We start from the raw sequence: 131,786 nt of genomic DNA on the forward strand, positions 1-131,786 counted from the left end.
GAAGCATACTTTTTTCTTTATTTTTCTTGGGGGTTTTTTGGGGGGAGGAGGTCTGGTTTTTTCACCACATGACTAATATGAAAATATGTTTTGCATGACTACACACATATAACCTATGGCAAATTGCTTACCTTTTCAATGAGGTAGGGGAGGAAGGAGGGAGAAAATCTGTAATTCAAATTTTTTTAGAAAACAAATGTTAAAAATTGTTTTTACATGTAATTGGGGGGAATAAAATATTAAATCACAGAAAGAAAAAAGGAAAGAGTGCTGTATTTGAAGTAGGAAGGCATGGGTTTGAATCCTGCTTTGCTATTTAGTACTTGTTGACCTTGAGCAAGCTGGATTTTAATTTGAGTAAAATGAAAAGACAATAGTAGATGATCTCTAATGTCTCTTGCAGTCTGGAGTCTATAATCCTTTGATATCTCTTTACTTTAGCAAACACCCTAAAAGCTAGGGTGCTGCCCTGACTACCTTCCCAACCTCAACACCATTAACCTCTCCCAACCCAAGCAAAATAAAGAGAATAATTGCTGTGACCAAGAAATTTTTCTATTTCACCATTTCTTTTCATGTAAAAACTGATACTTAAAATTCCCATTCTTGTTAGAATTCAGGCAGTTGCGGTCAGAGAAGGGACCCTCATAATCAGTCTGAATTATTTACATTTCTGTTTGCAATGTACAGAAATTGCTCAAAATTTTCCTGGTTAATTTGAAATATTTGCTTATTTTGTTCAGCCCAAACATAATCCTTTGGCTTCTATAACCCAGGGATACTTAAAGGTTACAGAGTAATCACCATCGGGGAGTGTTTTAATGGAAAGTCTCTTTCTGGGCAGTCCAAATTTACATCTTAAAAGGAAAACAAGTGAAACGCACCTGAACAAATAATCACCAAACTACCAAATGCATAAAATTTCTGCGCTGTGCCAAAGAGAGAAATGGGCTAAGATTATAAAACCATCTAGTACTTAACTCATCTAAACACAGGGAATGGCTAAGTTCTGAAGTTTCTTCCCATTTCTTTTTGCCTCAGTACCAAGTGGGTGGAAATGTTTTTCTTTCATTTACTGAAAACAAAAGTGATGCTGCATCAGCAAGTGCAAACTATAACATTAAAAATAAGGAGGCTACTTACATGCCAATGAGAACAAGATAAGAAGAGGCATCATTTGATCATGACTTTTACCAAGGAAAAGTTAAACACAAAAAAAATAAGAACAAGAGAAAAATAGAATAGAACAAAATCTAAGACCTCGACTAAGACCAAATGGATCCATAGCATGTAGGGAGGACATTAAGGGTTAGAAGACAAGAAAGGAGGAAATGAAGCAAAGGAATTTTAATCCAAATACTGAAGAAAAGAGAAGAGAGTACAGATAAGCAAATAATGCCAACAATGGAAAAGATAATTTTGGAAAGGGCAGATGAAAAAAATAAAAGAAAGATGATGGGGTAAATTAGAAACAAATTATGCAAAATTTGCTACATCATCCACCCACACTTTGTTATAAATGTGATAGGTACATTTAAAAGATTGTCACAATTAAATTGTGGCTAGCATGAAAAAAGATTTCATTCACACCCAGGTGACTACCAAACAGGGTGGGTAGTTAATGAAGGAAATTGCACTCAGATTCCCTGACTGTGGAAAATAACAGTTGAATTTTCCATTGAAAATCCCAAATTCAACATCACTATTCAATTAGGAAGCCCACACTGCTGGAATTCCATGGCTAGAAAGGTCAGCGGAAGGGCAGTCTTTTGTGAGATGGCTCTGTGACATACCTGAGCAAGCCAACCAGCCCACCAGACAGAGCTTGCATTTTAGATGAACTCTGTAGTTCACATGCCTATGATCCAGTCAAAGGCATGGAAATTGAAGAGCAAAGCCATGCTGTCCCCAAAATAAAGCAAGGAGGAAAGAAAAAGAAGCAAGAAGTCTTAGGCTAAGGACTGAAAAGGACTTTGTAAAGAGACGGACTGGGAGGTTTCGTACTGTCTCTCCTGACTCCAGTCTATCCATTCAGCCCCCAAAATGATCTTCCTAAGATACAGATCTGACCATGTCACCTCCCACTTAACTCCAGTGACTCCCTATTATCTCCAGATCAAATGTAAAATTTTCTATTTAGCCTTTAAAGCCCTTCATAAGTTGGTTACACACACACACACACACACACACACACACACACACAGAGTTTCCTTATTTCTCTTAATTTCCCCTTTGATTATTTCTAATTTATAAAGTCATTGGACTGCAGAGAACATGGATGGTAAGAAGCAAAGTAAAAGACTAGAAAGGGATGTGTGTGTGTGTGTGCGTGTGTGTGTGTGTGTGTGCGTGCGCATGCTGCAGAATGAAGCAGACTATTTTCTCCTATGTTTTGTTTTGGTTTGGTTTGGTATGGTTTTTCTCATGATTTCTCCCATTCATTTTAATTCTTCCATGCAACATGACTAAGGTGAAAATGTATTTAGTAAGAATATATGCATAGAACCTATATAAGATTGCATGCCATCTCAGGGAGGGAGGGGGGAAGAAGGAGAGGAATGAGGGGGGAGGAAAGGGGAGAAAATCTAAGATCTATGGAAGTGATTGTAGAAAACTGAAAACAAATGAAGTAATTAATAAAAAAAAGAAAACCTGAGTTTGAATCCTGATTTTATATCTTAATAACTGTGACTTTGGGCTAATTACTAAATCTCTCTGGTCCTCAGTTTCTTCATCCATATGTAGTAAGGTTGAATTGTTCTATTGGGGCCACTCCATAAATTATGTTGAGATTTGCCATTCCCGGTTCCAGTTGACTGCGTAAGCTTTTTTGGGACTGCTTCAAGGTTAAAGGGCTTATACTTTAAGATAATAAAGAGGGATTTTATTGGCTACAGAGAAAGAAGAAGAGATGACTCAGTGGATGTATAAAAGGAAACAAGCACCACCTCAGCTTCCCTCTTCTGTTACGTGGAAATTGTCAGGACTGTTTCAAGCTTCTTTGTCTTCCCTACAACTATGAACACATGGCTTCTGAAGAACATGTCCTACCTAGGCAAGCTTGAACCTCTGTTTGGACTGCTTCTTTTGTGTCCTTTTTTCCCTCTGATCTTGAGCAAACAAAGTGTGTACTGAAATGGACATGTCCAAGTTTAGAGGTAATATTGGGAGGTCGAGGTCTGAAGGTGTTAGATCCCATCACATCTAAGCTAAATGGAGGCAGGAGAAAGATCTCCTCCTCACACTATTAGAAAATCCTGTCACCAACCAGAAGTTTAATCTAATATTGGTTGTGAAGGAACTGTCTCAAAGAATTCGGAGTCAGAACACCTCTAATCCAAGTACAGGTTTTTATTGAAGATTGACACCCCTCAGAAGCAGGCTAGGTTCCAAGAGGAAGAAGCAACTTAATAAGACAACAAGCAAATTTATGCTATGATGATGCTGATTACATAACAGAAATTTGAATACTAAAAAGGCAGGAAGAATTTGTTAGGAGATTAGGTAATAGGGGAGGGTCCCTTCTGTGGTTCATTGGTCAAACATCCTGGTCATGCTATTTTCTTATTGGCTAGTTATTGTGGTCCTGTCTGGTCAAGACATATAGGTAAGTAGTGTGGTCCTGTCTTGGCTAAATGAATGATGTGATTGTGGTTGAGTAAAAGAACGCACCTGTTCAAATATGTGAATTAGATCTGGAGGCAGTGGCTCACTGTGGCAGTGGCTATATTGAGTCTGGGGGTAGTTTTATTAGGATTCTATCACTAAGACTGACTATCTTACCAGCCAACATGTGCCAAAAGTTGTTTGGACAGTACAGAGATGAAGTGAAATGTAAAATGCCTAATTTGTAGTCCTGCAAACTACTTTATGTTCTGATAATGTTCAAGTATCAACCTCCAAGAAGACTGTAAATACCTGGTCACTGGATCCAGATGGCTCTGGAGAAGTGAGGCTGGTGACCTGCACAGCCTTCCCTCACTCAAAACAAAGGCAAGTGCAAGTCATGTCATCATTTCTCTGATGGCATGGTCTTCTTCAGCAACAAAGGACAAATACAACAACAACAGTTATTATAAGTTAAATTACTGAATCATGATTTGGAGCTCGGTTTTTGTCAAGTACGCACTTATAAATGTCCTGTGTTTAGTTCCTTTCATATGTAAAAATAAAATATACCTGATTCATATTGTACATTGAGTACCTTTTTACTCTCCCCTCTTTGAGAAAACTCTAGACATGATTCATAACCTCAGTCATCAGTTTAATAAGCTGAAGCATGTGAGAATAAGAAGCCTGGCTCCCATCTCATTAGAGCCTGGGTTTCCCAGAACTGTACCTGATCTGAACCACCCACCTGGGTACAGAGCAGGGAATAGGTGCAAAACTGCAGCTTCTGAGGCCCTTTAATGATTTTTAAAGGTCAGGTATCAAATATAGGAAATTGTACTAGTCTCTCAGGTCCCTTCTGGTCTCACTACTGTGATCCCATAGTTCCAGTTAACCTATTTGCTGGTCTATTTACTAGTTCTCATATGAACTATGGAAAGCTCAGAGGAGAAAGGTTATGGCTTCTGACTTGGCTGCCGATTTTGGGACTGGGTTTACCTACCATGGACAGTTTCAATCTATCATTGAGGCTAAGGGAAAACAAAAAGGGGAGAGAGGGGAAGGAGGGGAAACAGAAACTAATCCTGAAGAGAAACAGTGGAGTGGGAAGAGTTACAAGGAAGGTGATGATCAATGAGGTGAGTTGCACTAGCATATATCAATTCAATTCAAAAACATGAATTGAGTGCCTGCTATAGACAAGACCTTGCTCTGTGTCAAATGCAAAGAAGAATAAGAGAGGGTATCAACACTCTTAGACTTTACAGTTTCATAGGGGAGATGACATGTACTCAGGTAACTATTTTACAATATAGGGCTCCTATTCCTCCACTGATCTTAGAAGAGTAAAGCACCCAGAAGAAATGCATACTGGAGACCCAGAAGGGTACACAACTGCTCTCACCTACTCCCACCAACCTAGGGGGAGAGGCAGCCAATGATAGTGCAGGATGATTTAAATCTCAGACTTGTCTCAGTGATATTCTTTGAGATCTGAGATACTTTGAGAGAAACTGGGATGCTTCATCAGCCCCTAAATATGTGAAAGGTATTCATATCTGTGAGGCATCTGAAGGAGAAAAATTATCAAGATTTAAAGTCCCTTTCTCTGAAGCTGATGTTGGTGACTAGGACTCCCTTAGAGACCAAGTTGTTCATTCTCCCTCAAAGAGTAGCAAGCTAAGGGAAAAGAAACAATTTCAGTGCAGTCTGTAGTCTAATACTGTATCATAGCAGCCGTGACACAGGGAAAAAATGTATCCCTTCCTAGACAAGGAACTCCATACGTTTTCCCCTCTGCCCCAGGCAAGGTCTTTGCCCGTTGACAAGATTGGATTTGACAGAAGGTTTGACTGTACCTGAGAGCAACAGCAGATGCCACATGCTGAGAATCACAATGGAGGAACCATGATAGGGGCAGGACCTAAAGCTGCCTGAAGAGAAAAATTTGGCCTTCCAGGAGGGGCCTCAGTGGGAACCTGCCACCACCAGGACCACCGATAAACTTTGGAAGGTGAAACCTGCTGGGTCAACTATCTAATTATGGGTCAATCAAATAGCAAATGTTTATCAAGTAGGTGCCAGGCATCACGCTCAGCACAGCAGAAACACCTATAAAGGTGGAACAATTTCTGTGGCTTTAGCAGCTGAGATTCCAGAGATATCTGAAAAAAGGTGGGTCTCTGGAGCCCTTTTAAAAGGGCTCTTAAAAGAGACTTGCTTGGTTGTGAATTTTCCTTTCTTGCTTGCTTCAACCTTTCAGATAACAACCCCTGTTTAATTCTGTAAAGTGTATACTTCTAAGGGGAGCTGGTGTCATCATCACGCTGAGATTGTCTGAAATTTTCTGTATGGAGTTTATGAGCCAGAGAGGTAAGGAATTCCTCAAAGTAAATCTAGACATTTTATATTGTGAGAACCTCTGATAGAAGTTATACTATAATACACCAGTTAACAATCACTGACATTTATATAAATACATTCTTTTAAGGTTGTTGATATACTTTACAAACATCCGGTCCTTACTTAGCACAATGCCTGGAACACAGTAGGTGCTTAATAAATGTTTATTCATTAATTATCTAGTTTGATCTTCATAAAAACCATGTGAGGTAGGTACTGCCATCATCATTATCCTCATTTCATAGATAAAGAAATTGAAGCTCTGAGAGGGTTAGTGACTTACTGGTGGTCACACTGTTAGCAAGTGTCCGAGCTGAGATTCAAACCAAGATTTCTCCTGACCCCAAGTCCAGGTGCTTTCTACAACACCATACTCCCTCCTAAAAATAGGATAGAATGTGAAAGCACAATGAGAGAGGTACAAAGCCCTATAGCGTTCAGAAAGAGACTTCATCTGTGTCCCATTTTTTTCAGGTGTATTTCCTTACATGACACATGATATGTGTGTGGCATGACACCATATGAATATATGGAAACTGTTACATGTTATGTGTTTTGTGTTACACATGTTACATGTGTTTCATATTTCTAACATGTTGTGTGTGACTCATGGCATGTGTGAGATATTACATGTGCCACATGACATGTTGTGATGTGACATCATATAACTATATGGAAGTGTGTTTTGTATTACATGTTTCATATTTCCTGTTACCTGATACATGTTTCCTAGTTTTGTGTTATATGTTTTGTGGTATATGTGATATATATTACACATGTGGCATGTGTGCTGTGGCACATGGCATATTGTTACATGACATCATATGAATATGTGGAGGTTTGTTTCATGTTTTGTGACGTGTGTGATGTATATAACATGTAAGGCATGTGTGCCATGTATGCATACATTTTTTTTCCAGAGTTTTAATTCCTAAATAAATATACAGAATCTTTAAAGGCCATTATGAATTAGTCCCACATCATTACCAAATTCACCTCTTCAACACTTTTTTAAATTGTAGTAATCCTTCATATTAAAAGATAAAGTTAACACATCAATAAAGCATCTATTTTTAAATATTTTTTTCCAGTATTGGCAGTGAGTTTGTACTCATTGACCCATACTCTTTTACTGAATCTGCTTGCAACCAAATGCAATGGTTTAGGGATGTAGTCTGTGGTAGGACTTGAAGCGAGGTGAAATGTAAGAGGATGACATATCTTGTTTTCTCATGAAGTTGTTATCTTCTATTTGGCACATCCCTAATTTTCACAGAATTTGTTGCTTGGGTAAAGTTTTGTGCTTCTTGTGCCAAGTTGTTGATTCTGTTTCCAATTCTTTCTTACATAAACTCATATTTCTTTTCCAACTTTTTCCTCTAGTTCCATCATTTAAAAAAAAATTTAAATCTAAGAAAAACAACTGCTTCATCTCCTCAAGGAATTCTAGTTAAGCATGTACCCATGCCATTTTACTTTGAGGCTTTACTTATAGATGCTCTTCCCTTTTATGGTGGAATTGTTTTTGTTTGCTCATGCTTCCAGTCTCCTCTCTGATTATGGACTTTTTGTTAGGGTCAAGCCCTGCACACTTCCAGAGAGCATGTTTGGGTTGAGTTTCTGTCCTCTTTAACCCTTCTGAAGATTTCTTGGGGTGTTGAGTTGTGTTATTCTAGAACAGGAGTGGGGAATCTGTTCTAGGATCTCAAAGATAGCTCAGGCTGGAGCCATTGAGAGGTAAAATGACCTGCCAGGTCTTCCTGAAGCCAAATCTTTCTGACCAAGGCCAACTCCCTATCCACCATATCATGTTGCCAATCAGCAGCACCAGCATTATCTTGCTAAAGTTCAAATCAATCAAATAAAATCCTATATCTCATAAAAACTCTATTAGATCATAATAATGGTTATTGTGATGATAAAAATGCATTATTGCCTTTGTATAGGATTTCTTTGAGGTAGGGGAACTAATTTGATTGATTTAGACTCTAACAAATCAATAGAAGTTCTACTCAATTGCTTCATCCTACTGACTATATATTTCTACCTTTATAGAAAAGGTTTTGTAGAGAAGCTTGATTTCAACTTATCTATCCTTGGATAATAACCAGGGACCAATAAGCTATTTATCAATCTTTGTTATATAATTTTCAAATTCTAATTTCAGACTAGAAATATAGATGATTTTGTCTCCCCTATGTATAAGCCATATACTATGTAACTTTGAGTGATGAAGATAATGTTTTTGTTATTGATTAAACTGCAAGAGCCTATTGAGTCACAACTGCACTGATTCCAATAAAATTGCTATGTGTAATTGTACAGTGACACTTCATTACCCAGTATCTTCAGGGAGTGTGATGTTTCACATAAGTGAATTTCTAGCTAACTGAAGTTCATTCTTTTGAAATATACAAATTTAAGTTATATTGACAGAAATCTTTCTAAAACATATTTCTAACTCCTTTTTAAGACAGAGCACACTGAATACAATTTAAAATCTTTAATGACTCAGTTCATATTGAATTATGTAGATAAAGTCATTTGTCCCAATGATCCCAAGTTGCCATTGTTCCTTTCCATTCCCTATTTTCCCTTTATTCCCCATTGAAATTATACAAACATATGCTGGGAAAATTGGCTAATATTGTCATTAAACCTGCCACTTAAAAAAATAGTAGGCTAACATGAAGAAAGAAGGAATGAGGCAAGAGAGAATTCAGGATATCAAATATGAGACTTTTAGAAAAAGAAAAAAGTTAAACTGAGCCTCATAAATATGTCCAGGAAGTCATTCAAATTATAAGTTTGCTTGTTTTCAGAAAATTCCATTATGTGATTCTGCTTAAATCTGCTAACCTTAGGTAAAATCTAAAATGCATGTGATGGCATTATTTCTCATCAGGCAACATATCTACTGTAACCGGCAATCTATCCTTGAACACTCAAACTCCCTCCCTACCTGTGCTGTAGGGCATTGATATTGATTGGGGGGAAATTACTGCATCTTGCAATTGGCACCAGAATTCCCTATATAACTGCAGTACCCCTATTTTCAGACTTATTGCTAGCATTAAAAGGGCCACTATGTAAGAACAGATAATTGTATTCCAGAAAAGGCTAATGGGGGAGACAGGAAAACAAACTACAATTCAACCGCTTGGCCAATCCAATTTACCTCCCTGTGCCTTAAAAAACTAAAAAAAAAAAACAAAAAAACACGACAAACTGTAAGCCAGGGAAAACTTTCCGTATTATACAAAATAAATTCCAAAATAAAGAACTTAGGTATCTGGGCAATAGAATATTGTACACTTATTTTTAATATATACTAACATATACTAATTTATTTTTCAGTTAGAATCTATCACTGCCCTCTCCCCTACTCATAAGGAATACATGGTGAGAACAAATACAGTTAACAATCCCTTTATCCTCCCCACTTGTGGCCCCATCCTCACCCTCCACCTCCATACATTTGCCATGTCTGGATGGCTATGCCTTATCCCATTCCCATAGTCTACTATCTTTCTATGGAGATGAGAAGTATATTTTATCTTCAATCTTTTTTTTTACATAAAACTGCAATCCTCTCTTATGTACAGTTTGCTTTTAAGTATATTATAAATTCAACATGTTACTTTCAAAGCTGTCCTACTTGTATGTGGTTCCACCCAAAATTTTCAGTCTACAAGAAGTTAATACTATCAAGGACAAATATACACTTTTATAACATATCCCTTTGTTCTATGGTCAGAGACCAAAAATGGATATATGTGGATGATGAGTCTCACTCACCACGTCTTATGAGATGGTCAGGGGGCAACGGTGAGCCTCATTCTCATCTGAACTGGTCCAAAGAAGGAAGTGTACAGAATACACACAAATACACATAGAGTTGAGTACAGGATAAATGTGTATATTCTAAAATGGGAACATGATGTGTGTGACTCCTCAGAACCCTATAATCATCAAGGGGCTTGCATGGAAAGATTCTAATATGGCAGCAGGCCTTGGAGTAACTTTATTATACTGAGGTGAGTTTAAAAGAATAATATAAAGGGAGGGAGAAATTAAATAAGGGAAAGGGAAAGGAAAGCTGAGAAAATTTATCTCCATAGTTGAAGTATGCAAGTGGAAGATACAAAAGGAGGAAGGAGTGGGGGGTGTAGGGGACACAAGAACTCCACCCTTATGTGAACTGGTCATAAGAGAGAAAAATATGCACACAGAGCTGGGTACAGAAATACCTTTCCCTCAATAAATGAGAAAAAGGAGAGAGGACACTGAGAGGAAGGGTAGACTAAGAGAAAGATTAATCCTAAATAAAATAAACTGACTACAGAAGAGTGGCTCTCACAGAGGAGTTTAAATGAGTTGAAAAAAGGATAAGTACTCGTGACTTGGTTTTGGGTGACAGAAAGAAAAGAGCGGCAATATAGCAGAAGAAGTCATACCAAGCCCAGAGTGCTGGTTCTGAGAACACTCTTTCTCAAGCCCCTCTTCTTTATAAAGAGAGGGTGGGAAACAAAGAGAAGGGGAAGTATAATAGGACAGGATGTAGAGAAATAGACAAGGATCATAACTATGAATGTGAATGGACTGAACTCACATATAAAGTAGAATGGAATCGTCAACTAGCATTTATTAAGTGCCTTAAGTGACAGACACTGTGTTAAGGTGGGAGAGAGGGTACAAAGAACAGTCAAAGACAATCTTTATTTGCCAGCAGCTCACAATCTAATGGAGAGAAAAAATGCAAGCATCTCTGTACAAACAACTATATATAAGATTAACAGGAAATAATCAACAGAGGGAAGGCACTAGAATTAAGAAAAATTTGGAAAGGCTTTCTTGAAAGAAGTCAAGGTGGCCATAAGTCAGACATAAGGAAGAAGAGTTTCAGGCATTGGAACAGCAAGGGAAAATGCCCAAAATTGGGACATGGAATGTCTTTTTTGAGCAATAACAAGGAAGCCAATGTCACTTGATGAAAAGTACATGAATGGGTGTAAAGTATAAGAAGACTGGAAAGGTAGGAGGGTGGAGGTAGACAGTTAGGTAATGAAGAACTTTGAACACTAAACTGAAGGTATTTTATGTGATCCTAGAGAATATAGGGAGTCACTGGAATTTATTGAGTTGGAGGGAAATGTGTGACATGGTCTGATCTGTACTTTAGGAAAATCAATTTGGTGGCTTAGTAGAACTACAGTGGACTAGAGTTGGGAGAGATCTGTGACAGGCAGGCCATCCAACAAATATTGTAATAGTCCTGGAGTGAGGAGATGAAGGACTATACCAGGATGGTGGCAGTATCAAAGAACACTTTCAAGAGATGTTGCAAAGGTGAAACTGACAGTCATTGGCAACAGACTGGATATGGGGAACTGAGAGATAGTGACTAGAGGATGATGCCTAAGTTGCAAGCCTGAAAGACTGGGAAGATGGTGGTGCCCTCCACAGTAATAGGGAAGTTTGGAAAGCGGGGAGGGTTTAGGAGGAAAGATAATGGGTTCAGTGTTGGACATGTTGGATTTAAGATGTCTCCAAGACCATCCAGGTCAACAAAAGAGGTTAGCGATGGATACATAGATTTGAGAATCATCAGTATAGAAATGATAACTGAATCCATGAGAGTTGATGTGATGACCAAATGGAACAGTATAGAGGGAGAACATAAGAAGACCCAGGACAGAGGCCTGTAGAACATCCATGGTTAGTGGGAATGGATCTAGCAAAGAAGACTGAAGAGTAGTCAGCTGGGGTAGGAGAAGAACCAGGAGAGAGAAAAAACGGATTAGGAAGCAGACTGCAAAAATATATTGTTTACAAGAAAGACATTTGAAACATAAGGATTTACACCAATTTAAAAATAAAGGTCTGGAGCAAAATCTACAGTGCTTCAGTTGAAGTTTATAAAGTCTAAAAATCTGTGATCAATCTAAACCATTTCAGAGGTGCAACGAAGAAGCAAGCTACCAATCTCCTGACAGAGAGGTAATGGGCACAGGGTATAGAATGAGATGTACATTTTTTTTCAAAGTGAGAATTCATTTTTCTTGATCATGCACATGTTACAAGAGTTTTGGCTTTCTATCTTTTTTCATTGGAGAGTGGGATGAAGAAAAAATTGATAAATTGACAAAAATAAAAGTTACATTAAAAAAGCAAAAAGTTAGGGAGAATTTTTTAAAGTTTTGTCCTTGAAACACGAGGGAGTCACTAGAATTTATCAAGTAAGAGAGTAAGACACGGTATGATCTATGTTTGAGGAAAATCACTGCTTGGCAACTATGTGGAGGAGAAATCAGAATGGAGAAAGACATCAAGCAAGACAATCTATTAGGAGATTACTGCAATAACTTTGGAATCAAGGAATCCTTTGGAATCAGGGAATCTAAGTTGTGGGCATATGAGTAGAAAGGAGACATCAGATCCAAGAGATGTTGAGAAGGTAAAAATGGCAAGATTAGAGGAATAGATGTGTGGGGTGAGTGAGAATGAGCAAAGAATCTGAGACACTGGAAGAATAGCAATGCCTTCAACAGAAATAAGGGAATGTGTTGAAGGTAAAATAAGTTTGATTTTGAGACGTGTCTGTGGTATTCAGTTTGAGATGTCCAATGGACAGTTGGTGGTACAGGGCAGAAATTCAGGAGAGGTCTTGAAGCTGAATGTATGCAGATTTGTGAGTCACTTGTTAGTCTCCCAACATCAAGTCTCTCCTCTATTTTAGTCCACCCTCTAGTCAATTGTCAAATTTATCTTCCTAAAGCTGGCTCCCTATTGCCTCATATATAAACTGGCTTGGCTTTTAAAGCCCCTCATAACCAGGCCTTTTCCCATCTTTCTCATCTTCTTCCACATATTCTGCAATCCAGTGACAATGGCCTCTCTTAATACTGGTCCTCACACAAGACAATCCTCTTGACTAGATGCATTTCCACTGGCTCTCTCCCGTGCCTGGAATTCTCTGCCTCCTAATCCCCAATTCTTGGCCTCCCTGGTTTCCTTCAAGTCCCAACTAAAATTCCACTTTCTACAAGAAGGCTTTTTCCTGATCCCTGTTATTGCTACTGCCCTTCCTCTATGATTACCTCTAAATGATCTTGTGCATACCTTGTTTTTACCTAGTTTGGTGTCCCTCATTAGATTGAGCTCCTTGACAGTAAGGACTCCTTTTTGCCTTTCTTTGTATCCCTAGTGCTTAGTACAGTTCCTGGCACATAGTGAATGCTTAATAAACACTGATTGACTTGACAACCTCCACAAAGATGAAAATTAAACTCATGGAAATTGAGGGGGTCACCAAGAAAGTATAAAAAGAGAGAAGAGGGTTAAGGAGAGAGCCTTAGAGGACATTCATATTTTAAAAGTATGACATAGTTAATAAGCCATTAAAAACAAAAACAAAACAGAAAAGAATCAATCAGACAGATAAGAAAAAGGCCAAGAGAATAGTGTCACAAAAACCCAGAAAGGAGAAAGTACCCAGGAGGAAAAGGGTGCTCAACAGCTTCAAATGTAGCAAAGACATCAGGAAAGATGAGAATTAAGAAAAGACTATCAGATTTATGGATTAAGAAATCACTGGTAACTTTAGAGAGCAGTTTCAATTGAATTGTAAAGTCAGAGACATGGCAAAGGGTTGTGGAGAAAGTGAGAGAAGTGGAGGTAATAGGTATACATGGTCTTTTCCAGGAATATAGGACAATAACAACTTTTTAAGATGGCACAGTCCAAAGGAGGTTGTTTTCTGAGATGGGGTTATTTAAGCATTTTACTTCCTCTTCTGTTTATCTGGGCAATTTGTATTTTTGTAAATACTCATCCATTTCACTAAGATTGTCAAATTTATTGACATACAGTTGGGCAAAATAGTTCCTAATTATTGTTTTAATTTCCTCTTCATTGGTGGTGAATTCACCCTTTTCATTTTTGATACCGGTAATTTGATTTTCTTCTTTTAATCAAATTAACCAAAAGTTTATCTATCTTATTGGTTTTCTCATAAAACCAGCTCTTAGTTTTGTTAGTTCAATAGTTTTATTAATTTGTTTTATTAATCTCTCCTTTGGTTTTCAGAATTTGTAATTTGGTATTTAGTTGAGGATTTTTAATTTGTTCTTTTTCTAGCTTTTTTAGTTGTACACCCAATTCATTGATTTCCTCTTTCTCTAGTTCATTCATGTAAGCATTTAGAGATTTAAAACTTCCCTTAAGAACTGTTTTCACTGCATCTCATAAGCTTTGATCATTTTTGTCATTATTGTCGTTCTCTTGGATGAAGTTATCATTTCTATGATTTGTTGTTTGACCAACTCATTCTTTAGGATTAGTTTATTTAGTTTCCAATTAATTTTTAATCTAGCTTTCCATGGCCCTATATTACATATAATTTTATTGCATCATGATCATAATTTAATATTTCTGCCTTTCTGCATTGGATTATGAGGTTTTTGTGCCCCAAGTACATGGTCAATTTTTGAGTATGTGCCACATACTGCTGAGAAAAAAGGTGTATTCCTTTCTATCCCCATTCAGTTTTCTCCAGAGGTCTACTATATCTAACTTTTCTAAAATTCTATTCACCTCCTTAATTTGTCTTGTTTATTTTGTGGTTAGACTTACCTAGTTCAGGGCGGGGGGGGGTGGGGTTGAGGTCCCCCACCAGAATAATTTTGTTATCTATTTCTTCTGTAACTCCCTTAACTTCTCCTCCAAGAATTTGGATGCCATACCACTTGGTGCATGTGTTTAGTAATGATATTACTTCATTGTCTATGATGCCTTTTAGCAGTACATAGTTTTCTTACTTTTAAATTAGATCTATTTTTGCTTTTGCTTTTTCTGAGATCAGGACTGCTACCCTTGATTCTTTTTTTACTTCAGCTGAAGCATAATATATTCTACTCCAGCCTTTTACCTTTACCCTGTGTGTACAGCAGAGATTTTTTTAAAGGATAGAAGAGACTTGGGAGGAATAAACATTAAGCACCTACTCTGTGCCAGGCACTATGCTAAGAACTTTAGAAATATTCTCATTTGACCCCACCTGGTCATGTTCGAAGGTAGTAGAAAAGGACCTAGTAACTAGAAAGAAGATGAAGATTAAAAAGAGATAAGTAATGAAACGGTCTACTGGAGAAGACAGGAGGAGAAAAATCTATCTTATTTTCTTTAATCTTTTGGAGACTCAAAATTCATTAGCAGGTAAAAAAAAAAAATACTTTCCATGCCTTAATCTCCTTTTGTATTCTCCACAGCACCTGTACAGTGCTTTGCACATAAGAGCCACTCAATAAAAATCTGTTAAATGAAAGAATCATTTTCAATAAAGTCCTGCCACTATTCCTCCCTGTGGCGTGGCAATGACCCTGAACAGGTCTTATCAAGCTGGCAAGTCTACCAAACTATTAGTAACCAATCTAAATAAATTTAGAGAGAGCTTGTCCATTGGATGATGAATTACTTTTGGCCATAGAAACTCCTGAAACCATTGACTAAGATACAAAAGGAGTTCAAATAGCAACACTAGAGGAAGAACCACATCAATCCAATCATGAACCTTTTGGAGGAAAAGAAAGAATAATTCTTTGATGTACTTCTTTCAAACTTCAAGAAGTTTTCCCCAGACACAAACTATTAATAATTACTTGAAAAACTACCCAAACTCACTAACAAAGAATTGCAGTTAGGTAGGACTAGGAAGTATCACCTCATTTGTATCAAATAGGCAAAAATAATGAAAAGTATCAAAATTCAATGCTGATGGATTGCAAGGAAACTGGTACACTTATTCATTACTGGCAGAATTGAAAACTTGTAGAATGTTATCTGGAGAGGGGTATGGCACTACAGAATAGAAGCTAAATCAGCTGCCAGTTAAAATAATAATCTCATGCTTGGGAGTATATACTCTGAAAGTATTAACAAAAGACAAAAAATATTTTCAGAAACATTTTCATAAACTGAAAAATGCCTCTGATTGCTCAGTGTGAGAATTCCCTCCAGTGATCAGTCATAACTCATCCACAATTTAGTGCCTCATTCTTAATCTCCCTGAAACTTAAGGAGATAAAATTAATTTCTTCTACCAATCAACTAGCTAATATCTGTGGCAGAACTTGAACCCAGGTCTTCCTGATGTCATGTATAGTACTTTGTTATGCTATACTGCCTCTCAGAATAGCCCTTCATAACAGCATTATTGTTAACTACAAAAATATACAATCTAAATGTCCAACAATGGGGGAGTATTAAGTAAACTGTAATACATTCATGTGACAGAATATGATAATACAATTAAGACTAACAAGTATAAAGGATGCAAAGCAGTCTGTGAAGACAATAATGAAATAATGCAAAGTAAAGAGAGCAGAACCAGAATGACAGCAACTCTAACAGGAAAAGTAATGATGAAGAGACAAAGACTCCTAAGCAGGCTCCAATGGAGATTTGGAAGTGGTGACTAAAAAGTTATAATATCTTACGTGTTAAAGTTAACTTACACACAAAAAAATCACAAAGAAAGTTTAATTGGTTGCATTAGAGTTTAATATTAAGGCTAAAAATGTATAATTTAAAATATTATCCTTTCAATTCTAGGCATCGAGTGCTTAGTGAACAAATAAATACACATTTATGGTTTTTTAGATTAAAATTATATCTCCCTCAACTTTCACCTTTCCTGATGACAGTCCAAATGTATTTAGTCTGTTTTCAGACATTAGCCTTCTTATCCTCTTGATTATTTTTGATCGATTGTCCTTCATTCAATTGCCTCATGCTCCACTATTATTTTGACCTTTTTGATTGTTCCCCTCTAGGTTGGATCCAAAGCAGGGTTGGAAGAAAGACAGGAAGTTGGAACACAAAGTATTCATGTGTCTTAGAGAAGATTTGAAAACAGAATCCCCTTGTGTGTTAACTGCTTGAAGCAAAGCAGCTGGGGACCAGATGGTTCATTTGGATTGGGTGTCCAGTGTTGACAAGGAGATGAGTCCAAGTCACAGGTTGCAGCATGCTAAATTAAAGTCTTTAATTTAGCCTATTCGATTCCCTACCTTTTGGCATAAAGGTTTGGGACTTTCACACTGAATCATACCACTGCAGAGTCTTAAAGTTAAAACTGACCTCCTGGGTTATCTAGTTCACATGATACCTAAGCAGCAATACTTCCAAAAAATAACCACCAAGGGGTCACATAGACTGTGCTTCAAGACTTTCAATGCACCATCTCCCAAGGCAACTCATTCAATTTTTGAACAAGTCTAATTGTTAGAACTCTTTCCTTATTTTAGATCAAAATCTGCCTCTCTGAAATTTCTATCCATTGACCTTTGGGCAAGCAAAGCAAATGCTTAAACGTATATACCCTCATGTGATGCTGAAGACAGAGAAAAGACTAAGTGAATTATATACAGGATTATTGTATATATATTATAGAATATATAGAGAATTATTTTAACCAAATATGAGCAGGATCCTGCAAGGTGAGTAGGCTTTGACGCAGAACACAGACTGGGAGAGAGGGGCACACTTCCTATCCTTTATGACCACCATATTTTCACCTTGCACTGCAGTCTATTATTGGTCTATAGAAGACAGTGGGACTATATCTGGGGTACTATGCTCAAGGTACTACAATATCATAGTAAAAAAGTGAGGGATGCCATACATACATTATCTCATCAAAGCCCCATGACAACCTTCTGAGGCACATACTATAGGGTTTTTGTTTTACAGATTATAAAACTGAGGTTAAGTTAACTTGCCCATGGTCACTCAGCTCCTGTTAAGAGGCAGAATTCAAACCTGATTCTAAGACCACTATTCTACTCACTGCCTCTCACCTTGACTATACTATATTTTCTTCTCTACTTGACATATCTTCTGTACTTATTTACCCCACTAATTTACAATATTCATTTATATTCATTTTCATTTGTTAGGGGGCCTCTCCCCTAAAGCTTGACTGAGGTGCATTTGATTCAATCTCCATAACTGGATTGTAAATTTAAAATTTCTTAGCATTTTAGTATCACTTTCCCACCACTATCACCATCATGCCTACTAAAGCATCACATAAACCTTACTAAGAACCATATACACCCAGATTCAGGAGACTTAGGTCATACTTTCCAACTCAGACATGAAGTAATGTGATCTTGGTAAAGTTCAGATCTTGACTTAGCCACTTCATACCTCTGACCTTAAATGTGACCTTAATGAAAAGAACCTTAAGGAACTTTCCAACTCTAAAGCCATGATACTAAGAAGTAACACCTTCCTGAGTTTTATAATCTATGAAATTAAGGATTTAAATCACATAATCCATAAAGTACCTTTGAATTCTAGTATATTTCTGATTATCCCTTTCTCTTAAAAAATATAACCTAAGAATATAAATTTTGAAGGCTATTTACCAAGCTACAGAACTATTGATCTGCTTGATGGCTGTGTATACAATAGCATACTACAACCATACTACAACCTGACATCAATATCACTTGAAGAAAAGCACAGATTACATGGATAGCACAAAATAGGGGCTTAATAATTATAGAGTATGCTGATGGCAAGAAATTTCTAGTCATTTTTCCACAACAACTTCCTATTTTATCTTAGTATTATGAACACCAAACAATACAAACTATACTTCTCCCCAAAACTGGCTTATGTTTTTAAAACCTAAGGGCAGCCTAAAATCATCTTGGGGAAAATTATTACAAATTTAGCGATGCTTTTAAGTGAATGTTTTTTATTCATTTTAACAACATCTGAATACATTTGAAAACTAACAATACATTTTTCTGTGATATTATTTATCCAGTGTACAAGTTAAATTTACTTACTGATAGTTTCACAATAACTGTGTTCTCCTCTCCCAAGGGTCCAGGCTCACATACTGCAAAGCACTAAATTAGAGAAGAGGTCTGTAACCTCCGCAAATGAGCTTTTCCTAACATTGGGGGGGAGGAAATTTTTTTCAAATTTCCATTAGCCTGGGAAAGAATTACACCAAATGTATTCTTAAAAGCTTTATGAAATCCTTTGGGTTACTAATTTTGAGAAAAGAAGGAGAGATAAAATTGAAATGTTAATTAAGTCATAGGAAATTACATTTATAGTAACAAAAAACATCTTTAAAAAGGATCACTTGTTCTTATAGTCTTGTTCTATCTGAAAATCATCACCACCAATTCATATTTATTCAGAGTTCAAATGCATGACATTACAGTAAACCCATTTTAGGTACTCTTTCATTACATATCCACTTGTGTTCCTTAATTTCTTTCCCCTTTGCCCCCCCAAAAGAAAATTTCTTAATCCGTTCCACAGGGCATTTTCCTAATTTTAAAAAATGTGAACTTTATTAAGGTACAGTTCTGTAAGTAAATTACAAAAGCACTAGATGTAAATGTGATTTATACTAAAAATAATCAAGAATTATGCTTTCAACAAAGACTTCACTTACATGACTTAATACAAATGCACAACAGGTTTGGGGTAGCTCTTTTCATTTCCTTTAAAAGTCTTAGAATCATATGCCCACACAGTATCTATCCCCTCTCCAGTAATATGATCTGGGATCCAGTGTGGAAAAGGAAATCTGCAAGCAATGACTCTGGCATCATCTTCCAGTTCTAGCTGAAGTTTCTTCTCCAACTGTGGCATCTGTAGAGAATAAGACAACCACTGACAGAGTGAGCAAGTTAGATTATATATCTGTTTAGAAATTCCTTCTGCATTTTATAATTCTACAAAACTACTGTAATTTTTCTTCATTAGTCAGAAAGTCATATTGTTTTGTGAAAGAGATCACTTCAGGTCACATATACAAAGTGTAAAATAATTCATTAAAATACGTAAAACAAAGTACTTGCAGTTACCAACCTGTCTTAAAATATCAATTATAAAATATGCCAGTTTAATAAGACATTAATTATACTGGGCTCTAATTTTATGACTACACTTATAATGCAAATAGCTTTAAATTATTTATCTATTTTAATATTTACAAATGCTCTTAATTACAAAATATTTTATTCAAGATGCTCATTTATTGGGAAATAATTAAACTATAGTACATTAATGTAACAGAATATTACTATACCAAAAGTAATGATGAATACAAAAAAATCAGAAGGGAAAACTTACTGAAGCAGAGTGAAATAACAGGAAAACAATATACATGATAACTACAACAATGTAAATGGAAAGAATAAAAAAACACAAATTGAAAGATATATGATTATAATAACCAAACTTTGATTAGAAGAGATAAGAAAAAGCATGTCCCTCCCTTTTTCCTAGAGGTACAAGCCTGTGAGCATAAAATATTCCATATGCCATGGAATTTTGATGATAGATTGAACTGTTTTTTCCCCTGTTTACTTTTCCTTGTTACAGAGATGGCTCTCTGAAAATGGAAAGGAAAGGTATATTCAGAAATGAAAGCGATATAAACATAAAGCATGTCAATGAAAATTAAGAAGTCCTTAAAATTCCATATAGACTAATAGTATATCAATTCAGCTATCCTGTCTTTAATAGTGGCATAAGTCTTAGTCTTCACAAGTATGCTCATTTTTAAAAAAAAAAATCTATAATATACCCAGGAAATCAGACTTCTAGTCAGGTGTCAACTGATCTATTAAAAGAATTATCCTGTGTAACTTATCATTATTAATATAAACAAGGAATCATTACCAGAACTGTAGCCACTAGATAATGAATTTTGTTTGGCATAAAAACTCATGAAAACTATTTATCTAGGTGTAGATGGCCTGTGGTCTTCATCAGTGGAATGAATATCCATAGTAATGAAATTTAAAGACTTTTTAAAAATATTCAAAGAATGCAAAAAGTGCTGTTTTTCTCATTCTTCCATGAATCACAAGTTTTGTGTTTAAAAAAATATTTATTGTAAGAGTTGACAAAATTATTCTCATGTATTAATAATATGCTGAACAAATTTTTTTGTCCCTAAAATATTTGTTTCTATAATTTGACTTCTTATAACTATCATTACCATCTTAAAAGTATATCCCTATAAGAGTATATAAATATAAGCAAAATCTACAATTCACCTCTAAAGATTTTCCACAGAACCCAAAGTTACCTACCTACAATCCATTCTAAATCAGTTTGGCAAAGACTGCATTAGCCATATCTGTAATGGGCTCAAATGCTAATTACTCATTAGGATCAAGAATGCAATAAACAAAGATATTAGGTTAAATGATAGGAACTTGTAAAAAAAAAAAACTGTACTAGCCACAGAGTATGTTTCAAGCTTTTTTTTTAACCAATGAAATAAATCAACCCACAAAAAAGACTGCCTGGCCCACCCTTCAAATAAATTAGGCCTGCACAACATACTGCCCACAGGCTACTTCCAGCTCACCAAAGGATTCTGGGGCAGCCTACAAAAAATGTAGCGTTGTCTTATTTTATATAATACATATATGTATCTATAGATATAGATATAGATATGTCTATGGATATAAATATTAAAATAGATAATGTCGCACACTCTCCTATTTGTCACATAACCTGTGGCAATCTGCCATTGTCAGTCTTTCTCTAGTATAACTTATCTGCAGCCTTCAGGCTATTTTAGCCTATTTTAAACTTGGCTCCTACCTACTGCCAAGTTGTGCAGGTCTGAAATAACTGAAATTCAAAGAAGGATGCAAAACCTCAAGGATTTCATATATTAATTTTGTTCATAAAAAGGATAATTATAAAGTTATTGATCTTACTATTCTTTTTAATTTTTATACTTTCTTTATTTCAAATGACTTTGTGACTTGTGCTGAGTCAAGATAAACCTGAAAATGAAAGGAGCTATTTCAATCATAAGAAATTAACTGACTAAATTATACATAAATATGCAACGAATCTAATTCTTGATATAATACACAAAGAGAAGCAGTGATGCGTCATATCTGCTTAATGGAATTCAAAAATTATTCACCCAGTTACAGATTTGAAAGCGACACAAAGTCATCATGGTCCAATTATACCTTTAAAATTTCAAATAACATAAATAGCTCAAAGAAATCTCAAGATTAACTGGCCTCACCAGGAAGCTGTTAATAAGAATAAATACGGAATGTTTAGATATGTTTTTATATCAAAACATGCTGATAGCAGTATATTTTCTTCAATCATTTCATGCCAGTGCTTATTTTTATGGAGTTTAATGTTAAACAGAAACATTTGTTATATTATTCAGCTAAAATTTGGTCAATGTTTTAACTGGCCATTCTCTTAAATAATGAAAGTTAATAACCTAAAAAAAGGAGAAAAAGTCATCTACTTACTCTAAGACACTGTGACTCTGGGTGCTAGTTTGTTTTCCATAACCTGAATCTTTTATGAGATTATTTATTTTCCCTGTTAATGCAATAATTACAGCATGTTGTAACGCACTCAGACGTTGACTCTTTACAGTCTATTATGTTTGGGTTGTTTCTATTTAAAAGTTAGGCTACCTCTAAAACAGAGTACTGTCTAGAAATAAGTTACTAAACATAGAGTAGTGTAGTCAGAGAGAATATACATCCTGGAATTTCTAGAAAAGTTTCTTGTTTCAAAAAAAGGGTATTTCTCCTTAAGTTTTGTATAAAGAAATATCCATAGACAGGCCATGTTCTTGATTTGAGTACAGAAAATAATCTTTTTTTTTTTTATTAATTTTTAACATTTATTTTCACACAATTTTGGGTTACAAATTTTCTCCCCTTTTATCCCCTCCCCCCCCAAACCCGAGCTTTCTAATTGCCCCTGTCACCTATCTGCTCTCTCCTCTATCCTCCCTCCCTGCCCTTGTCTCCGTCTTCTCTTTTGTCCTGTAGGACCAGATAGCTTTCTTGACCCCTTAACCTGTATTTCTTGTTACCCAGTGGTAAGAACATTACATTTGGTCCTAACACTTTGAGTTCCAACCTCCTTAGCTCCCTCCCTCTCCACCCCTTCCCCTTGAAAGACAGGCAATTCAATATAGGCCATATCTGTTTAGTTTTGCAAATGATTTCCATACTAGTTGTGTTGTATAGGACTAACTATATTTCCCTCCATCTTATCCTGTCCCCCTTTACTTCTATTTTCTTATGGTCCTTTCCCTCCCCATGAGTATCGACCTCGGATTGCATTCTCCTCCCCATGCCCTCCCCTCCATTCTCCCCCCCACCCTGCTTGTGCCCCTGTCCCCCACTCTCCTGTATTATGAGATAGGTTTTCCTATCAAAATGAGTGTGCATTATATTCTTTCCTTTAGTGGAATATGATGAGAGTAGACCTCATGTTTTTCTCTTGCCTCCCCTCTTTTTCCCCAAACTAAAAAAAATCTTTTGCTTGCCTCTTTTATGAGAGATAATTTGCCCCATATAACTTCTCCCTTTCTCCTCCCAATATTTCTCTCACTGCTTGATTTCATTTTTTTTTTAAGATATGATCCCATCCTCTTCAATTCACTCTGTGCACTCTGTCTCTATGTATGTGTGCGTGTGTGCATGTGTGTGTGTGTGTACTCCCACCCAGTGCCCAGATACTGAAATGTTTCAAGAGTTATAAATATTGTCTTTCCATGTAGGAATGTAAACAGTTCAACTTTAGTAAGTCCCTTACGATTTCTCTTTGCTGTTCGCCTTTTCATGGTTCTCTTCATTCTTATGTTAGAAAGTCAAATTTTCTTTCCAGCTCTGGTCTTTTCATCAGGAAAATTTGAAAGTCTTCTATTTCATTGAAAGACCATTTTTTCTCCTGAAGTATTATACTCAGTTTTGCTGGGTAGGTGATTCTTGGCTTCAGTCCTAGTTCCTTTGACTTCTGGAATATCCTATTCCATTCCCTTCTATCCCTCAATGTAGAGGGTGCCAGATCTTGTGCTATCCTGATTGTATTTCCACAATACTTGAATTGTTTCTTTCTAGCTGCTTGCAATATTTTCTCTTTCACCTGGGAATTCTGGAATTTGGCCACAATGCTCATAGGAGTTTCTCTTTTTGGATCTCTTTCATGCGGTGTTCTGCGGATTCCTTGAATATTTATTTTGCCTTCTGGTTCTAGAATCTCAGGGCAGTTTTCCTTGATAATTTCATGGAAGATGATGTCTAGGCTCTTCTTTTGATCATGGTTTTCAGGTAGTCCCAGAATTTTTACATTGTCTCTCCTGATTCTATTTTCCAGGTCAGTTGTTTTTCCAATAAGATATTTCACATTATCTTCCATTTTTCGAATCTGCGCGGTATGTTCTGAGATATCTGTCTTTCTCGAAAAGTCCTTAGCGTCCATCCGTACCATTCCAGTTTTGAAAGATCTATTTTCTTCAGTGAGCTTTTGAATGTCCTTTTCCATTTGGTTAATTCTGCTTTTGAAAGCATTCTTCTCCTCATTGGCCCCTTGCACCTCCCTTGCCAGCTGAGTTAGGCTAGTTCTCAAGGTGCCAATTTCTTCAAGATTTTTTTGGTTCTCCTTTAGCAGGGAGCTGATCTGCTTTTCATGCTTCTCCCTCATCCCTCTCATTTCCCTTCCCAGTCTTTCCTCCACCTCTCTAACTTGATTTTCAAAATTCCTCTTGAGCTCTTCCATGGCCCGAGCCCATTGGGTGGGCTGGGACACAGAATCCTCGATTTCTGTGTCTTTGCCTGATGGCAAGCATTGTTCCTCCCCATCAGAAAGGAAGGGAGGAAGTGTCTTTTCTCCGATAAAGTACCCTTCAATAGTTTTATTTCTTTTCCCTTTTCTTGGCATTTTCTCCAACCAGTGGCCTGACCTCTGAATGTTCTCCTCACACCCACCTCACCTCCTGGTCCTCCCAGCCAGCGTTTGGGGACTGAGATTCAAATGCTGCTTCCCGCCTTAGGATTTTTGGCGGGGGCAGGGCTGCTATTCAGTGTGAGAATTAAGTTCAGGTGGTCAGGGGCAGGGCCGCCTCTCAGGCACAGTTCCCTCTGGGGGTTTATGCACAGACCTTCCACAATGGATCCAGGCTCCTGCCCGTTTGGGGAGCCCCTGTCCGCAGCCGCCTCTCAGCCCCCACCTCCCGGGGGGGCCCGAGCCATGGGGGCACCCCGCTCCCCTCTTAACCCGCCAAAGAGACTCTCTCACCCACCCCCGTCAGTCACCTGTTGGTGGGGGGGCCGTGCCACCGCTGAAGATCCCGCTTCCGGAGCCCTCTCAGATCTGTGCCTCTCGGAGCCACGGCCGCCGCCGCCGCATGTCCGGGCTGGGCTCCGCGTCTGCAGCGCAATGGACCTTTTGAGAGAGGTTTGCAGGTCCCTCTGTGGGTGGGGGGACCCGCGTGGCCGCTGGAGATCCCGTCCCCGTAGCCCTCTCGGATCTCCTCCCCTCAGTGTCGCGGCCGCGGCAGGGCCGCACTCAGCTCCCCGTCCCGGGCCCAGTCCGTGGCGCGAAGGACCCCCCGCGAGAGGTCCGCAGGTCTCTCAGGAGCAGAAATCTCCCTCGCTCCAATACTCCGTGGTCTCTGGGTGCAGAATTCGCCCTGGCTTGGTCCCGTCTAGCCGTTCTGTGGTTTGTGGGTTCGGAGCTATGTGTATGTGCGTCTTTCTACTTCGCCATCTTGGCTCCGCCCCAGAAAATAATCTTCACAGAAACAATAGAAGAGATTTGGAAGCTCTGGGCTGCAGTCCTAGTTCTTTACTAACTAGTTGTTTGACTTTGGGCAGGTCATTTTACCCTGCTGGCGCTGTTTCCTCATTTTGATGCTTTCTAAGGTCCTTTACAGCTGTTCATGAAAAATTATGAAGTATCAACAAGTGTTAATCATCTATGTGTAAACACCCCACAAGAAAATGTTAATATCTGATTTTCCTTTGCCACCTAGCACACAGTTAGGTCAACCTCCCCGGCAGTCAGAAAGAGTGTGTACAAAACTTTTCATATTAGAGTCATGGAAAATTAAAATCTTAAAAATCTTATACTACTAGTGCTTTCCCCTCCAAGGTTACCTTAAGTCTACTTTTCATGGGTTTTTTATATACTAATATTTGTGTTTTAAATATAACTAAACATGTACGTGTTATCTCCCTAGTTAGTACTTAAGCCTACTGGACATTTTAGACAGGATATCCTGAAGGCATCTTGAACTTAACATATCCAAGTCATCTTCTTCCCTCCCAAACCCACCTCTCTTTCAAAATATTCTGTTACAATCAAGGGCACCACAATCCTTTTTGTCACTCAGGTTCACAACCACACATATCCTCAATTTCTCTCTTACCCCTCCTGTCCAACCATTTGCCAGATCTCTCAAATGTATCTACTTCTCTCCACTCATAGAGCAAACATCCTACTTCAGGCCCTCATCACCTCTCCCCTGCATTATCTTCAGTAACCTTCTAACTGGACTCCCTGCCTCAAGTTTCTCCCACCTAATTCATTCTCTACATAGCTCCCAAAACACTTTCCTAAAGCATTAGTCTGACGAAACCATCCTCTTACTTAATAAGCTCCAGTGACACCCTGTTACCTTTAAGATAAAATGTAAAGCCTTGGTATTTAAAGTTCTTCCAAGCTGGTCCCCTTCCTATCTTTCCATATTATAATTATCCTCCACTCACTTTATCAAATAGCCATGCTGACCTAATTACTATTTCTCATATAGGACATCCACTTCCAGTCTCCTCAGTACCTCTGCAGGGATTGTCCCCCATGCCAAGAAGGCTCTCCATCTGAACCTTGGAGAATCACTGGCTTTCTTTAAGAATCAGCCTAAGCCACCACCTTCTGTGGAAGGTCTTTCCCAGTCTCTCCAGCTGCTAGTGTCTTTTCCTCTAAGACACCTTCCATCCATTATTTTGTATGTATCACCTAGACACACGTTGTCTCCCCAACTAGAATATAAAGTCCTTGAGGACAGGGACTATTTTTTTCTTTTGATTACTAGCACTAAGCACAGTGACTAGCACATAGTAAAAGTTTGTTGAGTGAGGACAGAGACTGTTTAACCTTTGTCTTTGTATGCTATACCTACCACAAAGACTGGCACATCTATTTAGTTGTTTTTCAGTCATATCTGACTCTTTGTGACTCCTTTTGAAATTTCCTTGGCAAAGATACTGAAGTGGTTTGCCATTTTCTTTACCAGTTCATTTTACAAATAGACCACACTAGGCCCCTGCCTAAGGGCTCTTCTGGACCCTCCTGACTTAAGAGTGATTATCAATAATAACTGTTGCCGTTTCCCTCCCAGCCTAATGTCTTTCTTTTTCTTTGCCTCATTAAAGGAGCCATCCCCTAACTCTTCTTAAACAGGCCTATTCACTGAATGGGCACTACCTCACCTTAAGTGAGTACCTGAGAAGACCTTGGCCTAAAAGGGCGAGGGTCTCCCATTGCATCCTGAGCCATCTCCAGTCATCCTAATGAATATCTGGTCACTGGACTCAGATGGCTCCAGAGGAGAACCTGAGGTTGGTGACCTTGCACGGCCCTCCCTCATTCAAAACAAAGTCAACGGCAAGTCATGTCATCATTTCTCTGATGGCATGGTTGGACCTTCTTCAGCAACAAAGGACAAACACAACAACAACAATCATTTTACAGATGAGGAAACCGAGGCAAAGAGGACTGAGTGACTTGTCCAAGATCACACAGGCAGTAGGTGTCTGAGGCTAGAATTGAACTTAGGAAGACAAGTCTTCCTGACTTCAGGCCTGGCACTCTATCCACTCAGCCACCTATCTGCCCCAACTGACACAAAGTAAATACTTAGGAAGTTCATGATTAATTAAAGAAAATAAGGTACAGAAAAAGCTAAGTGACTTGCTCAAAGTTAGACAGCTAAATAGTGGCAGCCTAAAACCTGGATCTTCAAGTTTTTTGTGCTATACCACACTGCCTCCACCTCAGCAAAGTATAATTATGAATATGAATCTGGTACTTCTCAGAAACATCATTTAAAATATTCTCCAAAATCAAAAAGAAACAATGTTTTCTACTATTTATGTTTGGGGATTATTTGTATCGCTTTAATTCACTAGTATATATAGTCAAAAGTTAACTGAATATCTATTCTTAAATGTCATTTGGCCTTTCAATTATTTATGCCTTTGTACTTTTTATAAATGATAAAATAACACAAAATTTTCAGCTACAGATGTGTGTACAGATGAATGAAGCCAATGACTGTTAGAATACCAAGCAAATCAAAGGTGCTCTAATTTCCTCTGAGTGACTAGTTCCCCAAAACCCACCACTTACAGTTCTCATCAAAAATCCAATAACTGTGCACTCTCGACTCGAAGTGAGGAGAGACTATAGCAAAGATCTCTACTGCCCTCTCCTGGAAAGTGGCTGATGATTGTAATAAATCTATCATTACAAATCATCATTCCACCATTCTAGACAATACGTAGCAATTCTTAATTAATACAGATTTTAAAAAATAAATTTAAAACTCAACTACAAAAATATAAATATGTTTTTGGATGTCTTCAAAGTACTATTCACAAAACTAAAACTGTTTATCTCACTAAAATAATCAGTCCTCTTCAGAATGATCAAAAGTCGCAACTAATAGTAAACACACAAAGATAACTGTTATGAGACTGCCTACCTACACAATGCTGCTGCACTTTAATTTTTGATAGTACATAATCAAAGTTCAATACTCTGTTCTTTGGCAAATCAGTCTACAAAAGCAAATCGCAACTAGTCAATGCTTATTTGCCCCAAAAACTATTCATTGAAAAATCTGAAGAATGATCAATTACAAGTGAACATTTCATTAACTTTTCCAAGTAATTTAAGTGGTACAAAAGTGGTCATACCATGGCAAATGGGAACTATATTAAAGTCTGGTATTTCATGAAGCAATACTCCAAACTGGAAACTCAGAGGTTTAAATAATGAAAATTTTTATTTTGTAGTAAGTTTTTAAGTATAACATCATCTTTTACTTTTAAATATTAGAGTTCTTGAGGCAAAATTTAATGTTTTTTCAAACCAGTGAATTGTTGAACATCAAGGGATACTAAAAATCTGTGGTAGAACATTTCATAGATCAACAACTTTAGTAGGTACAGGAATTAACTAGGCCAGGTCATCTTTTCAAAGCTGTCAGAGAGAAAAAACAAAACAAAACAAAATAATTGTACTTACCATCTGAGGCACTCCAAAAATAACTACATTTGTATACTGTGAAAAACTAACCTAAGAAAGTGAGAAGAAAAAAGTTTTACAGATTAATCTGAGAAATTTTAAGGTACTCAATAAATGTTTATTTCAGAGTCAATAACAGTTTACATATATTAATTTATGGTTACAAAATGTTTTCATATATTAACATCTCATTTGATCTTCACAACAACTCTATAAGGTAGATAGTATAAGTGTTATTTCATATGCAAAGAATGTAATATTAGGAAACCAAGACTCAAAGAGGTTGCCAAAAGTCACATGGCTAGTAAGGAGCAGAGAACTAAATCTCCTGGTTCCTACTGCAGTGCTCTGTCCACACCGCCATAGTGTCTGCTCACATTTTTGGTTAGCCAAGAGGAAAGAATGGGCATATGCAGTTTATGAAGACAGTTTTCTTTAAAATTAAACAAGGAAAGAGAGAATATAATTCTCTCTCCTCAATCCTCTCCAACCCTTATTCAACTGAATAAAAAAGGTCCCTATTCTCCTGTATATTTTCCTGAATGCATAGCCCTGTCTGAGGATGGCCTAGAGCCAGGTAGGGCAACTATGCACTCAACATTTTTTTTAATACATCTTAGCAAGTTCTAACATTGCTAAATAACATTGAGAAGGGCAATGAAACACCCTCCACCCTCTTCCAGCAGCCCCTTTGCAGCTTCTTTCTATGTACTATCTTCCCCCGTTGGAATGGAAGCCCCTAGAAGACAGATACTGTCTTCATGCTTCTATTTGTATTCCTAACGCTTAACACTATGCTAGAAACAGAACAGGAAGCATGCTATGGTGGAAGAAGTCATGAATTTTAAGTCAAAAGATGTGAATCCTCACTTTGACTTTAATTCAAAGGAAATGAATTCTGACTTTGACACTACAATCTTAGGCAAGTCACTTAATCTCTATAGGCCTCAATTTCCTCATCTTTAAAATGAAATGGGGGAAGAAGGAAGAATCTTGATTTTTCAGATATAATGTATTAATCTGTTTTGCTTGACTAGATATGTGTGTTACAGTGTAAGTATATAGGGGAAGGAGAGAGTCTATGGAAAGTAATGGTCATTTTTAAAAGAAAACAACAAATAAACTTATAAATGCAGGATTTGGGCCAGATAACCTCCAATGTCCCTTCTACATCTAAATCTATGATTCTCTAAGACAACAGCTAGAAAAGCCATTAATTGAAGAGAACATATAGAGAAATGGCAGAAAAACTTTCCTCTCCATTCACTACTAGAAATGATAATGATGCTTGTGGTGGTGGTAGTGATGATGACGATGATGACAATAAAGCTCTTCCCTATTCCAAGCTCAAGTACTGACTCATCTCTACAAGACTTTCTCTATGATGCCTTCTTCACCATGGACGTTCACTCTACCCCTGGACTACTTCTCACGCTGGAAATACTCTCTGCCCTATGCTTCACTCTCTGATTGGTTCTTCTTAGAAACTCAGAGACTCCACAGGCCTTTTTCTACCATGCACAAGGTACCTTCTTTCCTCCTCCCACCCTCTTCCAGCAGCCCCTTTGCAGCTTCTTTTTATGTACTATCTTCCCCCAGTGGAATGGAAGCCCCTAAAAGGCAGGTACTGTCTTCATGCTTCTATTTGTATTCCCAGCACTTAACACTATGCCAGAAACTTAGTAAGCAATCAATAAATGCTTGTTAACTAACTAAATAGGAAATAAAGAAGAATGAAAACTGTAGCAAATTCATTTTATTATTTCACCAAAATGATCTACGCAAATAAGCTAACAGAAAATTCAAGGTCTATATTTTTTCAAACTACTGAACTCTTCTTAAATTTCTAGCATCTTCTTTCTTACAATATTAGATTTTTATATAATACTGAAATGATCTTCAAATAGAAAAACAAAAAATAGTTTAACAGAGAAGTAGTTCAGAAAAATCTTAACTAAATTCTATAAAAGACTGGTACACAGTTATACAACAGAACTAAAATATAAGCAAAATTGTATTGTTTCACTGACAGTACTAATGTACCCAGTGAATCTTCAGAGGTTATGATTGGAAAACTTTAAGGAAAATATTTTCTGTAGCACATATATACTCAAGAAAATTCATTTGTATAATGTTTGCCTCAGGTAAGTAAACTGCTTTTTGAAGTGCAATAGCAACTCACTGATCATTTTTTAAAATAAAATATAGACAGGGTTTTTTTTTTTTTAAGTCAAATGTTCACCAGAAATGTCTGACAAAGTTAAAACCTTAGTTGTAATCTTTAAGAATCCTATATGAGATCAGACTCTACTGCCATTATGGAGTAGAGATTAATAAGTAATTAATTTATGATTTAGTAAATTAATACTTCTTACAAGGTCAAATTTCAGTTCATACTTTAAGCAGACTTAATTTAACAACTAACATCTAAATATTAGTTAAATTCCATTCACTAAAAGATTCAGAAGACAAAATGAACTATGACTGTAATACTATTTTAATTTTGTGTTATTTTAAAAAATAATTTGTTACTTTTCACAGATTTTCCCTTTGCCTTCATACCAACTATACTACAATATTTTACAAGTTTAAATTATTAAATTAAATTATTATATCAATTAAAATATTGGTTAGCTTCTCCATGAACTACGTCTTCTATACACCTACCTTCCACAAATCTGAAACATAAAATTTTGCAGCATCGTGGACACCTTCTCTCCAAGCACGATACCTGGAATACCAAACGAGCCAAGGATTTAACTCATAACCAACAGCTCTGAATCCTTCTTTTGCAGCAGCAATGACCTACAGAAAAAACAGTGAGCATTTATTCAAACATAGGAAGAAAACCAATAAATTATTTTAAGCCTAAGAACCAAAGTATTTCCTAATTCAACTCATGGAATAATGATCATAAATCAATCAATTACTATCCACTAAGTACAAGGCACTGCTAAAAGATATATTTTGAAAGGTATGCTGCTAATCATAAATAAAATCATAACTAGGCTCCTTAGGACCCTTTATCTTCCATGTATTATATCTATCTCATGTCAATTATCAATAAGGTTGAAGTGCATGTGTTTTCCACCTTTATATGCTTGATTTTTGATTATCCAAAACCATAGAGGAACTGCAGTCTCAAAATTCTGCAACACAGGGAAATAACTTCTAGAATTTACCACCTTTGACAACATGAATATCTTTGGATAATTAGCTGCTGATACTACATAATTTTCTTGCTTTTGACAATAATATTCAAACTTATGTAGAAGAAAGTTAAGGCAACTGCTCACTTCTAACACAAGAACAGATACAGAAAAGTTGAAAATAAAAATGGGGAGGTAATGAATTGAAAATAAAGAGGTAATGAAAAAAGCTCTAAAATGGCTTCTCACAAAAGAAAAAGGAACAAAGAATTAATCAAAGAAAGAAAAATACCTTCCAATACAATGAATAAATATTATGCATTAAAAGAATCAAAATATAGATTCCAAAAGGGAAAAACAACAAACAAAAGTCATGATCACTAAACAAACAGTAAGAGCACTGGAAACAAATGTGGACCTTTACATGCTAAAGAGAGTCATAAACACTCTTAGAGAAATAAAAGAGGATCTGGTGACCGAAAAAAAATGGATTTTATGTCAGTAAATTATGCCATTAGTTAAAGAGGAACATGGCAAAATAATACAAATTAACAAAGTGGAGAGATCTGTGGGAAATTTAAATGAGAATATAGAACCAATGGTAAACAAAAATGTTTTACAAAAAGACAAACTAGCAGCAGGACAAGAAGTAAAACAAAATCAATGGTCAACTCAGCTAGAAGAACACTTTAAAAGGAAAGATAACAGAACTAGAGCAAAGAGCAGAGAGATAATTTGAACCCATTGGGCCATTCAAAAAAAAGTGAAGAAAAAATTTCCAATGAAAAGACAATTTTCACCAAATGCCATTAGGATCTAGAGACTCTCTGGTCTAGCTCCTCATTGTACATATGAGGAAATATGAAGATCCAGGAAAGGTAAATGACTTTCCCATGATATATAGGTCCTAAGCACCAGGGACTGGATTTAAATTGATTCCAGAGTTACAATACTCTCTTCCACTCAACCAAGTACATGGTCATCATACTCCAGAAATATGCCACACAAAGCGATGATTTATAAGCAAAAAAAATAAAACTTCATTTATAAATGCAGCAATAATGGCCCCTGGCCTTGTATGTCATGTGTGACTCTAAGGGAGGGACAAAAGACACCTCTAGTCTCTTCTTCTACTTTTTTCCAAGGGATATTTTCATTCCTTCCAGGAGGGAGAACCAAAGGCCATTCTACTCTCCACAGAAAGAGGATGTACTGGGCTAGAATTATACCTGTCTGCTCCCTTAAATACTGTTAGTCATCACTCTAAGGGGATATAAATGGGTTTAAGCTAACTTTGATGCCCCACTTTTGGTGGGGAGCAGGATCCCAAGCTCTATATATCCAAGGCATAATTTCTTCCCCACCTAATACCACTGCTATGAGCACACATAGAGAGCAGCAAAGAAACTCATTTATCAAAATCATAGCAAAACAGAAATCAGAGAAGGTATATGTACGAGAATATATATATATATATATATATATGTATGTGTGTATACATACATATACTTATATACATGTGGATAGACAGACAGATAGACAGATAGATAGATAGCCACAGATATCAGACAATGCAAAGTAAAGGAGCACTCCCACTTGGGAGTAAGATAACTCAGTTCAACCAAAAGCGAGGATCCTGGATTTCACCCAAGAGTTAATTCCCCAAAATTTCTAGAGTAATGAGATGGGAACAGGCACCTGAAGGACAATGCCCACTCCTCTCCTTCCCAGTGTCTTTTCCTTCAACCTCTTCCATCATCCCTCTCAAAGGTAAAAACCAGAAACATAAAAAGATTCGCCACTTAAAAAAGACTCACAATCTAGGAGTCCAAAAGGGGACAGACTCTGAGGAGTCCCAAACAGGGACTCAAAATGGATGGCTCCATCCCTGTCCCACACACAAGCCAGGGCAATCATTTCCCGCAATAAGGAGATACATAACGGAACACCAAGTTAAACATCCAAGATCATTCATTCAAGATGAGAAACAAGAAGAACTGAAATATGATATACAGAAAATAAGACAAAATAAAGTTTTATCCTAAGATGAAGTGGCTATTACCCAACTACAAACCATACTTGAAGGAAAAGCATTATATTAGAAACAACAGAGCTCTCAACAATTTCTACAGGATGAAGACCATTCTATGGCCTTTCATAAGCAAATAAATAAGGAAATAAAACCTCTAAAAGGTTAAGGAAAAATGGACTGACCAGTATACTCAAATCAATTATTAGCTTCAATGCAATTTGATACAATTTAATATACATTAATACTAGAATCAGGGACCACAGGATCATAGATTTAGAATTGGAAGGAACTTCAAAGGCCATCCAGCCCAACCTCCTTATTTTACAGTCATGTTATGAAAAGCACTGAGCTTGAATGATGAGAATACAGACAAAAATGAAACCAAAGGAAGGAGCTTAATTCTACTTCATCAAAGATAAAGTTTGCATAAGCTTTAAAACTTCCTGTGTTAAATGGGGGTTCAAAATAAATGTTACAGACGGTTAGCAAAACAAAAGGTAGTTTTCATCTATCAACAACTATCTCAAAGCTAGAAAGATAGATTTAAGAAGAGAGTATCAGAAGAACAAAAGGTTTGGTTTGTAAGAGAAAACTCCACTGGAATTGCCATAGGGACACCTATCCAACATAGCTTTGATTTTATTAACAAAAACTTAAACAATAGTAAGTTTGTCGTGATTAGCAACTAGAAGTCATACATTGAATCTTCAAGAGGAAAGAAAATAAATAGATTATATATTTTAACAGTTCAAGGATTTGAGATTTCATCAGTTGAGTACTCCCCTCCTCCACTGCAGATTCCAAACCCCCTACAAAATAGAAGCTAAGAGCTGGAGTGGCATAATAACATTAAAAGCCAATATAATGCCTACCATATGCCAGGCACTGTGCTAAGTACTTCACAATTATTCTCATCTGATCTCAACCCTGTGAGGTAGTTGCTGTTATTACTCTCATTTTACAGATGGGGAAAAAACTGGAACAAACAGAGGTTAAGTAACTTGCCCAGTCACATAGCTAGTACCATGCCCTATCCACTGTGCCAAATAGCTGCCTCGTTAAAGTGCAGCAGACCTGATGATTAACTTCCTTGAACTTAGTTAAGGCCATTCATCTGACAAAAGATGGTTTTTCGAGGATATCCTGGCCTAGAACATACTAGGCTAGCCTAGAATAAACTAGGATCACTCCAACACTACAATGAGGCACTCCAGGGTAAAGTGCAGGTGCAGGACCTACTAATATCTAATAAAATGCAAGTTCAGAAGCAAGAAGTAGTAGTATGGCTTGGACTCTAAGAGCAAGTTTCAGTTTCCAATATCATCTAAAACTTACAGGGATTTAAGCTTAAGTCTTCCTTACTCCAGGACCAGTCCTACATCCTCTGAAATTCTAGAAGACTGATGATGAAACATGCTACCCATCACTTGGTGGGGCATATAGGTAACACAGTGGATAGAATCAGGCCTAGAGCCTGGAAGACTCAACTCCCTAAATTTAAGTCTGGCCTCCAACACTTACTTGTTGTGTGACCCTGGGCAAGTCATTTAATGCATTTGCTTTAGTTTCCTCATCTCTAAAATGAGTTAAAGAAGGAAATTGCAAACTACTCCAGCATGTTTGGCAAGAAAATGGGGCAAGACCCCCAAATGGGGTCACGAAGAGTCAGACCTAACTGAAAATGACTGAACAACAACAATACATTGTAGAGAGGTAGGTTTAGGTTTCACATAAAGAAATCTTCCTAAAAATTAAGAATTTCTTCACACAGAATGGGCTACCTCAAGAAGTAATGAAAGAGAGGCTAGATGAAATTTGTCAAGGATGTCGAGTAGACTAGATTAGGGTTTCTTAAACTGGATCCATGGATCCCTTAAGTAAATAGATTTCAGGGGATCCATGAAATTGGTTGGGAAAATATTTATATCTTTATTTCAATATTTTTTTCCATTTAATCTTATATATTTTATGGAATGAAAAAGTTTTGAGAAGTGTTTGTGGACTTCACCAGACTATCAAAGGGATCCATAGGCACAAAAAAATTACTCTGAACTAGGGTAATTTTAAGGTCATTCCATAATTCTAAGATGTCTTTGAAGTTATAAAACTAATTACAGACAAGGTAGCATTCTGTCAACATGGAACTGGTGCACCTTGCTGAACCTCACACAACAATACTGGGAAGTAATTGCTATTATTATCTTCATTTTACAGATGTGAAAAAAAAAGGTAGACTGAGGATAAATGACTTGACCAGGGTTACACAGCTAGTAGAAGTGTCTGAGGCCAGATATGAATTCAGATCTCGGGGCCCTACATGCTATATAGCAAAAAAAATAAATAACAATTTGCTCTAGATAGCAAAAGATAGGATTTCACAAATTGGGAGGAAAAAAATCCTTGTCTTGCCAATTCTTTGATGACAATGAATGATATGGTTTCTATGCAGAAATAATAACACTTCTTAATTAAGAGATCAAAGACAAAGCGATCAAAATAAAGAGACCAAAATAAATTGTGGTTAAGATAAGTTTTAAAATATTCTTAAGTGCAAGAAACAGGAAAAGAAATTTAGCATAAATGGCTTCTGGTCTAGGTACTGGCTATGATTTAATCCTGAAAAAATTACTTCACTTTTGGACTTATTTACCTATTTTGACAAAAAAGAATAATTTTCTAGTATTATAAATAATTAATAATTTTGAAACCCTTTATAAAATTAAAGTGCTACATAAGAATTATCATATAATTTTCAAATACCAACAGATAATTAGTTTTTTTCATGTTTAACTAAATTTGCTCATGATTGTTAGGGCACGAGATGCTCAACATATAAGAATTTCCCAGGGCGAAATTTTTTTGAAGCTTTAAACTTGTACAGGTCTAAAACATTTAAACTTTTAATCATTTTATGAAAATCTACTTCTTATGGAATTATATAAAATATATGAGAATATTTTGAATAGGTAACTTGCTCATTTAACTTTCATTATAACAGTTAATATTCCCATGCTTTAAAAGTATGCTGAATATAACTTCCGTCTTGATTATTCATATTCATCATTATAAATCTCAGTAATCACAATACCTAGTACATCCTGATACCCTCAGTAATTGAAATATGAAAAAAATAAATTTGTCCACTTCCTAAATGCTTCTAGATTGTACTTTATGTTTTCTGTCTACTTTTTATTATTCTTTCTTTCCCTTCTATTGTAAGCTATTACTACCTACAATCAATGTATCCTGTAGCTTCAAACTTACACATGATGGTCTGGATTATGGCCTGCAAATAGTACCAGTTTTAAACAAACTAAGTCAGTGATATCAAACCCAAATAGAAACAGCAGTCACTAAACCTTAATGAAGATCAATGTAACTCACATACTGACTTAGAAAACCACATATTAATATTATCTATGTTCTATTGTACTTTTATTTAGTTAAATATTTCCCATTCACATTTTAATCTGGTTTAGCAACACTGCAGAGTATTACATAGAACACGTGTTTGACACCTCTGTATTAGGCAAAAAACAAAATTTAGTTGATGGCCCTTTGCACACAGAGGCATATTTGATGACTTTTTGTTGTCATCTGTATTCCAGATGAGGAAGATTATGAAAAATCTAAGAAAAGATAAATGGCCCATTGTTGTTTGCTTCCTCCTACTTCACCCACAAAACCCTGTAGAAATTATTCCACGGAAATATGGACATATGCATTATAATGATTGTAAACTACCAAAACTGGCTAATTTAAAAATTTTGCTTTGATTACATATATACCTAAATACCCTTCTAAATATCAAATACTAATTGAATTTTTTAATGTGGCAATGACCTACAAAGCATTTTTTCCTAAACAAATATTAAGAATTTAGAGAAATAAAATATTTACTCAAGCCACAGGTTTTTGGAGTCTGATAAAAGATAATATAAAATAGCTTAAACATTTTAATTTTAATTTTAAACATTTTGATTCAGTGAATCCTCCCCAGATTTTTTAAGAAAAACGTAAATGGGGGCAGAGCCAAGTTAGAAGACTAACAGGAAGAAGTATGGTCGAACTCTAAAGCACAGGGCCTCATAACAGATCTAAAAATGTACCAGACCAAGTACTCAGAAAATCCAAGAAAAAATAATCTCATTGAGTCCTTTTTCCACCCTGGTCAGTAAAAGGAGACAAAAAGAGAGGTCTGCAGACACTGGGGCCAGGGATCTAGGCACAAATGCCAGCATCTAGCATTCCAGAATAGAAAAGGTTAAGCTTATGCAGGGCACAGGAATAGCTAACAAACGGCAGCTCTGCTACTTACTATTCAAATCTAGGTCAGAGATATTGGGCAGATCTAGGAGGTGTACTGTGCCTCAGAGTAGCATTCCAGGGTGAGGTGCTATCATAGACCCTTGGCTATGTATCTAGGAAGGAGCAAGTTCAGAAGCAAGCAACAGCTAAGTGGTTCTCACACCAGAACCAGAGTCTCAGTTACAGCTTCCAGATGGGTTTAAAATCTGCAGGGAAGTAATCAGGGCAGGGAGCCTGGATTTCTGTTACTTTGAACCAGCAAGAGCTTTCCAGTTGGTTGCTAGAAGCTAAGTCTAACAGCAGTCTCCTGGAACTCTAACTGGGGCAAACTCACAGGTATGTTACTCATATCTAAATCCAGTTCAGGAATTTTCAAAGTTGAGCCCAGAATGACATCAACCAGACTTTGCCCTGGATCAGAACACTGCAAGCAATGAATGCTAGTAGGTCTCCAGCCTGAGCTTGTCCAGAGATCCTGAAATAACACAACACTCAATACCTGCAAGAAAGGAGCAAAAGGACCAGCCAAGATGTTCCTTCTAGAACTGTACAGACTATACAGATAGTCTTTACATAAAATGGGAAATTAGGAAGTAGGCTGGAATAATAAAAAGAAACAAAAAAAGAATATCGCCATGAAAGATTATTAGGAAGACAGGGTACTTATGACACAAACTCAAAGGAAGATAATAATCCTAAAACATATATTTGTAGGTGTTCCTCATTCTTGAAGAGAACCAAAATGACATCACTAGCTAGTCAAGTTACAGTGTCCAACTATGGCTGATCAGACCAATACGAGGTCAGAATGTTCTACCACAGGTCAGGTACAAATAGTTCATGTGAACATTTGGGGTATCTCAAGTTTCTTTTGAGCTACTTCAATTCTACTTTGCTCATAGAGCACAGCACCTTCTCTGATGAGGACACACCATGCTGGTTGATCCTGTGCCAGTGTCTCCCATGTCCCATAATAAATTTCAAAGTACTTAAGAGAAACCTTACAAGTATCGTTGTATTGCTTCTTCTGACCCTGTGTGAGTTCTCCATAAAACAGAGATCCATATTTTATCATATTTCAGCTTCAGAGGGTGCTGAGGCAAGTGTATGTGTGGCATTCGAACAACATGGCCAGCCCATAGGAGTTGCACTCTCTGAAGAAAAGTTTGAATGCTTGGTACCTTATCCTTCCAAATGATCTTCAGAATCCTTCTAAGACAATTCAAATGGAAGTAATTCGGCTTCCTGGCATGGCAGTGGTATACTGTCCAGGTTTCACAGGTATACAACAATGAGGTCAGCACAATGGCTCTGTAGTCTGGTAGACACCCTAATTTATTAACCTCTTCTCTCCCACACTTTCCTTCATAGGCTTCCAGACACTGAACTGGCTCTGGCAATTGCATGTGTCACTCTCATTTTCACTGTGTACATCCCTGGAAAGTACACTACCAAGGTAAGTGAATTTATCCACAGCATTCAAAACTTCTCCATTTGTTGTAATCAATGATTCTAGGTATGGATAGTGTACTGTTAGCTGACGGTTCATCTGTGTTTTCTTAGTGTTAACTGTTAGGCCAAAATTATCAAAAGCAGCTAATTGATTCATATTTTATCACATTTGAGTTTCAGAGGGAGAAGTGAGTGCACAATCATCTGCAAACAGAAAACCATGCACCAACATTCTCTCCACTTTAGTCTTGGTTTGTAGCCTTTTCAAGTTGAAAAATTTACCATCAGTGTAGTAGCCAACCTTGCTGCCAAGTTTGTCCTCACTGAAGGCATTTGACAACATGGCTGAAAATATGCTAAAAAGCATGGGAGCAAGCATACAACCTTGTTTCACTTCAGTGATGACTAAGAAAACACAAGAGGATTGTCCATTATCCAGAACTCAGGCAAACATGCCATCATGAAACTGACACAATGCTGATGAACTCCTCTGGGCAACCAAATTTTGACATAATTGTCCATAAGCCCTCACAACTATCAGTATCAAAGTTGGTCAGACCTACAAACATTGTGTACAGACCTGTTCTGCTCCTGGCATTTCTCCTGGAGTTGTCAGGCAGTAAATACCATAGAAACCATTCCTTGGCCCTTTCTGACACACTGGCTCTCAAGTAGATGACCTTCTTCCAGGTGAAGAATCAGTCTATTAAGGAGGTCTCTGGCAAGAATATTGCCAGCAATAACTAAGAGGGACACCCCCTGTGACTGTCACAGGATGAGCTATTTCCTTTATCTTTAATGAGAAGGATAATGAAGGCAAAATCTCAAGAAAAAACACGATTTGGGTAAAAATTCAACTAAAATTCTTGGAAGAGATGAAGCAAGAGTTGGGGGTGAGAGGGTTTCATAAATGTTTTTACAAAGAAATAAAAGCACTACTTTAGAAATGGAAAAGAAGTGTGAGCCTTGGAAAACTTGGAAAGGAATTAACAGCTTGTTACAAGAGACACATAACTTTGCCCAAGCAGCAAATTCCCTCAAAATTAGAATGATGCAAATAGAAAATAATTTCTCCATGACACAACAAGAAATATTAAAACAAAGTCAAAATAGGATAAAATGAAAAATAAAATAAAAGTTAAGGCATCTTACTGAAAAGCAACTCCAAAAAGAGATCAAGGAAAGATAATTTAAGAATCCTTGGATTACCTGAAAGTCATGATCAAAAGAAGAGCCTAGACATCATATTTCAAAAAATCAAATCAAATCAAAAAAGAAATTCTCAACTCTCTTAAAGCCAGGGAGCAAACTGAAAGTGTTAAGAATCTACCAGTCACCTCCTGAAAGAAATCCTATAATGACAACACCCAAGAACATTATAACCAAAATCTAGTGCTTCCAGGTCAAAAACACTGAAAGCAGTCAGAAAGAAAGAATTCAAGTACTGAAAAGCCACAGTCAGCATCACACAAAAATTAAGTCACACTATAAAGAAGCAGAGAACTTGGATACATGAGAAAGCAAAGGAAACAGGCTAACAACCAAGAATAACTTACCCAGCAAAACTGTAAAAACCTACTGGGGAAAAAATGGAAATGGACCTTTAATCAAAGAGAAGACTTCCAAGGCCCAATGAAAAGCCCAGAATTGCAGAAAAACTTTGAAGTGCAAATAAAAGAGTCAAAAAAAAAAGGAAATATAAGTGAACCACCATAGGGGCCTTAAAAAAAGAAAAAGAGAGGGGCAGAGCCAAGATGGCAGAATAATAGCATGGAATTTCTAGATCACTGCCCCTCAGCCCAGCCAAATACCAGTAAAAAATGACTCTAAACAAATTCTGGAGCTGCAGAACCCACAGAATGACAGAGTGAAGCAAATCTCCAGCCCCAAGACAGTATGGAAGGTCGCCAGGAAGGGTCTATCATGCCATGCTGGAAGCAGAGTGCAGTCCGCCATGGGTCACGAGTACACAGAGTAGACCTGGGCAGGCCTTGGGGAGACGGAATCTCTTGTACCTGTGGCATTTTCCAGACTTCATGATCCCAAAACACTGAGGATAAATTGGAAGGTCAGTGGAAAAAGCCTGTGGGACCAGTGCAGGAGTGAGGGGGGTCCAGCCCCCAGCCGCAGGGTGGCTGAGAGGGAAGGAGGTGGAGGAACCCAAGGCAGTCATAGCAGCAGCAGGGGCAGCTGCAGCCACTGTTTCTGGAGCTCTAGGCTCACAGACTGTGGTGGGATCAAGCGGCTGACAGCACACACCCCCCACCTCCACTGGAAGCAGAGAACCACCTTGACAAACAGCTCAAAAGTCAAGTAAATGGCTGGGGGAATGAGCCAAAAACGAAAAAAGAATCAGATTACAGAACCTTACTTTGGTAACAAGGAAGACAAAAACATGCAAACAGAAGATAACAATGTCCAAGAAAAATAGGAATTGATCTCAGGCCACAGAAGAGCTCAAAAAAGATTTTTGAAAATCAAGTAAGAGAAGTAGAGCAAAAATTGGGAAGAGAAATGAGAGTGATGGAAGAAAATCAGGAAAAATTAGTCAACTGCTTGCTAAAGGAGACCCCAAAAATGCTGAAGAAAATAACAATTTAAAAAACAGACTAACCCAAATGGCAAAAAAGATTCAAAAAGCCAATGAGGAGAACAATGCCCTAAAAAGCAAAATTGGCCAGATGGAAGAGGAGATCCAAAAGTTCACTCTTGAAGAAAAGAATTCCTTAAAGATCAGAATGGCGCAGATGGCAGCTAATGATTTTATAAAAAATCAAGAAATTATAAAACTAAACCAAAGGAATGAAAAAATAGCAGATAATGTGAAATATCTCACTGGAAAAACAACTGACATGGAAAATAGATCCAGAAGAGACAATTTAAAAATTATAGGACTACCTGAAAGCCATGATCAAAGAAAGAGCCTAGACATCACCTTTCAAGAAATTATCAAGGAAAACTACCCTGATATTCTAGAACCAGAGGGTAAAATACACATTGAAAGAATCCACTGATCACCTCCTGAAAGATATCCAAGAAGAAAAACTCCTAGGAATATTGTAGCCAAATTCCAGAGTTCCCAGGTCAAGGAGAAAATATTGCAAGCAGCTAGAAAGAAACAATTTGAGTATTGTGGAAATACAATCAGGATAACACAAGATCTAGCAGCTTCTACATTAAGGGATCAAAGGGTGTGGAATAGGATATTCCAGAAGTCAAAGGAGCTAGGATTAAAACCAAGAATCACCTCCCCAGCAAAACTGAGTATAATACTTCAGGGGAAAAAATGGTCATTCAATGAAATAGAGGACTTGCAAGCATTCTTGATGAAAAGACCAGAACTGAATAGAAAATCTGACTTTCAAACATAAGAATCAAGAGAAGTATGAAAAGGTAAACAGGAAAGAGAAATCATAAGGCACTTACTAAAGTTGAACTGTTTACATTCCTACATGGAAAGATAATATTTGTACCTTTTCAGACTTTTCTCAGTATTTGCGTAGTTGAAGGGATTATACACACATATATAGACAGAGGGCACAGGGTGAATTGAATAGGAAGGGATGATATCTAAATAAATGCAATTAAGGGGTGAGAGAGGAATATATTGGGAGGAGAAAAAGAGAAATGGAATGGGACAAATTATCTCATAAAAAAGGCAAGAAAAAGCTTTTTCAATGGAGGGGGGAAGGGGGAAGTGAAAGGGAAAAAGTGAAGTTCACTCTCATCACACCTGGCTTAAGGAGGGAATAACATGCACACTCAATTTGATATGAAAATCTATCTTACACTACAGGAAAGTAGGGGAGAAGGGGATAAGTGGGCGGTGTGGAGGAGTGATAGAAGGGAGGGCAAATGAGAGGAGAGGGATACTTAGAAGTAAACACTTTTGGGGAGGGATAAGGTCAAAAGAGAGAATAGAATAAATGGGGGGGCAGAATAGGATGGAGGGAAATATAGTTAGTCTTTCACAACATGACTATTATGGAAGTCTTTAGCAAAACTACACATATGTAGCATATATTGAATTGCTTGCCTTTTCAGTGGGGATGGGTGGGGAGGGAGGAAGGGAGAAAAGTTGGAACTCAAAGTTTATGGAATGAATGTTGAGAACTGTTTTTACATGCAACTGAGAAATAAGAAATACAGGTAATGGAGTACAGAAATCTACCCTGTCCTACGAGAAAACAGAAGAGATGGAGATAAGGGAAGGGAGGGGTGTGATAGAAGGGAGGGCAGATTGGGGGAAGGGGTAATCCCTGAGAAGAGGGGAGAGGAGAGATGGGGAGAAAATATGGAACTCAAAATCTTGTGGAAATGAATGTTGAAAACTAAAAATAAATAAATATTTTTTTAAAAAAAAAGGATAAATTGCTTGTATTCTAACATGAGGAGATAACGCATGTGTCCCTTCTTCAACCCTATCAACATTAGGGCTCTTATGGGGTAGTTTAATTGAACAGAAGGCCTCGCAGTGGTTCTCTTATGTTTTAGTGATCTTAAAATAAGAATGGAAAGGGAAGGGAAGAGTAATACTCTATAGAAGAAACAAGGAGGGCAGAAAAATTTATTTCACATAATTGGGCTGTATAAATAAAAATCTATACAAACAAGAATGAAGGAATGCGGGGAGTAGTGGGTAGTACTTGAATCTCACTCTCATATTAACACAGTTAGGAAAAGATATACATTTCATTAAACAGGAAAACACGATGGAAAGAGGAGAAGGAAGAGGGTAGAATAAGAGGGTGGGCAGACTAAGGGAAGAATTAGTCTTAAAGTAAAACAAGCTTGTATAAAAATATTTACAGCAGCTTTTGTTGCAGTGGTAAAGAAATGGAAATTGAGGGACTGCCTAAGTTTATAATGAGGGAAGCCACTGGGAAATGGCTGAATAAGTTATGACATATAAATGTGATGAAATACTATTTTGCTAAATGAGCTGATGAAAGGAATGGCTTCAGAGAAACCTCAGAAGCCTTGTATGAACCAATGCAGATGAAGTGAGCAGAAGCAAGAGGACAATTTTTTAGATAAAGAAAAACAACTTTAAAAGACTTAGAAACTCTGATTAGTGCAATGACCAACCATTCCAGAGGGCTCATAAAACATGTTACCTATCTTCTAATAAAGGGATGTTGAACTCAGAGTGCAAAGTAAGACATGTTCTGGACATGGCCAATGAAGCAATTTATTTTGTTTGATCGTACATGTTTATAACAGGGTTTTGTTTCTCTCATTTGCAGGGGTGACACTGTGTGTGTTCATCCTTCATTGCTGAAGAAGACCATGCCATCAGAGAAATGATGACATGACTTGCACTTGACTTTGTTTTGAGGGAGGGAGGGCTGTGCAGGTCACTAGCCTCACTTCTCCTCCAGAACCACCTGGATCCAGTGACCAGATATTCATCAGGATGACTGGAGATGACCCAGGATGAGGCAACTGGGGTTAAGTGACTTGCCTAAGGTCACACAGATAGTGAGTGTCAAGTGTCTGAGGTGAGATTTGAACTCAGGTCCTCCTGACTCCTGCACTGGTGTTCTATCTACTGCACCAACCAGCTGCCCACTAGGTGCAAAGGAAAGATGATGAACTGTTGTTGATTTTAAAAAATAAGATTTAAAGACAAAAAAAGAAAAAAAGGCCATACAGATGCTGACAATAACAGAACCCACAAATCACAGTAATGTCAAAGTATAACTTACAATACGTCCGTCACCACTACCAATGTCTACTAGGGATCCACTTCTACATCGTAACATCTTCAGAACATTTTCAATCTGACTTGAAGTTGCAGGTACAAAAGGCAAACAAATCTTCCGGAGGGCTGGAGTTAAAAAAGGAGTAGCAACTGCATACACAGCTACTAGTGTCCCACCAACTATCCCGGGGACTAATAACCCCCAATTTCTTTTTTTCAAATTACTAGTATCAACATTTGTAGGTAAATCATGTTCTGTCAGTCTTCCTTCCTGAGGAATTTCTGAGATTACAGGTACACCTAGAAAGAAACACCCCCCCCCAAAAAAAATTATTACCAAGTCTGTAATGAAAATAACATTTGTTCTATTCAATACTTATCACTACCCCATTGGTCCACCCAAAACTCATTCTCCCTCCCCTGGAGTCATGGACTCTAAACAGATAGTCTTAACCATGTGTTGGCCCAAAACCAATTACTATGCCACTCTGGTCAGTTCCAAACCATACTGCCTCAATGTACTCTTGGTTCCCACTCCTCCCTCCATTTTTCCACTCTAGCTTCCTTGTAGAGATTATATATCCTTGTTACAATGCTTCTTGAGGTCAAAAACTACTTTGCTGTCTTGTAATTTTATCCCCAGTGCTTAACAAAGTGCCTGGTATATAGTGAACACTTAAAAATTCTTTCTCCTTCATTTCTTCATTTGATCGTTTTAAAACCACAATTCAGTTGTATTGTCTTATTTCAGAAATATATGACAAAAGTCATATATTTCACTAGGAATATATTAAACTCTCTTTGAAAAAATTATTCAATACTAATTAAATACAAAAATCTGTTTCTTCTAGCATAGGGTTGTTTTGTTGTCACCAAAGGTATCTTTACCTGACAATTTATTCACACCATGAAGGTAATTTATGAGTTCAATATCCACAAACACAAATAAGAGTTTAGAACATTAATGTCATACATTTATAGCTCAAAACAAAATCCCCAGATTTGAAAAATCATCAAAGTGTTCTTATGAATTTAATATTATCTCAGTTTCAAGTAAAGTGTGTGGGAGGGACACATCAAAATGAGCTCAGTTGATCATGGTCACACAAGGACAACAAAATAAAAGGACATACAAATAAAGATCCTAAAAGAATACACTACAACACGCAAAAATTTTATAGTTAATCCAGGAACAAACAAATAATGCAAGGTGAATGTTCTCAGCTCTAACTTGAATGCTTATAGAACATCAAGCACAAAATATTCACTATTTCCAAAGAAATAAAAGAATAGTTTGAGGCTTACAAATTAATATAACATCATCTTTTCAAAATAACTTACATGAATGTCTTGTGTTCCATTAAGTTTCAATTCATCATAGGTTTGTTAAGAGTCTAATACTTAAAACATATTGTGCTAGGAATACAAGGGCAAAAATAAAGCCATCCACGATCTCAAGGCATTTACATTCTAATTCATGACTCAGTAAATCAAATGTAGGGAAAGACAGGCGCATAGGAGAATTCAGACAAAATGCTCTAGGAAAATCTGAGGAGAGAGAATGTAAAGATTATCTGAGAATCAGTGACAACTTCACCAAAGCTGGACCTTGAAAGAAGCGTAAAGGGAAGAACATTTACTCCAGGCATGAAAGACAGCTTATATAGATATATGGAAGATGCCAGGTAGAGAAAACAGTTGATAGTCCAGTGTGGCTGAAATGCAGAGTTCATGAAGGAGAGCAATATGAGCTAAAACTAAATAGGTGGGTTGCAGCCACATTGTAGGTTTTAAATGACAAGTTAAAGAGTTTATATTTAATCCTAGAAGCAAGGGGGGACCACTGAAGATTTCTGAAGAGGGAAAGACATGATTAATTAGTCCTATACTTTAGGAAGAATATTTTCGCAGCTATGCAATGGATGGAGAGAAGGCAGAAAGACTAAGAAGCAAGTACAGGGAAAATGCAATGAGAATTTAACTAAAGTGATAGTAGTGTGAGTAAAAAAAGGGGAGAGATAAAAGTTATGAAGGTAGACACAACAAAACAAAAAATGACTAACAGGATATGGGAGAGGTAAGGGAGAAGAATAGAAGATATCCATCCAAGGTTACCTTGCATTTGCTTTTTATTTATCTTCTGTTTATGCATAAAACTTACATGTGAGAAAGCCCATTACAAAGTAAGTTTTTTGAAGTAAGGGACTGGTCTGCTTTTGGTTTTATATCTTCAGCACTTAACACAGTGCCTAGCACGTAGCTGAATGCTTACTATTTATTGACTGATCAAAAGATATGTGTAATATCTATGTACATAATATAGAAACATATAATTATACATGATTTTATATATATAATTACATACATATAAATTATTCTTTATGCAGTATCTTTATGATAGCAAATAAAAAGCAAATTAAAAAGTGAGTGCCTATAGACTGGGGGATGTCCATGTCATATGAATATCATAGGATATCACTGTGTGGTAAGAAATTATGAATCTGAGGAATTGAAAGAAATAAGCAGAACCAGGATAACAATACACACAACTACAACAATGCAAATGAATTGAACAGTAAAAGGAAACTGAACTCTGGTCAACTATCAATTACAGTGATGAATCTTAGTCCCAGACACAAGATAACAAAATAACATATGCTTCGCCCATCTCTCAGCAGAGAGGGGTAGGACTATTGGTACAGACACAGTCATCGTATCAGTTGGTTTTACTTACATGTTTTGTTTCAAGGAAAGGTTCAAAGCTAGATGAAGGGGAACTATATCAAGAGATGACTATGTCATAAAAAGAAAAGACAACAATAAAATTGTTTTTAAAATAGAAATAAGATAATTTGGGCAGGTTTAAATAAAGTTTGATGATTTCAGACATAGAATGATAGATCTGGAGTTGAAAGGGACCTCAACGTCATCATTTTATACATGAGACAAAAAGGCTTAGCTTTAGGAAGAAGAGTCACGTGATAGACCTGTGAATCAATCCAATTCTTTCAGAAAAAAAGGGAGAAGTACCAGTTTCTCTGAGAATGAAGGAAAGGAAGAAAGATAGGTGACTATATATCAAGGCTGTGTTATAGAGTAGGAAAAATAAGTAACCTCACAAAAATAAGTAACAAGACACCTCATTTCCTCAGCGGGTCTTGGGGACATGAAGAGAGGACAAGTTAGGAATATCCACTGTAGAGGGTAAAAAAGGAGTTCAAAAAGGAATAAAAACTCTTATGCAACAGGGAAGGCCAAGGTGAGATTAAATAACAAATTTATAGTGGATTCAGCTAATAGGATTATAGGCAATCGGCAGTTCAAGAACTGATACAGAGAAGGCAGATGTTGGGGTTGAAAATATGTGGAAGGCAGGAAATAAGGAAGCAGAGGAGGTCAGCACAACATACTTGCCCATTTTCTCAAAAAAGGGAAGGAGGTGAAATCTTCATACTAAAAATGGATGAGATTTCAAGGAATAAGGGCATTCCAGATGTTGGGAATAGCATTTTAAGGAACAGAGATGGGATAAGTGTGTCTTGATAGGAGACTATCCTGAATAATCAATGTTAATGAATAGAAATTGTACTGGGAGAGGGGTGTGTCAGACAACATAAAATCTCAAAGACCTAGTTCAGAGATTTAATTTCTTTTGGTATTGATTCTGTAAACTATCTATAGCATTAATAGAATCATAAATTCACTTTAAATAACAGCATCCGAAAACTTACATACTTTAGCATGCCTGTGTTGCCATATAACTGTCCTTTTCTCTGCTACTCTCACTACCTGAAATACTCAATTTCCCCTATTCCCCTCCATCCTTCCACTGCATTACAGATAGATGGCATCGATGTCCAGCAATGATACATATAACATGCTCAACAAACAACATTTTGATGCAATGAAAAAACCTGACTGATTCCAGCTATCAGGTAAACAAGTAAATCACTAGATAGGAAGAATGCCCAAGTACAATCTTACAATCTGATAATCACCATTACCAGCAGGCAGGAAAAAAAAAACCAAAACCCTGGTACTAATACTTTTTATCATATATGGACAGCACTTAATACTTTTAAAATTCTTTCACATAAATTATTGCATTTGGACATTGATTTGAACTTCCATTAATAAATAAGGATTCATCAATTCATTTCTTAGATTCGGGTCCTATATCCTAAGATTCAGTTTAGCAAGTTACTTCCTGACTACTGTATCCATGGCATTCCAGAAGAGATAAAAAGAGTAATCAAAAAACAGAATGAATTGAAAGGAAGAGATACTTGAATCAGAAAGATCAATTAGGAGATTAAGTGCAATACTAAATGAGAAATTATGACTTTTCTCCTCAAAATTTCATATAGTACTCTATTTCATACCTCTAATACACATCATATAATACTTTTTTTTTTAAGCTATACATCTTTTTGTCTTATTCTTCTACTAAACTTTAAGTTTCATGAGGACAGGGGCACCTTGCATCTTTCCCAGAACTTAAAACATAACTGCACACAGCAGGTACTTAATGTTTATTGAATATTGGTGAATGATACTGAATGAATCTCAAATTTAAGTAACACAAAATCAATCAATAAGTATAAAGAATATTGACAATGTGAAGTACAAGTAGACAAGGGTAATAATATAGCTGTTTTGAAGTATCCTAAGAGATATAGAAAAGGAATCATCTTTATCCTGGTTGGATCCTGACAGCAGTAATGGGAGCAATGAAGTGGAAGATTTAACGAAGGGGCAGATTTAGTGTAAGAAAAAACTTCTCCCCAAATTAGAGTTATCCAAAAGCAGAATGGGCTGCCTGAAGAATCAGCCATATCCCCATAAATAAAAGTTTTCAAGCAGAAGCTGAGTGACCACTTACCAGAATATTTGTTATATTAGGAACTTCTATTCTGGATTAGATGACCATCAAAATTTCTTTCAAATCAGATTCTGAAATTTTGTGAACTTCCTGCCATTTTCAAGTGACTAAAGTTATCCCTCAAGGTAATTATATCTAACTACTTCGTCTAAGAAAATTCTAGACTCTAGAGTCACTGACTCCGCTTTTCACCCAGTGAATAAGGTTTCACAAATGATATGCAGGCAAAATGCTTTCACTTCTTATTTGATAGGTAGGAAACTATGAAGCTTTACATTCACTTGAGTTGTTGATGCTGGGACAAACAATACCGAAGGGATTAAAGACACCAAAACTAGCAACATTACCTACATTCTCTCAAATTTCTCCCTAAAGCTTATACCTCTCTTTTGCATTTTTCTCCTAGTCAATCTTATATCAGTATCTTTCTTCAACTGTAAACTCCTTGAGAGTTTACTTGCAGCACAGTACCTAGCACATTTCTTATGACTGAGTTCTCCAAGTATATCTTTTGCAAGGATCAAAAATCCACCATTTTGCCCTCCATCGCTCCCCATTCCTATCCCAATAATAAACAAAACCTTTGTAACAAATACAGTCAAGCAAAATAAATTCATACATTGACTATGTCCAAAAACACATATGGTCCTTCAATTTTCTATAGTGCTATACCACTTATCTGAACCACTTCTTTGTATTCATCACATTCTACCTTGTGGCACTTTTGTTCATTCAGAAATGTTTAGTAAGACACCTACTGTTTAAAAGTAATGTACTAAGGGATAGGGGAAATATGAAGTTTAAGATAAAATATCCTTTATACACATCAAATTTACAGTTTAGAGTACACATTTATGTACATGTCTTGCCTATTAAGACTGTTAAGTTCCTTGATGGCAGGTACCGTGTTGTTTTTAACACATCTTTGAATCCCCAATATAAGACAATACTTAAGAATTTACTGAATATATTAATCCACCAAATTTAATATTAGCTATTTTTTAAGACTGATCCAAGGAATAAAGACGCTGTCTCCAGAAGTATAATCTAAGAGTTTGTAGAAAGATATCTTGCAATTTAAAGAGATATAGAAATATTCCCAAGGTCAGCCAGACATTAACAACAATTAAAGAATATTTTGCTATGGGAAGTAGATATGCCGGTTCATGACTTGATGATTATGCCTATGACAGCTGTGGGGGAAATAAGTATATCAGAAACTTAGTCCTTTGACTAGTGCTCATCTGGGATGTATAACTCAATAAATTAGTGGAGGAACCAATACAGAAAATGCTCAAACAAGTCCTACATCCCAGAACAGGTGTTTTCATACATATGTGTATGTGTGTGTATATAGACAAAATACTTGCCAAATGATTTAATGATCTTCCTCTCCTCTCCCTATCCTTGTGACCTCATATATAACACTTTAATATACAAGTCTCTCATGCATGTTATTATAATTATTTGTATGTAGTGTTCAAAAAGTCTTTATGGGCAGTTTAAGCTATTAGAACTATTAGAACAAAAGCTTTAAAAAAAGCTTAAAGTTTTTAAATCTTAATGCAAGTTTTTTTAAAATTGCACTATGATTTCTGGAACACCCTAGAGATATTATATAACCCTAATAGCCTGTTACTATTAATAACTGTGCCATAATGAAGAATGATGGATAAAGAGAATCATGAAAAGATTTACATGAATTCATCTCTGCCTCCTGGTCTCCCTGGCTTCCTTCAAGTACTTCACTACTAAAAGCTTACCTTTTAATGGAAGCCTTTCCCAAACCCTTTTAATTCTAGTGCCTTCCATCTGTTATTTCCTATTTTTCCCATCTATGGCTTGTTTGTTCACAGTCTCTCCCATTAGACTGTGAGGTCCTTCTGGGTAGGTGTGTTCTGCCTTTCCTTAAATCTCTGGAGCATAGCATAGCTCCTGTCACACAGTAGGAGGTTAATAACTAAAGCAGTACTAAAGCAGAGGTAGGGAAAAAACACACAATGACTGCAGACAAGTAAACAGAGAATAAATGAATACTGTGAAATTATAATGACCAAGTTTGGCCCCCAAAAAAGAGAAATGAGAAGGTACTTCCCCAAACCTTCTTTGTAGAGGGAGGGAGCTATGATTCTGGCACATTGCACACACTGCTACCCTTTTTCAACATATTGATTAGTTCTAAACGGTTCTTCCCCTTCTTCCTTATATTTTATTATGAGAAATGGCTCTCTGGGAAGAGAAAGAAGAAGGAATTCAGTAGAAAATATATGCTATGAATAAAACATATCAATGAAATTTTAATTTTTTAAAACGTTTGCAGAATTGAACTGAATTATACAAGTGGAGGGCAAAATTGGAATTAAGGGCTATTGAGGTCATGTCAGTAGGGCTACAAACTTGAGACTCACCAAAAGCATCAAACATATCCTAGACATCTTGGTGAACACACTCTCCTAGGCTGACTCTATGACTAACCTTCTAGGGATAAGACTTACCTAGGATTCAAACCTACTCTGACCCCGTGGGAACTGTGTTTATTAGGAGACATAAAAAGCTTCCAAGCGTACTTTGTTCCAATTCAATAAACACTAAGTGGCCATTATCATAGTCTTCTGTCTTATGTTCCCATCTGACCCACCCCAGGAAGCAGTGCTTCTGAAGTTGAGGGCCCTGCTGCCTGAGTACCAAGCCCTGAATCATTATCATTTTACAGCTTCAGCAAAGTGCCTGCCACATAGGAGGGCACTTAGGCTAGTTGGCTGACTGACTTCAACCTTTTTGTCCTGGATCCCCTTGGTAAATTGGTAATGCCCATGCACCCCTTCTCAAGAATATAAAATACATGGAATTACAAAAAAAAAATCGTTATGAAAATATATTTTTTTAAAAACTTAAGGATCTCTGATGCTCCAAGAGGAAAAGTGACCACAGTGAGGAAGCTAGGACTAAGACCCAAATATTCTCCTGACTTCCAGTCCAAAGCTCTTTTCAAATATGTTTGTGGTTTTAAAAAAATCACTCAAAAGTACCAAACTAAAAATCCCCTTGCACTCTGGGATACTTGATTTCTATTACATTACTAATTTGTGAATCCACAGAAAATGTAAATTCAAAGCAACATGCCACTAATGAGACTATTAAGCCACCCTAAAGTCCTAAATGGGAAACCACACTGACCCTCAAACTTATCAAAGTTTAAAGCGTCGTGATGGGTCCGGCCCATGGGACCTGCTGAAGCACGAGGGCAGCGCAGGATGACCTCTCCACTTGCTTTATTTCATTTCACCAACATAAATCACTACGGGTTTGGCTCCATCGGTTAACATGCATTTATTAAGAGCTTACGTGATGCCAGGCACTGGGATAAGCTGGGGATTCAGGCCAAGTCAGTAAACATTAAGTGCTTGATAATATTTAATATATATTTTAGACTTTAATAAGGGCCAAAGTTTGAATTAAGAAGAGCCTGAACCTAACAGTCCCCTTTGTTTAACTTAGAGGATGCCTTTTGATGTCAAGCAAATGGGACTTCCTTACCAGACCCTTCTTCTAGCATCCTAGTGGTAAGAGAAAAACACAGATACCTTGGGTTGTAACTTCAGCTTCCTCAACTCTGTTAAGATGAACAACTTCCAAGGCCTGTTTAGGACAGGATGTCTGAAATCTGGGTGATGGGACTTTTTCCTTATCTTGAATCACAAAGGCATGCTACGGAAAGAAGATGCCCATAGCTTGGGATCATAAAACCCAACCGATGCTGCTTTGCTTACAGTGTGTTTATCTAAGAGAACTCCTTTCTCATGGCAAAATGTATATAGGCCAGAAGATTTCTGTACTGGGGAGCCAGCACATCTTTCTGGCTCCATAATGCATTATGTTACCGGTTTCTTTAATAGGGGACTGATTAATTAATTAAATCATAAAATGTATTTATTTAGCCTGCTGCCTTTTCTTTAACAAAGTTTTCAGGTCAACATGCTTAATACGTGCCCGGCACCACCCTGAGAGCAGGGCACGCACAAAGGGCAACAGGCAGTCCCTGCCCACAGGGAGCTCACCATCTAGTGGGGAGACAACCCACGAACAAGCTCTGCGCGGAACAAATAAATTGTTAACAGGGCCTGGGCACGGCGTCCTGAACCTAACAAACGCTGAATCAACGTTCTTAAACCGAGCGAAGGCTCTGCCCTCACCGGAGCCTCCCACTCCTACAGCGGAGACGCGTTAAGAATCAATGGGGAACCGGAGGGGATGTCGGGGGGACGTCGAGGGGACGTCGGTGCTCCGCGGCCGGGGATCGGGGCAGGGGAGTAGACAATCGAGACCCACTGGCTTTCAAAGGAAGCCGGCAGCTACGCGTTAATGGGCTCAAGCTGCCCCCCAATCCCGGGCCCCGCGGCTCGAGCCCAACCCAGTCCGGAGCCGTTTACGGCCGAGCGCGCTCCCAACGGCCACGGCCTGCCACGCGCACCCAAGAGAGGAGGGAAGTCGAGGCTCCCCACCCACCCCACCCCCGAGCGCAAGGAGGCGCCGCCACACTCGTAGCCAAAGCAAAGGGTTGAGCGAGCACCCCGCCCTCCTAAACTGCCTCCCGCCGGCGGTGGAGCCTGAACACGCCGGGATACCCGCCGTCTCGCTACTGGCCTCACCTCCTCCTCCTCCTCCTTTCCCCATCGCGAGAACTCCGGCAGCCGCTGGAAGAGGCACGACCATCTCCACGGGATAGGTAGGGGAGTCGGCATAGGAAAAAGACTTTAGAAGAGACAACCTATTTATTCTGCCTCAGTATCCAGATATTTCGGGACGCTTTCAGGTTTAGGGTGAAATAAAACACTTTGTCTCTTGGGAAAATCTGTGTTCAGGGGAAGAGATTTCAATCAGTCTTTGGCAGCGTCTTCAAACCTCCCCCCCGCCATTTTCTACATAATGGTTGTCTCCAAGGGTTGCTGATTCCAGAAAGTGCTACCTGGCGTGAAATTAGTCTCGATCGAAAAATAAATCACAAAGCGTCAACTGCGCCTGCGCAAAGCGCCGAAACACCGTCAGTCGCGAGAGCGAGCAGTGGTTTCCCTCCTACTTAGTTCGTCTCTGCCGGTTGCTGGGAGGGATTCCTTTCTAGCTGGACCATGTCTTCCATGGGTACTCTGGCATTCGACGAATATGGCCGTCCTTTCCTCATCATCAAGGACCAAGAGCGCAAGTCCCGCCTTATGGGACTTGAGGCCCTCAAGGTAACGGGTCCCGGAATCGTTGGCACCCGAAAAACGGGAGGCCCCGGGAACCGGTGTCTTCTGCGCGTGCGCAAGGGTTGGGGAAGGGTTCCGCCATGTGCTCTGGGGAAAGACCGAGAAGTTCTCCTTATTCCTTATTCTCAGTGAGCTCCCTACCCCGCTCCAGACTCACGCGTGACCCTTCCCCACCCCCCGCCCCGATCTCCAGAAAGAGGAGCTTCCTAGGCCCTTCCCAACAGCGAGACCACAGTGGTTACTGGGTTTACTGAGGGTGGGACAGTTTAGAAGCTGATATTTTATTAGATTTTATCTAAAAGAGAATAGCATTACGTTTTGGGAACTTAGACCTTCCACTGATCCAGTTTTTGTGTTTTTATGTCCTCTGCAGGGTGTATCTAACAGCTTAAAACTGTAGTAAGACTGTAGGGACACCTTATGAATAAAGATTTATTGTAGACTTGAGCCGTATTCCACAGGTAACTATAGTCATTTAACCGAAACGGTACCTTCTGGGTACCCTCCCCTGGATCCCACCAGTGTACTACTGTCGGTAATCCTTACATATTTAGTACTTTAAAGGTGTGGTAAATAAAACAAGCTCCTTGGCCTTAGTGGATTGAGCTCGTGATGGAGTGGGGAAAACGTGTGTGTGTGTGTAAGATTTCAGCAAGGTGTAGGAAGAGAATAAAACAAGTCAGGGAGGCAACAGAGCATCTAAAAGAAACAAGGAGTAGATTAGTTTGAAGGGATGGGCTATAAGGGAAGTGGGAGGATTTAATTCTGGAAAGGTAAGGAATCAGTACTTAACTTTGCTAGGTTTTCAGGAAGTGTATTTGTGGATTATTTTAGCATAGTACGCTGGAGGCAGGAAAAACCTCTCAGGAAGCCAATTTATTTGTATCCCTGTGAGAAAGAATAAGGATCTGGATTAAAGTATTGGGAGTAGGAATAGAAAAGGAGGTGATTCCAGACAAACTGTAGGCTTTTTATTAGCCGTGATTACAGCTTTAAAAGCTTAAAAAGATAGGGGCTATGCTGTCTTATCTACAAAGTAAGTGCACTTAGATGAAAAATTGAATTTACTTTGTATAATGTTGCTTACCTAATGCCATCATAGATGCTGGATAATTGTTAGGTTTTGCAGGAGCTTTTCAAAAGTTGAACCTTAACTTGAGAGGAATAGATCTTATATTCAGGATGGACTGAGTTCAGGTTTTACCTGTGGCATAGTGTAGCCTACTTTAAAATACCCCTGTTGCATAATTATGGACTTATGAGTATTCTTGTTTTGTTATAATTTGCCTTTGGAGATAGGTTTTGATAAAAAGAAATAGTGAAATTCTTTTGAGTGAAAGAAGTTAACTTAGGCAAATTCCGTTATGGAATAGGAACTTGAGAAAATGTTCATGTTAAAAAAACAAATAGTTCCTTGTATCTTTAGTATTAAGCATAGTATTAAGGTATATTGTAAGAATTGTATGTATATTTTCATAGCTCTTATTGTCCTTCAACCTGTATCCCACTAACTACCTTCAGTTGTAACAATGCTTTTGGGTCTGTTGACCTTTAATTAAGCTTGATACAGTCTAGGCATCTAACTGTTTTCAGCCAATTTTCAGGCTATTAAATAAAGTAGGCTGAGTCCCAAGCAGTTAAGTAATGTAGGCTAGGTGGCCAAGTAGGTAAGCATGCCTAGGCCTAGAGTCAGGAGGACTCCTTCTAAGTTCAAAACCAGGCAGGGAAGCAGATGCAAAGTGGTAAAATAGGTACATAAAATGGTGACAAGTAAGGTAAACTTTAGGGTATTGACTTCATGTTATTTTGATATTGAAATAAGCCATTGATTAAATGAACAAATACTGAAACATTATTCTAGCATAAATTTCTTTTCATCTTGCATCCATTAATAGGGCAGCTAGACTAGGCCGCGTAGTAGATAGACTGCCAGACTTGGAGTCAGGAATACCACAGTTCAAATCTAGCCTCAGATACTTACTAGCTTTATAACCCTGGGCACATTATTTAACTCTGCCTCAGTTTCTCATCTGTAAAACAAGCCGGAGAAGGAAATGGCTGACCACTCCAGTATCTTGACCAAGAAAACCCCAAGTTGAGTTACTAAAGAATTGGAAATAACTGAATAACAAGATATAGACAAACCTTTTCAGACTTATTCTCGATTCTAGCTAGATATTAATTCCAGGGAAACAATAGTGAATGAGCAAAGAGGGATAATATTATGCAAGTCCTTATAACATCACCCAGATTAGGCTACTTCAAGAAAAATTAATTCAGTGATGTGAAAGTAATGACCTTTATTTAATCCCTCTCTGCTCCTCATTAAAACATCAGTCCCTAGGTAAAAGTTAAGGAATTTACCTTTTTCTCCAAAAAGACTGAAATAAGAAACAAGTAAAAATATCAACTTATCACTGGCTTCTTTTTTGAGTTAGATTCTTGGATATTTAATGGCCACTGCCTCAAATATTTTTACAAAGGGTAAAGATGGATCAGAGATCTCGGTGTGGGTATGTTCTCAAAGTGTGGTCAGGGTCCCCTAAACATCCACATAGTCAAAACTTTTCATCATAATACTAATATGTTAATTTCTAATGAGTAAATATGGCTAGACTGTAACTCATAGAAGCTGGGGGAGAAGGGAGGATGAGAGCGCTTTGATTTTAAGAATGAGGGGCTCCTGAAATCAAACGAAAACCACTGATCTAGAGTAAGTTCTTAACTAGAGGTCCATAGATCTTTCTTTGGGTTCAGGAACTTGGATAGGGGAATAATTTTATCTTCAATACAGTGAAACTGGCCTCCTTGCTCAGATAAGGCAGTCCATCTCCCAAATCCTGGCTTTTTCACTGGTAGTTCCCTATTCCTGGAACTCTTCTTTGCCTCTTCAGCTCTGTCCTTTGTCTTCACTGGCTCCTTTCAAGTTTCATTTAAAGCCCCACCTTCCACAAAAAGACTTTCTCAGTCCTCCTTAGTCTTAGGAACTGCCCTCTGAGATGATCTTCACTTTTTCATGTCTGTGTCTTGTTTGTACATACTTGTTTGTATGTTGTCTTCTGCATTTGACTGCAAGTTCCCTTGAGATCAGGGATGATAACTGGTTTTATTTTCTGAGGGTTTTTTTTGGTTTGTTTTTTTTTTTTTTTTGCTCCTTTGTATTCCCCCCTGCTTTTTGGAAAAAAAAAATTTCCATCCTTTTTTGAGGGGGGGGCAGCACTTAGGTGGTTAATAAGTTGTTGTTGACTTGGAGTGGGGGCTGTTTTTTAACCTGTAACTGAGATACATTGTTTTCTTCACTTCTGAGAAAGGATTCATAACATGGAGCCAACAACCAGAGGAGTCCATGGGCTCCACAAAAAAGACTAAGAACCTGTGATCTAGAGGAATGATTGAAGTCTCACCTGTGTGTTTGTCTAATGTATTTGCCTTCCAAAGACCCTTATTGTTGTTGGATAAAAATGAAAACCAAGAGTGTGGCCCATAAAAGGATTATAAAATGGTTTGAAATAGGGAGACATGGAAGATGACTATTGTGTTGGAGTATCAAGTTGTCAGGATGAAAAGAAAAGCACTTGTATTTGAACGCTCACAAAGGTTGTAGTGAAAAATAAAATTGTGTATATCTTTGGTGCAGAATTAGTTGATTTTGCTATTGGGGCAATGGTTATACTGGTTTGATTTCATTCTCTTAAATATTTAGTGATTGTTTTCTACACTTGATATAAAGGAAATATACGCATAGTCCTTGTCCTCCATGATCTTAAAATCTAATGGAGATGAAATATTTGCAAAAAAAAAAAAGTATATCGTAAGGCAGCAGTGCCATGAGTTAACAGTCTAGGTGAAGAAATAGTTCTGATTATTTCTGACCTGGAATCCAAAAATTCTGCCTAGAGGTGCTTATTTATTTAACTTGACGTTGAAAAATGGTCATAGAGTTTCCATTAAGAGATAGGATAGTGCAGTTTTTCTAGATAGAATGTGTATCACTAACAAAGACAGGAAAGAATAGTGGAAGGGATGTCTTAAAACAACAGGTAGGCTATAGTAGGGGAGAGAATATAGGGAAGAAAGATAGGAACCACATAGTGAAGAAGGCAAGGTTAAGGAGTTTGAATTTTATCCTGGGAAATTGTGTTATTTTTCAGGTCAAAGATCTTAAAGATCAAAACTTAATTTCAGGAAGATAACCTTATTTTAGGGAAATTTGAAGGCAGAAGCAAGGAAATTATTTGCAGTAATACAGTGTTACATAATAAGCTTGAACAAAGTTCTTAAACAGAGATGGAAAAGAAGAAACAAAATAACCATGAAAGAGTGGCACTCGGAATTTAGTCAGTGGGAGTCAGAGTTTGCTTGGAATGTTTCAGACTTAAGCGGTTGGTGATTGTGGTGCTTATGAATTTTTTTTTAAAAGCTAGTAGGATTTGAAGAGCTCCTACTCTTCAAACTGATAAAATAACAAGACATTAAACCGCTAGTTAACATCAATATAGATTATAAGGTTTCTCTTAGGACTTTTAGGGCCTATTTGATGGCACAGTGGTTATGTGGGTGTTTAATTCTGTAAATAGTGCAACTCAAGTATAAACTATCTACAGTTAAAATGGACATGATTGTGATAAGTATGAAATAATATATTGTGAGTGGGGTATTTTTTGGTATTGTTTGGGTGCTGTTAGAGATAGGAGGCATAGAATTGGAAATTTGTTAAAATAGAAGAAGCAAAATAAACGTTAAATAACAGTTCATGATAGAACTCTCTTACAAGCCTAGTGAATATCGTTGTTAAATTACACAGCAAATAGCTGTGAATGAATTCTCTCCTTTTGTTATGTTGAGAGTCTTTCCCTTGCCATCTATACTGGCCAGTTTCATTCTCACTTGTTTTGTTTTTTTTCTTTTAGTCTCACATAATGGCAGCAAAGGCTGTATCAAATACAATGAGAACATCACTTGGACCTAATGGTAAGATTCCAGTTCTATTTTTGATCATTTTTATTTGCTCATTTTCAAATCTCTAAATTATTTTTAATGTCTTTTCTTTAGGACTTGATAAAATGATGGTAGATAAGGATGGTGATGTGACTGTAACTAATGATGGTGCCACCATTTTAAGCATGATGGATGTAGATCATCAGATTGCTAAATTGATGGTTGAACTTTCCAAATCACAGGATGATGAGATTGGAGATGGGACTACAGGAGTGGTTGGTAAGAAAAATCAGAAAATAAGCAGAAAAGGAAATCGGAGTGGTTGTTTTTATTGTTGACCACAATGAGTAAGTTTCCAATCAAAGGAGTACCATATTCACCGAGAGTCAATTTGAAATCACTCATCAAGTAGGCTGACTTTTTTTCCTAACAAAATGTATAGTCTTTGCTGGCTTTTTTTTTTTTTTTTTAGAACTTTAAAGTTTGCTTTATCTAAGTTTTTAATTGAACCTCACAAACATCTCCTTGATGTAGACTACAGAATAATATTATCCCCAATAATTTATCTGATCCATTTTCAGAGAAAGAAACCTAAACATTAAGTGACTTAACATGTGGCCACACAACTAGTAAGTCTTCTTGATGTCAAGTCCAATGCACCATGATGCCTTTATATATTATGTATAATGTACATGCTCAAAGGCATATATATAATTACATCACACAGATAATAAATAACAGAGCCAGACTTTTAGTTCAGTTCCTCTGATAAAAGGTCCAACACTTTTTTCACTTCATCAGTTGATTAATGACTTCGTGTGGCCAGTACTGATGTATGAAGTAACATCTTTTGCTTTATTTTTTCAGTCACTTGGATAAAAAATATTCCATATCTGTTAAATTTTAAGTCTTATAGATTGAGCCTCAGAAATTAGTTACAGAATAAGGAAAATCTGGTTTATGTAAGGACATGATTAAGCTCGAGTCAATGTTGTTGCTGGGTTGTTTTAAAAATTAGTACTATTGGGCAGAATTAATTGACGTGCAGTTATTAAGTTGTAGGAAGTAATATATCTGGACTATTCTGTTCATTTCTCAGACAAAGTAGGTAAATTCGAAAGAAAGTGTCCAGAATGGTGATAGTCTGGAAATTGTATTATGCAGAAGGTTGAAAAAACTTTGGATATATAATTGGAAGAGAAGATTAAAAGAAAACAAAATAGCTGTCTCAAAATACTTGAAGGACTATCATATGCAAGAGATAATAAAAATAAACTTTATTTCTCAAGAGCAGGGATTCTTAACCTATTCTTAACCAATTCTTAAATTGTTTTTTTGTTTATTGTTTTGATGATTATATTTTTTTAAAAAAAAATTAAATTCATTTGTAACCTTAGGGAATTTATTTTTGGCATTCAGAAACATTCTGAGAAGGGGTCCAGAGTATTTACCAGATTAGCAGAGGAGTACATAAAACAGAAAAATATAAGACCCCTATTCTAAGGGGTGGAGGCAGGACCAGTGGAACAGGGAGGCAGATTTCAGTTTAATAAAAGGACATTTTTTTCTAACCATTAAAGCTATACAACAGTGGATCAATGAAATTGTTAAAAAAATATTGCTTTCAACTTGTGACTTTTGTTAAGTCAGTAGGCATTTATTAAGCATTTAACCAGGTAGTAGGCACTGTACTGAATGTTGACAATACAAATAAAGTCCTCAAGAAGCTTTCATTTTAATGAGAGAAGCAAACCCTAAAGAAAAGGGACCCATGCCATGGCCATATTAGCAAAGTTCAGAGAATAAAACTAGAGTGGGGAGTGGAATGAATGGTGGCTAGTCTAGGGCTTCACTAAATTGTAAGCTCCATGAGGTTTGGGGCCATATGTAATTATCCAAGTGTGGATATCTTCCAGTGCATTTGCTTTCTGTTTTCAGCTTTGGTAATTTTATGTACTCTCTTGAGTTCATGTAGATGCATATTACACCCACATCTATACATTTAGTCAAATGCCTCTCTTGAATTCTGATCTCACATTACCAACCATTAGAGAAATATATCTATAGTTGGATAACTGAGATTTACAGAAACTTGAATGAGTTGTCAAAAGTCCCAAAGTAAATGGCAGAATATTTTAAGGTACAAATTCTTGGACACTTGCCATTATACCAAATTGCCTTCCTACAAAAGTTACATTCAGGAACAAAATGCTCATAAGATTTACCTAAAAAACTTTCTGCTGAGTTTTTCTGTATTGTTTTTTTCCCATTTCACAGTTCTGGCTGGTGCTTTGTTAGAAGAAGCTGAACAACTGCTGGATCGTGGTATTCATCCAATCCGAATAGCAGATGGTTATGAGCAAGCTGCTCGAATTGCCATTGAACATTTGGACAAAATCAGTGATAGTTTTCCAGTTGATATTCACAACACTGAACCTCTCATCCAGACTGCAAAAACAACTCTTGGTTCCAAAGTGTAAGTTAATATCACCAGTATTTGTTTTTGTTGTGTGCCACTTTTAAAACAAGCATTTTGGTTGGAAAGACTAGACAAACAATTTAGAAATATACCTAATAAAACAAGTCTTTTGGGGGACATAAGTAGATTTTCATGACTAACAATTTCCCATTTCTTTGTATAGAAGCTTTTTGTCCTAAAGCTTTGCCACCATATTTGTGTTTCATTCTTAGCCCATACATTATAAATAAAATGAAGCTCAATATAGTAAAATTTTGAATCACTTCTCATAGGTTATTCATGTAATAAAAATTCCATTTTGCATAACTTAAATTTATTAACCACCATAGCTTCTGTTCTTTCCATATAAGCCCCAGAAGTATCCTGACCAGACAAAGTCTGAGAGGTGACAGTGAATGCTGATCCTTTCTATAAAGCTTAAGTAACTGTTCTTTGGGTTTACAAGCAGTCTACAAGGTTCTAAAATAGGTAGCAACAAAATGATAATGGCCTTGCTGTCACAAAGTCTGTAGGTTGGCAGAGGGTTGAAACGCCTTCCTTTTCACTCTTATTCATTAAACTCCAGTTTATTGAAACTTTCTTTTCTGTAGAATCAAATCTATGAACTTCTCCATTTAGATTTTTAAACTCTTGTTAATCTAACACCAGGGCAGCTAAGTGTCGCAGTGGGTTGAGTGTCAGCCCCAGGGTCAAGAAGAACTAAGTTCAAATCTAGCTCCAGACACTTACTAGCTGTGTGACCTGCTTGCCTCAGTTCCTCATCTGTAAAATGAACTGGAGAAGGGATTGGCAAGCCACTCCAGTATCTTTGTCAAGGAAAACCCAAATGGGGTCACAAAGAGTCTAACACAACAGAAAAATGACTAAACAAATCATCAACCCCTTTTCATCTTTAGTATACCTTCCTTCCTTTGCCAAACTCTGTAGTGTGTTTAGGGATCTCTGGGCAAGTATTCCTTAAGTTCTTCCCAGTAACATTTCTTGGTATTCTTACTGACTTATTTTTTTCGTATGAAATGTGTTAGTTTTCTCCAATTCTATAAAGCAGCCCATTGGAATGTAATTTTTTTGGATCAGTATTATATTAAACTTAAAAATTAATTTAGGGGAAATAATTGACATTTTTACTCTCTTTAAAATAACCATGAACAAGTGATATCTATCTAATTAGGATTTCCACCAAAAATCTTTGAAGTTCTCTTGTGAGCCTTAGCAAGTTAATACACAGACATTTGTTACATTTGGCATTCACAAAAGGTATTTATCTTTCCATTTACTCTGTTTTGTTGGCAATGTAGCGTAGAAATACAAATGATAATATAACAGATTTTATAATTAAAATATTAATATAATAATACATTGTACATAATTTTTATAAATATATTATTTTAATAAGTTAATATAAAATGGCAGGTTTTATAATCCTTTGTCAGTGTTTATTCCTTTAAATACTTTTTCTTGTCTTACTATAATTATTATTTCCAACACTGTGACAAATAAAAGTGTGATTTCATTGATATAGAAAACTCTCAGATGAGGAAATTACCTCTGCTTTCTATAGTTTTACTATAATGTGCTTTATAAATGTATTTTATAAGACTTTTTCTGCATCTGTTGATAATTTAGTAATTAGTATTTAGTAACGAAATACATTTCAAAGATATTCCTAAAGTATGTTCTTTTTTTTTTCCATCAGAGTTAACAGCTGCCACCAGCAAATGGCTGAAATTGCTGTAAATGCAGTCCTGACAGTAGCTGATTTAGAACGGAGAGATGTTGACTTTGAGCTAATCAAAGTAGAAGGCAAAGTAGGAGGAAGACTTGAAGACACTCAGCTTATTAAGGGAGTAATTGTGGATAAGGATTTTAGTCATCCACAAATGCCTAAAGTAAGTCATTTCCACTTTTTCCTGTGATAGCTTGATACTTTTTAACTCTTCAAATCATCTAAACGAAATGTTTTTACTTTTTTCTATAGGAAGTGAAAAATGCTAAGATTGCAATTCTTACGTGTCCATTTGAGCCACCCAAGCCAAAAACTAAACATAAGCTTGATGTGACATCTGTAGAAGATTACAAAGCCCTACAGAAGTATGAGAAGGAGAAGTTTGAAGAGATGATTGAACAAGTGAGTCTTACCATGGTTCTGAGGATGTAGAAATAGTGAAAGAATATATATAGTAATAAGTATTGTGATAATTTAAGGTTTCTAGGTACACCGTGTTGATAAAAGAAGGTTGATAAGCACTTGTATTGAAAAGCAAACAAGCTATCCAAGGAAATCATTGAGTTGTCTTTACCCTTTGAAGAATAATTTTAGTTAGGTATCACAGCAGTACTTAACCTTGAAGTACATGAAATTAAAAGTTGTATATTTGTGGGTTTTTGTTTGTTTTACATTAGATCTTGTTTTTCTTTTTCAGATTAAACTCACTGGTGCGAACCTAGCTATTTGCCAGTGGGGTTTTGATGATGAAGCAAATCATTTACTCCTTCAGAATAAGTTGCCTGCTGTTCGTTGGGTGGGGGGACCTGAAATTGAAGTAAGAAATTCTATCTTTTTATATAATTTCTTATTCTAGAGACTTTCTAGACATAACTGTTTTACTTGATTTTTTCTTCCTTGTCAGTTGTTTAATTTATATGGTTAGCATTCTGTATCTGTGATAAAATACAGTGAAGAATATCTGTCATTCTAGAATTTTTTTTTAAGAAGCTCTACATTTTCTTGGACCTTTCTTCATAGTTTAAAGGGACAAGTCACAAAATATTATTTCCTTTAGATTCAGATCTTAAAGATGATACTTCAGATCCATGATTTCATGGGTATGGGTATTCCCTCCACCAAGGTAGATATAAATGCTTTTCTCTTTTCCTGTGCGGTTCTTCCTGTTTCTCAGAAATATACATAGCCACAGACAAGATTTCTAGCATGTTAAACTTCCTCCTATTCTCATAGTTTTTCAAGGTGTCAAACTGTCCATCTCTTTAATGTTTGTCATATATGTTATTGCTCCACTTCTTTTCTAGTTATGTGTATCTTTTGCTAATGTGACAGTATCCATGCTGGTAGTGTCAAAGGTAGACATGGTAACCTATATATTTTCCATGTTTTAATTGTGATCTATCTGATCTTTTTTCCATCATTAGTTTGAGGCTTAAATTTATCCAACTTACTAACTATAGCTATAGGGATCATAAGGATGAATACTGATTAAACAGTCTGAGGAGAGGAAAAAGAAGGAGTGAAAAGAAAGAGTTCTCCCAAATCAGCCTTTTATTTTACAGTTATTAAAGGCATGAAAAATTTTTATTAAGTTAACTAGTTGAGAGGTGGAAATTTTCAATTACAATATAAAGGATGCAGTGATGAACTTGGAAGAAATATTAGAATGTTCTCTGAAAAGTTCTTGTGCCTCAACAGTTTTTAGTCATGGTCACAAATCCTTAAAAGACTTCAAGTAAAAATTAGATCCCCATTTGTCAGAAATGTTGTAGTTAGAGTTTCTGGGGAAAAGAAATTGGACTAGTTAGCTCTGAAGTCTTCCAGCTCTGAAATTCTGTGATTCCCATCATTCTTTTTTGCCATATATCATCATTAGTAAAATCTTCAGCCTCTTCATGTCTACTTTGTGTATTTAGCTTTAGCTCTCCTGAGTCCATCACATTCCATGATTCTCTCAAATCATACTCCAGTAATTCATTGTGACATGGAGATGATATTGCATCCTTTAAAGACATGCCAGTGGCATACAAGCACTAACAGGCACTACCAAACTGTGAGGTCCTAAAGTATGAGTCCAGCAACTCACTAGAGTTACTGAAGGAGTGCAAGAAAGGTTCATCAGAAGGCTAACCATCAAGTGATGGCGGGGAGGGAGGGAGGAGAAGGGGTACATATAAGTAGCATTTGCAACACATGAAGCAAAGATTCAGTCCTGTATGACCACCTTCTGAAGTGTCAGTGGTAAAATAGGGAATGGAAGGAGGTCTCAGATGGGTGCTAAGGATCATATTTTGATGGTTGACTTTATAAAATTTTTATTGTCTTTCCCTTTCTGTTTTAGCTTATTGCTATTGCAACAGGAGGGCGCATTGTTCCACGGTTCTCTGAACTCACACCTGAGAAACTTGGCTTTGCTGGTCTGGTGAAAGAGATCTCATTTGGAACAACCAAAGACAAAATGCTTGTTATAGAGAAATGTAAGAACTCCAGGGCTGTGACCATTTTCATTAGAGGAGGAAATAAAATGGTAAGGAGTTGTCAAGTTACATCTGAGTTTGGCATACAGGTCACAAGCTGTCTGCTTGCCAGCATAGATCTCATTCTTCTTTTATTGATAGGTTTCAGTTTTGTATCACCTTTGTTTGCAAATATGTCTCTCTTACCCCCTCCCCAGAGCATCATCTGCGAAACTAAAAAAAATGTATATCAACTCTAACATTGAGTTGTGTTCACACCCATAATTGAAATTTCTGTAGAGAAGGAAAGCATGTGCTCTTTTTTTCTTTCCTTAAAGGTAACTGAGTTTAAGTGACTTGCCCAAGGTCATATAGCTAATAAGTGTCTGAGGTCAGATTTGAACTCTGGTTCTCCTGACTCCCCGGCTGGTGCCCTATACGTTGTTCCACCCAGCTACCCCTAGGGTGTACGTTTTCTTAATGATAGCATTCAGTTTTGTGCTTTTTTTCATTTACCTTATTTTTTTGGTTGTGCTTAGTTCACTTTGCATCAGTTCGTGCAAGTTTTTCCATGCTTCGCAGTATTCATTTCTTACAGAGGAGTAATATTCCATTACATTTCTGTACTACCAATCTACTTAGCCATTCCCTTATCAATCTACTTTATTTCCTATTCTTTGTGCTACTACTAAAAGTGCTTCCATGAATATTTTGTTGTAGTTATAAAACCTTGCTTTCATCTTGACCTTATTGTTATATGGTGGGGCAGCTAGGTGGTTCAGTGGATAGAGCACCAGTGCAGGAGTCAGGAGGACCTGAGTTCAAATCTCACCTCAGATACTTGGTACTCGCTAACTGTGTGACCTTGGGCAAGTCATTTAACCCCAATTGCCTCATCCTGGGTCATCTCCAGTCATCCTGATGAATATCTGGTCACTGGATTCAGATGGCTCTGGAGGAGAAGTGAGGCTGGTGACCTGCACAGCCCTCCCTCACTCAAAAACAAAGTCAAGTGCAAGTCATGTCATCATTTCTCTGATGGCATGGTCTTGTTCGGTGATGAAGGATGAACATACGCATTGTTATATGGTAGGATCTAAGGGACAATGAATAGGGATATCTCAGTCACTACTTTAACATAATTCCATTGCTTTCCATCAGTTTGCCTGTCTTTCCACTCTCCATCTTTATTCATCTTTGCCAGTTTAATAGGTACAGGGTTTAAACTTCGAGGATTGTGAGAATATTGCCTAAGAGACCATGTTACTTTGCTACTGAAATAGACATATCTGCAGATGCCTATTTGTCCTTGATATGGTCCTTTTTCTGTTCTTCTGCTCATTAGTCCCAAATATTGACTTTAAATCTTTATACTTAAGCCATATGGGCAGGAAAGTCAAAGGGAATTCTACATTTTGGCCTCCTTTCTTCCACTTTTTTCCTGTGTATCTGCTTAACTGATATTCAAGGTATATGTGTTTGAGCTGTTAAATAGTTCATGAAATATCTCTTAGTACAGCTCTTTTTTTTTTGTTAACCTGCATTGTTACATAAAAATATATCATCTTGGTATGTCAAATCTAGGGTCGTAAAATTAAGGTTTCTATCACAAGATTTTACAATTTGTCATTTTTTTCTGATTTAAAGTAGGAATTAAGTTAAAACCTAGAACAGAAAGGGATGTGTTCCTATCTGCTGATTTTGAGTTAGTTACTATTGAAGATTTTTATTCAGTAAATTTATTATGGTAACTATTACACCTGTCTAGATTAATTTAGAGCATTAGTCCTTAACCTTTTCTGAGTACTCCAGTTTTTCATTTGTAATATTAAAAAATTATTCAAACCCCCACATGCTACTGTTAATATCTGCTCACTGATAAAACTTGACACTCTTCCAGGGTACTGCAGCCAACCTCTAGGCCTTTATGTTGGCTTTAGAACATGGAAGATGACGGAGCTATGATTTAACTCCTGTGTGGAACAGCCTTGTTCCGTTTAGTGACTGTAGATTTCACCCCCAACATTAGCTTGTTAACTTGAAAATGTAGACATTGAGATCAGAGTAGGCTGAAACTTAGGAGCTACTCCTACTTCTGGGAAAGGAATTTTAAAACATAAATGCGGGGTGTTGATCAAGTTATCTTGATATATGAAGTATACAGTTATCAGTTATGCCTTCTGCATCACAATTTTCCCCATCGTGGGTCAGCATAAGAAATTAAATGGGAATTTTGGGAGAGTTTTGTAAAATCTGCAGGTGAAACAAAAAGTTTAGAAATGCATGAAATATATTTGTAGTATTGTATAATATCAATATATTTTATCTTTTAATACCATAATAATTCACACTTCTACTCTGGTACAAAGAAAAGCCCAAAAAATTTTACATGGATTTTTCAGATCACAGTTGCAAACCCCTAATCTCTACATTATAGAAGGAATAACTATTTACGTGCTTGCGATAGAACTTAATAATTAGTGAATGGAGTATTTGTAAAAAGCCCTGGTAATAAATAAAATTCAGTTTTTTAAGTGAAATGTCTTTTTTTATAATATTTGAAGTGGCTCTGATATTTAGGCAATGACATCTTCATTTTAATCTATTCAATTGTATAGACGTTGATTAAAATTAACTCATACTTAAAATATTATTTTGTTTCTAGATAATTGAAGAAGCAAAACGATCTCTTCATGATGCTCTGTGTGTGATCAGAAACCTAGTCCGTGATAATCGTGTGGTGTACGGAGGTGGTGCAGCTGAAATATCTTGTGCTTTGGCCGTCAGTGAAGAAGCTGATAAGGTAAATGAGAGTATTTGCAATGTTTTATGTCAGACTTTTGTATTTAAAAATTTGATGCTTTTGTAATGCCTTTCATAGCTTGAAGCTGCTATGAAATAGAGCAGGTACCATACTAATTATATAGTAATTTAAGAAACATGCTAAAATTCCATTACTAGTTATTTGGTTAAAGAGAAAATGCCATTAATTTCTTACTCATCCATGATGTGTGAGAACTTTAGTGCAATAGTAGAATTGAGTGAATCCATGTATTTAATAAATACCAATCATTTGTACATTATGCACTTCTCTTCCAATTCAGACTTCTACTGTGGTACAAAGAAAAGGCCAGAAAATTTTACATGGATTTTTCAGATCTCAGTTGCTGTCCCCTAAAATTCTACAGTGTAGAAGAAATAACTATTTACATGCTTATGATGGAACTTATAGTCACATTCTGAGCTAAAGCTTGAGCTCTGATGACTTAATTCCCTGAGGTTCAGCCTGCATTCATTACTATATCATTTATTCTGTTTACATGAACATCATTCTTGTGAAATTAACTGGTTTTGTAACATTGCTTGCCTAAAGTATCTTCACTGAGCTATTTAATATTAAGCAAAGTCAACAAGCATTTGTTAAGCACCTACTAGGCACTGGAGACACGAACATTAAAATGGAACAGTCCCTATTGTCAAGGAGCTTATTTCCTTCAAGATGTAGCATATTATCTCCTTAAGGTGGCGCAATAATTGATTGAAGAAGACCCGAGTCCAAATTCTGTTTGAGACACTTAATAGCTTTGTCACCTCATTTTCCTCAATTATAAAAAAATATATATAAGCACCTACTTCACAGGAATGTTGTGAAGATTGAATGAGTTAACATCTGTAAAGTGCTTATTACAGTGCCTGGCACATGATAGGCTCTTAAATGCTATTTCTCTTCTTCTCAAGTGAATGTTATCTGCTTTATAGTGGGATCTATTTTCCTGCTATCAATTGTAATAAAACCTTTTATGTTAATTTTCAGTGTCCTTCCTTGGAGCAGTATGCTATGAGAGCTTTTGCAGATGCGTTAGAAGTCATTCCCATGGCCCTGTCTGAAAATAGTGGTATGAATCCCATCCAAACTATGACTGATGTGCGAGCCAGACAAGTGAAAGAAATGAATCCTGCCCTTGGTATTGACTGCTTGCATAAGGGTACAAATGGTAAGGGATTTTATGTTTGTAGTATTTTAATTTGGTTTAATTGAATAGAGTTAATATGTATCTTTTAACTTTATTGATCTTTAAATGACTGGATCCACTGATTAAGATTAAATCTGGGATTTTGTAGAGGGACTAATCCACAGTTACTCATCTGAACAACTGGTCTTGTTAGCAGAATAAAAATTTATGCCTGTGGAACTACCAGTAAATTGAAGGTTGAGAGTTACTATATTGCGGCTATATTATGCTATTCATTTTTTATACCTAGTTCTTAGTTGATAATCCCTATGTAGTATTTTGTTGTATTTTTTTCAGAATGAACTGTCCTTGGCAGTTAATTCACATATAAAAGAAACATTTTCATTCATTAACATTTATAAATATAATTCTTTGTTAGGCTGAAGAGGGAGGGTGCACAGTTTAGAATAAAACACAATTCCTGACTTCAGAGAGCTCCTTCTTAGAACCTAGACACTGATAACTAAGGTACGTAGGAGTGTGACATAAGTACCAAAATATGGAAAAGATGTCTTGAATCTGAGGGTAGAGGGGAGTTCGGAGGAGACTGGAGAGCAGTTCGGTTGAGTTGAGCTTTTGAAGGTGAACATAGGAGAGAGTGGATTTTCCAGACATGAGAAATGGCTTGAACCAGAGCCTAGAAGTATGAGAAACTGGTCCAGTATAGCAGGGGTACAGAATATCTGATGGGAGTAATATGCAGTGAGACTGGAAAAGTAGGATGTTGCCAGATTTTAAACAGATCAGGCAAAGGATTTTAGACTTCAGGGTGTAAAAGACAGCCATTGACAGCTGTAAGGAGGACATGGCTGAGCATGTATATGTTGAAGAAATATTGGAATCATAGGATTTAGATCTGGAAAGGACCTTAGAGTTACTGACTTCTCATTTTACAAATGAAGAGCTAAAAGCCCAGTTGGGATTTAAACCCAAGTCCTCAGTGTCTAAATCTAGTGTTCTTTTTCACTATGCCATACCTGCTTGACAGTGATACTCTGGGCCAATTTGGGGCATGTGGGGAGGATGCTGAAGTATATTTTGAAGAAGTAGAAGAGAGGGGAGAGATAGGAAAAAAGCATCAACAGGATTTGGTAACTGGGCGGTAAAGAAGAGTCACAGGTGATACCAGGGTTATTAACACTGGAGATTGGATGGATGGTAGTTCCACTATAATTGTAAATAATGTGATTTTAAAAGTAACAAGTTTAAAGTGAAAGACAAGTTCTGTTTTGGATGTGATTGATGAGTTTAAAATACCATGCCAGTAGAAAGGCCACATAATTACAGACGGAAGACTAGAGCTCAAAAGGGCTGGGTTTATAGATATGACTCAATGACTTAGATGTAATTTGAGTTGTAGGAGTAAATTAAATTGTTAAATAAATTGTGAAGTTAACGTAGGAAGAGAAAAAGTTCAAAGATTCAGGGCAGAACATTAAAGAACACCCACCTTTAAACACCCTGATTAAGGAATTAATGAAGGAGAAATAAGGGAAACTAAGAGTCTCTGTAACCAAGGGTAATTAACAGTAGTAACTGCTACAAAGATGTGGAGGAGAATGAGGTTTAGAAAAAAACAAGCCTTTAGATTTGGCAATTGGCATTTGTGACCTTTCGGGGAACAGTTCAGTAGTTGGTATGGGGAATCGGCAGTTTACAAGATGTCAAGGGTACTTAAAGAATAGGATGGGACATCTGATATAGACAAGTTTTTCAAGAAGTTTGAAAAAGAAAACAGATGAGAGCAAATTTTGATTCCCTTTTAAGAAGAACACACAACTAGTTTAATCTCAAACTATTAGAAATAGTATCCACATCATATAAAATGCTAGTGACATACTACTCTGCTCCTCAGACCACATTTGGATTATTTTGCATTTTGATTATGGCAAAATCTGATTATTAAAATTCTACTAATATGTATAATATACTTAAAAGAATTGACTTGCTAGAAGTGTGAACAAGGGCTAATTATAGATTAGCCCTATTGAAGAAGGCCCCTGAATGTCCTTTTTAGGTGATTGGGCATATTAACTTCATTCTTTTCAGTGTGTCCTCCATTTTTCAGAATTGAGATTTACTATAATGAATAGTTTGACTTAAAAAATAAAAATTTATGTAATATATTTATATTATATAATTAATATTAAACTAGTTGGTTATATTATAACATCCAAATTATTTATATGTTTTCCCAGATATGAGACAACAGCATGTCATAGAAACTTTGATTGGCAAAAAACAACAGATTTCACTTGCAACACAAATGGTCAGGATGATTCTGAAGATTGATGATATCCGCAAACCAGGAGAATCTGAAGAATGAAAATTAAAGTTGGAATAAAACGTAGTAAAGTTACTACTGTGATGAAATAAACAGGAGTCATGTGTCGCAGCCACAGCTATTTATTATTCTTTCCTTTTTTGACACTGTAATTGCTATATATAAAGAAAACAATAATAAATTAGCTGTTCAATAGCCGTAGCTTGTTTCAAAAACTCTTGTTTGTTGAGATTGGCACACAACGTTTTTCTGTTATATTAAAGGGATCTCTAAATTAGACCTTTATCTGTTTCTCATCAAGTTTTAAGAACAATATGATATTTGTAGCAACATTTAAATGAGACTTCATTTGTGAAAGTGAAAAGTGGAAGAAAAATGAGACGTATTTTACTAGTCATTGAATTGTGAAGATACGTTATCCTCAGAGTTCTGGGCTTGGGTTCACTTGTCATTCTCATGGTGTTAGAGAATACTGGACCTAGCATCATGCAGACAAATGACCCTAGAGTGAGGCTACTGTTAATGAGAGTATTAAATAAATGAGCATAGATTATAGATTGTTCTAATTCCACCATACCATTTGGAAAAAATAACAATTTAAAATGATATTCATTACTGCAGTGGTTTTCAAACTTTTTTTGCTTAAAGCACAGTATTTGCTAACAAAAAAACCTAAACAGTCAGGCCTCTCTAGACTCCAGACTTAGGAATCCTCTACCTTTATTTCCCCTCCTCCACTTTTCTGTACTTCTCCAGCACTCACAGTGGAGGAGATAAAAATATGTCTATAGATAAGTGTTGCTGTTAGGACCTTGCAAATACCAAACCATGTGAAGGGCAGACTGCAAAGCAAAGGAAATAGCTTCAGATTTGGGGGCATATTTAGCAGACTTCTATTCAGTGACCAATAGCATAGGCAAAAGAACATTGGGCAGGGGATTCACAAAGATTATAGTTGTCTCCAGTGGATCACAGACACACTCAAATTTATACATCTATAAAATGTGAATGTTTTCACATACCCTGCCTAATTCATGTATATGTTATTAAAATTAAATTACATGGTGGATACAAATTTTGAGAATAAAGATGGTTTTCATATTATACGTAAGTGTATGACAGCGAACACTAAGAAATAAGTGAAGTTGTGTAACATGCCCCGGATCAAAAATGACTAGTCCCCAAAGTCTCAATCTTCATTAAATATGCAAAAGATAATAAAGTTTTGTTTTAAAATTATATTTATTTTAGCTTTATGTTCTGGATATGTTTGGGTTTTCTTGTTCTTGACAGATGACTATTGTCTATACAAAGGGCGTGATCCTGGATGATTATCATAATAAACAATTTTCATCAAGACTGTAATTGGATTGCTTACAAACTAAGATCACTTCATAAATTAAAGTGGACTCATCCGAAGCTTTTCCCCCCAAGGACCCCCTAAATTTCCTGTGATTAATGTATTATCATAGCAGGTTAATGTATTTTCTTAGCACTGCGCTCATTTCTCTGACACTAGGCCTAAAGTACAAGACAATAATATTAGTATATTCATCAACAGCTGATTACCTAGAAATTTAGAGGTGATTTTGGAATATCTAGATTGGTGAGGGAAAAATGGAGCTTTTCAGAAACTGAATTATATAAGAAAACAGGCTATATGCAAAGGCAACAACAATTGGAAGGGTCATGGTAAAGGCTGACCCATCCAGGGGCCGTTTAAACAAAAATCTTCCAGCTCTTCATTTCACATTGTTACTCAACTCTACAGATTAAAGCTCTACAGATTAAATCAAGCATCCTCACAATTCCCACATAAAGCTTAGATTGCTTTCTCCCTACTATGGTAAGTTTAAATGCTCTGCAGAAAAGAAATGGTATCCTTAGGTAGGAGAAGAAGAGTTTTTCTCATTTTCCCCTTGTCTGGAATACTCTCCTGTGTTTATCTAGTTCCCTCCCTTTGGGGCCCAGCTCAAAGTTGCCCTTTTTCCTGATCCCTCCAGCCAAAAGTATTCTTTCTGATACTAAATTCCAATAGCATTTGTTCCTTATATTTTCACATTCCATGTTGCATTTACTTGTGTAGCCCTTACTCTTCATGGAGCTTATCTAGGTAAGGTTATCGATAAACTTCATGAGAATAACAAATGAATAAAGGCATATAATAATTTTCAAAATACAAATTATAATTTGTAGGTAAATTTCATTTCAAGTCTTCTGAATTTTGAAAAAATGATCATCAGTTTTGGTGAATTTGAAAAAAGCTGTGTCTTGTTATTGGCTAAATATACTTGTTCAGCCAGTTAATTAGGTCCTTCCTTGCTTCTTCAATATGTGGTTTATCTTCAGGTTTCCAGTCTTCTCTCTGGCGATGCACAAACCCATGGGTTTGCCCAGGAAATATTTTTATTTGATAATCAACTTTGCAGTGTTCTTTCAGCTTCTGTGTCAGCAGAGTGACCTGTCATGCAAAACATTTTTATAATGTTATTTTAACAATTTGCTTGTTTCCAGTTACCAAACTGCCCATTGTTCAAAAGTTGCCCTACAGCTAGAATGGATTTCTGTTACTTTCAAGTTTACCTGTGCCAAAGGGAAAATTATGACCATGATATTAGGATGGCAATTATAATCAGTTTTGGTTAATATTAATGCATTATGTGAATGGGCTATTAAAAGGTTAACTTCACAGAACAAGTTTGGATACAGTCAAAGGGCTGCAGGTGAGGACCTACTAGAGGGCCACATGTGACCTCAGGGACCGCAGTTTCCTACCATTGGGTTAGTACTTTGCTAGAGTTGTTCTTTTCTATGCAAGCTTAATTCTCCCACATTTTGAAATTGCACATGGCTTCAGACATAGAGGGCGCTGTAGGTCTTCACTTGGAAAGCTTATAAAACTGAATTCATGTTCCTTTTAACATTAAATACCATATCTGCCATGTAACAAACCAAAGCATACACTTTCTTCCCCTGTTTATATTCTCACTGAGAGCAGCCCTTTTCTACAAGTGCACGTACATACATACAATTCCTTTCAAAGGGTCTCATGGAAAGGATGTGATTTTAAACTACCAGAAAACCGCAGAACAATCTACTGCTTCTCCGAGAACGTCATATTAGGTGACTGGTAAAGATATAGATGCAAACAACCCACTGTGAGATGACCACTTACTTGCTCAAGAGGAATTACAAAATCATTCTCCGCAAAAATAAAGAGTATAGGATTCTTCAAACTATATACATCTTCAGAATCTCTGATGATGCCTAGAAAACATTGAAAAGAATTTTAATATATTGTGTTGATAAGTGAAATACCAACATTCGTTTTGTTACAACAAACCTAGAAAAATAACTTTATTTGCCAGTTTTAATGGAAGGTTGGATAGTAGACTAAAAGATAATAGACATATAGGCTATATATGCACATTACAGACTGTAAATATAAAAGCTCGGTCCTCACTACACAATATATCTTAAGAATAGGATCTTTTATATAGGAAATTGAATCTTATTAGTCACCATCTATACCTATGATAACCTAGCAGCCTTTAAGAATGAATACTGCTTCTCCTCTGATATCTTGTAACTTATATGTGACTTAGGCACTGGGATAAGCTAGTTCTTTTCTAGGCTTTAGCAATTATAATTGTTAATTGAAATGTCACATACAAATAGGTTTCTTTCATGTAATTTTTAAAAGGAAGGAAGCACATCTAATCTAAGTCCACAAGGAATCTGAAACCCAAAGAAATAGTGATTTGTTCCATATCATAAAGAATTGATAGCAAAGCTTCACCTAAGACATAGGTTTCCTGTTTCCACAGTGATTAAAGAGTATTTTCTATTGTTTCTACTCTGAAAAGTACTAAATACCCTGCTTGTTTACACACTCAACATATACTTATCAAGTGGTGGTTCTCTGAAATGCTATGCTAGCAAGGCTTCTTTTCCAGTTTTCTTAAGTCACATTGGAGCTTGTAATCTCCAAGGTTCTGGTTCTAAAATTCTTCAGTTTTGTGATTCCACATTTGCACCTCTTGATTTTGTACCTTGTTTAAAGACTTAGCAAATTAGGGGAAAACAAGCACACATTAAGTCACTATTTAAGGCATTATGTGAAATGTAAGAAGGGCTTACCATAGACTGAGACTCCTGCTTTTAATTCTGGATATTTCATCATTAGATCATGTACAACAATCCCGCCCCAGCAGAATCCAACAATACCAATTCTCTGGGCATGATGCTTCTCTTTCAGATACTTAAGAACAACATTGGCCTCTCTGTATCAAATAAGTAAAAGGTATTAAGAAATAAAGTTCGGCTTCACAGATACCTTTTTAGAAATTCTACCATCAATAACAATACATTGTACCTGTAACAAATTTTATTTGACCATATGTTAAAAGGCATTTTTATATTGAACCAGATTTTCCTACTGTTTAAATCCTAATGTTGAATTAGCAATGCCCAGATCAAGGTATGCTGCAAGATATGTGAAGACGAGAAATTAGAACAAATAATCATGAGACAGGAAATTCTTGTTTTCAGAGATTTATTACTAGCAAAGAACTATAAGCTGTGAAATAATTAGTTCTGACATACACAAGCACATATATATATATAAGCACATACAGATAAGACATTCAGCAGTCTTAGGTCATATCCATTCTCTTTATAATGCCACTTTTTAAAACTTTTAATTTTTACTGATAACTTTTTATTTTACCTTCATTTCTAAATATATTCTTGCCTCCCCCACTATACCCAGCAAGCCATTCCTTATAACAAAGTATAAAAAAGAGAAGGAAAAAATGGCAGTTCAATGACACTATCAGCTGAGTCAGACAATGTATGTAGCATTCCACATATATAAACTCCCAATCCCACCCACCCACCTTGACAAAGAAGGGGGAGAAGTGTATTTTCTCATCTCTTCAGGGACAAAACTATGTCATTATAATTAATATAGCATTAAGTTTGAAGGCTTTTGTTCTTTACATTTTCATGTTCATAGTCATAATGATATTCTTAACCCATAAATACCATTAGCTGGTCACTATGAATGTATTAAAAGAAGGTTATTTGGAAAGTAAGCTACACAATTATAAATGTAGGCATGCATTTCTGAGGAAGTGTCTCTTTGGTAAGGCTAATTTCCCTAAGTCTTAATAGAGCATACAAAGGGGTTTGCATGACTCCTGTAGGTAAATGTTATTTCTGAGTTTTCTTATGTCACTGGCCTTGGCTTAGCCCCATTCACTTTCCTTGCTCTTTAGCAACTCAGCAGTACCTCCACCTCTGTTTAACAACAATCTTCCTTACATATCCCAATGTTCAACCAGACCTCATAAATGGTCTCTACATCCAACCACAATGCAAATATAGTAATCTTTCAGCTCTGTTGGAATTGATGTCTCCACTTTTATGCATTTTCTCTTTTTTTCTAGAATCAATAGCTTGTTTAAACAGATTAGTTTGAAGACCACGGAACCACACATATAGCCTCTCATCTTTATTCTTCTAATTTAGGGTTTATTTGACTTTTATTCTTAATAGCTGATCTAACTGCACAAAGACAACATACCCTAAAATAATATCCATATCAATAACCAATTATTTTTGGTCTATTAAGATAAAACTTATTTCATTTTTTATTGTCATTCAATGCTTACCCCATCTACTACCTTCCAATTCTTTTTGGAGAAACTATTTCTTATTTTTGAAGAAACAGAAGGCCTCTTGGTAATCTACAAGCCTTTGGCATTTTTCATTCTTTTATCAGGAATCATATTTCTCAATAGATCACTGTCTACTTTCCCACTGGATTTATCAAGTATCAAAATATAAATTGAAAATTTAGAAGACTCCCCCCCCATCTAGCTCTTCATAGATCATCTAGCATTCCTTCCTCAACAGCAGATTTTGGTGCATAAGGTTAAGTTCATCACAAGACCTCTGTGCCAGTACTGAAGGCATACTTGATGAAAATGGAAAGAAGTAGCCATTCATAGGTGACTTTCTTTTTTTAACTGGGTTTCCATCTCACTCAGGCTGGAAGTACAGCAGCCAGTCACAAGCCCAATCCCACTATTTACTGGCATGGAAGCTTTGACCTATTCCATTTCCAACCTGGATAGCTTTGCCCCTGTTTAGGTAGTCTGGTGCCCCACTCCTACACACACATACCAGGGGACCTCACCATTTTGGGGTCAAATAACTGAAGACACCTGACAGGCGTAGCTCAGAACTCCTGAACTCTACCAACTTTACCAGGAACAGGGATCACAGATATGTGACACCATGCCAACCAATACAAGACTTTTTACAGAAGATCACATCTTTACAGTCACACAACTGACAGAAGCGTATAAAGAACATAAGATTCTGTTGTACTTAACTGATTTTAAGAAAGCATTTAGAGGTGGAACCAAGATGGTAGAGTAACAGAAATATACCAGACCAAATCTTGAAGAGGGAATGCAGAAAAAGTCAGTGAGTTCTTTGAGCAGCCCAGGTTGGCATAAAGGACAGACAGAGAGGTCTAGGGTCAGGGCAAGAACACAAAGGCATGTGGTATACTCCTGTGCCCAGGGAGAGGCTGTGCACCAGGGCAAAAGGAGGTCCCAGGCCCATACTAGAGATGACTACATCAGAACACTGCAACAGAGACAGGTGGCAACTGGTAACTTTATCACCCAATACCTAGTTCTGAGCCATAGGTCCAGGGTGGACTGAGAAAGTGACCTGGAAAGGGGTGGAGGGGAAAGGGAAAAAGGAGACAAGAGCATTCCCAGGTAGAGAGACCCTGTACTGTAAGCAAGAAATGAGGAAGTTCATCAGCAAGCAGTACAAGTTTGGCTCCATCCCCCAGGGAGCAGAAAGGAACCACAGTTCCAGCATCTAGTTCAGCTGATAGAAGAATAACCAGGTTAGGTATCCGAGATCACAGTGGAGCCTGTGGTTCTCTCACTGAACCAGCAGAATTTCCTAGTTGGCTAATAGGGGCAGAATCCAGCAGGAGTGTATTCCTGCTCAGACTCCAACCCAAATCTGGAACTTAAAGAACTCAAACCAGGATGGCAATTAGACTTTGTCCAGAATCAGACCACTTTTGGAGCACTGAAAGTTCAGAGCACAGGTCTAACATCAAGTCTGAAGTCCAGTCTGGGAGAACTGGCAAACAAAAAAGAGCCCCACTATAATGACATTATGGTTTCAGGGACACACAACACAAACTCAGAAGAAGGGAATAACTCTAATGCCTCAGAGGAAAAAAATACAGTTTGGACATAAGAGGTGAAGCAGGAGTTTTTAAAAAATTTTTTTTAATATTTTTATATATGAAATGAGAGTGCTTAAAGAAAAAGTTGGGAAAAAATAGAAGCTGTGGAAGAATTAGAAAGGGATTAATAGCACAGCACAAGAGGTATAAACTCCCTGTAAATTAGAAAGAACCAAATACCAAATTAGAAGCTAATGTCTTCATGGGACATAAGAATTATTAAAATAAAAATTAAAAGGCTGAAAAAATAGAAGAAAATGTAAAACATCTCATAGCAAAAACAACTGACATGGGAAACAGATCAAAGTGGACAAATTTAAGAATCACTGGACTATCAAACACCATGACCAAGAATATAGTCCAGAATCCTATTTCAAGAAATCTTAAAAGAAAACTGCCCGACTCTCTTAGAGACAAAGGGTCAAGTGAAAATAGAGAAAATCCAGTGTTCATCTCCTGAAAGAAGCCCCCAGAAGAAAACTCCTAGAAATATTATAGGCAAAATCTAGAGCTTCCAGGTCAAAGAAAAAACATTGTAGGAAGCCAGGAAGAAACAATTCGAGTACTAAGGATCTTCAGTCAGGATCACACGTAATTTAGCAACTGTAAAGGAACTGAGAATTTCAAAAAAATATTCCAGACAGCAAAGGATTTGTGCTTACAGCCACAAATTACATATCTAGCAAAAGTGAATATAATGCTGCAGGGAGAAAATGGAACCATTCCTGAGGTGTTAAATGGGGAGAGATGTAATCACAAAGGGTGTTTGATAGTGTCAAAGATGTTCTGTATAAGACACAAACAAAAGAAAAATACCCAAAATTAAAGGAAGGAGCCTCAATCTATAGTAAATCTTTCTTGTGAATAAGAAGTCTTGCTTCCAAACTACGAAGAGTCTTAAATACAACAAAAAATCAAGTTGTATAAAAGTAGAATTACAAAATCAAGTAATTTTAGAGTTGGAACCTTGGAGATGACAAGATCTAATGTGAAATGGACCTGCTTGAGAAAAATGGAGATTTGCCAGCATATTGTTGATGAGGGCTGGAAAGGGGGTGTGAGACCCTCACAAAGACCAGGGTGCCAGGGGCAGGTCATCTGGAGAAGAATTCATGAATTCAAGCATTGTTGAAGTCAAGGTAAAGATTTATTACACTTTTCAGCAGGCAAGAGTTCTTAGGGAACCTGCAACCTTAAAGGGGTACAGGGAAAGTTTATATAGGATATTCTGTAGTATCACTTGTGCCAAATATGCTAACTAGGTGTTTTGGGGTGGGATTAGGGAGTGGATAAGGAGTGGTCAGTTCTTAAAGGAACATGCACTTTTGGTATCTACCGAGCACATATTTTACCCAAAATTCATCAGGAAACAGCCCAAGGGGGTGCTACCTGGAGGTGTGGCTTTAGGCCTGAAACATCACTAAGTCAAATAACGGTCAGGGCTGATCAGGAAAAACCAGACTTCTCTCGTTAATGTCTTGTTAGACAAGATCAATGTAAGGAAGTATAGGTATGTCCAAGTCTAGGATACACGATTGGTCAGTGAGTAGTAAATGTCATTATGACCCAGTACACAGCCAGTTCAGTCAGTATGCAGCTGGCTCTAAGTGATAAATTCTATAGGTACAGCTGACTACTACAGCCGGAAGAGAGATAATGGTTGTTGCCAGGACAGCCTGTGTCCTTAGGCTGGGGAGAAACTGCCTGAGATAGTATTTTGGGGCTAGAGAGAAATGTGATTTTTAGAGAGAAATATGATTTTAGAATTGGGGCCCAAGTACATGATGCAACCAAGCATCCCATCATTTTGGAAAATAATCATTTAAGGTGAAGTTCTACAAATGTTCCTATTTACAAATGATGTCACTTTAACTTTATCAAGCCCCATAACAGCACAAGATACCTCATCTATTTTCTTTTAAAATATTTTGTTTTAATCAGCCAAAATGTATCTTCTCACCTTCCTGTTCCCTACCCTTCCCCTACCCCCAATTGAGAACACAAGAAAAGTAAAACCCATTAAAAAGGTTTATAGTCAGTTTTTAAAAAATTTCTACATTGGCCATTTCTAAAAAATTATTTGTCTTATTTTACACTCTTGCGTCTTTCACCTCTGTGTCAGGAGGGATTAGCATGTTTCATCATTAGTACTCCAGAATCATTATTGATCAAAAGAACTGTGTTGATAAGAGACCAATACAACAGTACTTCTGTTTACATGCCATAATTTGCTTATTCATTCCTCATTTATGGGATCCCTTCAGAATCCCATTCTTTGCCACCTCAAATTTGTGAATTCTTAGGGTTTTTTCCCCTTAGGATTAATTCCTCCTTTAATCTACCCTCCCTCTAGATTCCCCTCCTCCTTTGTCCCTATGCGGGATGATTTTCTCTAACTTTTTTGTTGTGCTGACTTCCTCCTTCCTCTGTACCCCAGCCAGGGCCTCCTTTTTCAGCAACTCCACCTTTATATTCAAATCTGTAACATCCATAGGTGACAAAACTGCCAGTGGGAACAAGTCCCAGTTGCAGTGGGGTGCCCTGGTAGGTGTCCACAATCTCCATTTGCACTTGTGCTCAGGCTCCTTCTGGGCTCTGGTGCTCTCCTGGCCCAATCCCAACCCCAGTGCACAGAGACCTCACTGCTTGCCTCCCTATGCCAAGCTATACTGGAGAGATGATTCATTGTGGCTTTCTAGGTTTCTCTGTCAGGATTTGGTCTGATGCATTTTCTAGATATTCTTATAGGAATTTATGGAGGGGAATTCAGCTATACTGGTTCCTACCAGTTGGCCATCTTGGCTCATCCCCTTGATACCTCCCCTGTTAAATCCACATAACTTGAAAAAGTGGATCTATCCATATTGGAAAAACAAATGCATGGAAACTCTAAATGGACTAGATTGCAAACATCAGCTATATGTGTAGCCAGTAAAATCAGTTCACAAGTAGAAGTTTTGGTTAAGCATTGTTGTTGGATAGTAACCTGGGATCAGAAACAAACAGAGCAAGGCAATCAGGCTCATTTACATTTGGAAAATTTCTCAGGGATTAAGTGTTCTGCACTGTGAAGTCCCATCTCTCCTTAATATCAATATTTCCTTAGTTGCTACATGGTTTTCAATCAAGGAACACACAAGTGTAGAAGAATTAAAATTACAAATAAACCAAAGGGCAATGGAAAGATTCCTGAGGGAAACGTTCAAGCTCTTGGGGACTATTAACAATGTCTTGTATGTGAGGAATTGCTAAAAGATGCAATCAAAGACAAACATAGCTAGGAAGGAGGTGGGCAGGAGATGAGAAACAGCAGTTGGAATGCCAGGGCAGTCTGGTGGCACTCTCAAGAAAATAAAACAAGAGGAAGGCTTCCAGCTCATTGGATGACACTTCCATGGAGATGTTATAGAGAATCAAACATAAGAATGTATGTAGAAACTGTAAATAATGGTTCAAAAAAAGTATAAAGCACCCTGATTATATCATGATTCCTACAAAGTAAGATAGCTGAGATACTGTATGTTTTCAAGGGAAAAAAATAGGAATCTATACTGTTTTCCTTTAAACAATATAAAATGTATTTAAACATATGCAACATTATAAAATACTGTTTTAACATAAATACCACAACTTCCTGACAGACTTAATTATTAGCAATTAAGCAAAGTGGGAAAAAATTAGTAAACTAAAACCATGAACACTGATGGTTTTAAGGAAAGGCAGGTTTAATTAAAGGAGAATAAGGAAGTCGATGGAAGTTTCTGTGGAGACTAGGAAAGGAACATTGAAGGACATTCAGAAATGTTAGAGGTTGCCAGCACTAGGTTTCATTATATCTAATCTTCTTTCAATATTTATAGTTGTCATTTCCTTTGACATGGGTATATCCATAAAACTGCCCCTTATAATTATTATGAAGAACATAATTTGGTTTCACAAAGGGAACAAATTGGCATTGTTTTCACTTCGAAGGCAATAAATTTCCTAAAGTTCCAAAACAAAATCTTTTTTTTACTTTGCCTTAGTATTGTGGTTTCTCACAATGTTGTTTCTTGTATTCAGTCTCTGTAAGTATCAAGTTAAGTCTCAGGTGTAAAGCATATGGAGTCAATGCACAAATTCCTAGGCCTCAGTTCCATGCTCCTACGATTACTGTTTAATTTTCCAAGTATATAAGTACATAGTAATAGAAGTGGAGTTGGAGGGTGGGAATGGACCTTTAGACAGGGGCTCCGTGGGAGTGATAGAAAACTGGTTAAAATAACCTCAGTCTGAGGCAGAGGCATCACTTACGTACTCTCAGAAGGGTTGGGGAGCATAATACCCTTCCCACTGATTAGAATAGGAGGCAGGGTTTTGAGGGCAGAGGAAGGTCAGTGATTTTGTCAAGAAGTAGCCCTTGATGGTCAAGTTGACCACCAGCATGGATGATAGGCTAGATATAAGATTAAGAAAAGAAGAAAGACCCTGAGGTCATACTAGTAGGAGAGAGTGGGGTATCCCTAACCTGGTTAGCCTTTCCTAAGTAAGAAATATTCCTACATTGCAGCATTGCAGTGGTCAATCTGGCTATACCCCTAGGCTTCATCATGGGCTCCAGAAATTCATCAGCCTAAGATCACCTCAACCCTGAAACTGACATCTCATCAATATCTCCTTTCTCTGGGTCCCCTCCCTCCCTCTGATTGGACAGGATGGAGGGTAAACATTGAAGAGCTCTTTTCAGATTCTCTGTTTTAAACAGAGGGTCAAATTAGGGTCCGCCCAGCTGCACCCCTCTGATCTTCATCCTACTTTAGGTCAGGTGCCTCCCTTTCCTTCTTCCCCTCCCTGTTTTCTGCTTCTTTTTATGCGCTACCTTCCCCATTAGATTATGAGTTTCTTGAGGACAGAGACTGTTTTGTCTTTCTTTGTATTCTCAAGTACTTAGCACAGTGCTAACACATAGTAGGTGTTTAATAAATATTTACCATCTGACCAAAAGTGAGCTGACAGGAGGTAAATTGAGCCTATTTTAAAGCAAAACAAAAGTCTTTCCTCTTCCATGTCTGTTGTCTTTCATCCATCCTTAGAAAAAGTAGACCATATGAATTTAGAGTTTATCAGACCTAGGTGAGTTATGAATATTACACTGTAAGAATGTGTAGGGACCAGTAATAAGTAATAAGAGCTTCAAAGGGGACAAAAATGGACAATATAACCTGAGGACAGAAATACCTAATATTAGAGGCACTGAACACAAGGCCTCTTTTTTTCATCTCTTATACGAAGAGAAACTATGGCTATCTGTGACAATGAAGCAGGAGTTGTGAGTGCCCTTTCTCCTAGTTAACAAACTATGCTTTTTTTTCCTCTTTGCATATCAAACTCTCAGAAACTGATTTTATCAGTCCAAGTATTCCACTGATGCTGATATTAAACAATTTCATAACTAGCTAAAAAAAAAATTTGCCATTGGCTGGGGTCTGCCTTCTGATGTTGAGACTCTGCAAATATACTTAGACTGGCCTTCTCTGATGGATAGCCTGCAGTTTGTGGCTGCTTGAAGCCTTCCTGTCATTGCTGCTGATTTAACTTTGAAGAACCCAAACTGATCTCTACACTGTGATGTGTCATGGAATATACGTCTCTTCCTTATATTTGTGTCTTCCCGCTTCCCTATAAGCAACCATCTTGAAACACAATTAGAAGGGGCTCATAATTCAGATAAGTTGTAAGAGACAAAATCTGATTTATGTCCCTTTGCCATTGTACTCTCAGCAGGTGAAGGTGGGCGGCACTAGGAAACAAATCACCATGTGCCCCCATGTGTGGCGTCTCCCAGGCCAAGGCTCAGTACAGGGTTGGAGCTCAGCACTGACCCTCACTGTTCATTCCCTCCCTCTCTTACATACACTTACCGAATCAATACATCATTCTCTTCAAACTCTATGATTCATCATTTTTTTTAACTCAGTCAGGCTTTCCAGGACTCAGTGCCTTCTCTCACCCTTTCCAGGTTTTTTCCATCAAACCTCTCTCCAGGCTTCCTTGGGCATTTCAGAACATGTCAGAACTTGGTCATATCTCAACAAAAAGTGCTAGGTCTCTGGTTATGTTTCTTCTCTCACTACTCCAGGCTTGTCTGTCAACTTCCCAGCTATTTACAGCAGCCCTAACAATATGCTATTAAATAATCCCAGGACTTTGTAGGCAGCAGCTCAGCCCTGCAAGCCTTGAGTGCACTGCAGCTTCTCCTCTCCTGATCAGGCGCTCCATGTTAATGTTCCCTCTGGCATGAATGGGTTCATTCAACAAGTCCATTCAATTCAACTTAAAAACTAAGTGTCTACTATGTGCTAGGTACTAAAGATACAAAAAAATGAAAAAGCCTACCTTCCCAAACCATACTACTTAGGGAATAAAATGTTCACATACTTATCAGTATTTCTAGGATTTCTTGATTTCAGCCATTCATTCAAGGTAGAGAAGTCATTAGATGGGTGCCAAGGCTCTTTCCCTACAAAGAAGTCTGGGCAGATTGCTCTGTAAGTAGAAAAGTTAATTCACCTTCAGTATTCCAGCCTATTACTCAACATGCTCATAATTCTTAATTTGTAGGTAGTCTATACAAGACAAGAAGAGTGACAAGAAGCGTGAAGTCTATACGAGACAATGCACCCTCCCATACCCCACACCTCTTCTAAGGCAGAATTTTTGGTAGAAAGAAAACTAAGTGGACATGAGGATAAAATTTTTCCCAGCAAAATAACACACTGTTTCCAGGTCAGAAAATCTGATTCTGCAATAACAAAGACACAGCTTGTAGCAGACAATATTACATAAGTCTATCCAAAAAATTATTTTAAATACATTACAAAATATTACTAAGTAATATATGAGACATTGTGGAAGACCTTCATTCAAGCTCTTCCTTGGACACATGCTGACTTTGTGATCCTGTACAAATCCCAGGGGCCCAGGCAACTCTCTAAGATAATAAGTTGCAGAAAAGGTGCCAACCTACAAAGGTAGTGCCAATAGAATTCCCTCTACTAAAGAAATCATACATCAGGTCTGAGAAAAAAAAGATGGGGAGGCTCTACTGGCCCCTTTAGGAACTGCCCACCCCAGCAGGTCTGGGCATCTCCTGGTCTTATTACTGACTCAGCATGCTTATTAATTAAAGGAACTCTCTGGGGCAGACAAGTCATACTAACTGGAAGACCATGAAATTTTCTTTACTGAATATACTCCATGTACCTTTATTCTATGTAATGTTTGCTCACTATCTTGCCAAGTAGATATTTGCCAAGGTAGATTATTAAAAGGCAAACTGTCTTCAGACCAGTCACTTTCTCTTTATTGCTCAAAGGACAAGAAAATAAATCTTTAACTTAAGGATCACTTTTTCTTTTCTTTTAAATGGCAACTAGGGAAGGAAAAAAAGCAGTTTCACTCCAACTCAGGGGTCAAATTAATATCTACATTTTTCTGAAGATATAATTTCTTTAGTTTAAAGCTTACAACAGACTCATACAGGACAAAAAAAAATCACATTTTAGAGTCAGGAAGGACCTTAGAGAATATCTAGTATAATAGGTTCTTAATCTATGATCTATGAACCTAAAAAAAATAAATAACTGTGTATTTGTTTTATTTTATGCATTTAGCCCTGATCTAGTTTAACCTCCTGATAACAGAACTTCTTCTACACAAGATGGAGACTCATAAGGACAAAGGTCAACTAAGCTGTGTTGTTGGAGTTTTTTTTAAAGAATTTTTTATTTCATTTTTTTCTCAATTACATGTAAAAACAATTTTTTACATTTTTAAAAAATAATTTTTGAGTTCCAAATTCCCACCTTTCCTTCCTGTCTTTCCCCCTCCTTGAGAAGGCAAGCACTTTGATCTAGATTATACATGTACAGTCATGTAAAACATTTCTATATTAGCCATGTTGCAAAAGAGAATACAGACAAAAAAAGAATGAAAGGAAGGAAAAGAAAGAAAGGAAGAAAAAGGAAGAAGGAAGGAACATAAAGAAAATAAAAAAGTATGCTTTGATCTGCATTCAGACTCCATCAATTCTTTCTCTGGAGGTGGATAGCATTTTTCATCATTAAGTTCTTTGGAACTGTTTTGGATCACTGTATTGCTGAGAATAGCTAAGTCATTCAGAGTTGATCATCATACAATATTGTTGTTACCGTGTACAACGTTCTCCTGGTTCTGCTCAGTTCACTTTGAATCAGTTCATATGAATCTCCTCAGGTTTTTTTCTGAAACTGTCCTACTCTAGCCTGTATTTGAATGATTCCAATGTTAGTAAACTTGCTAGTTCATGAAGTGGTTCAATCTCTTTTTTTGGCAGTTTGGATGTTTAGATGCTCCTTTACTCTGAGATAAAATCTGCTTCCCTGCAACTTCTACCCATTAGTCCTAACTTTCTTTGTTAGAGCCGCACAGAATAATTCTAATCCCACGCAAGTAAGCAAGTTTGTTTTAATTTTGCATGACTGGATTCACTCAATAAATCAAGTCAAACTGTGTGCTAGGCATTAGAGATGCAAAAATAAAAATGACATAGTCCCTCCTTTGTAGGAGCAAATAGTCTCCTACTCTATAATAGGGTCAGTGTGAAGGGACAATACAACATAGGCACACATAAGATTATTAGATGGAAATATGTTTTGTAAGACTGCACATGTATAATCTACATAAATTTGTATAATCTATATAAAATTGCTTACTTTCTCAAGGGGGTTGTGGAGGGAGGGAGAAAATTTGGAACTCAAATTTTTTAAAGTGAATGTTAAAATGTGTTTTTACATGTAACTAGAAAAAAACAAAATATAGAAAATAATTTAATAATTTTTTATAAGAATAATATCTTCCTGGAAGTTTTTAACCTTTCAAAACTGTACTAGGAAAAACTGAGACAAACGTTCAAGAACAGCAGCATTTTGTATTTCATACTTACACATATCCATTGGCTGCAATCATGTCAACCATATATCTGGTGTTGGGCAACTGCCAGCCAAAAATATCTTGCACAACAATCACAGCTTTGCCTGTGTTAGATGGTGGCTGGCTAACGTAAGCCTTGATGTGCTCAATTTGTACTTCACATCCCAGACCTCCATATTCGATCTTATGACCAAGGTCACATGGGCAAGGTTGAGCTTCATTAGCCATTGGGAATGGTTATGTCAGGCTATGGAAGTAAAAACTTGAGTGAAACTACAATAAATATAACAGATCCTGGAAGTTAAGCAAGCTACAAATCAAAACTGGTTAGCATTTAATAATACACTCTCAAGCAGGGCTGGGATCCTGCACATATGTGTTATGCTTATATACATGTGTGTAACACACATGAATGACAGCAAAGCTATGCACATTCCTGCTCCTTTATACAAAAGCAGACTATTCCTCTGTGCACATCTGTAATGTATCAGCTGTGATAGATGGAGATAAATATGGAAGGAGAAAGATAAAAGGTTTTGGTATGATGATCCTTCTGGTGTATGCCTATGAAAAATATTTTAATAGCCATACTCCATTCCATCTCCTGCTCTTATTTAAAAGATAAATTCCTACATTTAACTTTTCAATTTTCTTAAAAGCAACAGTGTTTTAATTATATACTATAAGGTCACTGACAAGGAAAAAAATGGTTTTTTTCCCAAAAAGCTTTCTGGCTGTGCATTTGAAATAGTAATCCATAACTTAATTAGAAATATGTTATATTGAAAAGGCCATAGTATATAGGTTTGTAAACTTATGCTCAGTGCTACCTAATTTTATAACTTTAGGTCATCGGGGGACTTGAAAGTTCATTTTGGACAATATTAGAGTTTTACACATATGCCTCCTTACAGAACACTTATGAAATAAATTAGTCATATGATCTAGTGCCTGGTATAGTGCTTTGCACAGCTGATAAGAGTGGATAATAAATGTATGTTATATTGTATGATTTTCATTTGCCTCGACACGGTGATAATGAGCAAGCAACCCTAAAACAAAATGTGCAAATGTAGATATGTAAAGTCTACTTATCTATTATAATTATGCAATTTTTTCTAACAAAAATATTCAGAAATGGCCTAATCTCCAATTGCTTCATGTCACACAGTCTCCAGTTCTACAGAAATAATCCTGGTTTGTTTTTGTTTTGGGGTTATGTTTTTTTGTTTGAATGTTTTGCCATTATATTGTTAAGAGTTATGATGCCTTTTATTTATTACATCACAGTCATTTCCTATTATGCACCCTCCCCAACTGACCCGTAAAGACCCTTGTCTTATAACAAAGAAAATAATTCAGCCAAACTAATCAACACCACCAGCAACCCCACAGGGCAGCATCCACAACATTCAGTAGCCATGGTCCCATCCTCCACTAGGAGAAGGAAGCTAGTATGGTTCTAGGATCACGTTAAATAAAGCTTTGATAGATCATATCTCAGTGTTTATAACATCCACCTGAATAACAGCAAAGCTCTGCGGCCCTGTTACTCTTCTCCCCGTGGGTACACACATGCACATACCTTAGTTTCTTCTGCTAGATTCTCGAGAGTAGATCAGAAATCACCAGCTTTTACTTTCTTCCTTAACTACTGCAGAATTGCTTTAATCACCCTGCAGAGTCAGAAAGCAATCCCTGAACTGCACGGTCTTTAATATTCTGTGACAAGAGTTTGAGAGGGGAGGGACTTGCTGATTATATAAAAAGGGATAAAGGTCATGGACAAATAGAAGCAAGAGGGAGGGACCTCAGCTGGCTGAGCTGGAAGTGAATTTGAGAAAAGACAGGGAGGTTTCTTTCACTGCTTGCCACAGCATACCCTGATTTCTATTTAGCTGATTTCACAAATACGGAAGATGTTGCATGCACATGAATAAGGGGGAAAGGAAGAGAGAGATCGTAAAGGAAAGTGCTTGTCACAAATAGAAATCAAATGTGTCTGTTGCAAATCTCAGCGTTTCTTCTCAGGTTATCTAAGTCCAACAAAGTAGGAAGGAAAAGTATGAAGAGGGAACGAAAGGTTTAATCAAGCAGCGAACAGTAATCTCTATGGTCATGTAACCAAAATACCATCAGGTGCATTTGATTTGATACAAAATAAGAATAAAAACTTCCCTGGTTTGGGTTCTATTAATTTTAAATGCATAAAATATAACCAGGGACTGGGAAAAATTTTACATTGTTTAATAAACTGTCTAGAGGTGGTATAAAACTTGGACATCAGGAGATCTGGGTTCTGTGGTCAATCACAGATGCTCTTTGGGTCTCAGTTTCCATATTTGTTATGTAAAAGTACTGAATTAGCTCTGAAATTCAGTAATATGAACAACATAGAAATGCTACAAGGAAAGGTTTAACAAACTTGAGAAAAAATATTTTCAAGGAGTCTCTGTTTTAAAAGTAAAGTTTAAGATGGCAGCTTGGCACATTAGAAAGGGCTTTGGATTTAAGTTTGAATTCCTTGTCTGCAACTTACTACCTTTGTGACCTGAGACCAGTCCTTTTGCTTCTCTGGTATTCAGTTTCCTCATCTAAAGGGATTAGACTAAGGTTCCTTCCAATTCTAAATCTATGAACCTCTGAAATGTTACTTTCATACAAATAACAAGTAAGGAGGCAAGTTTAATGAATAGATAAAAAAGGTTTTTTTTTTCAGTTAAGCTTATAGTTTCATGGGGTTAGGTGCTGTTATCTCAATTTTACAGATGAGAAAACTGAAGTGCTTGTCCAGGATCATACAGCAAGTAAGAACCTAAGGCCAGACTTGAATTTAGGTCATCCTGATTCCATGTCCAATGCTTCTGAAAACAAGTGGAAGTTACTCTGAATCAGCTCTCTGCATACGGTCAGACCATTGACTCAGAGCTAAGACAAGAATTGGTAAAAAGAATAACATGAGAAAGATACTTCATGCAGTTGAAACAATTTTACTCATGAACTATTTAAACAAGTAATTAACAGGAAAACGAGTAATATAAATAAATAATGATTCAGCACTTTCCAACCTTCACTGTTCACATATGAAGTGAAGGCCCCACCTATAGGGCTAGGCTCCTATTGGGGAGCTGTCACTTTATCTGACAGATTCAAATACACCCTGATGCTTCCCTCCAATCTCCAAGCCATGTGACTGACCTTGTACCTACTCCCTTTCTTATTAAGTGCCTTGTTCCCCTATTCAAATATAAACTTCTTAAGACCCAGAACTAATTATCTTGTTTTCTTGTATTTGTATCCCCAGTGCTGAGCAGAATACTTAGCACACAGTGAGTACTAGAAAAATGCTTTTTTATTCTTTCAGATACAACATCATTACAAATTTTAGCTTATTCTAAGCCTGGAACAATACAATGGCTCCTCAGGTCCATGTGATTTCCTCTGCTGCTTTAGGAAACTTATATAAAGAAAAAGGAATACAACGGCTCTGAACCACAAGTGAGGAAAATTCATAATATTCCTAATAATGAAGTTTGGCCCTTAGCCTTAATTGACTTTGTATCCATCTACTCTGGGCTGCAAAGTGGTACAGTGGATAGAGTGCTGGTCCTGGAGTCAGGAAGACTCATCTTCCTGAGTTCAAACTTGGCCTTAAGTATTTTCTAGCTCTGTGACTGAGCAAGTCACTTAACGCTGTTTGCTTCTATTTCCTCATCTGTAAAATGAGCTGAAGAAGGAAATAGCAAACTGCTCTAGTGTCTTTGCCAAGAAAACCCCAAATGAAGTCACAAAGAATTGGACACGACTGAAACCACTGAAGATGTAGATGGAGTAGGAAGCTGCCTTCCTGGTTTGATTTAAGCTTAGATGAAATGCTTGTCTTTCAAAAATACCTCCCTCATTAACCTAAAATTTTTACTTTGCCAGTTTACTATGTAGAAGACTAGGCCTGCTTCTATTATTTAGACTCAAAGAATCTTAGAATTTGAAAGGACCTTACAGATCATCTGTACCACCTATCTCATTTTGGTTATTTAGGTACAAAGGTTAAGTGAATTTTCTAAAGTCCCATAGCTAGTTAATACAAGAACTGAGACCCTGGCCCAGTGTTCTTTTTCCTGTACCACACCACTTTCAACAGAGTTCCAAGTTCCTAAAACAGATGCCTAGCAGTCCCTTTCTTTGAAGTCTTTCAGCTGTGAGACCCATATTTAACGGAGGAAATTTCGTACTTATTGAAACTAGTATTATTGTTGTTTTCAAACTGGATGCCATTTCAAGTAAATCTGGATATAGTTCATTTATCTTTTGATAATGTTTAATATAAAATTTTGGAATAATCTCTTTGTTCTCTCTGAAGCAAACTCAGAGAATGCCTCTCCTATGTCAACAAAGCCAGCCAAGGCTGACTCTACATTCCTTAAGAGACCTTTAACCTAAGACACTATCTTGAATAATGGGACGTTTTCCATATCTTAATATTTGTAGACATACACTATGTTATGGCATGTTAATGGTAAAGAAAACACAGACATCTTAGGTCGTAATTTCTATTGATATTTGTTTACCCTTTCCTATGTCAGTTATCTGTTTAGGGCAGGAAGCCTGCCACTTACTAGTGGTGGGATTTCCGAGACATATGTTTACCCAGCTTGGAATCCCAAGGCCTGACCAACATTACTTTGTTAATTGTCCTGTCTTACTGAATTTATGATTTGCTCAATTAGGAGAGTTCCTTTCTCATGGCAAAATGTATATAATCCAGAAGATTTCTGCACTGGGTAGCCAGAACATTTCTGGCTCCATAATGCATTGTGTAACTGTTTTCTTTATGGGGAATTGATCAATTAATTAATTAAATCATAAAATGTATGCATTTAGCCATGTTGCCTTTTCTTCAACAAGTTTTCAGGTCAACACTTTAAAGAGATGAAAGGTCCTAAAGCTCTGCCTGTCTCTTTCACAATCTCATTTCCTTTTACCACCTTATCACTACTTTTCTTACTTGGCTCCACCCAGATGGGCTAGAATTCTAAAATTTAATCTAGGTATCATAAAGAGGAAATCTTACTTCTGCCTGAAATGCACCCTATTCTTTTTTATTTTTATTTTTTTATTTTAATTATTTTTAATGTTTAACGATCACTGCCATACAGTTGAGATTTTAAAACTCCCCCCCACCTCCCCCCCAGTACCCCCCTCCCTCCCCACGACTGCATACAGTTCTGTATAGGTTCTACATATACTTTCCTATTGAGTACATTTTCACTATAGTCATGCTATGTAGTCGGACTAAAATAAATGGAAGAAATCATATAACAAATCAAAACATGATACACAAAAACATACACATACACAAACATGATCTGCTACATTTTGCGAATGACTTCCATATTTCTTTGTCTGAGTGTGGAAGGCATTTTGCCTTAGAGAACCACCATTGGGATTTTTTTTTTTTTTAAGAAGTTCTTGCGTTATTACAAAATTCCAAGTCTACCAGAAAAAACTCTCGCACACTGTGGTCGTTGCTGTGCACAAAGTTCTCCTGGTTCTGCTCCTTTCACTCAGCATCAGGTCATATAAGTCCTTCCAGGCCTCTCTGAAGTCTTCTTGTTCATCATTTCTTATGGCACAATAGTACTCCATTACATTCATATACCATAATTTATTCAGCCATTCCCCAATTGATGGACATCCCCTTGACTTCCAGTTTTTGGCAACTACAAAGAGTGCTGCTATAAATATTTTTGTACATGTAGGACCCTTTCCCATTTTTATGATCTCTTGGGGATACAGTCCTAGTAGCGATATTGCTGGGTCAAAGGGTATGCGCATTTTTGTAGCCCTTTGGGCATAGTTCCAAATTGCTCTCCAGAATGGTTGGATGCCCTCGCAGCTCCACCAACAATGAATTAGTGTTCCAACTCTCCCACATCCTCTCCAGCATTTATCATTTTCTTGTTCTGTCATGTTTGCCAATCTTATAGGTGTGATGTGGTACCTCATAGTTGTTTTGATTTGCATCTCTCTAATCAACAGTGATTTAGAGCATTTTTTCATATGATTATAGATATCTTTAATTTCTTCCTCTGAAAATTGCCTGTTCATATCCTTTGACCATTTATCAATTGGGGAATGACTTGTATGATTATACATTTGAGTCAGTTCTCTATATATTCTAGAAATGAGGCCTTTATCCCTGAGCTTAGCTGTAAAAATTCTTTCCCAATTTACTACATCCCTCCCAATTTTGGTTGCATTGGGTTTGGTTGAATGCACCCTATTCTTAATGCTAAATTGTCAGATTCAGAAAACCCTAAACATATCAACTTCCAGTTAAAGAACCAAAACACTGATAGGGTAGCTATAATCATCCCATTCTCACCTCTTTATAGACAAATTCATATTAGTACTAGAAATCCTGTGCCAAAATGAACCAACTTTGGAAAGTGGTATTTCAAGTTTCGCATCAATTCAAACTTAAATCTTATAATTACAGTGATACAAGCCTCTGTATAGCAGACATATGTTACTCAGCAACTAGTTAGTAAGTAAAAGCTAATTAAAGGCATTTTACTCATCCTCTTGAAGATTGCTGAGTAATGATGACAGAACTCTGATTCTCATCCCCACAGGTTTTTTGGGGGGTTTTTTGCAGATGACACCGTATTTATTAAGGACAAATACAGAGAAAAAAATACAGTAAGTGCAGAAAAGATAGCAGTATAAGTAAGAGGGAGTCTGTATGAGGACAGCAGAAGCAGACTTCCTTCTCCCTGAGGCCCTATACTAAGAGAGTGTAGAAACACCTAGAACAGAAGGTGGAAACTACAGGGTCTTTTGGGAGAAGGGGGATGGCAAATGGCCCCCAGGTACAGGATAATGTTGGCTCCAGGACTAGGACTGAATTGCTCCTTCCTGCTGGATGCCTGGGGACCCTGAACAGAGCAGGGATGGGAGGCTCTCTCTTTGAAGGACGGAATCCTAAGGTTCACCTCAGCAGGCCTGTAGGCTGAGGCCCAGCGAGTCCTTTCTTGTTCTTCAGGTGGATGATTAGTCCTACACTGAGGAAGATAAGCCCCAGGACAAAGCCTCCAATTCCACTCAGCAGTTTGCTCTGGGCAGATTCAGACTGTGCCCTCCATTCCACACTGATGGGGCTCTGTAGGCTGGCATGCTCCACACTGCAGGTGTAGACATCTCTGCTCTGGGAAGTCATTTCCAACATGACCAGTGTCTGGTAGGTCCAGTCACCATGTTGTATCACACCCCTGGACACGACCCCAGTTGTCTCCTCCTGCCCATTCTTGAACCAGGTGACCTTGATCTTGCTTGGATGGAAGCCAGTGACAGAGCAGAGCAGCAGGTGCTGCAGGGCGTCTGTCTTGGAGGGGGAGATGGTCACTCTGGGCTGGACTCTCCTGTCCAACGTGAAGGGCTTGTATACCTCGTAGTTGTGTCTGCACACCGTGTCCACAACGGCTCGCTTTTCCTCCAGGATATCCTTCGGACCGTTCCAGTACTCAGCACTTGGCCGCCCCAGCTCCGTCTCCGCCACGAACTGCCCCACGTCGCTGTCCAAGCGGACATTCTCCTCTCCATTGTGCAGGACTCTTTGCACGTACCGCACCCGCTCCGTGCTGTGGGTGAAGTAACACTCAGACTTGGTGTGATACACGAAATCCTCTGCGAACGGACCCGGAGCAGCGTCAGCCGGGGACAGACTGACCAGGCTGGGACCGCCCGCCAGCGGTGCCTGAGGGATCACCAGCATGGCCTCGGTCACGGAGCCCTTTCCCACAGGTTTTTTAGATATTATCCTGTCTCTTGTACCAAAAGACACGCCTCAATGATTCCCTCAGCTTACTTCTTCAGGTCTCCCTTAAAGTCTCTGCTTGTTGATGATCAATCAGGAAATCAGCTTCCTCTTTCAGTAAATTTCCTCTGCCCACTGCAGTTAAGTGGCACGGTGGATGGAATGCCAAGTCTGAAGTCAGGAAGTCTCATTTTAGGGGCACCTAGGTGGTGCAGTGGATAGAGCACCAGTGCAGGAGTCAGGAAGACCTGAGTTCAAATCTCACCTCAGACACTTGACACTCACTAGTTGTGTGCCCTTGGGCAAGTCACTTAACCCCAATTGCCTCATCTGGGGTCATCTGCAGTCATCCTGATGAATATCTGGTCACTGGATCCAGATGGCTCTGGAGGAGAAGTGAGGCTGGTGACCTGCACAGCCCTCCCTCACTCAAAACAAAGTCAAGAGCAAGTCATGTCATCATTTCTCTGATGGCATGGTCTTCTTTGGTGATGAAGGATGAACACACACTGAAATTTCTCCTCCCTAGATTGTTTGGGGAATGTACCTAACCCTATCTCTGTCTGGTTTCATTTCTGATAAAAAATTCTTTCCCAGAGTTTGTTTAGAGAACAGGTTCAATAGTACACCTTCCCCATCTCACTTTGAGATTAAAACGTACTAGGTATTTTTGTTTTCTTTTTCCTTTTTCCCCCCCCTTTTTTTTAGCAGAACTAGAAGATTTCACCTGACCTTTGCCTTTACTCAATTTTATCAGTTCAGCTGAAGTTGACCTTTGGTCTTTTGGTACAATTTCTGAAAGTCAATCCACAAACATTATTAAACACCTACTTCAAATCCTGGGGATACAAAGAAAGGCAAAAATACAGATGCTACCTGTAAGAAGTTTACTTTCCAATGGGAGAAACAATATGCCTCAAATTGTACATATAAGATATATACTGTGTAAATGGAATGTCTGAGGGAAGGTTCCCTCTCCCCCTCCCTGGCACAGAAGTGGGGTGAGGGAGAGAGGTAAATAAAAGGGGGTGTGGATATTCAGTTGGAAGGGCCTCTTGCAGAAGGGTTAAGCTGATTGTTAGAAAAAAAACAGGGAAGCCAGGAGGCAGAAGTGAGAATGGAAGGCATTCTGGGCATGGGGGATGGCCAATGAAAAGAAAAAGGAGATATGTGTGAGGAACCGCTGTTACTGAAAGGTAGTCCTCTATTTCACATCTCAGATCTTCGATATAATAAAATTATACTTTGAGGTTGTAACTAAGTAGAAATGCTTTACTATGAACTCATTTTGGCACTGGGAAGCTCTGGGCTACACCAACTTTCTCTAGGAAACTAAAAACGGTTACTCTGAGAAACTGACTTATTCTTTCAACATACAGGCTTAATTATTTACTTGACTTTTCAAAATGCTTTGTAATCATTTACTCTTCCTCAGCCTTAAGAGGCAGATCAAACCCATAGAAGTGATAGTGCTTACATAGGATGACACAGCAGCTAAATCATAGAAACTGGACAGGTTAGGGGAGTCTAAAGACATTACTCAACTCCATGAAGAATCCTGACAATCATTATCTGATCACTTGACAAAGAATTATTGCTATTGTGGCTTAAGAGAGATTGTATTTAATAAAGGGCTCTTCTTTAGGCCCCAACCTCCAAAACAGGTTCTTTGGAACTCCACCTAAAACTGTCAGCAGGTATCCCAAGGAGCCCTATAAGTTTCCCTGATCTCTAGCCCTACCTTCATCTGCAGATGACAAATATTTAATCCAGAGTTTCTCTATTGTTTTAAACTCTGTTGATAACTTTTGAATTAATTTGCATCTTTGAATATGTACTGATCAGACATAAAATTATGATCAATCACTATTGCTTTGAGATGCAAATCTGTGTATTAATTGTAGGGGGGTGGGGGGGGAAGGGAAAAAGCATATTAATGACTGGGATATATAAATCTAAGACATGACAGGGGTCTGAAAATAGTGAAGATTTAATCTTGGCTTGGAGGCTTCAAGATAAAAATGACAGAGAAGTTTGTGATGATGTTTATTGATAATTTTTATGAGATATTAAATAAAACAGATATTCTATTTGAATCTTAGGGCATTGCACCCACTAGACTAAGTCAGTTTGTTCCTGGCTCACAGTCTTTCCTTTTCAACTCTGGCCCCCATAGTAGAGGACTTCAATATGCATCCTGATACTGCCTCTAGCATCCTAACCTCCTAGTTCCTCAATTTACTCATGTTATATGATCTACTTTTCCACCCTGCCTCAGTCATACACAAAGATGATCATGTTCTTATCATGTGCTTGATCTTGCCCTTACTTCCAAGTCCATAATCTCTATTTAATCGCAATCTATTGAATTTCCAACTCTCCCTCTACATACTAATACCAAATCTTGCTGTTTTGCAATATCCTAACTTCCAAACCCTTGACTCCTCAGTTCTTTCTCAGGACACCACCTCTACATTAATGACATTCTCCTCCCTTTCCCATCTTGACCCCTTGGTAAACCAGTTCAATTCTAGACTGTACTCTTCTCTTGTGTCCCTCATCCTTTGTCATATTGTTAATCTTGTTCCAAAAAGCCTCCAATTGGATCAGTCCCACTATCTATTGCCTCCATTCCCACACGTGCTTCTGAATGAAGCTGGAAAAAATAATGAAATAGTGCTGCATTCACTAAAAATAATTTATTTGACATAATCTCAACTGGGCCCTCAGTGCTGCAAGGCAATCCCATTATATATCCATACTTAACTCACAAAGCTGCTCACACAGAAGCATTTACAAACTTTTTCACACCTCCTTGAAACTTCTAATCCATTCCCCCACTCCCTCAGCTGAAAACATTTCCTTATTTTACTGAAAAAAAAAAATTGAGGCTATTTGCTAAGAGCTCCCTCTTTTTCCCTTCTTCTTATCTTATATTACCCAGATGCCTTCTGCCACTATATCCTCCTTCATCCCTGTCTTACATAATGCGGTGATTCTTCTGCTTGTCAAGGCAAATCCCTGTGCATGCATAAGTGACTCCATTCCATCTGATATTCTCCACAGGATTGCACCCTCTATTATCCCCACTCTCTCACTTATCTTCAACTTCTCACTTTTTTTGTTCAGTCATTTTTGCTTCTGTCACATCTGACTCTTTGTGATCCCATTGTGGATTTCTTAGCAAAGGTACTACAGTAGTTTGCCATTTCCTTCTCCAGTTCATTTTACAGATAAGGAACTGAGGCAAACAGAGTTAAATGACTTGCCCAGAGTCACACACCTAGTAAGTGTCTGAAGCTAGATTTGAACTCAGGAAAATGAGACTTCCTGACTTCAGGCTTGGCATTCTATCCAATATGCCACTTAGCTGCCCCCAATTTCTCTTTATCTACTGGTTATTTCTTCACTGGGGCAGCTGGATGGCACAATAGATAGAGTGCTAGGGCTAGCATCAGGAAGATGAGTTCAAATACAACCTTAGATACTTATTAGCTATGACCTTGAGTGAGATAATTCACTGCCATCAGCCTCAGTTTCCTCAACTGTAAAATGGGAATGATGATAGCATTTATCTCTCAGGATTGTTTTGAAGATGAAATGAGATATTTGTGAAGTGCCTAGCAGAAAGTAAGTTCTTAAAAAATGCTGTTCCCTCCTCCCATCCCTATTGCCTACAAACACGCCCATGTCTTCCCATTCTCAAAAAAACCCTTATTTGAACCATCTATCACTACTAACTATTGTCTCATATCTCCCCTCTTTTCTGTGACTAAAATCCTTGAGAAAATAGTGTACAATGGGTATCTCCATTTTTTTAAATGAATTAAAATTAATACTGCTTTGTTGAAATTTTGAGAGTCACAGCATGCCTCCAGATAACAACAAATCTTCTCTTTGTCAAATTTAGTGCTTTGATTTTTTTCTTTTCAGTGCTCATTGATGATCTCTCTTTTTTCCATTTAGAAACTGTCTTTCGGGGCAGAGCCAAGATGGCGGAGTAGAAAGATAGACATACACTAGCTCTGAACCCACAGCCCATAAAATATCTGTAAAAAAGAATTACCAAAAAATTCTGGAGAAGCAGAAGCCACAGAACAATGGAGAGGATGAGATTTCTGTTCCAGAGGGACCTGAAAACCTCTCGCAAAAGGTCCTTCGCGCTGCGGACCTGGAGCCTAGCCCTGCATTGGCCACATGGCGCCTAGAGTAGCGGATCCGAGCAGGCTTCGGGGACAGAATCTCCAGCAGCCATGCAGGTCCCTCCACCCACAGGTGACAAGGGTTGGTGAGAGGGTCTCTTTGGCGGGTCAAGAGGGGAGTGGGGTGCCCCCATAACTCAGGCCCCCTTGGGAGGCAGCAGTGGAGGCGGTAACAGACCTGGGCTCCCCAAGCAGGCAGGAGCCAAGATCCATTGTTGAAGGTCTCTGCATAAACCCCCTGAGGGAACTGAGCCCCGTGAGGAGGCCCTGCCCCAACCTGAGCACCTGAACTTAATCTCACACTGAATAGCAGCCCTGCCCCTGCCCAAAGCCCTGAGGCTGGGAAGCAGCATCTGAATCTCAGACCCCAAGCACTGGCTGGGAGGATCTGGAGGCGAAGTGGGTGTGAAGAGAATACTCAGAAGTCAAGTCACTGGCTGGGAAAATGCCCAGAAAAGGGAGAAAAAAAAATAAGACTGTAGAAGGTTACTTTCTTGGTGAACAGGTATTTCCTCCCTTCCTTTCTGATGAGGAAGAACAAGGCTTACCATCAGGGAAAGACACAGAAGTCAAGGTTTCTGTATCCCAGCCCATTCAATGGACTCAGGCCATGGAAGAGCTCAAAAAGGATTTTGAAAACCAAGTTAGAGAGGTGGAGGAAAAACTGGGAAGAGAAATGAGAGACATGCAAGCAAAGCATGAAAAATAAGTAAACACCCTGCTAAAGGAGACCCAAAAAAATGCTGAAGAAAATAACACCTTGAAAAATAGGCTAACTCAATTGGCAAAAGAGGTTCAAAAAGCCAATGAGGAGAAGAATGCTTTCAAAAGCAGAATTAGTCAAATGGAAAAGGAGGTTCAAAAACTCACTGAAGAAAATAGTTCTTTCAAAATTACAATGGAGCAGATGGAGGCTAATGACTTTATGAGAAACCAAGAAATCACAAAACAAAACCAAAAGAATGAAAAAATGGAAGATAATGTGAAATATCTCATTGGAAAAACAACTGACCTGGAAAATAGATCCAGGAGAGACAATTTAAAAATTATGGGCCTACCTGAAAGCCATGATCAAAAGAAGAGCCTAGACATCATCTTTCATCAAATTATCAAGGAAAACTGCCCTGAAATTCTAGAACCAGAAGGCAAACTAAGTCTTCAAGGAATCCACAGAACACTGCCTGAAAGAGATCCAAAAAGAGAAACTCCTAGGAACATTGTGGCCAAATTCCAGAGTTCCCAGGTCAAGGAGAAAATATTGCAAGCATCTAGAAAGAAACAATTCAAGTATTGTGGGAATACAATCAGGATAACACAAGACCTAGCAGCTTCTACATTAAGGGATCAAAGGGTATGGAATAAGATATTCCAGAAGTCAAAGGAACTAGGACTAAAACCAAGAATCACCTACCCAGCAAAACTGACTATAATACTTCAGGGGAAAAATAGGTCTTTCAATGAAATAGTGGTCTTTCAAGCATTCTTGATGAAAAGACCAGAGCTGAAAAGAAAATTTGACTTTCAAACACAAGAATGAAGAGAAGCATGAAAAGGTAAACAGCAAAGAGAAGTCATAAGGGACTTATAAAAGTTGAACTGTTTACATTCCTACATGGAAAGACAATATTTGTAACTCTTGAAACTATTCGGTATCTGGGTACTGGGTGGGATTATACACACACACACACATAGGGATAAAGTGCCCAGAGTGAATTGAATAGGATGGGATCATATCTTAAAAAAAAATGAAATCAAGCAGTGAGAGAGAAATATATTGGGAGGAGAAAGGGAGAAATGGAATGGGGCAAATTATCTCTCATAAAAGAGGCAAGCAAAAGACTTATTAGTGGAGGGATAAAGAGGGGAGGGGAGAGAAAAACATAAAGTTTACTCTCATCACATTCCACTAAAGGAAGGTATAAAATGCACACTCATTTTGGTATGAAAACCTATCTTACAATACAGGAAAGTGGGGGATAAACAGGGTGGGGGGGGATGATGGAAGGGAGGGCATGAGGAGGAGGGAGCAATTTGAGGTCAACACTCATGGGGAGGGACAGGATCAAAAGAGAGAATAGAAGTAATGGGGGGCAGGATAGGATGGAGGGAAATATAGTTAGTCAGATACAACATGACCATTATGGAAGTCATTTGCAAAACTACACAGATTTGACCTATACTGAATTGCTTGCCTTCCAAAGGGAAGGGGTGGGGAGGGAGGGAGGGAGGGAGGTAAAGAAATTGGAACTCAAAGTTTTAGGAACAACTGTCAAATACTGTTCTTGCCACTAGGAAATAAGAAATACAGGTAAAGGGGTATAGAAAATTATTTGGCCCTACAAGACAAAAGAGAAGATGGAGACAAGGGCAGAGAGGGATGATAGAAGAAAGAGCAGATTGGTCATAGGGGCAACTAGAATGCTCAGTGTTTTGGGGTGGGGGGAGGGGACAAAAGGGGAGAAAATTTGGAACCCAAAATTTTGTGAAAATGAATGTTAAAAGTTACATAAATAAATAAATAAATAGAAACTGTCTTTCTTTGCCCTTCTGCTTCTCTGATATGACATTAGTCTGGTTTAGTCATTATGTGTCTTACAGCTTTTTAAAGACCCTCTGCAGCTTGTATTACTCTAACAACCTCAACGCTGAGTCTTTGGACTTTCTACCCTTCTACCTTGGAAATTCTATCCACAGCCACAGTCGTCAATTTCATCACATACTTCAGCAAGAATGACCTCTAGAACAAGTCATCATTCAGCTTTTGCTTGAAGACTTCTAGTGAAGTTCATTTTCTTTTAGATAGTTCTGTTAGGGGAGCAGATAGGGGGTGAAATGGATAGAGGACCAAGCCTACAGTTAAGAAGACATCCTCCTGAGTTCAAATCTGACCTCAGACATTAGTAACAAACAATGTGATTCTGAGCAAGTCAATTAACCCTGTTTGCCTCAGTTTCCCCATCTGTAAAATGAGCTGGAAGAGGAAATGGTAAATCATTTCACTTTCTTTGCCAAGAAAACCCTAAATGGGGTCATGAAGAGTTGGACATGACTTTTCATGCTTCTCTTGATTGTTGTATTTGAAAGTCAAATTTTCTATTCAGCTCTGATCTTTTCAACAGAAATGCTTGGAAGTCCTCTATTTCATCAAAGTTCCATTTTCCCCCCTGAAGTATTATACTGAATTTTGTTGGGTAGGCAATTCTTGGTTTTAATCCTATCTCCCTTGACCTCTGGAATATCATATTCCAAGCCCTCTAATTCCTTAGTGTAGAAGCTGTTACATCCTGTGTTATCCTGATTGTGTTTTCACAATACTGGAATTGTTTCTTTCTGGCTGTTTGTGATATTTTTTCCTTGACCTGGGAACTCTGGAATTTGGCTACAACATTCCTAGGAGTTTTCCTTTGGGGATCTCTTTCAGGAGGTGATCAATGGATTCTTTCCATTTCTATTTTACCCTCTGGAGAATTTCAGGGCAGTTTTCCTTGTTAATTTCTTTTTTAATGAAATTACAGAGTCACATTTTAATTCCTGAATTTTACATTTTAGCATTAATATCAAATAACACATGTATACAAATGTTATAAAAACAAGTAAGTGGTATTTTTAATACAAAATAAATTCTGTGTTATGGAAAAAAACTATACTTCCTATCTACACAGACAGTCCATCTGTCCCAAACAATAGCTAAAATTAAAATTAACTACAAAATCTCCTAAACAGGGTAACTGTTTCAGTTTAAACTACTCCAGGAAAAATGGACCGATAACACATTATAAGGGCAATCTCTATGTGGTAGGTTGCAGCTGGTTTCATAGTTTTGAGCTTTTACCTTGATAATTTCTTGAAAGATGATATCTAGGATCTTTTTTTGATCATGGCTTTTAGGTAATCCAATAATTTTTAAATTATGTCTCCTGAACTTATATTCCAGGTCAGTTGTTTTTCCAATGAGATACTTCACATTGTCTTCTATTTGTTCATTCTTTTGGTTTTGTTTTATAATTTCTTGATTTCTAATATAGTCATTAGTTTCCATTTGATCCATTCTAATTTTTAAAGAATTATTTTCTTCCATGAGCTTTTGAACCTCTTTTTTCCATTTGACTTATTCTGCTTTTTAAGGCATTCTTCTCCTTATTGACTTTTTGGACCTCTTTTGCCATTTTGGTTAGTCTAATTTTAAAGGTGTTATTTCCTTCAGCATTTTTGGAGGGTTTCCTTTAGCAAGCTGTTTATTCGTTTTTCATGATTTTCTTGCATCACTCTCATTTCTCTTCCCAATTTTTTCTCTACTTCTCTTACTTGATTTTCAAAATCCTTTTTGAGCTCTTCCATGGCCTGAGATCAATTCATATTTTTCTTGGAGGCTTTGGTTTTGTTGTCTTCTTCTGGCTGTATATTTTGATCTTCCTTGTTACCAATGACATAAGAAAAACCCCTTTGCCAAGAAAGAAAGAATCTATAGTCTGTTTCTTTTCCCCTAATTTGCTTATTTTCTCAGTCAATTACCTGACTTTTAAGCTTTGTTAAGTGGAGGGCTCCAGAAGCAAACTCCACTTCAGCAGTGACTGCAGTCACCCTGGGGCTGGGACTGGAGCTGGGGTCAGATCACAAGCTCCCCTCTCAGCCAGGTGAGAGACCCCTCCCACTGACCTTTGAAGCTGTCTTTAGCATTTGTGGGTTGAGAAGTCTGAGATCCACAGCAGCTGCCAGTGACTCAGTCCTCTAAGGCATGCTCCCACTCAGTGGCCAAGCTGTGCTCTGCTCCCAGCCTGGTGCAATAAATCCTTCCCATCAACTTTCCAGATTGTCTTGGACTGGAAATCTGCTTCAGTCTATCGTTTTGTAGCTTCTGCTACTCTAGAATTTGTTTAGAGTCATTTTTTACAGATTTTTGAGGGGTTTGGGGGGAGAGCTGTAGCAGGTCTCTGCTTCTACTCCGCCATCTTGGCTCCACCCCTCTTCTTTACCTCTTTTTCTCTTTTGCTTTCTTTATATCCCTGTGCTTAGCAAAGTGCCTGGCATAGCATAGGTACTTAATAAATGTTTACTGACTAGCTTAGAACTCAGGAATCTCAAGGAACTTCTAGTTTTCAAGCAAGTAGTGGATTAGAGGTGTAGACCAAGGGAAGGGCATATCTCCTGGGCCATCTATTGGAAGCAGAAAGTTGTGGTATAAAAAGAATCTGCCCTCTCACATTACTACAGTGTAAAGGAGAAAAAGATCAAGTGATTTACTTACATTTTTTCCACCACTTTGCACCCTAAATCTCTTGCCAGATAGCAACATCTGCTAGAAGAGAGGAAGGTTGGTCTAGAAGGAGAGCTATAAAGATCAAAAAGTGAACAGATAGATGTGAATCATGTCTGCAGGTAATTTACAATATAGATTGTTCTCCAAAAAGACTCATGGGGTAGGGAACCTGAGGTCTCCACCTACATGTGGTCCTCTAGGTCTTCAAACTTCAAAGTTTGGATTCAGTCAAAGGACACCCACTTGGTTGACTTTCCTTTCATAACCTTCTTGTTTTTCTTGGATTATTCTTATTCCTTTTTTAGTTTTTTCTCCATCTCTGTCATTTGATTTTTAGTCTTTTTAAAGATCTTCTATAAATTCTTTTTGGGCAGGTGACCGTTTGATATTACTCTTTGGGGGTTTCTTTACTTCAATATCCTCCTCTGAAGATGAATCCTATCATCTCCATTCCCTTAATATCTTTCTATGGTTGGATTTTTTCTTCTTTGCCTGTACATTTTTTTCTGGTAATAGCTTAATTTTTGTAATCACCTCTAGTCCTGGGGTATGGGAAATGGTGCCTCTTGCCCCAAATTTTCAGTTCTCCCCTCTAGCCTAGAACCAAAATCAAATGTCCAAGCTGCTGTAAGTGCCCACAGACAAAGGCTTTCTGCTCCACTACTTCTGCACTCATGGGGCTTGTGCTGGTTCCTTCTCACCCTGCTGCTCTTCCTAGCAAACCTAGCTCTGGCATTCCTTTGCAGCAGACGTTCCCTTGATCTTCCAGGGCTCCATGTCCAACTCCCCTCATTATCCTGGGGGGAAAAGTTCCAGTGGCTGGGAGGAGGCAGCCTCTCAAACCACCTAACCCCAGGGCTTGCCACTTGTTAAAGAGGACCCTAACCTGGAGGTGTTTACTTTTCACAGGGACCAAATCATCCTGAGATTTTTCTTCTGATCTTCTTGAATTGTCCCAGGAAGACCCTTGCTGTGCCCCTATTCTCATTTATCTCCACCCACACTTTGTTTGCCCTAAAGTGCTATTTTAACTTTTTTGTGGGAGAAAATCTTGAGTGTGTGGAATTTTCTGACTTATTCTACCATCTTCCCAGAATCCTTTCTCAAATACATAGAGAACTTGACACACAAAAGGGTATCAAGGTATATTTATGAAAATAGAGGTCAGAGGAGGGAGTGCTTTCTACATTCATTCCCTTGAATGAATGGGTGGTTTCCAGTAAGGCTATAGGAAGACTATAACACATTCAGAATAATGGAAGCTTCTTATACTGTTCTGAATTTTGAATCTCCCATGAAATAGTCCATTGCCATGTGACTTCATGTTCTCCTCTCTGATAGGCTTTCCCTCAAACAGCTCATCAAGGCTTGGCACAAGTTTCTGACCTCTACCTGACTATGCTAGGTCACAACCCTGCTCACCCAAAATTGTGGAAATAGAACTTCCTTGTTGCCCACATTGTAATAGAAAAGTTTGGAAGGAAAGAGCGTTTTGTGGGGGAAAGATAAAAAACTCAGCTTAAGCATATTGAGTTTAAGATGTCTATGGCGCCTTTCGGTCCGAGCTGTAGCAAGGGGCTGTGTGCAGGCGGCAGCGACTTCCCCAGCCTTCGGCCCTCTCTCACCAGGCTTTCTTTCTCCAACTCCGACACCTTCCCCCTCGGTAACCATGATGGAGTAGGCCATCTCCTTTGCCAAGGACTTCCTGGCCGGTGGCATCGCCGCTGCTATCTCCAAGACGGAGGTGGCCCCCATCGAGAGAGTCAAGGGGCTACTGCAGGTGCAGCATGCAAGTAAACAAACTGCTGCAGATAAGCAGTACAAAGGCATTGTGGATTGTATAGTCCGAATTCCTAAGGAACAAGGGGTGCTTTCCTTCTGGCGGGGTAACTTAGCAAATGTCCTCAGATATTTCCCCACCCAGACCCTTAACTTTGCCTTTAAGGATAAGTATAAGCAGGTGTTTTTGGGAGGAGTGGACAAGCACACACAGTTTTGGAGGTATTTTGCTGGCAATCTTGCCTCTGGTGGTGCAGCTGGAGCCACTTCTCTCTGCTTTGTCTACCCCTTGGATTTTGCGAGAACCCGCTTGGCAGCTGATGTTGGGAAGTCTGGCACTGAGAGGGAATTCAAAGGCCTGGGAGAATGCCTTGTGAAAGTCAGCAAGTCTGATGGAATCCGTGGCTTGTATCAAGGTTTCAATGTCTCAGTGCAGGGTATCATTATCTATAGAGCAGCTTACTTTGGCATCTATGATACAGCAAAAGGTACGCTCCCAGATCCCAAGAACACTCATATTGTGATAAGCTGGATGATTGCACAAACAGTGACTGCTGTAGCAGGTGTGGTCTCTTATCCCTTTGATACAGTAAGGAGGCGAATGATGATGCAGTCTGGGCCCAAAGGAGCTGATATCATGTACACTGGGACAATTGACTGCTGGAAGAAGATTGCTAAAGATGAGGGTGGCAAAGCTTTCTTCAAGGGTGGCTGGTCCAATGTTCTTAGAGGCATGGGTGGAGCTTTCGTGCTTGTCCTGTATGATGAATTGAAGAAAGTAATCTAAGTACATCCTAACTAAGAAACCAGTGAATATAGATCATGTAGAATACTTAACCATACTTAGCATTTTGGACCATTGACCTTCAAGAAATTCCTGTTGTCTTTTTATCCAGGCCAGATCATGTTTTGTAGGGGAACCAGAAAAAGCTCTTAGAAAAAGGGACTCATTTATTGTGATCCATTATTCACACAGTGGAACTGATGATGATTCAGTATATTGATTATATGGTTTTTGGGAAAATAACAGCTTCTGTGGGTCCAAGGAGGCAGATCAACTTAGACCATCTAGTTTAAGTGCTCTTTTGTAGGACCATAAATTTGTGTTTAAGTATTTATTTTAAAAAATCATGTCTCCCATTTGTACTTAAGCACTAAATATACTATTTTGCACAGCTGACTATTTGGCAGTTATGATGATCTGTGTTGGGCATTCTGCTGTTAAACAACAAATACACAGAAGACTCTAAGAAAAAAAAAAAGATGTCTATGGGACATAGAGATATGGGACACTTTGAGATGTCCAAGAAGTAGATGCAAATTTGGAGATCAACAAAGAGGTTAAGGTTAGTTAAGTAGATTTAAGAATCATCAGCCTAAAGATGATAATTGAGTCTGTGGGATTTGATGAGACCACCAAATGAAATAGCATAGAGAGAAGAGGGCTCAAGATGGAGCCCTATGATCTACCCACAAGTGAGTGGATAAAGATCCCTCAAAGGAGACTGAGAAAGAGTGGTCCAAAGTGTAGGAAGAAAACAAAGAGAGGATAGGGTCATGAAAAATCTAGAAAGAAGAGATTATCAAAAAGAGTGATGAATGATGTCAAAGTCTATAGAGAGGTCAAGAAGAATCAATAACAAAGATAGAGAAAAGGTCGTTAAATTTGGCAAATAAGAGATCATTAGTAATTTTGGAAAAAGCAGTTGTTCCTGAGTGATGGAGATCAGAAGCAAGATGGTAGAGAGTTAAAAAGTGTGAGAATAAAGTAAATGGAAGCACTTCTTGTAGAAGACCTGTTGGGGGTGGAAGCTCAATTCCATGTGGACAGTCTCGGGCGGGTAAAGGTGGGAACTTCTAAATCTTAGAGTTCTCATGAGGCCCCCCAGGAAACAGCAGGGAATCGAGGAGTGAGACTGAGCTATCTCGTGTATTTCTGCCTCTTCCCATGAGAACGTGATGGGAGAGGCATCCCCGCCCTCGAGACTGGCCCGGATCTGGGCACACCTATTGTTATCTAACAGGCACGGTATTCAGGTGCAAACTACGTGGCCGGAGAGCTTAATTAGGGTCAGGAAAGCCTGAAGGCGCTTTTAGCGCTGAGGGGCCCTTACAGGACAGAAGGCCCCTCTTCCTTCTCTCTTCGCTCTTCCCTCCCCCCTCTCTCCCCACTTCCACTTCTGCTTTCATTCTCTTACTGTAAGATCTTTGCCTCCTTGGGAGATTTCTCTCTCTCTCCTAAGGAAGAGTTCCCCCTGCACATGTAACCAGGACCCTGAATAAAGCCTAACCCTTGTTCGACTCCGGAAAGTCTCTTCTCTCATACGTTTATCCGGTTTGGCCAGCCGAAGACCTACGATAGGTAAGGTAAGACTCGGGTAGCCCTCAGGCCTCTAGGCCTGGCAAAGACCTTCTCAAGGAGTCTAGTCACTGAGGGCAGGAGAAATAATGAGTAATAATCAGATAGGGATGCCTACCTAATAAATGCTTATTGAATAAATTAATGAATTCATGCCTCCTTTCATGTTAGTGAAAAGCTTCACATACTAATATTAGAAACTTAAACACCTATAAATCATATACAATTAAATGAGCAACAGAATCTTAGGGATGGGGATGAGAAAGCAATTTGGTATCGTCCCTTTCATTTCTCTCCATATTAAGCCACTAGAGGGCAAGATAATTATAAATTAAAACTGCTGAAGGTTGAAGTTATTTTCTTCAAAGGACTGCTTTACAAACATGCTGAATTAGTTTTGTCTGGTTGGTCCCAGAAGGAAGAATTCTGAGCAATGAAAATTGCAGAAGCAGATTTAAGTTCTTTGAAGGGGAAAGGATTAATTTTTTTTCTTTTTAATATTCTACTATCCACACATGGAATGGATTGCATCAGGAGGTAATGTGCATCCCCACTTACTGGAGATCTTCAGGAGATACTGCACACATGACGCTTAGGGGTTAAGATAGAGGGAATTCCTATACAAGTACAGTTAGACTAGAATCTGACTCCTGGATTCTTTTATTCTATGAAGCTTTCATAATAAATCTGAGTTATTACATTCTCAAGTGTATTATAGTTCTGTGTGGTATCAGTTCTCATAAATAAACTATAACCATCACTTCTGGAAAATCATATTCAGAAAACAATGTGCTGAGGTCCTCAATATCTTCATTTTAATAGTTATTTTTTAGTATTAATATTTCCACTTAAAACTTGTTTCTGCTTACATTTATAAATTAGCAATAAAGAGATTTAGAGGTTTATGAAAAAGTGTGAATTGTGCAACAAAAAAAAAGAGGAATAAATGGTATATGATTGAGAGAATTATCATTTAGTTTTCTGGTTGTTAACAGAACTTGCCAAAGACAGAAAATTTCTTAAGTTTGGATTCAGTGTCTAATAAGTTCTCCCTACTTAGAAAGTCCAGTTGTGTCCAACTGTATGCCATGAATAAATTTAAACATTTTTGCATTAAAAAAGAATTAGGTTGGGGTGATGAAAGGTGTCACAATTTAAAGGATGAAGCTGTCACTTAATTTCTCCTTTCTGAGATCTGTGGGGGTGCCATGCATGCAGCAGTAAACGCTGATGACCAACTATCTGATTGCACTATTTAGTGAAAAGAAAAATGAGTGCTTTTTGGATAGCAGTTGCATTGAGGAAAAGGTTATAATCAAAACATGAAATCAATCTATATCTTAAGAACTTAAAATCTGTGGTTATTTATGTGCATGGTTATTATGTTCTTAATTATTCCCTGTTATTGTATCTGACACTATCATTTCAGGAAATGATAGTCTAAAAGAGAAAAACTCATTCCAATTAGTTAACTCTTGATCAGATGCAGGATGGTATAATGGGGAAAGCATTGACCTGGGAATCAGAAGACCAGCACTGGAGCTCTGGTTTCTTGTCCTGTGATGACAAGCAAGTCATTTATCATGCCTGAGTCTCAGTTTTCTTATCTACAAAATAGTTATAGTTTTATTACTTCACAGGGTTGTTATGAGGATCAATGTAGGTCATTCATACAACCATAAAATACTATATAAATGAAACCTGTAATTTAGCATCATTAACCGAGCTTGTATTATTTGCTCAACATGTTCTATAGCAAAGTAGATACAAAACAGAATAAATCATGCTCTCTGACCTTTGAAAGTTTACAGACTACTTCAGAAGACAATTTTGCCTCTTTGAGGCTTTCCCATTTTTTGTAAAGATTACTTGAACAAATGCAACCCTTGTTTTTTATTGATTTGGCCAAAGTGACTTTTGCCTCTTGTAACTTGGGCCTACACAATGCCCAGAGTGCATCAACTTGCTTGGTGATGCAACTTCCCTTCTCCTAAAGGGAAAAGGAAGGGCAGATGGTAATACTCACTCTAGAGCAGATCTGCACAATGTGGCAATAGGTAGGGTCCAAAATTAAAATAGGCTAAATGTCTTCAGCCATAGATAGGTTAGGCTAAAGACTGATGATGGTTGGTTGCTGCAGGTCATGTGACAAACAAGAACTGTTGTGCACTGGCAACCCTACATTTTTTCCAGGGCCCCCAAAATTCTTTCTTTGGTGGGTTGCAAATGGCCCATGGACCACATGTTGTGCAGGCCTGCTCTAGAATATCCTAGCACATCTGACCCACACTCTATGGTCACCTGTGACTTAGAGGTAAATGACCTGAGTTCAATTCCTAGCTATACCATTTACTTTATGGCCTTGGATAAGTGACTTGAGTCTCTGGGCCTCAGTTTCTTTATCTGTAAAATAAGAGGTTGGACTAGATGGACCTTTAGTGTCCTTCCAGTTCGAAGTTGATGATCCTAAGAACAAGTAGAGGCAAACATGGACGTCCCCTTACATACCCTTCCTGCCTCACTTTGCAACATATTTAGTTTAAAAAAAGATACATGCATGCACAGATACACATTTAAAGAGAACATTTAAAATAATCTAACCCCCAAAAGTAGACATTTTCTTTTTTTATATATTGTACATCAGGTGAGTGCTTCTTTGAAATAATATAAACGGTAGAATGCTTCCTGGAACTTCTCCCACCTACAAATGCCTGCAAATGATCGATTGTAGTTTTATCATCACCCAGTAAGTTGCTTGTATATAAATTGTTTTTGCTTGGTTATCTAATGAAATAGCCTTTGGTTAGCCACAAGATACAAAGTCTATCATAAACACTTAAGAACTGGGAGAAGAAGTTCATTAAAAGCCGATGAGTTCTGTAGAACAAAGAGCATACCTCAAACAAAACTTAACATATAAAAGTTGCCTATTCTTTCTGCTGACAGATCTTTCCAGTGACAAATAACTTCCTGTTTTGTATGAGTTACAAATTTAAAATAAAATGGTTTTTTTAAATCATAACAATAACTTTTAACTTAAGCTATTTCTTTGTTACTTGCTAGAGAGCACGGACCTAAACACTATTTATGAAATCCGTTTGGAGCAGACAAGTTCACAGAAGGGGAGGACTTACTGAAAGTGGATTCTTACATTGCTGAATATGTGTGAATTTTCCAGGAAACGAAAAGTAAAGGAGATCTTCCTAAAACTTGTTTAGGAACAAATTTTAAACTGAAACCATTGCTGGAGAGGCATATGTAGCATTCCTTGCTTCTCTCAGGCTTACCGCGGATGTTTTGAGATAAGCTATCGTGTAACACACTGCCAGAGCCCCACCCTTTCCAATATATTCTCTTTCTGCTTTAAAACCTTACACATGAATCCAATGCATAGTATTTAAGTAAGCAATAAAAACATGAAGCAACATAAATATCAAGGAAGGGAATATAGTAATAAAAACATTCATCATTAGAACAAACAAATGAGGTAAATCTTATACCTTTCTTTAAGGGAGGAGTAGAAGGAGAGAATAGGATAATAAAACTAAGGAAAATTTACAGAGGAGTAAAGAAACTGCTCCTTACCTCAAGTATGGTCAAGTTGATGGCAATGTTAATCATCTCCCTCCCCCTTTTAGCATATTCTCAGTGGCCAACATGAAGATCTACTAGCACTTTTTGGGGGGAACTATTGCCTTTCATCATTTATCCATTAGGAAATGGCTCTTACTCCTATATATTTGTTCTGGTAGCCTATGTATCTTAGATATCAAACTCTTATCAGAAATCTGATGTGGAGATTCCCCCCCATCCAACAACTTCCTTCTTATCCTCTTTATATTGATTTTGTTCTCACAAAAGTTTTTAAATTTCAAATCATCTAACTTTCTTTTGTAATTGACTTTATCCCTTGTTTGGTTAAGCATTTTCTCTGTAGCAATATCTAGAAAAGGTACTTGATCAGGATCTCTTCTGATTTTTTTAATAGTGTGATCTTTAACACTGAGGTCATATATTCATTTTGATTTTTCTATGGGTTATGGTATAAGATAAAGGTTTAAGATGGAGTTAAGATAGCAGATTAGGGGCAGTCAACATTCTCCTCTTAAAAAAACTCTAAAATAATTCCTCAAATCAATTTTTGGAGTGGCAGATCCAACAAAAGATCAGGGTGAGACTTCTTCTTGACCTAAAAAACCAGCAGGAGAAGTCCGTCTAGAACCCACAAATGTGGTGGCAGCAATAGCAGCCACAGCAGCCACAGTAATAGCAGCAGTTTCAGTATATCTCAGCTCAGAGACTGTAAGGGAATCAGATAACTGCTCAGAAAGAGATTATAGTTCCTTTGCTGGCACTGGGTACAGCTAGCACTGATTGGCAAGTCTATTGCCCATAAGCAGTTCTTGCAGTTCCAGGATGGAGAATAACCCTGGTGGTCAGTCACAAGGAAGCAGGGACCCTGGTCACAGTGCCAAAGCAAAGAGGAGCATTAGTATTTGTAACTGCAGGAGATGAGGGCCCTTTCAAAGTAAAGACCAGAGTGTGGACCAGGAGAGCAGTAACCATATCTCTCCCAGGGTCATACCATCTTAGAAACACCAGAAACTTGCAGGTCCCCCCAGAACTAGCTCTGAAAACAGCAGCATGAAAAAGCCTGAAGCTTGGGACAGTGCCTCCCCACCTCCCCATGCCACCCCCCAGTTAAAAGTTAAGAAATAGGCTGGGAAAATGAACAAACAAGCAAATGAAAGAATTTGGCCATAAAAGGCTACAGGGAGAGGGAAGACCAAGACAAATTCAGACAATGACAACAATGGCAAAATAGCTACCAAAAAAGCCTCAAAAAAAAATTTTAATTGGACCCAAACTCAATAATAATTCTTGAAAAACTTAAAAAGTTAAAGGGATAAGAGTGATAGACCAAAAAAATGGGGAAAGAAATGAGAGTGGAACAAGAAAATTATGAAAAGAGAACTGACAGCTTGATAAAAGAGGCACAAAAAATACTGAATAAAATAACACCTTAAGCATCAGAATTAGCCAAATGGAAAAGAAGACTAAAAAAAATTCACTGGAGAAAATAGCATCTTAAAAATTAGAACTGAGACCCACATGTACAAAAATATTTATAGCAGTTCTTTTTGTGGGGACCAAGAAATGGAAATTGAGAAGATGTCCTTCAATTGGCAAATGGCTGAATAAACTGTGATATATGCATGTAATGGAATACTATTGTGCTATAAGAAATGATGAACAGGAAGACTTCAGAGAGGCCTGGAAAGACTTATATGAACTGATGCTGAGTGAAAGGAGCAGAACCAGGAGAACTTTGTGCATAGCAACAACCACAGTGTGAGAGGAATTTTTCTGGTAGACTTAGTACTTCATTGCAATGCAAGGACTTAAAAAATTCCCAATGGACTCTTGAGGCAAATTGCCTTCCATATCTAGAAAGAGAATTATGGAATTCCATTGCAGAATGAAGCAGACCACTTTCTTTTGTATTATGTTTTGTTTTGCTTGGTGTTAGGATTTCTCCCACTCGTTTTAATTCTTCTATGCAACATGACTAAGGTAAAAATATATTTAATAGGAATGTATGTGTAGAACCTATATAAAATTGTATGCCATCTCAGGGAGGGAGGGGGGAAGGAGAGGGAAGGAGGGGAAAAATCTAAGATATACAGAATTGATTGTAGAACATTGAAAACAAATAAAATAATTTAATTTAAAAAAAGAAAAGAGAAAAGAAAATGGGAATATAATCAATAACTTCTGATGCAGATATTTCTTAAGTATCTCTTATTTTATATACAAATTGAGATGATAAAGGTGAACTGTGAGGAGGGACAGGTGAGAGAGAGAGAGAGAGAGACAGAGACAGAGACAGAGACAGAGACAGAGAGACAGAAACAGAGAGACAGAGAAAAAGAGAGACAGAGAGAGAGAGAGAGAGAGAGAGAGAGAGAGAGAGGGAGAGAGAGAAACAGAAGGAAATAGAACGGAATGAAATATACAGTAATCATAACTATGAATGTGAATGGGATGAGCTCACCCAATAAAGTGAAAGCAGATTGCAGAATGGATTAGAAACCAGAATCCAATATATATTGTTTAAAAGAGACACATTTGAAACAGAAAGACACACAGAATTAAAATAAAGGAGTGGAGTAGAATCTAATATGTTTCTGCTGAAGTAAAAATGGCAGGGGTAGCAATCATGATCTCAGACAAAAGCAAAAATAGATCCAATTAAAAGAAATAATCAGAGAAACTACATTATGCTAAAAGGTACTATAGACAATAAAAAGTAATTAAAAGATTTATAGCAAGTTTCTCCAATAAAGACCTAATTTCTCAAATATATACTGAGAATAAAACTGAGTCAAATTTATAAAAATAAGATCCACCTCCCAACTGATAAATGGTGAAGGGATATAAATGGGCAGTTTTCAGAAAAAGAAGAAATCAAAGTTATCTCTGGTCATATTAGAAAAATGCAAGTTAAACAGTTCTGAAGTACTGCCTTACATATATACCAGAAATGACAGATGTTAGAGGGAGGGAAAAATAGGTACATTAATGAACTTCTGGTGAAGTAGCAAACTAACCTAACTTTTCTGGAGATCAGTTTAGAACTATGACCAAAGGGCTATAAAACTGTGCATACCCTTTGACCCAGCAATACCACTACTAGATCTATATCCCAAAGAGACCAAAGGAAAGGACTTATATGCACAAAACGATTTATATAGCAGCTCTTTTTGTAGTGGCAAAGAATTAGAAATTAAGGGGATACTCATTAATTAGGAAATGGCTGAACAAGTTGTAGCATATGATTGTGATGGAGTACTATTGTGCTATAAGAAATGACTAGGGAAAAAAGAAATGACAAAGATGGCAGTTTCAGAAAAACATGGCAAGAACTATATGAACTTATGCAAAGTGATGTGAGAACTGGGAGATCATTGTGCACAGTAACTACATTATGATGATCAATTGTGAAAGTCTTGGCTACTCTGATCAATACAATGATATAAGACAATTGCAGAGGAATCATGATGAAAAAATGTTATCCACCTCCAGAGAGAGAACTGTTGAACTCTGAGTGCAGACTAAAGTATAATTTTCTCACTTTATTTTTCTTGCTTTTTTTGAAAATATGGTTAATATGGAATATGTTTCACATGATTTCACATGTATAATTGATATATTTCATGCTTTCTCAGTGAGTGTAGATGGAGATAGGAAGGAAGGACAGAATTTAGAACTCAAAATTTTAAAATAATTAAAATGTTGAAAAGATATTGGTTTAAATCTAATTTCTCTCAGCCTGATTTCCAGTTTTGCCAGCAATATTTGTTAAATATGTAGTTCTTACCCTAGAAACTAGTGTTCCTTGGATTTATTGAGCACTTAGTAGCTCAATGTGTTGAGCAGTGTTGAACAGAGTAGCAATTTGACTGATTTTGAGACCTATTTATCTAGTCTGTTTCACTGATCAACATTTCTGTTATTTAACCAGCATGAATTAGTTTAGACGATTATTGCTTTATGGGATACTTTTAGAACTAGTCATGCTAGGCCTCTTACATTCCTGCTTTTATCCCCCAGTTTTTCCTATGATAAGACCAGCCTTTACACACAATGTGTTAGGCTCCTTGATATTCTGGAATTAATTTCTACTAGTTACTAAAAGTTGATTGTTAAATTTTCAGGGTGAACATTTACACTTTAGAAATTGGCAAACAGTACAAATCATGGCTTAATTTGACATTTTTGTTGATTGTTTAGAGTTAAGAAAGTGATACAGAAAATTTTAATAATTCAGGGTAAACTTAAAATTGTATTGTGTGTATATTTTTTTCACCAGGAGAGCTAGTGGTTAAATACTTACCAGTGCACTCCTGCTTCAACTCTCCTTTCTCTTTTCCTTGAACAATAGGAATTTACTTTCCCCAAAAGGAGACAAAGGTTTCCCCGAGATCTGATTGATCCTGGCTTCCTCGATTCAGCTTTCTGGTCACCTAAGGGCATTAAAAAGTCTCAGACGTATGAAGTCTGGGTCTTTCAGAACTGATGGGCTCCTAAGACCATCTAAGTTACCATATGCTGTCCCACCCAGCTGCTAACCAGACTTATTTCCATAAAGAGTCATGGTAGGCCAAGTATATAAGAATGGAAAGTAAGTGCTACCATATCCTTGTTGCATATCCTTGTTGCATATCCTTGTCATACTAAGGCAAAAGAAACTTCCTTTCTGTTAAGTGTTCAGTTCCTCCCAAAATCAAACCTGAATTAAGAGAGTGCTGACCTTCAGCCTGCCTCTTGCCTTTCCTTTGAAATTTTTCATCTTTTGTTTCTCCAGGGGAATTTTTTTTATTATTATTTTGTATAGTTCTATAAAGTACCCTTGGGAGTTTGGTTGATATGCCACTAAATCAGTAAATTGAATTAAGTAATAAAGTCATTTTTATTATATTGGCACTGCTCAATCATGAATAATTCATACTCCAATTATTTAAATTGAAGAATTGTATGGAATGATAAAAAGTGAAGAAAGTAGAACTAGGAAAATACATATGATAACTACAATAATATAAAGAAAACTGTACCAAAAGGCAGCCACTCATTAATTGCAATGGTCATTTTTGGTTTCTGAGAAGAGATAATGAATCTCCTAGTAGAGAAAATAAAATAAATTGAATTTTTAAAAAAGATTAAGTTCTTTTGAATGCCTAGGTATGTCTTCATTTGGAGTCCTTGGTCCAAAATAGCTATCTGACTTTGTGTTAGAAATTTCTTGTAACTCTCCTTTAACATCTTGTGATAATTCCATTGTGTTTGTTCTTCGTTGCTGAAGAAGACCATGCCATCAGAGAAATGATGACATGACTTGCACTTGACTTTGTTTTGAGTGAGGGAGGGTTGTTCAGGCCACCAGCCTCACTTCTCCTCCATTGTCATCTGAATCCAGTGACCAGATATTCATCAGGATGACTAGAGATGACCAAGGATGTAATGGGAGGCCTTGGGCCCTATAGGCCAAGGTCTTTGCAGGTACTCACTTAGGGTGAGGTAACACCCATTCACTGAATAGGCCTGTTTAAGGAGTAGTCAGGGCATGGCCCCTTTAATGAGGCCAAGAAAACGAAAGACATCAATCAGGCTAGGAGGGAAACTACAGCAAAAGTGAATGAATGAAACTATGGTAGGGGTATTGTGCTTGGCCCATATTCCTGGTGAGCCCTGTCACTAACAAACAAAACTAAAGGCCAAAAATAGTCCAAAAAGAAAGAGAGAGACAGACAGACAGACAGAAAGAGAGACAGAGAGATGTTTCTGCTGATGCTGGCCAGTGTAAAACTTCACACACAAAAAAAATGAAATCAAAGAATTTCAGACTTAGAAGAGATTTTGGAAGCCATCTAGTCCAAAGTTATATCTGGAAGAATCCATTCTATGAATCCTTGTCACCTGGTCATCCTGCCTCTATTTAAAGACTTCTTATATTAGGGGACTCATTACCTTTCATAGTTAGCCCTGGAATGATTAAAGGAAAAAAAAAGATGTTATGATCTCTTAAAAAACACAACATGATTATCTGTCTTTTTTTTTGTATTCACTCTGCAAATACATGGTTTAAAATGGTTAAGTACTGTGGAATGATCCAATTACAAAGACGATTAGAGTAGGGGACTTATTAAAAAAATGTCATTAACTCCTGTGGCACTCTGGTGCAGTCCATGAGTCCTTTTCAGAGAAATGGTTTTAAATGCATAAAATAATATATATATGATTATAAAGGAAATCAATTATATTTGATACATATATACACATGTGTATGTACATACAGACACAAAATTAGAGTCCCTCCAATCTACAGTACATCTTTAACACAGAGGAGTCACAATACTAGTTATAAGTTAATAATTGGTGATGTCATGGAGCCCTTCCTCACTATAGCCTATCATTTTACCTCATGAAATAATAAATACACCAGTGTCAAAGAACACAAAAACAATATTGGTTATGCTTTGGTGTCCCCTGAAGTCCTTTGATCTGGTTCCCTGCACTCACTATAAGGGCAGGCAATGAAGTTGATTAAAAAGCTGTTCAAGCTTGATCTTGCATTTACCAGACTGTTTAGTTTACTTATTTACTACAAAACTGAAAATTAACATGAGCATGCCTCACTTAACAATTATATGTCTTCTAATAAATCATCAATATTTCTGTATATTACTGAAAAAACCCAAAAGAAAAAAGAAAATCCTAGGAAAAATAGGGTCATTACAAATTTATGTTATATGATCTCAACTGGGCCCTCACTGTAGCAAGGCAATCCTTTTATACCTGTCTAATCAATTCTTTACTCACATCAAATTCAGTGGTGATTCACTATCACCACTGAAGATTTTTCATATCTTTTCATCCTTTTTCAAATCTACCATGGCTCCCTACTTCCCACCCTCATAGCTGAGAACCTTGCCTCATATTTCACTCAAAAAATGAAAGATTAACTTGACAAATTAACGTGTCACCAAGAGCTCTTTCTTTTCTTCTTCTCTTCATTTCACTTCAAATACCCTTGTTTAACACAAAAAGGCAGGCTTTCTTGTTAAGGCAAACTCTTCTACATGCACATGATTGTATTTCATCCCATCTTCTCCAGCAGATCATCCTTGGTCATCCCTTTTCTCACTAATCTTCAGTCTCTCCCTGTACCCTGACTGTTTCCCCATTACTTACAAACATGCCTATATCTCTTCCATCCTCAGAAACTCCTGCCTTGATCTGTCCATCCCTGCTGACTACATTCTATCCCTTTACTCCCTTTGGTGGCTAGAAGGCTGTCTACAATCCACTTGCTTTTCTCACTCTTCTTATCTCTTTGAAGGTTGGCTTCCCACTTCTTCATTCAGCTAAACTCTCCTCATTTACCAATAATCTCTTAATTGCCAAATTTAATGGCCTTTTCTCAATCATCATCCTTCTTGACTTCTCTGTAGCTTTTCTCCTAGTCAATCATTCTCTTCTCCTTGATATTTTCTCCTCTCTAGGTTTTTAATGACATTGCTCTGTCCTGGTTTTCCTCCTACCTCTCTCATTGCTCCTTGGGCTCCTTTGTTTGATCTTCATCCAGCTCCCTACCACTAACCATTAACATCCCCAAGGCACTGTTCTGAATGCTCTTCTCCACACTATACTGCCTCCCTCTATACTATTTACCTTGGCTCCCATGGATTAAATTATCATCTCTATGCAGATGATTCTCAGATCTCATTATCTATCTTTAACTCTTTCCTGACCTTCAATGTTGTATCTCCATCTAACTTTTGGACATCTTGAACTGGATATGTCCCAGATATCTTAAACTCATTATGCCCCAAAATGAACTCATTATTTTCCTTCCCAAATCCTCCCCTCTTCCTAACTTCCTTATTACTGTTGAGCATACCACCATATTCCAGACACTCAGGCTTGAAAGCTGTTATACTTCTCACTCTCTCCCCATATCCAGTCTCTCCCCATAGCCAAGTTCTATTGATTCTACCTTTAGAACATATCTGGTTTAGGCTTCCTTCTCTCCTGACAATGTCACCACCCTGGGACAGGGCCTCACTTCATGTTTGTACTTTTGCAATAGCCTTGTGGTTGGTCTCCTTTTCTCAAGTTTCTCCCCACTATTCAAGTAGCAAATGAGCAGATCTAACCATGTCACCCTTCCATTCAATAAAGTCTAGTGGTTCCCTATTGCTTTCAAGGATTAAATATAAAATCCTCTGGTTTTTAAAGAGAGCCCTTCATAACTCAGTTCACTTCTGTCCTTCCAGTCATTTTATACCTTGCTCCCTTCCATGTATTCTATCGTCCAGTGACATTGGCCTCCTTTCTGTTCCCCAGCCAAGATACTCCATTAACCAACTCCACACATTTTCACTTACTGTCCCACCATGCCTGAATTCTCTGCCTTCTCATTTGTACTTCCTGGTTTTCCTTGGCTTTCTTCAAGTCTCAGCCAGAATCTCAACTTCTCTAACCTTTTCCTAATTCTCTTTAATGTGGGTGCCTTTCCTCTGAAATGATCTCTAGTCTATTATGTCTATATCTTATCTGCACATAGTTCTGTTTATGTCGTCTCCCTCACTACATTACAAGCTTCCTGAAGGCCTTTCTTTGCATTTAAAGGGCTTAGCAAGGTTCCAGGGACAAACGGGTAGAAGTTAATAAAGTTGTGTTGACCTGACACATTGCCTGTCATATAAGGAATGCTTAACAAATGATTATTGATTGATTCCAATGTTAGAAGGAATATATGAATTAATGAGATCATAGGTTCTTTGTAGTATTATGACATTTATTTAACAAACACTTATTATGTCTTATGTGCATTATAATGGGTCAGGTTCTGGTCATGATGATAAGTATTTGAACATATGGTATATGAAATAGTAAGCTGATTGCAGTATCAGGGAAAAAGCTAGAAATGAATAGAGATAATGAGCGAAGTCAAATGCCCCTGTAAGGAGGGGCTTCTGATTTTTATTATTTATAAATATTATGTATAGATATTATTTATAAATATTATAAATCAAATGCTTAATTTCAATCCTTAGTTCTAGTCTAACTCTACCTGTCTGGGTAGCACTTTAATGATAAATCTCACCCTGGATCAGAATTAGATTAAGCTGCTGTTGGTCCAGGTTATATCAAACAATGAATTTACAGATCTTCTAACCTATTCATATCACTTGAATCTCATTGTCGTTGTCCTTCTCTTCCTCCTCTCCCTCCCTGCTAATTCCACAAAAACAAAATCGTTTATACAGCTTAGAGGAAGATCAAACATACAAGCTATAAAAATACACCAACCCACCGCACCGTGTTCACATATTGTGCCAGCCTGGCTAAAAGCCACCAACTTATTAAACAAAACAAACTAACCACAGGTCTCAACACCTTCCCTGCCATTGGTTGGTTTCAATGAGCCCATACAGGAGGGAGTGTTTGGGGCTCTCGGGATCCATAATTCCTGAATACACATAAAAATGCTTTTCCAGCAACCTGGCTAAGAAGCTGTTCTCATTGCTGTCAATGCCTAGTTGTTGGAGGAAAGGCATGCTTGTACTTTGATTAACTTAAGGGCTCAATAAAAACTGATTAATCACCTCCAGGAAAAGGCTAACTTATTGCTGAGCAAAGCCATTCATGAAGTAGTAGAATAAAGGATTTCAAAGCAGATTTCTAACTGTAAGAAAGATTTCACAGGTACCAATTACACATTATACAGAATACTATGGAAACCAACAGAGAAAAAACATGAAGTTAGTTAAGATGAGAATAATATAATGCCAGGAAGTTTAGCTGATAGAAAGATATCACAATTCAAAGTATCATACTGAGTCATTGGGTACCTGCTGTTCATCCTTCCTTCTTGAAGAGGACCAAATGACGTCATGAGAATGATGTCTTGACTTGGACACAAGTGGGGCAGAGCTGGGCAAAGCTGTCAGCCTCACTCTTAACTCCAGAGTCATCAGAATTCAGTGGCAAGACAAAAGTCATGATGACTGATTGGCAATGGTCTAGATGTAGTGGGTAACCTTGGCCTTTCCAAATTAAGGTCTTTCCCAGGTCTCCGTTTGTCTGAGGCAGCACTAGGGAGAGAGTAGAAGGAACAGTTGCCTGAAGTCTGAAGAATGGTGAACTAGATCCAGGGCAGGGAGCAACTGAGGTCAAACAGGTTGCCCACAGCTATTTCCATGCTCTGAGCTCAAACCTCAGACCAAAGAGGGAAGTGTAGATGAGAGGGCAGAGACCTGGAGAGAAATCAAAATAGCTTTCTCAGCTGGAGGGGTTCTTTTAGTGCAATGATTCTTAACCCCAGTTTTGTGTCATAATCTAGAGTGCCTCTAATTATCTTTATGGATATTGGAACATTTATTAGAATTTCTCAAAATAAATTTGTAATTCACTTAATTAAAAACATATTCATGCACAGATATATGTGCATGTGTATATACATATATAGAGATATATACATACACCTATATTTATGATCTTCTAGAACAAGGACTCCCATTCTTTTTGAAATTTCAATGTCCTATCATTATTGGCTTGATTTTCTGACCTATTTCCTTCCCTACCTCCACAAAGTAGGTATATGCAAATACATATATATCATATGTATATATGAGATACATATATGTATGTTCACAATTCTATATGTACACAATATGTATGTTCAAATTTTATATGTTCATATAGCCCTGCTTAAAGACTCTTCTAGTAGAGGTTTGTCTCTGTAAAGAAAACACCCAGATTGGTCTTGAAACTGTTTTATCTCCCAGGTTCTGGAATGTGAACAGCTCAGATTGTATCATAGCTTTGGATCTGTATTGATCAGAATTTATAGGCCCAGAGTTGATTCAAACTGAAGTGACTTATAAGGAGGGGAGGAGATGGCCAGATGGGATAATAGACAAATAACTTATCCAAAGAATAATATTATATTCAATACTGGACTATCAACTTAGTCATTCAAGAGTTATTGATCTTGGCTGAACATCCTAAATGAGCTTTTAATTAATGTTTTCTATTAATCACCTTGAATGCCATAATTCCATAATAATCAGGGATGTCTGAATTCTTGGATTAATTTTTGCATAGTGTCTTTAGCAACATGTCTACATGAACAGTCAACATTTTAGCAGCTCATTTATCTGGCCTACATTTCAGGGAAGAATAATTCTAAACTCTGTATGTAGGGAGGTCCTAGAACATGAAAACTTGTGTTGGGGTATTACATGTAAATTAAAAGTTAATGGACTCTGCTCTGAGTCCTGGCCTGAAGGACTAACTCTCTTATGAGAGAAATGCCTGGATTTTGTGATTCCAGTTTGTAGACTGTTTTAAATGGCAAGAGTTAAGGAATATATTAGAGGAGCTCAAGTAAAGAAATTCACTTTATATTATGTTTAATACTTTTAACTAATTATTTATTAAAGGTTTTGTTTTCTTGTGTCAAACGGGATTATTTTTTCAGTCTCCCATGGAGACTGGAATTCTTTCCTTCTTCATTGCTGCTTCCTGGTTTCGTTCAAGTTTCAAATAAAATTCTTTCTACAAGAAGCCTTTCTCAATCCCCCCTTAATAGTAGTGCTTTCCCTCTGTGATTATGTCCAATTTATCCTATCTTGTCCCAAATAGACTATGAACTCCTTGAGTTGGGACTGTTTTTTGCTTTTCTTGGTGTCCCCAGGGCTTAACACAGTGCTTAGCACATAGTAGGTGCTTAATAAATGCTTTTTGACTTGACTTTGATTATAATTTCAATATGTGATATAATCAGTAAACAAAGAAGACAGTTAAAATCAATTTAAGGAAACATGACTCAAATAATTAAATAAATCAAAATTCATTCATGCAAATACTGAAGCTATTTATTTTACATGAGTAGTCATGCAAAACATATTTCCATATTGGTCATAGTTTGAAACAAAACATAGACAAAAAAAAAAGCAAGAAAAATAAGGTTAAAAAATATGTTTCAATCTACATTCAGACTCCATTAGTTCTTTCTCTGAATGTGGATATCATTTTTTAAATCATAAATCCTTCAGAACTGTCTTGGATCTTTGTATTGCTAAGAATAGCTAAATTATTCAAGGCTGATCATCTTTCAATATTGCTCTTACTGTTCACAATGTTCTCCTAGTTCTGCACATTTCATTCTGCATCAGTTCATGAAAGTCTTTCCAGGTTTTTGAGAGCATCCTGCTCATCATTTTGTGTAGCACAATATAATGAAGCAATTAAAAAAAAAACTATGACATAATGTTAGAACAGATTTTGGTAGAATTGTCATGTAGCTATGCTTTGAAAGTGAGAGCTCACCTGAAATGTTAAACTTGTGATGGAAAAAACAAAGCCTCAGTAATACTGCTTTAAGAACTCTGAATTCTGAAATCTTATGTAAATAAATTTTCTTAAAAATTCTTTTTCTGAATTTAAAAAAATACTTCATTCTGAATTTGTGTGGCCTTAAAAAATATATTAGCTTTTAGATACAGTTTGCAGAATGTATATCTATTTGAATTATTTCTAAATGATACTGTATAAATACTGTATAAATAAATTAAAATCTTTTCCCAGAGGCTGGGTCAGTGCCTTGTACATAGTAGATGTCCAATAAATGCTTATTTAAGGAATCCTATCTATAAGCTTAATAAGATAAAATTATGCAGAATATAAAAAAATCAACAAAGGGGGTTCAAGCTTGAAAACCATCAAGTCACCAAATTTCAAATTCATAATCAAAATGGTCAAACGGTTCTTTTTTTCACACAGATCATAATTCTATTAATCACTGATTTTTAAATGTTCAAGGCTGATGCTGATGGAAGATGTCTTTTCTTTTAACATCTTAGAAATTGCTGTAGAATGTGGCAGTCATAGCAAGCGATCTATAGGGCAGAGCCCAGGTACGAACCTAGGTTTTCTGATTGAAGACATAGTGCTTTCCTCCGCATCACACTTCCTGTGTCTAGGAGCCTCATCCATAAAGTTGCTTTCTTTCTTAAAACTTCTAACAAAGTTTTTTTTTTTTGGTACCAAGTAAGATAATAAATATAAACTTTCTTCAGGCTTTTGTGATCATCAGCTTCTTTAGTCTGAACTACTGACAGAGGAAATGGTTCCAGAGAAGTAAATAACTTGAACAAGGTCACAAAGATAGGGAGAGAGCATTTATTTGAATTAAGGTCCTCAGTCTCCAAATTCAATATTATTTCGCTACTACCAATTATTTCTAGACAACAGTATGCTCATCACCATGAAATGTTGTACTTGAAAGAACCATTGAGATTCAAAGAGGTTAAGTGATTTGCCCAAGGTTGCAGATATCACCTTGCCGACAAAGGTCCACGTAGAGAAAGTTATGGTTTTTCAAGTAGCAATGGATAGCTGTGAGCTGGACTATAAGGAAAGCTGAGCAGTGCTGAATAGATGCTTTTGAATCATTGTGCTAGATAAGACTGGAGAGTCCCTTGGACGATGAGATCAAATGAGTCAATACTTAAAGAAATTAATTCAGGCTATTGAGAAGATTAAAATTGATCCTGTGTCATTTTCTTATTGATCCTATTTAGAAATAATTGATTTTGCCCTGTAATTGCTTAAGTCACGCTTTTTTGTCTCTGAACTTGGTTTAGTTGCTCTGTAATGGGTTAAGTTTAAAAATCTAGCTCTCCTGCCTCAAGGAATTCAACTGACTTTGGAGAATGTGTGAGAAAACAAGGGAGTTTGGGTCTGATACCTTTATTCCACCACGCTCTTCTTCAAGGATATCTGGTTTGCTGTCCCAAAGTCTGAGCCACCATGTCAAACCTGCCCTCCTTGGCACTTCTTAGTCTCATTAGACAACAAGGGGGAAGGGGAGGGTTGTTGCTAGCCCCCATTACCAAACTTCAGACTAATCACTTTGTTCCCTATGTCTCAGCTCTGTAAACCAGTCTCATTGCCCTTAATTTCAGGAGGTCATCTACCCTGCCCTATTCTTTTTTCTGTACTCTCCCAAACCCTGTGTAAGGGGAACTGTCCTCTTCGCAGGGTTTTTGGCATTAATGGGAGGTAAGCCATGGACCTACTTATTGACAGGCAGCATGCCTTTGCTAATAATTATTATCTTGCCTGAGATTTGTCTCAGTTTACCCTTTTGTTAAAATCTAAACTATGCTTCACTCACTTAGGGTGAGCCAACGCCCATTCATTGAATAGGCCTGTTTAAGAAGTAGCCAGGGCATGGCCCCTTTAATGAGGTCAAGAAAAAGAAAGACTTCAGGCTGCGGGAAACAGCAACAATTACTATGGATAATCACAGTCTAGTTAGGAGGGTCCAGTGGAGCCCTCAGACAGGGCCCCAAGGGAGTCCCAGTTTCAGAGTGCAGTAGGTTTAAGGTTTGGGGAGAGGAGAGGACAGGAGAGGGGAGGGGGGGAGTGGAGGGAAGGGGAGGGGAAGGCAGACAGGAGAGGAGGACCTGCAAAGACCTTGGGCCCTTTCTCCCTGTGCATCCTGGGTCATCTCCAGTCATCCTGAGGAATATTAGGTCTCTGGATTCAGATGGCTCTGGAGAAGTAAGGCTGGAGACCTGCACAGCCCTCCCTCACTCAAAACAAAGTCAAGTGCAAGTCATGTCATCATTTCTCTGATGGTATGGTCTTCTTCGACAACGAAGGACGAACACCCAAACTATGCTTCAGAGAGTGCAACTCCCATGGGTTGGCCACGTTGTTTGAATGCAAAATGCACACTTGCCCAAAAGACTATTTTATGGAGAACTCACATGGGGCAGGCAATCACATGATGGTCAGAAAAAGTGATACAAGGACACTCTCAAGGTTTCTTTCAAGAACTTTGGATTTGATTGTGGGGCATGGGAGACACTGGCACAGGACCGCTCATCATGGCGTGCCCACATCAGAAAAGGTGCTGTTTTCTATGAGCAAAGCAGAATTGAAACAGCACAAAGGAGACATAGGATGCGCAAATTTGGAGTATCCACCCTAAATGTTCACATGGACTATCTGTGCCCAACCTGTGGTAGAGCATTCCGAGATCATATTGGTCTGATCAGCCACTGTCATACACATTGAAACTTCACTTTATCATGGTGATGTCATTTTGGTCCTCTTCGAGAACTAGGGACAACAAACAACCAACTAATCTTGACCCTATTCACTGGAAGAGTGAAGCTGAAGTTTAAGTACTTTGGCCCCATAAGGAGAAGACATGATTCAGTGACTTTTCGTTGGGAAAGATTGAAGGCAAAAGGAAAAGAGGATGGCAGAAGATAAGCTGGATAGATGGTGTCATGGGAACAACAAATACAAACTTGGACAGAGTTGGGGAGATAGTGGAGGATAGAAAGGCTAGACATGCTATGTATGGCACAAACATTTGGACACAACTGGACAACAGAGCTAGGAGTAGAAAGAATGCCTTTTCCTGTAGCAGAGCACTGCCCACTGCTTTCTAGGTGTTCTATTGACAACTATTTTTTCAAACTATTGTTCAGCCCTCTCAGCTCAGGCATTTCTGTATAATTTCAGAAGCAAAATAAAGATGATGTTTAACGACAACAAAAAATTTCTTACTTTAATCCTAATAACTAACTGTTGAGGTTAGAAAAAAAAATTTATTACTTTAAAAGTTGTGCTTGTCTCTGTTTTTGGATCTATGCAAAACAAATACAGTACTCTTAGCAACACATGCTAAATTTAGAAATATTTTTGACTGATGTAGCAAGTTTTAGTAAAAAAAGCATATTTCTAATTGTTTTTAATATTTACAGAAATATTTATTAATGATCCTACATTAACTCTAGTACTGTCCTGGTCTGCTTATTTAGAATTATATATCAGGAGCTGATGGGTCCTCAAGACAGAATAATCCACCATAATCATTTTACAGATGAGGTGCCCAAGAATTACAGGGGCAGTAATTTTCAGTCAGTATATGAACCTAACTCCTCTAACTCAAAAGTCAAAACCATTGCTCATTGCAAATGTAAAAGTCAATATGCTTTAACAAATGTTAACCAAGTATGAAGGACTTTAGGAATTCGAAGTAAAGTACAGGCTCTTTCACCCAGTTTTAGAGAGTTAAGCAATGTCATCCTGTTCTAGAATTTTATTAACATTGACTTTTGAATTTCAAAGACTTCCTGTGATTGCAATAAGATGCAACTACCAGAATATATTTCTATTCAAGTGATTTCTACAAAGGCGGTATTTTATTTTTTTAAATTTGGTGCAAGTTTTAAGCAGGGCTGGGTAAGGTATCAGCTTTCCTACATCTGAAATGTAGGAAAATCTACTTTTCAGAATCCTTCATTTCATCTTCTTAAAGTCTTCCGCGTTAACCTGGCTTCCCTGGGTTAAATAACAAGCTTTCGCGAAGGTCAGGCAAGCCTAGCGGGATCCTGCTCCCCGCCCCGGCACACTCCCACTCTAAGTGGCCACTCTAAGCTTATCAGCCTCTCTGGGTGACAAGTTCGTCGATCTACTTCCACTCTTCGCTACATTAGTTTCAAGTTCAGCCAATTCAGTTTATTCAGTTTTTCTTTTCTTTTTTTTAAAAAAACTTTTGTATTGCGAATTGTTGTCATCGACACGTTTCAACAAAGAATAAAAAGAGGATTGTATATAAAAACCGTGAACTTACTGTTTTTAAAAAAAGGTTATTAAATGTGTCAAGTTCGTGAGAAAATTGCCCTTCTTGTCCATTTCTGAACTTTTTTTCCTTTTGTGTATTTT

At 37.5% G+C, this 131,786-nt stretch overlaps 3 protein-coding genes and 2 pseudogenes across 6 annotated transcripts; 2 read left to right on the forward strand and 3 right to left on the reverse strand.

The window, feature by feature from the left end:
* Positions 1-18,761: 18,761 nt before the first annotated feature.
* Positions 18,762-55,420, reverse strand: ATPSCKMT (ATP synthase c subunit lysine N-methyltransferase). 3 transcript variants are annotated; one of them, XM_072605417.1, is made up of 6 exons: positions 55,328-55,420; positions 54,263-54,386; positions 45,801-46,096; positions 31,819-31,956; positions 29,152-29,202; positions 18,762-19,695 (listed from the first exon to the last, which is right to left on the reverse strand). In XM_072605417.1, exons 1-6 carry the CDS (start codon positions 55,418-55,420, stop codon positions 19,501-19,503), a joined length of 897 nt encoding a protein of 298 aa, XP_072461518.1. In that variant the 3' UTR covers positions 18,762-19,500. The 3 variants fall into 3 exon arrangements, with proteins under 3 accessions (XP_072461518.1, XP_072461519.1, XP_072461520.1); XM_072605418.1 differs by lacking the exon at positions 55,328-55,420 and adding an exon at positions 54,737-55,149; XM_072605419.1 differs by lacking the exon at positions 54,263-54,386 and having other exon boundaries at positions 55,328-55,411.
* On the forward strand, positions 55,286-74,021 carry CCT5 (chaperonin containing TCP1 subunit 5). 2 transcript variants are annotated; one of them, XM_072605416.1, is made up of 11 exons: positions 55,286-55,404; positions 60,835-60,895; positions 60,977-61,141; positions 63,140-63,338; positions 65,038-65,230; positions 65,320-65,469; positions 65,765-65,884; positions 67,409-67,594; positions 70,189-70,326; positions 71,338-71,518; positions 73,735-74,021. In XM_072605416.1, exons 2-11 carry the CDS (start codon positions 60,844-60,846, stop codon positions 73,860-73,862), a joined length of 1,512 nt encoding a protein of 503 aa, XP_072461517.1. In that variant the 5' UTR covers positions 55,286-55,404; positions 60,835-60,843; the 3' UTR covers positions 73,863-74,021. The 2 variants fall into 2 exon arrangements, with proteins under 2 accessions (XP_072461517.1, XP_072461516.1); XM_072605415.1 differs by lacking the exon at positions 55,286-55,404 and adding an exon at positions 55,691-55,909.
* A 1,022-nt stretch (positions 74,022-75,043) lies between these two features.
* Positions 75,044-91,950, reverse strand: CMBL (carboxymethylenebutenolidase homolog). Its single transcript, XM_072605421.1, has 6 exons — positions 91,640-91,950; positions 90,068-90,301; positions 87,523-87,630; positions 77,961-78,103; positions 76,996-77,087; positions 75,044-76,281 (listed from the first exon to the last, which is right to left on the reverse strand). Exons 2-6 carry the CDS (start codon positions 90,280-90,282, stop codon positions 76,102-76,104), a joined length of 738 nt encoding a protein of 245 aa, XP_072461522.1. The 5' UTR covers positions 90,283-90,301; positions 91,640-91,950; the 3' UTR covers positions 75,044-76,101.
* Positions 91,951-96,702: 4,752 nt separating this feature from the next.
* Positions 96,703-98,393, reverse strand: LOC140501612 (H-2 class II histocompatibility antigen, E-S beta chain pseudogene; annotated as a pseudogene).
* Positions 98,394-108,998: 10,605 nt separating this feature from the next.
* LOC140501613 (ADP/ATP translocase 3-like) lies at positions 108,999-110,175 on the forward strand (annotated as a pseudogene).
* The last annotated feature ends 21,611 nt before the right edge of the window (positions 110,176-131,786 follow it).

Source organism: Notamacropus eugenii, chromosome 4, assembly GCF_028372415.1.
Source record: "Notamacropus eugenii isolate mMacEug1 chromosome 4, mMacEug1.pri_v2, whole genome shotgun sequence".
NCBI lineage: Eukaryota > Metazoa > Chordata > Mammalia > Diprotodontia > Macropodidae > Notamacropus > Notamacropus eugenii.

What these genes read in the sequence shown, in the direction of transcription:
- CMBL (XM_072605421.1), bottom strand. Translation starts at nt 90,282, where the DNA reads ATGGCTAATGAAGCTCAACCTTGCCCATGTGACCTTGGTCATAAGATC. An exon ending in AGCAGGAGTCTCAGTCTATG is followed by an intron (nt 77,088 to 77,960) that starts GTAAGCCCTTCT and finishes AATGTTTTCTAG; the next exon opens with GCATCATCAGAGATTCTGAA. An exon ending in TTGTAATTCCTCTTGAGCAA is followed by an intron (nt 76,282 to 76,995) that starts GTAAGTGGTCAT and finishes TTTGCATGACAG; the next exon opens with GTCACTCTGCTGACACAGAA.
- ATPSCKMT (XM_072605417.1), bottom strand. Translation starts at nt 55,420, where the DNA reads ATGCCGACTCCCCTACCTATCCCGTGGAGATGGTCGTGCCTCTTCCAG. An exon ending in GTAGTGGTGACGGACGTATT is followed by an intron (nt 31,957 to 45,800) that starts GTAAGTTATACT and finishes TTTTTTCTGTAG; the next exon opens with GTCATTGCTGCTGCAAAAGA. An exon ending in ATGTTTCAGATTTGTGGAAG is followed by an intron (nt 29,203 to 31,818) that starts GTAGGTGTATAG and finishes TCACTTTCTTAG; the next exon opens with GTTAGTTTTTCACAGTATAC.
- CCT5 (XM_072605415.1), top strand. Translation starts at nt 55,805, where the DNA reads ATGTCTTCCATGGGTACTCTGGCATTCGACGAATATGGCCGTCCTTTC. An exon ending in AACATCACTTGGACCTAATG is followed by an intron (nt 60,896 to 60,976) that starts GTAAGATTCCAG and finishes TCTTTTCTTTAG; the next exon opens with GACTTGATAAAATGATGGTA. An exon ending in TGGGGGGACCTGAAATTGAA is followed by an intron (nt 65,885 to 67,408) that starts GTAAGAAATTCT and finishes TTTCTGTTTTAG; the next exon opens with CTTATTGCTATTGCAACAGG.